Source organism: Mauremys mutica, chromosome 5 (assembly GCF_020497125.1).
Source record: "Mauremys mutica isolate MM-2020 ecotype Southern chromosome 5, ASM2049712v1, whole genome shotgun sequence".
In the NCBI taxonomy this organism is placed as follows: Eukaryota; Metazoa; Chordata; order Testudines; family Geoemydidae; genus Mauremys; species Mauremys mutica.
In genome coordinates, this window is record NC_059076.1 from 115363346 (window position 1) to 115507524 (window position 144179).

At 40.5% G+C, this 144179-nt stretch overlaps 1 protein-coding gene across 3 annotated transcripts; it reads left to right on the plus strand.

Moving 5' to 3' along the window:
* The first annotated feature begins 1854 nt into the window (after positions 1–1854).
* Positions 1855–110998, plus strand: RAB28 (RAB28, member RAS oncogene family). 3 transcript variants are annotated; one of them, XM_045019409.1, is made up of 8 exons: positions 1855–2263; positions 12458–12554; positions 18179–18267; positions 27433–27562; positions 81781–81884; positions 84432–84509; positions 110149–110270; positions 110882–110998. In XM_045019409.1, exons 1-7 carry the CDS (start codon positions 2189–2191, stop codon positions 110263–110265), a joined length of 690 nt encoding a protein of 229 aa, XP_044875344.1. In that variant the 5' UTR covers positions 1855–2188; the 3' UTR covers positions 110266–110270; positions 110882–110998. The 3 variants fall into 3 exon arrangements, with proteins under 3 accessions (XP_044875344.1, XP_044875345.1, XP_044875346.1); XM_045019410.1 differs by lacking the exons at positions 110149–110270; positions 110882–110998 and adding exons at positions 95737–95837; positions 97201–97863; XM_045019411.1 differs by lacking the exons at positions 110149–110270; positions 110882–110998 and adding an exon at positions 97201–97863 and having other exon boundaries at positions 1860–2263.
* The last annotated feature ends 33181 nt before the right edge of the window (positions 110999–144179 follow it).

Genomic DNA, 144179 nt, shown 5'->3' on the forward strand with positions numbered 1-144179 from the left:
TCATAGTCTACTGAGTGTGGTCATCCTATTTGTATAAATGTATCACTCTTGTATCTGAAACTAGAAATATGAAATATAACTCTGAGGTCCTATTGTAGTTATGCAAAGTGTGAACCATTAATGGTGGTTTGGAATCTTAATGGCTCCCATTAACCAGGACAATTGACTGTAGATAGCTCTGTTTTACTTGTCTTTCTGTATACATGTGTGCTGGCAAGCGGGTAATGAAGTCTTACAGTGACATGTGATCATGTCACCTGAACTGGAATCCATCCTTAACCTGGTGCATTTCCGTTGAGAAGGAGGAGTGGAAACTCAGAGGGACAAAGGATTCCCACCTTATGCAAAAGATATATAAGTGGGCGGAACAGAACAAATTAGGCAGCCATCATGAGAAATCCCCTAGCTACCACATGAGCTAGAACAAGGGCTGTATCAGGGGAAAGGATTGTATCCAGACTAGGAAAGTGTCCAGTCTGTGAAAGAAACTTACTGAGGGTGAGATTTTATCTGTATTCAGTTTCATTACTGTACTAGGCTTAGACTTGCATGTTTTATTTTATTTTGCTTGGTAATTCACCTTTGTTCTGTCTGTTACTACTTGGAACCACTTAAATCCTACTTTCTGTATTTAATAAAATCACTTTTTATTAATTAATTAACCTAGAGTAGTATTAATACCTGGGGGGGGGGGAACAGCTGTGCATAACTCTCTATCAGTGTTATAGAGGGTGAACAATTTATGAGTTTACCCTGTATAAACTTTATACAGGGTAAAATGGATTTATTTGGAGTTTGGACCCCACTGGGAGTTGGGCATCTGAGTGTTAAAGACAGGAACACTTCTTAAGTTGCTTTCAGTTAAGTCTGCAGCTTTGGGACATGTGGTTCAGACCCTGGGTCTGGCTTGGAGCAGACTGGCGTATCTGGCTCAACGAGACAGGGTGCTGGAGTCCCAAGCTGGCAGAGAAAGCAGGGGCAGAAGTAGTCTTGACACATCAGTTGGCCGTTCCCAAGGGGGTTTCTGTGATCCAACCCATCACATCATCATCAAAGATTCTCCAGTTAGAATTTAGTGAGCAGTGCACATAGCTGCCAGAAATTGGGGTCTGTGTGTGAGCAAAGGACCTTTGGCACCTCTCCCTTTTTTAGAACTGAGCCGGCCATGCCATGCCCCCCACGTCTGAGAACCTACTCTGCAAGTGTATAGTGGCGGGGAGGGGCGGGCAAGGCCAGGTCTCCCCTTGGCCTCTGACCAGAGCTGGTGAAGTAGTTGTAGAGCCCCTTTCCTGCTGGCATGACAGAGGGGTGGCTGGGCCAAACCCGAGGGAGAGGCATTGGGACCTGGCACACAGGGTCACCATGCCATTCAAATCTGGCCCTGTTTAATGGCTTCCCCCAGGTGGAGTCCTTACTGCGACCTGCACACAAGAAGGGTTAAGGGCCGGCTCAGGCTCTCAGCTGTGTTGTAGGGGAGCAGTGCCTCACAAGCATCTTAGTCCTTGATGGCTGGAGCCAGAAACACATGGCCTGAGCCCAGGCCCTGGAAGGGCTGCTTCCTTTGGCGAGGCGGGGGGCTGCCTGCCTCCCCTGGGAGCGCTTCAGCCTCTGAATCACTGCGACAAAGGGGAGACGTGATCTTATAGCCTCGGCTCCCCAGCCTGGGCAGCAGCACAGAACGGGGGGGGAGGGTGGCGCCGCTTGATCTCCCCCGGGTCAGCTCCAGCCCCGCTCTCGTTTGGATTCAGAGGGCGGGAAATCCCCTAGACCCCGCCCCCCGGGGAAGGGGGAGCTAGTTGTGGCGCTCCACGCCCTGTGAGTGTGACCTTTCACCCCACGGTCCTTAGTTACCACGCCGGGCGTCACTAAGGGATTAAACCATTGAAGCTCTCCGGATTCCGGGCCAGGCCACTATCGCGCAGGGAGGGGGAGAGAGGCTGTGAGGGTGCAGGGACGCGGAGGGCCCAGCGAGCTGATTCCCCCGCCAGGGAGCGGTCGCTGGGTCCGCCGCCCCGTCTCTCTCGCCCTCCTCCGGTTCGGTCTCGCGGTGGTCTCGCCCAGACTCGGCCGTAGTGACAGCGGCCGCATCAAGGGAAGATGGCGGCTCCGGGCTCTGTGCCGGTCCAGGCGTCGTGAGAGCGGCACTCGCTCCCCGCCCCGCCCCGCCCCCCCGCCGGGCGCAGGGACCATGTCGGACTCGGAGGAGGAGAGTCCGGACCGGCAGCTCAAGCTAGTGGTGTTGGGGGACGGCACCTCCGGCAAGGTCAGTGCCGGGGCCCGTCTGCCCCCGCTCCTCGCTGCCGGGGCTGCACCCCAACCCCCTCCCTCCCCGGGATGTTCTCTGTCCCCTCCCCGCTCCGGACCCGCCTACTTCGCCCCCCAGCTGGCCCCACTCAGTGCCAGGGCCCCCAGCCCTGAGTCCGACTAGCGGCGCGTGTAGCCCAAACCGCCAAGCCCCTGCCCCCGTCACTAGTGGCTGTCGCGCCTGTCGTTGTCGCCACATCTGGCCAGTGGCTGAGAGGCGATTCTCGGTGGCTGCCGGACCGGCAGTTGTCCCTAGCCACGTCCCCGGGAGACCAGCGACCTCGGACTCGAGGCCCACAGCGCGATGGTGCTTGGGGGTAGAACAATCGCACCATGAGCGGCCTCTCCGGCCGGGTCTCCAGAGACCTCTGGGGGCAGCGAATGGCAGAGATGAGGGTTCCCCGCTGTCAGACAGCGCAGCCCCCCAAGACAGACAGTGGGAGGGGAGGCTGCTGTGGCCAACCCCATCTGTCTTGTGGGGCGCAAGGTGCAGTGGCCCGGGGCAGCCTCCTAGACCCTCCTTCCCGCCAGCCCGGACTGGCACCCAAACTCTGGCAAAGTCCCTGTGTCCTGCCACCCTCTGGTGCAGCAAACTAGGAATTCTAGACTGGCTTAACAGCAAGTATAAAAGTCCTTAATAAAGGTAAAAGCTAATAATACAATCACTACAGGCCTTTGTGGTGTTTATTTTGACATTAAAGCCAGTTTATCCTATGTTGTTCCCATATTTTCAGCGTTTTGCACACTTTGTGTTGGCAAGGCATAGTAACATCATAGAAGTTGTGGGGGGGAAGCTGCAGGTTTTGGCATCTGGACAGGCATTGGGAAGGGATTTGGGGTTCTGGCAAGGCAGAGGAAGGGAATCTGGGGTTCAGGGACAAACATACTAGCTGGATGTTGCTGCCGAAATAATCAAAAGTGACCTATGTTGCTATTCAACTTGTGTTCTTAAGGTTTCAAAAACTACTAGACTACTGACATGAATGAGGCAACTTTATATCTGTCAGAACTATTATTTCAGGGTATGGGAAGTCACCAGTGTGGTGTTTTAATTTTGGTTCACATTTTCAAGGTTTTCTTTCTGTGTAGGTTAGGAATGTAATTAACAAACAACATGGTTACAGAATTGTTGACTACATGAAGTCCATGACCAGCATAATGCTAAATAAGGCAAAGCAAGGGTCACTATGTACCAAAGAAGACAACAAAAAGTAATCATAGTGTATGTATTCAGGTTTCAAAGAGGAGTAGCCATGTTAGTCTGTATTAGTAAAAACAACGAGGAGTCCTTGTGGCACCTTAGAGACTAACAGATGTATTTGGGCATAAGCTTTCATGGGATATAACCCACTTCATCAGATGCATAGAGTGGAAAATACAGTAAGCAGGTATAAATATACAGTATATGAAAAGATGGGAGTTGCCTTACCAAGTTGGGGGGGGTCAGTGCTAACGAGGCAAATTAAATTAGGGTGGAAGTGGCCCATTCCCAGCAGTTGACAAGAAGGTGTGAGTATCAACAGAGGGAGAATTATTTTTTTTAGTGACCCAGCCACTCCCAGTCTTTATTCAGGCCTAATTTTATGGTGTCAAGTTTGCTACTTAATTCCAGTTCTGCAGTTTCTCATTGAAGTCTGACCCAGGAGGAGGAGGCTGTTGAGGAATCCCACCTGGATTTCAACAATTTCCACCCCACCATCAACCTCAGCCTGGACCAGTCTACACAAGAGATCCACTTCTGGACAGTACAGTACAAATAAGCAATGGTCATATAAACACCACCCTGTACCGGAAACCTACTGACCACTATACTTACCTACGTGCCTCCAGCTTTCATCCAGACCACATCACATGATCCATTGTCTACAGCCAAGCTTTCAGATATAACCACATTCGTTCCAATCCCTAGAGAGAGACAAACACCTACAGGATCTCTATCAGGCATTCTTAGAACTACAGTACCCACCTGGTGAAGTGAAGAAACAGATTGACAGAGCCAGAAGGGTACCCAGACTACAGGACAGGCCCAACAAAGAAAGTAAAAGAACACCACTAGCCATCACCTTCAGCCCCCAACTAAAACGTCTCTAGCACCTCATCAAGAATCTACAGTCTATCCTGAAGGACGATCCCTCACTTTCACAGACCTTGGGAGACAGGCCAGTCCTCTCTTATAGACAGCCCCCCAATCTGAAGCAAATACCAGCAACTACACAACACAGAACAGAAACACTAACCCAGGAACCAACCCTTGCAACAAACCCTGTTGCCAACTGTGTGTGCATATCTATTCAAGGGACACCATCATAGGACCCAACCACATCAGCCACACCATCAAGGGCTCGTTCACCTACACATCTACCAATGTGATGTATGCCATCATGTGCCAGCAATGCTCCTCTGCTATGTACATTGGCCAAACCAGACAGTCTCTACTCAAAAGACTAAATGGACACAAATCAGACATCAAGAATTGTAACATTCAAAAACCAGCAGGAGAGCAGTTCAGTCTCCCTGGACACTCAATAACAACATTCTTCAACAAAAAAACTTCAAAAACAGACTTCAGTGAGAAACTGCAGAACTGTAATTAATTTGCAAACTTGACATCATCAGATTAGGCCTGAATAAAGACGGAGTGGCTGTGTCGCTACAAAAAATAATTTTCCCTCTGTTGATACTCACCCCTTCTTGTCAGCTGCTGGGAATGGGCCACTCCCACCCTAATTGAATTGGCCTCGTTAGCACTGACCCCCACCACACTTGGTAAGGCAACTCCCATCTTTTCATGTGCTGTATATTTATACCTGCTTACTGTATTTTCCACTCCATGCATCTGATGAAGTGGATTATATCCCACAAAAGCTTATGCCCAAATACATCCGTTAGTCTCTAAGGTGCCACAAGGACTCCTCAGTGTATGTATTATTACACATATCTTGAATGTGTTAATGAGACATACCTGATAATCTCCATCATGATTGTGAATTTCAAAAGTACAATTTCTCCTTTGGTACTGACTTTTTAGTAGGAAATTTAAAAATTCGGTCACAGAATAACTGGTTTACATATGATTCAGGTGAAAAACCAAGACTTCATATAATTTGCAGGTGTTGGAAAATCTGCTTTCCATTGATAAGCAGGAAAATTCTCTGTGGTGAAAAAGGCATGTGGCTAAATATAGACTTTACTCTTTAATTTAAAGAAAAGAGTATCTAGCTCTAATGGTTGTAAAGAAAACCTTTTATGCCGTGAAAGTGGTGTTATATTTTAATCAGTGGACAAATAATTCTAAGTGACAATCTAAGGAGTGTATTATAAATGCTCAAGATAGCTCTAGTCTTTTGCTCTTTGCTTTCCCAGTATACAAATCAAACTAAGAAGTCCTTTTCACTACTGCTGCTCAGTACCTTATGGCAAGACCTCTTACCATATCTGGAATTACAAGCATTGGTGCATTTTGATGTTTTTTCCTGGTTGCATCCCTGAATCCTTTGCTGTGCCTGGGAATCGTATGGTTGACATTCAACTGCCTTTGCCTCAGTGCAGATTACATTGATGGGGGGCTGCTTTGCTTTCCTCACACTCAGGGCTTTGGAGCGGAGCTGGAGCGCAGAGCAGTAGGTTTTTGCCCGGAGCTGGAGCGGAGCAATTCAAAAAATTGATTGCTCTAAATCCCTTCACTCCCTCCTAGCCTAGATAGTGCTATTAGAGAGGCTTCTTCCAGCCATGTTGATGCCTAGAAGGCCCAGTTGCACCTTTGGGCCTTGCAGGAAAATCTTGCAAAAGTAAGAGGTCTGACAACCTGAATGGGGAGAGGAATACAGCCTTGGGGCCAGTTCAGGTGCATTTGGAGACCTCTTAAGACCAAACCATTTGAGTTCCCTCTCCTGTGTTGTCACTTGTTCCCCCTAGTTCTTAAAACGGTGTGTGTATAAGCATAAGTTTCTTTACCCCCACCCAGCCTCCCTCTTGTGTATGTTTGTTTCTCATCCAGCCTCCTTTGTGCACATAGCCCCCATTCACTGTACACATTCCTCTCTCTGCAGGAGTTATGATCTATCTTCAGTCAATGGAGAGGAATGGGAATAGTGGCAGAAGATATATTCTCGGATTCCCTTCTGAGATCCAGAGCTTCATATTTTCCTTTTCTTCCTCCAGGCCAACAATGGCAACACTGGTCTCCTGCCTCTCGAGGAACGATGGTTCAGCCAGCTTACAAGAAGGCAGCAAACTTGCATGTCTTCTGGTGTCATGCCTGGGAGAGAGGGGGAATGATTCAAACTCCATGGAACTGCTGGCAGTAGTTTAAAAACAAAACTGCTCAGACAGCTTCATGGCAGTTCCAGTCCAGGACAGTGTTTCCATTTCTCTTCCCGAGTAGTGGCCCCATTCATGAGGCAGGGAGCAGTGCTTCACTCCCATTCACTTTCTTAGAAAATTTCATGACAGAGGTGTGGGAAAAAACCTCATTGAAGTCATGGAAAGGTCACTAAGTGTCTTTTTTGCTACATAAACATCCACAAGAGTAGAATGGGGGTGCTGAAAAATGAGACCTGGAGGGGAGGGTTGGAGAGTGAGCCCACCTAGCACTCAGTGCACAGCAGTGGCATTGAGACCTGTCAGATGGTGTCACAATGCTACTCAGGTTAGGCCTGTCAACCCCTCCATAGATGGAGATGGAGGGATGGATGGGCTATGACTGGTGACGTGGCAGGGTGGCAAGGGAAATGGGAATGATTCAGGGTAGCTGTGGAGTCTAAATCAGGTTGACTTGAGTGGAAGTGCTGCTCCTGGAGTAGAGGAGTAAGGGTAACAGCATGATCGAAAGGGAGGAGCGACTGATAGAAATACAAAGACACAGACCAGAAGAAAAACAGTATACTAAAATGGAGAAAATAAAGAAAAGATTAAAATTAAAAAAAATGCTAAGAAAATATTAAAAAGGAAAAAAATAGGGAAAACAGTGCACGACTTGACAAAAAAATGATGATTAAAAAAGGGTTGGAATGAGTTAGACAAAAATAAGGAAAACCGATTAAACCAGGTGATCAAAAGAAATCTGAAACAGAAAAGGAGGATTGAGTTAAGCAAAAATAAACAGCAGTATAAAAAAAGACTTTCTTTTATAGGAAGGAAGAGGAGGGAAAGAGAGAAGGGAACAAACTTCAGGAACCAGAGTTTTTGTCAAACTCCTCCCCTCCAGAAACTAAACCAAACTTTTTTTAAATTAGTGACATTAATATAGATTGAAAAAATGATGTCAGTCTCTGGATGCTGCTTCTACATCTCTCCATACACTCATTGGTTTGCATGTTGAGAAACTTGGCAGTAGTGAAACTAACAAAAACCACACTTATTTTGCTCTGCTGCTGCTGCTCGGGAAAGCTGTCTCTCTCTGTGGAACTAGGTTCTGGAGCTATTCCTGGGCAAGGAGGTCTTGGAAAAATAAAGGTCATGGGGGTGGGTAGAGCAGCAGAAATGTACCATCCCCCTACTGGGAGGTTGGAGGAAGAATAGAATAGCTGGGTCCACCCCAAAAGTTAGGAGGCTTCAGATTTGGAGATAAGGGACAGTGCACATTCCGTCTCTCCCTTCCAGTTGGGCGAGGGACTTGAATTTATCGGACATGTACTCTCGCGGTTGATACAAAAGATGGAACTTAACTGTGTCCTGCCCCTGGTAGGAATCCTAAAACCCTCTTCCCTTACATCAGCTTTGAGATGGGCTTCTCAAATGTGCATTGCTCCTGGATCTTTCTGGTGTGTCTGTCAACCCCCTACCCCCCTTTTTTAAAATTTTGGCTTGACCTGTGGGTAGTGAGATGCTATTTTCAAATTCTACAACCTCAATGATCAACATAATTTCAGACTTCATTATTGTTGATCTCCGAGGAAGTAAATATTGGCTTGTTCATCACATAACTTTTTTCAGCCATTAATGAACTGGAATTTCCTTCTCCAGCTAAAAAGTATTTAGCATGTATAGCCTCACTACCCACCTAATACTTTGTACTTCTGTAGCACCTGTCATTTGAAGATCTCAAAGTGCTTTATAAACATTAATTAAATTTCACTCCACCACTATCATGTAGATTACTATCGTAGTCTCCATTTTTGCAGATGGAGAAACTATTCAGAGAGCCATATTCAGGTTTGCAGACCTAGATAGTAAAAATAAATAGCTTGTCTGTAAACATTTATCAGCCACGTTTTCTTTTATAGGACAGTTTTTCATTGTTGGGTTGCAGTGGAGTGGGAAGGCCAAAAAATCAAAATGATAAAATTACTTGCTTTGTAAACTAGGAATAAGCAAAATTTTAGATCAGTGTGTTTTTATAAACTAGACTCTCTTCAATGAAAATTTATCCATATCTGAGTTACTCCATAACCAGTACAAAAATTGAGCATTTTCTGCCCTACAGTTTCCTGTCATTTTGTGCACCTAACTAAGATTCTTACAATTTGGTGCTGGTGCAGATTGTGGGCCAGTGTGGATTGTTACTATAAATAGAGAGTTGACATGATAAATTGGAAAGGATGAGGTGAGAGGGGTTACAGATTAATTTTTGGGTGGTGATAGTGAATTCTCAATGGGTTTGGTAAAGTGGAAAAGTCCCATTGGCACTTCTGAAAAATTTACCTCCTAGGGAGGAAAAGGCAAGTAGGGCAGCCTTTGGGAAGTTCCTACTCCTGCTCTACAAATACCCACAAAATGCCTGGTAAGAAAGCATGACTGACACTGTCTGGATGTCATTGCATATACCATGACTTGCCATCTAACATTTGACAGATGGAAACTTTTTTTTTCAGACATAGACAGTCTGATTTTTTGTTTGTCTGTCTGTAAATGAATGTTTGCAGTGGTGTTGTAGCCTTGTTTGTCCCAGGATAGGAGAGAGACAAAGTAATATCTTTTATTAGACCAAGTTCTGTTGTGAAAGAGACAAGCTTTTGAGCTGGAGAGCTCTTTTTCAGGACAATTTATGGACAATTTCCAGCACAGCTGATACAACTAGTTGGTGATTGATCTAAAAATATAAGCAAGCAGTCTTCAGCCTCTGCTTCACCCCTTACATGAAACTGTATCCTGGTTTTGTAGGGAACTCTCCCCAAATCACTCATTCTTAAAACTGTTGCTTTCGCTTTTAAGCTCTTTGTGGTTCTTATACTTTTATGATTTAATTAGATTAATTGCTAATTCAGCACCCCAAGAACTTTAGCTGAAAGGGGAGGGACTGGGCTGCTTAATAAATATTATCAGGCATATGCATTAAGACCCAGATTCAGTCAGCCATCTGTATTCAGCAAAGCACTTATGCATATGCTTATATTTAGGCAAGTGCTTAAATGCTTTGCTGAATTGGGGCTTAAATAGAGAGACAGTCTATCAACACAATGGTTGGTAATCATAGTAGAGAGGTCATGGAATGAGACCCAGTCTATGTTACAAAATTGTTCTCCAGATTAATGAAACTTTTTGGATGGGGAAAATCTTGTTTAAAACTGTCACAGAAAATGTTTTTTTGAGCTAGAATGGCTTTCATCAACCATTGGAATGGAAAATAATTTACCTTGACCACACAGGCCCCGGCTGCTGCCAAAATTGTTACCTAAAACCTTTCTCAGGAACCCTTCTAGAGAGCAATTTTAGGATCATAGGGAGCTTTTGCATTGTGGATGGACCTGAATGGGCATGGAGACAACTTTTCCATGTGTAGAGGACTTGAACTGCTGCTGTCAGTGTTCTTGTGGATAAATACTTGTTCTGTGAATGAATAGAGAACTCCAGTCTTCAGGGCTGGCAATCTTACACCTTTCATGAGCGCTAACGTTCATTAAAAAAAATTAAAAAAAGAGTTAGTCAATGATTTTCTGCAATAAATTCCTTTGCATTCAGGAGAGTGGAGGAAAGCTATTTAAGAGAACTTTGCCATGCTGTTGATTACTTGTTGCTCTTATTGGTTGGCTGTTAATTGAATGTGTTGTTTATTTTTATTAACACCCCTAGAAACCTTTTGGGAATATCAAGTGTCACAGAGTGATAAAGTTAGTATTTACTGTATCCTTAAAACGGGAGAGTTTGCTTGTTTATCATGGATCTGAATTAGGATTTTATATTTTCCAAATCTGACCATATCATAGGGTTTATAGTTTGTTCTGCATCTCAGGTGCTAGTTATTATTCACTAATGAAAGGGGAAATTACAAGGGAAAAGTTCCTATTTTGTAATTAAACATTCAGTTTACAGGAAAAGAGGTCCTACCTATACGGTGCACTTCTGAACTTTGTTTATAGTTGCCTACATCTGAGGTGGTGATAGATTTTTTTTGTAAAATGATCAAATGCTCAGTGTTAGATTAAAAAAATAATGTGAATGAGTTAGCGGTACGCCAATCAAAAATTTTTACTGAATTTTATTTTGAACATGTACTTAAAAATAATTGTGGTGGCAGATGGATTCTCATCCTCTGTGATCCTCAACCTTTTCACTGCCAAATGTGGTACAAATGGCATGAATATGCTTATTTAATTATAGTTTGCTTGTTTTCATTTATTTTCTTAATTCTCTATGGGCCTGAGTCCACTAGAGTAAATTAAACGATTCTCATTAATTTAATTGGGTTTTGGATCAGGTTTAAAAATATCTTCTGAGTTCAAGACACCTATTAATCCCTGATAGTGGTGGGAATATGAATGATACAATCAAGCAACTATTAAGTCTTGTATTATTTCCTTCACAAATAACTTTCTGGATCAGTATTTCCCTATTCATGCTTGATTCTTAATTGTGGAGTCCTTTGGTGGTGGTAGTGTATAAATAACTTCTCATGAAAAGGGGTACAAGCTGTTGTAGAAAAAGAGCAAGCGTTACAGTGCCCCCTCCCTTACATTAGTAGTGTAACATGTCTGTTTACAGTAACAGGACTATTTGTATTATTGTAATGTATTGTATGTTAACTGGATATCCTCTACTACTCATTTTTAATAACACTTGATGTCATTCAGTGTTTTATTTAAAAATTGGCTAGATTCCTATTTGCTCACTTTGGATGTCAGTCTCTGGCAGCGTAGGGGCTTTGTGAAGCTGTTACGTGATATTTTTTTTTCCTTACCAGTAGAGGCAGAAATATGGCTAATTTCTGCAGTTTGTAGATGTCATGTTAACAAGAGACTGATAAATGCTTGGCAATGATTTGATATAGGATACATTATTTTAGCAACATCACACTAATTTTTAAGGCATCACATTTTTTTCAACAGTTCTAGGAATGCATATAACTGCTGTTTTCTGTTCTTTTGTATCCTTTTTACATTATATCATGTATTTTTATTGCCTTTGATAAATGAATTACAACTGGTCATGAAGAAACAGAAAATACATACTTTGTTACTTTTTGCATATTAAAGTCATTAGAAGCATGCCCTTTTTGAGGTTCCTAGTAAAAAGTGAGAGATCTCTGTTATTTCAAAATGTTATATCAGTGTACATTCATGATGACATAACTTTGTGAAATTTAACACTAGGAAAACAATTCCCAACATACTATTTGACACAATACATGCAAAACTTCATGTGTGTAGTTTCAATAGGCATATAAATGCAGGATCAGGCACTAGGTTGGTCCCCAGGTAGGCCCTTATCCTGCAACTATTGTGCCGGAAGTGGATCCCTGCAACCATACAGAGTTGCAGTGTGGATCTGTGTGAGAGCAGTTGTCCAGTGTTGAAGGTTTGTGATTAGTGATGTATATATGTTCCCATGTTGTAGAAATCAGGACTTTCTTTTTAATAATTGTAAGCCCTATGGGGTAAGGACCATATCACCGTATGTTTGTATGGAGCAGAGTGCACTATTGGCACTCAATTAAAATGTAATACAATTCTGCATTTTTAATATCAGAATATTTTAAAAAATATGGAGGAAGCATGCTGAATGTTTTACTCTTTGTTTTTTGCTGACATAACTTGCCATTATCATCTATTTTTATTATATTTTAAGCTGGCCAGAACACTTCTCTGCCATCAGAGAATATTGTTAGCTGGCATTGATTAAAAACGTACTTACCTTTGTTTTATAAGATTTAGGACTGGTTTAAATTGGGTTTGCAGCCTTTAAAATACCAAATAATTTGATATGGTTCTGTTTTTAGACGTCTTTAGCCACACGTTTTGCCCAAGAAGCTTTTGGGAAACAGTACAAACAGACTGTAGGACTGGACTTCTTTTTGAAAAGAATAACATTACCAGGTAAGAGAATAAAGAGTCTTAGATTGAAAGTGGTGGCAATAGTAAAACTTGCAGAGACAAGGTCTTGAGAATGAAATACATAACGTAAGCTAGTGCTTTTCATGCAGATGTTTTTAAATAGAACAATTAATTTGGCTATTGAGGGTAGTTTCTCTCAGATTTCTTATTATGTAGACACCAAGTGAAAAAGGATTGTGTATTGGTTGTTTATTTCTTTAAAGATAAAACATTGTTATTTTCCTAGAACCATTATTAGCCACATTTAAAAAAATATTACTTTTTGGTATACCTATTAAGATTAACCTCTTTAAGTGGATAGTAGTACAATACATAACATAAACAAAATATAATGATGTATTAACTGAAAATATCTTTGCATTTTGAAATAAATCTAATTTTTTAGATAAAATACACTGAACTTGTATTTGGGTTGTGGCGGAGAAGTATAATGTACCTATGGAATCGCTGTGCTCTAATATGTGAATGCTGTTTTATGCAAGGCAGCATGAAATTGCTGGCATTTAATAGACCACTAAAATTTAAGGTCCCTCGGCACTCATAAAAATACAGTTTGAGCATTCAAGATGTTTCAGTTCACGACGGCAAAGAAACTATTTAGATGCCAGTTGCACACACTGCATGGAAAATGCAAAAAATAATAAAAAAAGAATGGTTAGTGCTTAAAGTTTGTTTCTGAACAATTGGGGGTATAAAAAGAGCCATTCATTCATTGTGGCTGTTCAATTTGTAAGCATGAAAGTATTCCATTAAAAGCAATTTACCCTGGTGAGCTTAATAAATGAAAGCTGGAAAAAGTGCTTTTAAGTATTAAGTTGCAATCAGGTATGATAAAGTTGATGCAAGTTCTATCTTTATTTTGGTAACATACTAGTAGCAAACTAGAAATGAAATCTGCAGTTTTTCATGAAAACATGCAGTGTTCAGAATGTTATTTTGTTAAAACTATATTGCCAATTATTTCTAATTATTATGTTATTTTTTCCCCCAAGTGATATAGAATGCAGGAATACATAAAAGGATTATGTTCTTCAAGATTATTTTATTAGTTATTCCACTGTACTCTTTTGTGTATGACTTGACACATATTCCAACTCCGTTTGCTTATTTTTGTATAAAATGGATAGAGTATTTTTTTTATTGTCCTGCCTGCTCTTCTAGAAATACAAGTATGCAGAATACTTACAGAAGCACTTGTCAATGGAATGTGTACACAAATCATGCAGCGTGTATGCTCAGAACTTGTACTTTTGCAATTTTTTTTCCAGCTGTTAAACATACAGAAGCTATTAGTACATTATTGGGTTTCTAAATATTCTTTTTGGTGGAAAACTTAGAGAAGTGTCATACTTTTGTCCCCATTCATAATTGTTATGTTCCATAATTATGTTTCAAAATAAGAGTGTATGTGTAAATCACACCCAAACATATAGAATAGTGACTGCCTATGTATATTTTCTTATTTCTGTGTTTGTAAAATATAAATAAATTTTATATCAAGAAAGATGCATTTCCCCCTGGGTTTCTCACTGTGTCCCTTTGTCTCCAGAGGGATAAATTTGTATGGAAAAGTCAGATTTTTGGGGAGAAAAGTTTAAAAAGTAACTATGGAATGCACTTCCTCAGTGAATGGATTCTTTTAATTGCAAATATTAGTTTTGCTTATTCAAAGTTACTAATATTTCTCTAAATGTGAATTCATATAACTATACAAAAGTATACAAATATCAGTAGAAAAACATGCACTAGTTTGCATTCTTTAGTAGGACAGGTGGTAGATAACTGACTTTGGAATAGCACTAACTTATGTTTTGATTTTAAATGTAAGCAGATTTTTCAAAATTGAAATGATAGTTTTAAAACCAAACAGAAATATGTATTTTTCTATCCCCATAAAATATATTACTATTTGTTTTTTTAAATAAATCCTAACTTTAATATTAGTAGATAACATTCCAAAACATTTCATTTTTATGTATATCCAGTATAGTCTTATACTTTTCAATTTTTTTTAGTAACTGATACAGTTTTACAGTAAGAAGTGGAATAACATTTTACCAGTTGATGAGTCCAATAAAATAACAATTTAATACACATTACAAGTATTTTTGACTAGTTTAATTGTGAACAATATGATTTTTAGTGTTCAGCTACTCAAATTCTCTCCATGAAATCTTTTCCAGGTAATTATTTTCCAAATATTGATCCATTTCAGTATATTTAATGATCCAATATGCTGTAAAGTCTGGATGCAATCACTCTACAGATATTATGGCTTAAAATAGTGTATCTGCTAGCCAGAGGTTCTGCTGATAGAGCTTCTTAAGAGCCATAGTCAAAATACTTTCAGGGAGGTTGGGTACAGTTCAGTAAACAGGGTTCTACTGTGAAAAGGATTTTTTAAGTCTTCAGTGCAAGAAGTGGGCAGACTTGTGTTTTTAGTTTTATCTTGACTGTGCAGCACTTTAAGTAAGGTTAACCAATGCACCAAGCGTACTTTTACAAACGTCACTGTTGGATCCTCTTAGTGGCTTCAGTTCAGACCAAAAGCAGCCTATATACTATGTTCTCATTTACTCATTTTTTGTATCCCATTGCATGCCATTTTCTACTAAGTGCGTGTAAACCAAATGAATAAACAAACAAAAAAACTCTACTCAAATGTTCTTGTTTGTCATCAATGGACTGTATGCAATTTCTCTGGAATTCTTCAGCTATAATTGTTTACTGGTTCATTAATTTTGGTGCTTAGAGAAAGCATACTATAGCTGTAAAAAGTGAACTGTTGACATTTTTCTTCATGTATAGTTAACTTTTTTGCTATTGACACTCAGAGTTAATATACACTTCCTTTAAATTGGTAAGTAGATAGAATATCTACTTATCTTTTATGCCAAATATCTTTTATGTTACCATATCTGATATTTGAATTTTAAATAGTCATATTGTTCAGATTTTTTTCTACTGTCATAGCTATCCTAAAAAGTTGACCACAAAATAGATACTACACAACATGGAATAATCTTGCAAAAAATATGAAGCTGTATAGGGTTAATAGTAATTTATCACTCTAGATAATCAGAATGAATTTCAGTAACTGCTCTAGTTTAATTTAAGACAGGAGTCCCCTTAACATGAATGGAACAATCAAGCTTTATTTAGCAAACAAGATTTTATTATTTTATTTTCTATAATATTAATAGAAGGGGAAAACTTCATATTTTTTTAAGACTATAAGAGACCTAGATCATCTAGTCTGACCTCCTGTGAAACACAGGCCAGAGAAGGTCACCCAGTTACCCCTGTAATGAGCCCAATAACTTGTGTTTGTCTCCAACATTGGATAGTAATCAATTTGGAAACGTTTTAACCCACACATGATTCTAATATTTTCTTGTTTTAAAAAGTTATACTATTTCTAATATATTTTTCCATATACCTAGCATGATTGAAATGGTAAATTGGCAATAGAACAAATACAATGAAGTTAGATATAGGACACTGCAGAATGCCTTGTTTGGTGGGCTTTTGGGTATGTTTAATTTGGTTACCCACTGAAGAAGCATAGTTGCTTCCTAGTACTGATTCACCAGTTTGTTCATGCCACATATATGTTTATGAAAGACTTATTCCTGTATTATCTGTAGTCACTATAGATTTATGCTCTAAGTTTTAAAAAAGCAACACTAAATAATTGGTCAATGCCTTATGAAAACAGATATGTTTTCTTATTACAGGTGAAAAGTTATTTTTGAGTATTGAACATAAATGCACTCTTTCCATAAATATTCTTTGTTTTTAAGAAGGGGATTTCATAAATTTAAAAACAGATTAATAAGTAAGGCTTGTTTTTAGTATTCTGCATAGATTGAATCTTTTAGTAAGTACATGAAATATTCACATACATCTGAGACATACGTATCAATTTTAAAAGATTTGGCTAAAAAGTCAGAACACTTAACCAAAGGAAAACAAAATGTGTTATAATGTAATTGTTACACTTTGTAGTCCAAGCGCAGTATCTCTATGTATATGTTTGTAATTTACTATGTAATATAGTATAGTATAGAATGAATTTTCATCGATAAGTGGGGTTTTCACTTGTGTAACTCATTTAATGCGAATGAAAGTTCTACATGTAAATGCTCTGTTTCTTTATGGGTGAATAGATAACATTTTGCTCAAGAATGTAAAGTTTGTAATATAATAATAAATATCCAAATTAAGGCTAAAACTCTCTGTAACCCATAATATTTTGCTCTTTCCTCCCCCATTACATACCACACTATTGGTATGAGTTAAGAAATGTCAGACTTAAATTTTATGACTTATGTGGAATTTGTCACTTTATTGCATTTTTGTCTAGAAATAAAAATTAATTGGAAGTTATAGTTTTGTATACATACAAAGTATTATTAATGCATGCATTGTCGTTAGATCGGTGAAAATTTGTATTGAACTTTACTGTACTAGAGTCTGATGCTTCCTGACAATCAGTTTTATACTGTAGAAGTTATCTGATCATAAAAGATGACAGTCAAGGTGTGTGTGTGTTACAGTTTGGCATAGATCTATGTGTGTGTATATATTTTGTGTGATAATTTGGATTGTTTGCTCATAGAATACATCTGTTTCGTTACATCTAAAAATGGCTCAGTGGACCATTGAGTTCTTTAGGTGCAATGGACTTTAACAACTATATGAATGATTGAATTGGCAGGTCTGCATGGACTGTAGAATTTTTTTTTTTTACCTCTCAGCATATTTTGGTATTTCTGTTTGTTGGGGTTTTTTAGGGGTTGTGGAACAAACAAAAAATATTATCTACAGTATAGAGTAATGGTCTTCAAAACTGAATTTAAAGTTACTTTGAGTTGTGTACCAAAAAGGATGGTCTATTGATTGATTTAAAAAAAAAAACTTAGAGGCTGAGAATTTGTAAGTCAAGTCAGGTTTATTACTGAGTGCCTCTTTGGAAGGGGGAGAGCAGAGGAGGAAGGATTTTGCACCCTGAAAATAGGATTGTGTTAGCATTTCCATTATAATCACCTAACTGTACAGTAGTATTGGGAACATCTCTCCCAAAATACAGAGTTACTCTGTGCATGCATCCCAGTTTTAAATGTTTAAGACAGTTGAACAGGCGCATGGGAGTTAAAATATGTGGTTAGGTTATTATTACTAGAAATAAAGGACAATGCAACTATTATGGTATAAAGATGTGTTTTGTTAAGCTTCTTTTCAGATTACTTCACTAAAATACATTATTAAACTTTGACTTAGGAAAATTGTACCTTATACCATTCTAGTTCTTTTCCTCCAAAGAACAGTTACAATGAGATAAAGTTCATATCTAGCTATATTTTTAATAGATCTTAATGAGTATAATTTAAATGGAATTAACTTTTTTTCCCAGTTGCTTTGTTCATCTGTGTATTTTGACCAAATATTTATTAGGCGTACAAGAAAATGTTTGTAAAAGGTATTTACAAATATGCTGGAATTATATCAACTGCTTTAATGTTACATTTTGAATGTAGTTGCATCTAACTTCATCAAATCAGTGTCTTCAAAGAAATCAGCTTCTGCATATTTTTCTTTTTCAGGAAACTTGAATGTTACTCTTCAAGTGTGGGATATAGGGGGGCAAACAATAGGAGGCAAGATGTTGGATAAATATATCTATGGAGCCCAGGTACAGTAAAAACAAAACAAAAATTATCAACTTTGCTTTCATAATCATACTCTTTCAGGAAATGCTTTTAGTCACAAAATTAAACAGCTGCTTAATTTAAAATTTATTTTAGCATTGATTTATGTGCAAGTTTTATTTTTGGATATAGTGACGTTTGAGTTGGCTTAAAAAAAGCAGCAAAGGTGCTAGTTTGCAGATCCCTAACAACTCTCAAAAAACAGATGTATGTTTCCATGCATTGTGGCTTGAGTTGAGAAAAGCAATCACAGTAAACAGTAAAGGCTGTTGGATATCCACATGGTATGGCAGATATACTGGCTGCTTTGAGAGCAGATGCCCCCTGAGGGGAAAAAGTAGAAGGAGGAAATTAAGAGCAATCCTACACCATTAAGCTCATACAAGCAAGTGGGGTTATAAGAGGGCAGACAAAAGGAGGCAACCAGGTAGCTAAATATTTTTTGCAGAACTTGCATACAGTGAAAATTAATTTTGCGCCAAAGCTTATGAAGCAACTTTAAGTGAATGCTAGGGCTAAACAAAATATTGCAACAACATGTAGATGTATGAGATGCAGTTTTGGAATGATGTGCACATAATAGGTCTGTCAAGCTTTTAAAAAAATCGTGATTAATCACAGTGTTTAAACAATATTAATAATAGGATACCATTTATTTAAATAGTTTTGGATATTTTTTACATTTTCATATATATTGATTTCAATTACAACAGAATATAAAGTGTACAATGTTCACTTTATATTTATTTTTGATTACAAATATTTGCATTGTAAAAAACAAAAGAAATAGTATTTTTCAATTTACCTAATACAAGTACTGTAGTGCAATCTCTTTATCATGAAAGTTGAACATACAAATGTAGAATTATGTACAAAAAATAACTGCATTCAAAAATAAAAAAATGTAAAATTTTAGAGCCTACAAGTCCACTCAGTCCTACTTCTTGTTCAGCCAATTGCTCAGACAAAGAAGTTTGTTTACGTTTGCAGGAGATAATGCTGCCCGCTTCTTGTTTACAATATCACCTGAAAGTGAAAACAGGCATTTGCATGGCATTGTTGTAGCCAGCGTTGCAAGATATTTATGTGCCAGATGCACTAAAGATTCATATGTCCCTTCATGTTTCAACCACCGTTTCAGAGGATGTGTGTCCACGCTGATAATGGGTTCTGCTCGATAACCATCCAAAGCAGTGCAGACCAATGCATGTTCACTTTCATCATCTGAGTCAGATGCCACCAGCAGAAAGGTTGATTTTCTTTTTTGGTGGTTCAGGTTCTGCAGTTTCTGCATTGGAGTGTTGCTCTTTTTAAAACTTCTGAAAGCATTCTTTACACGTCAAGTATCAGAGGGGTAGCCGTGTTAGTCTGGATCTGCATCCGACGAAGTGGCTATTCACCCACGAAAGCTCATGCTCCAATACGTCTGTTAGTCTATAAGGTGCCACAGGACTCTTTGCTGTCTTTACACCTCGTCTCTCTCAGATTTTGGAAGACACTTCAGATTCTTAAATCTTGGGTTGTGTGATGTAGCTATCTTTAGAAATCTCACATTGGTACCTTCTTTGTGTGTTGTCAAATCTGTAGTGAAAGCGTTCTTAAAATGAACAGCATGTGCTGGGTCATCATCCAAGACTGCTATAACATGAAATATATGGCAGAATGCAGGTAAAACAGAGTAGGAGACACACAATTCTCCCCCAAGGAGTTCAGTCACAAATTTAATGCATTATTTTTTTTTAATTGGCATCATCAGCATGGAAGCATGTCCCTGGAATGGTGGCTGAAGCATGAAGGGGCATACGACTGTTTAGCATAACTGGGACGTAAATACCTTGCAATGCTGGCTACAAAAGTCCATGCGAATGCCTGTTCTCGCTTTCAGGTGACGTGAATAAGAAGCTGCCAACATTATCTCCTGTAAATGTAAACAAATTATTTGTCTTATCAATTGGCTGAACAAGATGTAGGTCTGAGTGGACTTGTAGGTTCTAAAGTTTTGCATTGTTTTGTTTTTGGGTGCAGTTATGTAACAAAAATCTACGTTTCTAAATTGCACTTACACAATAAAGAGATTGATGCACTACCGTACTTGTATGAGGTGAATTGAAAAATACTATTTCTTCTGTTTGCCATTTTTACAGTGCAAATATTTGTAATAAAAATAATAATATAAAGTGAACACTGTCAAGCGTTGTAATTGAAATCAATATATTTAAAAATGTAGAAAAACATCTAAAATATTGAAGCAGCAAAGAATCTTGTGGCACCTTATAGACTAACAGACGTTTTGCAGCATGAGCTTTCGTGGGTGAATACCCACTTCTTCGGATGACTTGCATCCGAAGAAGTGGGTATTCACCCACGAAAGCTCATGCTGCAAAACGTCTGTTAGTCTATAAGGTGCCACAGGATTCTTTGCTGCTTCTACAGAACCAGACTAACATGGCTACCCCTCTGATACTAAAATATTGAATAAATTTAAATTGGTATTCTATTGTTTAACAGTGATGAAAGCTGTGATTAATTTTTTTGAGTTAATCGCGTGAGTTAATGGCAATTAATAGCCATAGCACATAATTTTATTTTTCGCTTAGTAACATCAAACTAAGTACTACATTCTTTTATTTTTGGCAGTTGCAATAGGAACAATAGACAATGTATACGATAAAATGTATTGTTTTCATGTATTTTTTCTTTTTACGTCTATTTTCTGCTCTCTACTTCTCATATTAAAGGGAAGAATATGGCTTTAGGACTTGGACAAGAGCAGAGGCGTGGCATCACACTAATAAATATAGTGCAGGGGCTGCTAATTAAAGTGACTCTAGGATTTGCAAATTGATAGAGTAAAAAATCTGACCTCCTTATTGTTTTAAAATTTAGTCAATTTCTAAAAAAAAGCTAAGTAATTTTAAGTATTACACCTGACCCAGAGTCACCCTCGTAATGTCTGTGGTTTTACAACCACACTTGCCTTATTTAAAAAAAAAAAAGATTTTTCTCTCTCCTGTGAAAAACCTACCAAGGCACAGATGAAACTGACTATTCACAGTGTTCCCAATGAACACTAATACTTTTTATTTAATTGTTTTCACTGATGATTTTAGGAGTTTCTTGTAGCAATAGTAGGTCCAAAAAATTCAGACCAAAGTGTGATTTTTATAAAGTTGATTGCGTTCTTTTAAATCATAGTAATCTGTAATTTAGCAGCATTGAGTGATCTAGTAACATTTCCATTAAAATAACTAAGAAGGGCAAAAGCTACTTTTATTTGATAAACAAACTACACTAGTTGCAACTTTCTAATAAATTAGTGTCAGTTTCCCTCTCCTTAATTCTAGTAAGTGTTATGCCAAGATTTCTGTCCTTCCAGGGCTGGTCTGAACACTTTCTTAGCATTAGCTTCCCAGCAGCCTCCAAGAAGAACAAATGAAACAGCATGGATAAGTCTGGAAGAATCTGTAGTCTGTTCTCTTCCAGACTAAAAGTTGCTTCAGTGTAGGGAATCTGAAGATGTAGTGGAAACAAAAAAGGGGGAGATCTAAATAGGGCGGGCACCATGTGGAATTTGACGGGAAGAATCCTAGTCTAAGTGCAAAGCAAAATTCTTGGGAGCAGACAATATAATGAAGTATAAAGAAAGGGAGTAGATAGGCAGACCATATAGCTGCATGCACCTGCATTCTGTAACACAGCAGGCAGTTGAAATTGCTGGTGTTCTCACCTTGTCACCAACAACTATAAGAAGTCACCTTAATTCAGACCCAAAACTAATTGCTTTTTAGAGATACAATCAGGTTGTTCAGAGGGATGAAATGGGTGAATCTATCTGCACTCTGACTTGATCTCTTTTTGCCTAAAGAGATTTTTGCACTTTGGTAACCTGCTACGAGATGTGCTAAAGTCTAACTTTAAAAAGTGCAAATAGAAATACTGCATCCTGATCAGTTGCTTTGTTTGTTGGACCCATGTGTATGTCTTGGAATTAAGTAATGTGAAAATATAATGCATATTGAATATTAAGGAAAGATTTCAGCCCTGGATCTTTTATTTCATAGATAAAATAATTCCATTATTGAATAATGTATTCAATCATTATAATAAGCGAAAGCTAGATATTTAATTAAGACAAAATATATGATGATATTCCTGAAGCAGAAATTTAATAAGGAATTATTACCTACAGGGCTTTGGAGTGGAGCCTGGAGCTGGAGTGCAGAGCAATAGTTTTTTGCCCAGAGCTGGAGTGGAGCAATTCAAAAATTTGATTGCTCCAAATCCCTGATTACCTACTTACTTAGTGTCTTGAAATATGCTACTGCTCCAGTCTCCATTTACTAGAGGCAGATTAACAAAAGTATTTAAATGCCTAAGAATGCAGATAGGTGTCTAATAGGATTTACAAAAGCATGTAAGCAGGTTAGACACCTAATTCCCATTGAAAAGTCAATGGGATTTTGTCTCCTAAGTGCCAAAATTATTTTTGAATAAGTGACTACTTAAGTCCCTAAATCACCAATGTGGTCTTCAAAATGTTGCCGTTAGTTCTTTTAATCTTTCCTCAAGTCAGCCCCTTCACATCCAATCACTTTTACGTGTGAGTTCATAAATCCCAGATCGTTAGGCATCAGATTTACAGAGATTTACGTAAAGATGCAGATAAGTGCCTTGTAAATCTCACTAGGTGCCTATATGCATCTTTACGTGCCTAAATACCTTTGAAAACCTGGCCCTTAATGCCTTGTTAGCTGTGAAATGGATGTATGACCTAAGCAATCATATACTCATAAATATCTATCCAGAATATTTCATTAAGGTTCTATGAAGTGTGCAAAAGGCAATAATTTCAGTTCTTAAGGCAGATAATGTCATGTGTCATTTCCATAGAACTAATTATTAAGTACTGGTAGTTTTCTTGTTGCTTTGCCTGCAAGAAAGACTTGTCCCCTGCCCCAAGAACTTAACCATGTCAAGCTCTGATTCATCAACTTCTTGTACGTGAATGGACTGTTATGCCTGTGCAAGTCAAATGGACTCCTAATGGGTGCAGAGGTCTACCCATATGCATCATTTTCATGGATTGGGGCCTATGATAGATACAGATTCTGTACAAGCCATTGTAAACAATATATCCTGTACCTATGTCATCTTAGTCCGTGATCTGGTCAGATGACATAATCAGACAGTTGGGTGTGCTTAATATTTGGATGAGGGGCATCCAAAGAAACTCTAGGCGCTGCAGAAAATAGCATTAGTGGCTCCCTTCTTTCTGAGTCAGAATAGAATCAACTCTCCAGGATGGAACTTTGGGTTATGGTACTTTTAGAGATGCCATCTTGTGGCTGAGGCATAGAACAGAGCTCTGGGCTTCCTATGTCACGTTTTGCAATCAGAGTGGTATTAACCTTGGTGTCTGTCTGTTTTCAATGTATCTACCTAATTTCCCATGTACTTTTAGCTGAAAAAGTTTGTAATTTACTTCCCCTCCTAAAACTGTTGTTTTAGTGTTGCTAGCCCAGAATGATGTGGTTGCTGCATTCCACCTCTGAGGTGGCTGAATTTCGTGGTGGCTGAAATGATTCTAGCAGACATTAAAGAGCTTTGGGATCTTTCTGAACGAAAGGCGCTAAGTAAATATTATTTAAACAGCCAGGTTGAGGCACCCTTTAAAAGCTAACTTAGATTTTTGTTTAATGTATTATTGTGATAATTATCAGTATAAGGAACTTTTATGTACCTATGTTAACAATGGGAAAACTTATTAAGAGATTTACAAAAGAAGGCGCAAGTAGATAAAGGTTATTAGCTTAGATTGATTGGCTGCTTTTTGTCCTTTTGTGAGCTATGTAGTTTGCATCTAGTCCCTAGTAAGAATATGGCCACATCACAGAATTGCCTATCTTGGCAACCTTTTTGTCAGTCTCTCCAGAGAAGCTGATGATTAATACGCATAGACGTAAACTACCTTCTTACCTGTAAGCATGGGTGTTCTCTGCATGTTTGTAGGGGGAAGTTGCTGCTTATTGAACTATGTCTGTTCTGTGGCTAGAAGATCTGAGTGTCTATTACTTTTAAGCTAAGGCGTTTCATGAGCATTAAATTACATTTAATAATTTCAAATTAAAATTTAATCGGCTCTTTCATAATCATATCTATCATTTGGATAGGGCTATAATTTGATAAGCATTGTGAATAAAAATATTTAAACTATAGAAGTATTGGATTAGCATTTTCTTTAATCTTTTTAACATACTCTGTTGTAAATATTAGCGGGTAGCTGTGTTAGTCTGTCGCCACAAATACAACTAGGAGTCTGGTGGCACCTTAAAGACTAACAGATTTATTTGGACATAAGCTTTCGTGGGTTAAAAAACACTTCTTCAGATGCGCTTCTCTTCATGTGTCATTATATAATGTCTAGTATCAGAGGGGTAGCCGTGTTAGTCTGGTTCTGTAGAAGCAGCAAAGAATCCTGTGGCACCTTATAGACTAACAGACGTTTTGCAGCATGAGCTTTCGTGGGTGAATACCCACTTCTTGCATCCGAAGAATACCCACATCCGAAGAAGTGGGTATTCACCCACGAAAGCTCATGCTGCAAAACGTCTGTTAGTCTATAAGGTGCCACAGGATTCTTTGCTGCTTATATAATGTCTGTATCAGTAATTTTCATTCCATGCATCTAAAGAAGTATTTTTTTACCCATGAAAGCTTATGCCCAAATAAATGTTAGTCTTGAAGGTGCCACCGGACTCCTTGTTGTTGTAAATATTAAAACTTCTTAACTTTTGGTTTTTCTAGTGTCAAATTATGTATTATTCTATTTAATACTGTTATAAAACATTTAGAATTGCAGTTCTACCATTTATGCTGTAAATATGTTTTAGACCAACTCCCATTTCTGAGCTGTAAAACTGCAGACCCTATCCATATCTCTAGTGTAAAGTATCCTTCAGAGTTGGCATATGCTACTTCATAAATTAGCTTGTTAATAGAATAAGAGTAGTGCGGACCATACTTTCTCTAGAGACCAGCAAATCATTTTTGCAGTACACTCAGCTTCCAGTGGACTATTTTTGCAAATATTCTACAATTCAGAAACAAAAAGCACTCACATGTACAGTAAGGTAGGCATAATGTCTCCATTGCCAGAATGTTGTTATGCAAGCAGGGAATATGTGCTGCAGAGTAGAGAATTAACATACTGTTCACATCGTGGTATCCTCCGTCAGTTCTCAAACATTTTTCTTTTTCATGGTGGGGCAATGTGCTACTTCTGTGTTACCAGGCTAATTTTAATTGTTTTTCTTTCTAAATTTTTATCCATTAAAAATGCCTCCTTTCTAAGTGTATTTCATATGCATGTTGGGGAAATAACAATTATTGAATTTTATATCTGTTCTCTCTGTACTTAAAGTATTGTAAATTTGGGGAGGATATACTGTATTCTTTCAGAGAAAATGAAGGTTAAATCTCTGCTTTCAGTAGAAAACAGAACTAAATCTTAAATATGAAGTTGTGACCAGAACTTTCATAATTGTAAAGTTCAGAATAAGTCATTGATAGAATATTTTACATTATCTTTTTGTTGGGGCCAAAAATAAGATTACAGATTAGTGTTTAGTGTAAAGGCCATAAATGCAGTCTGTCCTTGTCTTCTATTGCATCCCTCCCAGCCCACCTCTCAAATAATAGAGTTTCACTGATATAAAACCTGGGTAACCCATTGTGGAAGCAGGCCCAATGCTGTCTTCAAATATCAATTTGTGGATATCCTGAGTTGCAGTCAAAGTAAGCCCCAAGAGATGAAAGGAGAGAGTAGTAAACACTGTCAATCCTATATAATTTCCATGAGTTCAGACGTCAGCATCTGCTTCTTTTCTTTAATTAAGAAGAGGGTGTGATCTTCTAGTTCATGCATACGGGGTAACCTGGAAAAAAGTCTAGAGATTGGAGTGAGAGAAAGAGAAACAGCAGGGAGAGGTCGGTATTGTTAGAGGTGTGTGTGTGTGTGTGCGCGCGTGCATGGGTGGGCAGGCAGGCAGGCCATAGCAAAATTGTGCAGGACCTTAGGAGTAAGTACCGAGAGTTTAAACTTGTTGTGTGGGACAATCATTGAAAGGATTCAAAAAGAGGGAATGATTGAGGAAAGTACATCATTTTTAAGGCAGTGTTGGAGATGGCCTGGAAGGTGATAGTAAGGACACTGGGGAGCTACAGTTGCTAAAATTCACTTCAAGAGTATCTTCCATGAAACCTCTGTGGTGGGATTCCTTTTCTCCTAAGGGGGAGTCAATAATTGAGAAGAGAATGAAGGTGATTGCTGACCATGGAATCCATGGAGGAAAAAAGAAGAGACAGGGTAGGCTAAAGACTGCAGGGAAGTCAGGATGTCAAAGGACTTTCGCTACAAAATAATGGACTTTATGGGACACCTGATTAATATCTGTCTTTTGAATATTTCTCACTTAGGACATGACCTGAAGTCCATTGAAGTCAATGTGAGTCTCTCCATTGACCTATGCTGAGCTTTTGATCAGGCCCTTAGCATTTTTAAAAGCCTGCCAATACTTGTCTTCTACAACAGTAAAGGAATGGAGCTGGCTTTTGGCCCCAGCTGAGAGAATAGAAGCAGCAGACAGGCAATAAGAAATATGTGATTCACAATTTAAAAAAAATAAATCAAATCTGGAAACCTGTGGTGAAAACTAGATAAGTAGCAGCCCTTTTACAACTTAGTTTTTACAATATTAACTTTCATTTTGAAAAGTTTTTGAGGTTTTTAAAAGAAATGTAAATGTTGGACAGTGGCATTCTACTATGAGCAGTATATTGTTTGCTGTTTTTCTTTGCTAAATTTCCATTGTGTTTCTCTAGCTGTGGTACAGTTAATATCTGAGTAATAAAGTCATATGTACTGCTTTGTATCTGTTATCTTCATAAAGTATTTATTTAGTGGAGTTGCTTGAATTCTAACTGTTCAGTTTGGATTACAATAATAATTATTAATAAAACATGTATAATTAGTAGCAGCTCCGCTTTTGAAGAATCTTAAAAAATAAACTTAATATGAATTTAATAGTAACTTATTGCAATGAATAACTTTTGTCAATGTATAATGTTTCAAATATATCTTTTCTCCTCAGGGTGTCCTTTTGGTGTATGACATCACCAATTACCAGAGCTTTGAAAATTTAGAAGACTGGTATAATATGGTAAAGAAAGCAAATGAAGAATCAGAAATTCAGCCACTTGTGGCCTTGGTAGGCAATAAAAGTAAGTTATTAATGCATAAATACCAGTTAATTGAAGCACTTTGGCTGTTTGTTTAATATCGAGAAATACCGTAAGACACATCTTCAGTTACAATGGAACATGGGTTTCATGTGTTAGGTCTTCCTAAATTCTATATTGTAACAGTGACTATTTTTCTTTGCTAGGTGGAAATCAGTTAATAAAATAATCTGCTTCCATAATTTAAAAGTGTGGAATTAAGTTTTAAGCATAAAATGAGGTTTTTTTTGAAGCATTTTTATTTTCTTGCATACCATCTATAATTTAGAGGTGGATTATTCTCCATGGTTCTGTTGGTATTTTTCTATTGCCGTAACCTCCTTTTTGATCATCAGAACATAGTTTGATACTTTTCTTACTTCTAATCATCAAAACCCTTCTTAAGAAATTATTTCCTATTCATCAAAACACCAGCTGGATCCTAATTTCCCCCTGGTTTTAACCAGTCCTTCAGAGACTCCCTGATTAGCAAATCACAGGGCTTGATCCCACTTCTCGTAATCTTTTTACTATTAACTTCAGTAGGAGCAGGATATGCCAAGTTTAAAAAAAAAAAAAAGCGCCGGGCAATGGAAAAGTTCTAATAATCTTTCATAATGGACATATATATATATTTTTAAATAACACAAAGGGTAAAACAGATTTTTGTGTATTTCTCAAATAATTCATGTTCATGTCAAGACCAAACCTGATACATTTCATCCAGAAAGATAACTTTTGAAACCGTTGCAAGCGACTGAAAGTAAAGATGAGAGACATTAATTCCTAGCCCTTAACTCTAGAGTTGCAACCGCAATGCTGTAACTATTTCTGATGTTCATTTTGAAAGACTACTTTTGTTTTTCTGGGAAGAACACAGAGCAACACTTAGTTACAATATATAAATAGCACTTCTGAAAGTATAACATAGACTCTGTTGTACCATAGCATACCAGAGCCAATAATACAGATTCTGTTGAAATCCAAATGAAAAATATTTTTCACTGATTTATATTCTACCTAGAAATTGGACTTCCTACCTGGAGTTGTGCAAAGCTTGTAAAGTATTTACAAGAGGATACACATAAGTAATGTTGTTTTGCTAGAATGACACCATCATAGACAGAAAATCAGACATTGATTTTTCAGTTACAGTTCTCTCCTTTAAATGAATCTCTGTTATATAACTCGAGTCAAATTCTTTTATTAGTTATGTACATGAAACCTCATTAAACTAGTGGAACTCACTGAGTACAACTGAAAGTAGAATTTGGTTTTATAGGTCTGTATGAATTTTTGAATAGCTGACAGACGTGGATCAAGAATAGGGCCTGTAGTTCATAAATATATCAGCTGAAGACGTGGGGTACCTCTTATCTGTTTTGGAGAGCCTCTAACAGGTATCTGTTCTGTGGCGAGCTAGATATGAAAATAAAACAAAATATAACTTTCTTGTGATCCTAAAGAATGTATAGTGCTGTTATGGAAATCTTTAGATGTATGTCATCTCTCCAGAGGAAGGGAGCAAGGAATGCTATATAGATTAGTAATTATTTTATATCCAAGTGCCTTACTGATATTAAAGCATGACAAGAATGAAGCATTTAGAAATTCATTACCTTTCCAAACTTTACAACAGGAAGAGGAAATCAAAGAAGGATTCTATCTCAGTATTTCCTGAGTACTTTACTGTATTCATGCTCCTGTTGTGACACAAGCAGACAGATAATAAGATTAGTGCTCACAGGAGAAGTATGGTTGTGATGCCTATGCATCACGGGGGTAAAAGCTAACACCACTGACGACTGCCAACTGCGTCTAAATAAATGCATTCCATTCAGAATGGCTCAGCTTCTGCAGTCAGTAGATGATGATGGGGTACCGTGTTGGGAGCTGCGACCTATTTGGAACATACAGAGTCATAGATTTAAAGACCACGAGTGGTGGAGAATCCACCATATTCCTTGGTAAGTTGCTGCAATGACTAATTACTCTCATCAGAAGAAAACTGCAAAAAATGCTGAGCACCAAGCAGTTCCCATTCAAGTCAATACTTTTGCAAATCAGGCCAGTATTTAGGTGACTAAATATTGACTTAAGAGCCTAACTTTAAAAAATGTGTGGTTAAAGTCTTGGCATATATTTAAAGGTGATGGTGTCCCTTTTAAGTATCTTAATGTTACTTTGCTTTAAACTCCCATTTGTCATATTATTCGACATATTGATACCACCTGTGAAGGAACAGGAACATTCTTGATGTCAGTTAGTCTACTTGTGAAAGTGTTTAACTGAAGTGGGAAATAATTCTCATTTAGATAATATTTTAAGAAGGGGGAAAAGGTGATATCTTAAGTCTACATTTCCCTCCTTCACGTTGAACTATATACACACATGCATTACAGTATTTGAAAATAACTTTTCCAAATAAATGCTGTTTTCAAATGGTGGAAGTTATCATCAAGTAGTGTAGAACATTAATGTAGTTGTGTACTGTAAGTATGATAAGCAGATGCAAGGCATAGAAGAACACAGTTGGAAAAAAATAACTCTTTACTAACAAATATGCTAAGAAATTCTCCTTTCTCTGTACTACTAAATGATTTAGAAGTGAACATGTTGGTAAAAGTCATCTTTTGGAATGACAAAGTGGTGAGGTAATATCTTCTGTTGGACCAACTTCTGTTACTGAGAGAGACAAGCTTCTGAGTTTCCCAGAGCTCTTCTTCAGGTCTGGGAAAGGTACTCAGAACCTCACAGCTAAATGCGGGATGGAACAGATTGTTTAGCATAAGTAGGTAGCACATATTCTAAGGGACCATTCAAGGTAGAGTGGCCCATTAACATCTCTGCAGTTTTAGAACAAAAACGGGGGATTACAGATTGTTGTAATAAACCAGATATCCAGTGTGTCTGTTCAGTCCATGATTTTTGGTATCTAGCAGAATTATTCCATTATGAATTTAAGTTCCCATGCTTGTCTTTTGAAAGTGTTGTACACATTTCCTTTGAGGATGAGGACTGATGGTCAGATATAGAGTGATCGCTCTGCACCTCTAACCATCTAACCACAGGTGATATAGGGTTAGGAGTGACCATATTTCCCAAAGGGAAACGGGACACCACATGGAGCTAGCCCGAGCCTTTACTCTCCACGCAGGGCTGGCCCAAGCTGCTCACCCACCCCCGTTCCTCCCTGCACGAGGCTAGGGATGCCCTGCTCCACTCTCCTCATGCAAGGCTGGGGCTGGCATCGCTGCTCACCCAAACCCTGCCTGCCACCTGCCCAAGCCCTGCCCCCTCTGTGTGGGGATGCCATTGCTGCTACCCCCCATGTTCCTCCACACCTCACTTTTTTGACTTGATCAATTGACAAGTGTAAATGGGACAAATGCCCGTTTTTACCCAAAAAAGTCAGGACAGCCAGGATAGGGCTTAAAAAAAGGGACTCTCTCGGCCAAAATGGGACGTATGGTCACTCTATATAGGGTGTTTTTGTCTCTTATCATTTTCCTGTGTGAGTTCATTTGAGAGTGTAGTGATTGTCTAGTTTCACACACATAATTGCTATTGGGGCATTTAGTGCACTGTGCTCTCATATGAACTCTCACAGGAAAATGATAAAAGACAAAAACACCCTTAAAATATGTGCTAACTACTTATACTAAACAAATCTGTTCTATCTTGTATTTAGCTGTGACGCTCAGAGTACCTTTCCAAGACCTGAAGAAGAGCTCTGGGTGGCTCAAATGCTTGTTTCTTTCTCCAATAGAAGTTGGTCCAATGAAAGATATTCCCACACTCATCTTGTCTCTCTAATATCCCGGAACAGACATGGCTACAACTATATCTTTTGGAATGGACAGAAAAGGCAGATGAAACTTTTGTATCAATTGGCTTTCATCCCCAGTTCCTTATAACAAGGTCTATTAGTACTTTGTTACCCTTGCTTCCAAAGACTTTTATTACTTCTCAGATACTTTTCACTCTGTTCTCTGTAGCAGCCAATTGTAGTTGTGTAAGTGGAGATATCATCCAAATTCATGATCATGACCACTGTGTATCAGGCTTGTGAGGGGCTTCATTGAGATAAGACATCAAAAAATAAACAGTGATGATTGCTAAGTCCATGAATGATCAGAGTTTCCATGGATATATAACATCACCAGGGATCCTAGTTTTCCGTGATTAAAATCACCCAAATTCTCTGATTTAAAAAACTCATAAAAATATTTTTTCCATGATTAAAATGAAATGCTGAACTTTAGTTTCCCTAGCCAGAGGTATCAATTGAACATAATGTTGTATTGATACACTAGAACCCCGTTTATCCAGTCTAAATGGAACTGGGCCACACTGGTTAATCAAAAATTCGGATAATCCATAGAGCTTCAGCCCCATGCGGTGGGACTCTTACTGTCAGCAGTGTGTGGTGGAGTTTGGGCTTCAGCTGACAGCCCAAACCCGGATTTGGGCTGTCAGCCCCTGCTTGGTTAATACGAAGAGATGGATAATTGAAACTCAGATAAATGGGGTTCTACTGTATATGTTTTTATTTTTTCACAAAATGTAAAAACTAAAGATTTTCTGTAAAAATGCAAATTCTGCATTTTTTCCATAGCAAACGGATTTATTGGATTCCTAAATATCAGTCACCACAAAATAACAAAGGACATACTGGAAGGCTAGATGAGATATGATATCCTGCCTGTACACATCAGGCATTCTATAAATTTTTTTGCAGTTTTGAATGCACTGTTGCTACATTAGGTGTTACAAATGTGATTTTAATTTCAACTCATTTTAAATGTTTTTTTACTTCTCTAAAGACCAAATTTTCAAGTGTGGATGTTTGAATTTTGCCAGAAAAACCTGCGTTTTTTGTGTAAAATCCAGGTATGTTAACAGCATAATACTTAGAATCTTGATCTAGCAAAGCACTTAAACAAGTAGTCAGTGGAATTACTCTTGTTCATAAAATTAGGCATGTATTTTCTGTTTCTTCTGGCCTTTTATGGCGTCTTTGGTCAATATCCATAAAACTACTACTTGAGGACAAATGTATTTGGTTGCCATCTTCCAACTACCTGTCTTATAAAGTGGTGTTTTTTTCTATTCTGCTTTTCAGTTAGCTTTTGGAGATTATTCCAATGTTTGTTTCTCCATTTCTCCCTTGCAGTAGTGAAATTACGAAGACTGCCAGTGGTGCAAGTAGAAATCATTTCTTGCCATTAGGCTGGGAAGGACACAAAGGAGGTGGGGCATGTGACTCTTCCCTGTCCAGGGCTCCCTTGCTCTTCCTGTCCCCTCCTCATAATCCACATTCATCCTATGTTACCTGGGAGGAGGGTTCTGTCCTCCTCCCACTGCACCGAAGACTTCTGCTGTACATACCTCAGGCAAGGGAGGACTCAGGAGATGCAGCTGCATGGAAAGGCTGGGGGCTGAGCTGGGGGTGGTACAGCCGCGCCGAAGGAGCTGCTGGTGTGGGGCCGCTCAGTGGCCCCACGTTCTGCTCCTTTTGCTGCTGTGGTTCCTGGGAGAGCCCTGAATCACATGGCTATCCCAGGAACCACAGCAGCAAAAGGAGCAGAACGTACAGCTCCTCCGGTAGGGCTGCTGTACAGAGCTCATGCAGGAGGACTCAGAAGACACAGCTGCGTGGAAGGGATGGGGGGCAGGATCCTTCTGTGTCTTTCTGGTATGCTGTACTAGCTATAAACATCATACTGGTATGGCATGCCATACCACTGTACTTGCACCACTGAAGGCCGCCATTAGACATTATTTCCACAGTGGTTATTCTGCATGTTTAATTGCAGTCTCATTAATTAGAAGTTTTCTTTGTGACTTCTAGTGATGTTGAATCCAGCATTTGATCATTTGGACAGAAAGCCTTAATTTGGCCTGCCTCATAATTCTTAAGCACTTAGGAACTGCATGCACCTGCATTGTTGCGTTTCTGTAATGGCACATTTGATGTTTTGGGTATGTTGACAAAGTTACAATATGCATCTCTCTCTTTCATTTGTAAAAGGAAACTTAATTATTCATCTGCTCTGCAGGGTAGAAAATGGGAAGAAACCCAGTGTTCCATCCACTGAATACTGATAATGGAATCCATACTGAGGATTTACCTGGAGCTGTAAAGAACTGCTTGTATCTGGCTTTCTTTTTAGGAGTAGTTATGAATGTGTATGTGGTGTTTGTGGTGGTTTTTTTTTTATATAATAGTTGCAACAAGGTTGTTTACGTTGCTGAAGTTTTTCATCCAAACACCTCTGGCATGTTTTGTAGATTGGCTTCACAAATGACATGTACTCCATTCAGCAGCATGTGTGTTAGGCTTTTTCTCCTGTGGCACTTACTTATGTATGCACATTTGTCTGTTATGGACATGAACACCTTTGTGTAAGGAATATCTGACTCAGTAGTATTTGCAGCATTGCTTTGGAAGCAGTTTTATCATGTGTGGCTTCCATCATTACACATCCTCAATATTAACATCTTTGAAATCATAATATTAAGTAGTAGTTACTTTAAGACAGAAAACTGCCAAAAACTGTGTAGGTAACTTTGTTTGTTTTACATCAGTAGCCTGCTAGTCAAAGACTTTACGTAGACATTCAGAACCCAACCACTGACATGTTGGTGTGAACCCCCTTCCCCAATATAAGTTTGTTTTGCTTCCAGGTGGGGATGCAGAATTGTGTTGTTCAGAGCACTAAATACCATATTAATTAATGTTTTCATCAAATTTAAAAGAGCTACTTTTCCTGTTTGGCATAATCACAATACGATAACTTTCATAGTCTTGTGGTTTTTTTCCATAGAGCAGGTTGCAGAAGTATATAACTTTCTCTTTTCAATACAGTACAATATTATTAGTTGACAGTCACATGAGCTTTTCTTTTATAACTATCTGGAATATCTCTGCTTTATACTGCAGAGATCAAAATTAGGTAGAAAAGATTTCACTAAAAATTTGCTTTAGCCCCTTGGTATATGTTCCCTGCATAGTTAGTTTCTTTAGAGTCTTTCAGGCTTGTCTTCAGAAGCAGATCTGTAGGCAAGCAGGGTAACCTGACCTTACTTAACTTCCAGAGGATTAAACCATTCAGGAGTATGAGAAACTGAAGAAACCCCAAAATTTAGGAGACGCTCCCTGCCTTCTTTGTCCCTCTCCTTCTGCTTACACCAACCTTACTTTGAGAGTACTATACTATCTGTTAATTTAGTACTGGCTTTCTTAGGTGTGTTGGGATGAGTTGAGATCCCTTAAGTTTTTCGTCGTCTTGCTTCTGGAATATTTATCTCTTCTCTGGGCAGCAGGAAAGAAGGAACTTGCCCTGCAGATTAGATCATTAGGAGCAGGAGACAGAAAAAAACACAAGAATTTAGGGGAAACAGCCTTCTATGAGAAAACAGTACTGTTCTCTTCAGGATATATGGTCTCTTTTTTTCCTAGTCTTCTGTTATGGTGGGTTTTTTTTCCTTCATCCTCTCTTCTTCCTTTATTTTCTCACATCGTATCTCAGTGGTCTCGTTAGGCTCAGTTTGAAGGCATGTCTACAAACTTAAGTTGACCTATGTTAGGTTGTCTTACAGCCACCTCAGTAATTACTGCAGTGGTTCATGTCCACACTACCCTCCTTCTAGCGGTGGTGAGTGTCCTCACCAGGAGTGCTTCCAGTGTCTTGAGAGGCAATGTGAGGAGCTCCCTGCCTAAAGACCGGCTGCCCTCCCTGCTTGGAACACAGTAGCTGCCCAGGCTCCCAGCGTGGAGTTCCATGCCTGGAGCCTGGGTGCAGGCAGGTTCCCAGCAGGGAGTGGGGAGCTGGGTGTGGGGAGCTCGGGAAGCAGCGTGGCTGGGATTGGGGAACCTGGACCCCGGGGGTAGCCTGGCTCTGAGTGGGGAGCCAGGGCAACAGCCTGGTTCCGAGCGGGGAGCCCAGTGGGCAACTGGGCTCTAGTTGGAGCCACCCCCCACCCATCCCGCAGTGACAGCCCAAGCTGTGAGCAGCTTTCTTGTCAATTTCACAGCTCCAGCATGGAGCCCTGCAATAGATAAGAATGACTGCCAACAGCTGATGTAAGTAACCCACAGTGTCTGTACAGAGTCTGCGTCGCCCTAGCTATACCGAGATAAAGCCCACGCCTCTCGTGGAGGTGGAGTTATTATTGGTCGACGTAGTAGGGCGCTTACATTGGTGGAAGCAAGGCTGTAGTGCAGTGGTCCCCAACGCAGTGCCCGCGGGCGCATCTTAATGCGCCCACGTCCTGGCCCCTGAGAGAGCACCTGCTGGCATTTTGGGGGTGACGCCTCTCGCTGACACCGCTTGCCGTTGACAAGTGACGTCATCGAGAGGCGTCACTCCTGAATTTCGGCGGCAACGCCTCTCAATGACGTCGCTTGTCGATGGCAAAGCGGTGTCATCAAGAGGCGTCGCCGCCAAAATGCCGCCGAAATTCGGCCGCATTTCGGCGGGTGCTACACTGCCGCAGTGGTCCTTCAGCTGGTGCCCGCCAGCTGAAAAGGTTGGGGACCACTGCTGTAGTGTGTACCCTGACATAATTAGATTGACTTAAGCTGCCCAAGTACAGATTGTAACCAGCGTCCACTCAAATCTGCCTCCTTCATTTGCAGCCCATCATCAATTAAATCAGTTGTTCAACCACATCAGCACTTCTCAAGCTTTTCTTTTTATTTATTCAGTAAGCAACTAATTAAAATTTCACATTTATTTTCTGACAGCAAAATTAAATACTGAATTTCACATTTGTTGTCAAATCTGTGATGACTGATAATACTGCTTTTCTAAAGCAGGAATGTTAACAACAGAAGTAAAGAACTTGTTTAGTATTGTAATTGACTTTAGTAAAGTTATATTGTATTAAATATGAATCTGCACACCAGGGAATGGTGAGATAAGTTCTGGTTCTCAGCAAATATTTCAAAACAAAAAGCTGTGTGGGTTGACGTTATCCTTTTATGATATTGCATTCTACAAGTGTATTAAGTATTATCACAAGCTAAAATAAGTACATTTTGTGCAGTAAGATCTTTGCTTTTTTTACTTTGTGTGTCATTAGTATGAATTAGAGTGGTTCTTCTATATTTTATTTGACTGGTGTTTTGGTTTTTTATCCTAATTCTTTTATATTTTCCGTATCTGATCTATAAACAGACTCCTCAAGTGTCAAACCAACATTCTCTGTTGATATATTGTAAACAAAAATTAACCCAGGTTGCATGGGAGCTACTCTCTTTTTGATTTATAGCTGCCTAGATGGTCTCAGGGCGGTGGTTATCTGTAAATTATATTGGGGGTAGAAATTATCAGGCACCAGTGTATGGTGGATGGATGAATGATGTCTACTCTTAGAGATATTAACCAGATCCTCTCCCCAATAAAGACTAATAACTCAGATTTTTAAACAGTCTTCATGACAGATGGGGGCATAGAGGAGAGTGCATCAACACTAATTAAGAATGTTGACTCTATGTTCGCCTTAGCCATGATTAATTGATCTTGGAGTGCTATCTCTGAGCAGGAAATGATGTGCTGTTATATTGTGAAGTTTAAAGGTTATATTTTAGTGTACCCTTTAACTTGCATTCACACAAACCACAATCTTATTACCTGTCTTATCTGACCACAGAAAAAGAAACATTTTCCAGTCTACATATGAATGTTTGGCTTTACAGTGCACTCATGTGAATCCTTTCTGTGTCTGGGCTTTCCTGGTCTGCTTCAGGTCCAGTTATTGCCTCAGTTTCCCTTTCTTCCCCAGCTAATCAAATTTCAAAATATGGGTATTTTCTCAATAACTTTTCCTTTCTGGGAGCCTGGCTTGTTTAATATAAAGTTCAAAAGAACACAATTTTTCCACTAACCTTTCGAGCTGGCTCCTGCTCCCTGTAGGCTTGCACTCTGCAGATTCTCTGCCTGGGAACCAAGGAGAGTCTCTGTGTAGAGCAGTTCACACAATCCTCCTGCTCATTTAGTTTCTCCTGAACAAACTCAGCCTAGTCTTATACCCCACAGCAGGCCTGTTCCTAGGCTAGGTCTACAGTGACCAGATCTGCACTGACAAAGTTTTGTCAGCTTAGCTCTGTGGGTCTGGGGTGCCAAAAAATACCCCAGCCAAACAGAACTATGCCAGCAAACCCCTCCCATGTAGATGCTGCTATGGCAACAGAAGAGTGCTTCTGTTGGTGTAACTAATGTTTTTCAGGGAGGTGGTAAAACTATACTGCTAATAAAACTCCTTCTTGTCGGCATATGTTGTGTTTGCTCTGCTCATATAACTATACCGGTATAGCTGTATCAGTGAAGCACAGATAGTGTAGATAAGCCCCTATTCACATGCTTCCATCATATGACCGCTGGACTGAGAGATCAACTAGCTAAAGGTGAGGCTGAAACCATGACTCCCTTAAAGGTCCAGCTCACCCTATGATATAGCCATTCTGACAAGTTGTTTGTGTAGATCTAGACTGTTTTAAATTGTGTTGAATAATCATCCCTACACAAACGAATGATTATTAGGAAAATCCCACATTCCCTGTATGTTGTTTTGTTTTGATGGTAAGTTTGCCTTTAACATCTAAAGAATCATTTAAGACAATGAAAGAAAAAATGTCCGATGAAAGTAGCCTTTTATGCAAAGTTCTAAAATATTTGCAGCTCAAATCACGAATACATTGTTCATTAGGTTAAGGATATGGGGAAATTAAAACCATATTTTTAAAACAAGCTTCTTTATTTATGTTACCGAAAATGCATCAGAAGGGACGCCTCAGTGGCATGGTACTGACCCTAAGTTCTACTTGGTGCAGCAAAGGGGGATAGATGTTGTGGCACTGCTGGCTGACTGCACTGCCAAAGCTGTCATGGTACTACCAGAGTTAAATTGCCATTGTTGGCAGGACAGCTTTGGGGGTGCTATTTGCAATATGTTAGAGGTAATAGTTGCCCTGGCTTGAACCACCCCTTTTGGAGCGACTGGATTAAGTACAGTCTGATCTACAAGTTTATCCCTTCATTAGCTAGCCAAGCGTACAGCATGCCTGGGGATATTGATGTGTAGTTCTGTAATGTCTATGTAGATATACTCCATGAGCTGTGAAGTGGGAATATGACAGGGAGAGGGCCCCCAGGATGTATCAAAGAACCTGGTTGTGTGTACAAAAAGGGTAATCAGGTCCTGGACTTAATACTTAGACGTTCATCTATGTGGACAAATGTACATGGTGCATCTGATCTCATGTGGGAGCCCAGGTTCTACTCTTAGCCCCCATCCAGAGTCCTTGATGTTAGCTGGGAAGCCAGAATGGAGATATATCTGCTAGACCATCCAGTATGCTAAATAGGGATTTCACTTTCCTTTTAGTCTCTTCCAAGGTCGAAGATGATTCTAGGGCAGTTAGCTATGATGGGTTACGATGGCAGATCCCAGAGTTTTGGCAGTTCTTTGCCTGTGGAGGCCCCATGATGTGGCAGCAGCCATAACAAGGCACAGAGCAGCATAGGGATGCATCCTGTCAGTATTGTAGCAAAATGTGGCTACGTCAACTCATTGCCATCTTTATGGGCATTGCCTGTGAAGTCCAAAGCCATTTCTGACAGGAGTAGGTGGGATGGGTCTATAGTAAGCCTGCTCTTTGGCTTGCTGGGAACTGCACTTCAAGGTTCAGCCACTGAGCTGAAGCTGACATATATATTTATAGCTATATAAATGAGTTGGACTCCAGAGATATAGGTATAATTCCATTCAGGACTGTGGACTTGCACTCACGCCAGGCTGAATCTGATTTATGGAATATAATATTGCATAGGCTACAAATGGAAATGAGTGTCTTCTAAACCTATTCCTATGTTGCTATCGGGGGCCAAGGGCACCAGACCATTTTGGGAGCAAGACAAGACTAGCAGAACTTTTGTAAGTCACCACTGAGATGCGTTAACAGAGTTAAGTGAGGAAGTTTGCACACTGCTTGTCTGCACTAAACTCCAGACAGTACGTTGTTTTTCGCTTTCACTCAGAATTTAAGAGGAAAAGAGTAGGCAGTTAAGAGTGGAATTAAATGAGCCCTACTGGCAAACGACTACCATGTTACACTTTCTTTTGCTTACGAGGACAGAAACAACAAACTTGATTTATTTTCCTCCAGTTAAAAATCTTTAGGTCAAAGTATTTGTGCTGTTTTATTTGTGCACATATGTTCTGCCTCCAAAGAACAACATAAATTAGATAGCCAGGTTCAAAGTCTAACAGAATACTGTTACTGTAAGTGGGAGCTCAGATACCACTGTGGTGAGTGCTACAAAAATACCAATAAATAAAAAATTACCATACAGTAATAGTTATGCTTAAATTTAGAGAACATGCCATTGAAAATTGCAAGCAGTAATAAATTATTTGAATACAAAGATTAGAACAGTATGCATATCCTCTTTTTATAATAATACACAAATAAAATGCTGAGAGATCATGTACTATTGCCACGGATTCTGTCTGTAGTTTATTTAGCAATGTGGACATATGTCTAATAAAAAAAGATGCTGCATAAGCCATAGTTCAGGCTGAATGTGCTTCTGTTTTTGGTTTAGGTAGAAATGTTTTTTCTGGCTGCGTCCTTCATACTTAGGTCTTCTTACAACAAATGGAAAGCCCTTAATTGTACCTCAGGGAATAGTTAATGTACAGTGGACATATGGTGGACAAAAGCTGAGTCTAGTAAATGAAATAAAATTATAAACAGAAAATGTGTGAATGTCTGCACAGTCTGACAGCTATGGAAGATATTGTGCTGTCTGAGTAGCTTATTTAAAATTAATTTGAAATTCTTTTCTACTAGTAGGTTAGTGTAGTCATGCAGTTTAAAATGCATCAACATAACTTCTAGAAATTAATTTTGTATCTGTTTTATTTGATTAAAATAAAAATGCTAAGAATTTTTTCAAAGGCATAGAGTATGCACAATCATTCTTTCTAAAGTTTGGCTTCTCTACCATGTGACATAAATACAGTGTGATTTCACCAATGGAAATTAGACTTCTTGCATTTATGAAAAAGTTACAAAATTTGATTGGGGGCATCAGCATTAACCCTGAACAGCTCTTGGTCTTTATGGATTCAAGCATTATATGTGGTTGCACTGCTCCAGCAAAAGGTTAAGTATTAATGGAAAATGTTCACAGCTCTTTTACTCAAAGAAAACATGTTACTTGTAAGTTTTCTTTTGATTTTACTTTTACAGTTACATTGAATGTCTTCATTCATTTAGCCATCCATAAAGCAAATATTGTTGCACATGCAGTGGATAATAAGTCTTTTTAGGACTACTTGTGTGGTATGTCACAGATCATTAACTGCAAGTAACCACCTGACTTGAGGGAAGTCTGGAAGCATCATTACAGTGAAATAACCTTTTATTTCTGTATCACTGCAGCACATTGATTTGTAGGAATGTCCCCATTAGCTACTGTGGAAATATATTCTCGTATATTATCAGTGAGGAAGGCTGATGATAGAGGATAACCAATGTTCAAGTGTGAAAAGGACATTAATATCAGACTTTTGGACAAAGTAGGAAAAAAGTGCTATTATAACATTATTTTTTTATTCAAGAAACTAGATATCATTCAGTAAATAATTGGTTTTGTAATTATTTCTTAACCAGTGGTTAAAATCAAGACTTGTCATAAACTATAGAAGGAATGGTACAATGTTTATGCATACACTCTAACTTCATCTGATTTGTGTACACTAAATGATTGTTTACTATGTGGTGGGCAGATTGTGGGGGAAAGATGGAGGAGGGAGAATTACCATCCTGTTCAGCAAGGAAAACTTAAACTTCTCCCAATTAGATTTGACTCAACTGAAAAAGTTGAGCATTTTATTTGAGATGTTTTTTAAATTAATTTCATCCTAGTTTAGAAGCAACTGAATGTAATTGATGGAAGTTTGGGATTCTGAAACATGAGTTTGGCTACTAAAATATTTTAGGCGTACCTCTGATCAGTGGAGATTTTATGGCAGTTAAAACTAAAGTAACAGATTTTTGTGTGTTATCTTGCCGAACTTCACTACTGTTTTTCAAAGTAAAATATAATTTGCTGTCAGATTCTTGAGGAGCACATGACAGCAGAAGGGCAGCTAATCTAAAAGAAAATTGGAATTTGTTTCTGCCAGCTGGAAAACATGAACTAAGAGGTGCAGATTCATGGAGAGGGAATTAAAAAGTTAAAAGGGTTGGTAATTAGAGTTTCCCTTGGACAGCCTCAATCTTGTGTGTTAATTTATTTATTTTTTTAAATTCAGAATTATATGAGACTGGTTACTTTTTTAAGAGAGAGTTACCATTGCAACCTCTGTATCACATAGTATGTATGTCACCACTGAGGTATAATGTGATTTATTAGAAGAATTTCTATTTGCCCCAGTGTGATATTTATCCCCAGTGTACATAACACATTTTTAAACAGTTTTATTATTTGAGGGAAAACCAACCCTTACAATAAACATTTTTCAGGGTATATTTTGAACTCTTCAACATTTTGCTTGATTTTCTATTATATATGTGTATGTATATATATACCAGTATATATTTTGTTACATGAATTGTTAAGGGGCAAATTACAGCTAAAATTTTAGCATTTTCAATGTGCATGCACTGGTTCATTTTGTGCTTTCTGTTGCTAATAGCCAAATTGTGTAGGCAAATAGTAAATATATTTTTGTTGGATTTCTTTTCTTTTCTTTTCTTTTCAAATTAAAAGTGATAGGCAATTCTGTACAAAAATGGGTGAACATTATGGTCTCAATCTTGCAATTTGGATTTGCATGGAATCCCGTTGAAACCTGAGCAGATCCAGTTGTGGATCAGGACCTAGAGTTGAAGAGTGAAGCTCTCAATTCAGGAGGTGCACCATCTTATCTTTGTTCCTTGTGTGTATGTCTTACGATCCAATCCTTAATCCCTCTCATTTCAATGTGCAGATCAGATGGTGTGTAGCTGGGGCTCTAACTGAAGGAAAGCGGGGAGGTTGTGGTGGTGGTGAGTATTGGTATAGTTCCAGGCTCCGTTCACAAACATAGCTCCATCCACCTGGTACACTAAAATGAGATGTCACTCTCAGTAGATTGTGCATAACTTCACAATATGATCATGTGTGCTCTTCTAAACTTTGCTTGGCTCCTCCTCGGTGGATCTTGAATGTCCCCCGAGGCTTTATGAGCTTGGATCCCTTTGGGTGGGACTTTCATGCCTTACTGAGTTCTCCATGTGCAGTGGGGTGGGATTCCTCCTAGGTGAGGTTCGGATGCTAACAGAGAACTCCCCCTTCCTTATGCCTTGTTTATTTCACAGGTCAGATTGAGGAAAAAAATTAAGTGATGGTATTTTTCCATGCACTACTCATTTGTGAAACAAACAAACAAAAAAAAAGATAGTATTCTCTAGATTTTGCTGATCTCTATAATATGATTATCCCTTTCTTGTTTTAACACCTCACTGATATGACTGAGGCTGTTCACACCTCTCTGCTATTGTTTCAGGATTACAGGCAGATACTCTTGTTTTAATTATGGTTGCTTTATATTTTTCAAGGATATTTTCCCAGTCATAAGGGCTGGAAACCGTTTTTTTTAAATGAGGGAGCTGAGATTCTTTAGCTCATGATGCTAATCTCAAAAATAAATATCATTTCACTGAACCTCCACAAGCTGGGCCAGTTTGATCTCTGGTGTGTAGTGAATGAGGAAAGGGTCTGACTCTAATTTAAAATAACCTATTAAAGCAGAAAAGAGGAATCCTTCAGATAATGAAATTCCTGTTTCTAGAAGTATTAAAATATACTTTCTCTATTGAAATTTCATTATATATTTTACCAATTTGATATATCCCCATTCATTTGGAAATATTACTTTAAAATATTTTTGTCTTTTACTGCTTAACGAGTGTACTTTGCCTAATTTATGGTAAAATTCCCGTGGGATGTAAGTTGTACATAAGCTTTGTGCTGGCCCTTGCTGCACACTATTCCATCCATGAGCAGTAACCACTCTGCCTCATTCATTGTTTAGGGACTCTGTGATACAGTGAACAGTCATATCTCATTCACTGCACCGCTGGGCCTTGTTCACTGCACACTTGTTGAGCCACCAATCTGAAGGACAGATTTTGATCTTGATTATACAGGTGTTAATTTGGAATAAAACCAGAGACTTAAATTGAATTACGTCAGATTTACACTGATGTAATTATGAACAGAATTTGGCCCAGAATGATCGTTTGGATTCTTGCCTCATGCATCACAGAACCCTAGCTCATTTGCTGGGCATCATGCAGTCTGTGCACTGAATGAGGCATAGCAAATCCAATAATTTTATTGATATCATCACTTACTGAGTCTTTTGTAATATGTATATACACAAGGGAGCAGAATTATTGTTAACGTTGCTGCTCTTAACTCTTCAACCTAAACATTTTTATTTGTATTACATTAGCACTTGGAAGCACCAACCAAGATCGCTGCCCTCTTGTGTTAGGTGCTATATAAACATGTAGTAACGGTCCGTCCCAATTTGAAAGAGTTTATAATCTAAATAGACCAGACAGCTGAAGGTGAGAGGAGACAGAGTCACAGTGAGATGAAACGATTTGTGGAAGACTTGCTTGTGGAAAAAATAGTATGTGACCATGTAAATAAAGATTGTATCACAATACATATGCAGAAAGAGGCTGAATTAAGATTTCATGGGCAACCTTAATTATGGCAGTCTTAACTGTCACATTTCTTAACTTTTGAGTACATGATTTTGCAACCTTAACTTTCTTTTAATATATATATGTATTTTTATGTAATAGATGTAATTTCCCCATATAAGGTCAGATTGTTAGGGACCTTGGGTTTTTTTCCTCCATGCAGCCTGGAGTGTGAATTGCCTGCTACTATTGGTTGAGGATATCCCACCTAATCATTGCAGGGTCCTTGGACATTGGTGGCACCTCAGTCTCCCCTCTTCTCTGGCTATGGCACACAAGAGTTTAATCTCCTGAGGATTGAAATGCTTTAGTCTATCTTGTCATTGGGCTCAATGTACAGGTACCTGGGTGAAATTTAATGACCTGTGATAGACAGGAGGCCAGGCCAGATGATGTAATGGTCCCTTCTGGATTTAAACTGTATGAAATACATTTAAGTCTGTTATATAGGCATAGTGTAAAAAGTAAAATTCTAATATATATTTTTTCTTTGTTATCAAAATAAAAGAGCAGAGACCCTCAGTTATTAAACATCTATTTTTAAGAACGTGCAGAAGAGAACTCTTTGAAATGTTCCCACTACTTCATTCTCACTAACTACTTGAGTCTGACCAACAGGGAAGAATTGGAGTCAAAGGAATGTGGAGTGCAATTTGGGTGAAAGTGATCATGAACTCTTAGATTTTATGATCCTAAGGAAAGAAAGGAGATGAAAGCATCAGAATAAGGACAATGGACTTAAAAAAAAGCAGACTTTAACAAACTCAGGGAACTGGCAGGTAATGTTTCATGGGAAGAAAATCTAAGTGATAAAAGGAGATCAGGACAGCTGGCAGTTTCTCAAAGAGACGATATTAAAGGCACAACAAACTATCCCAATGAGAAGGAGAGATAGGAAGAATAGTAAGAGGCCAGTATGACTCCATCAGGAGCTCTTTAATGACCTGAAAATCAAAAAGGAATCCTACAAAAAGTGGAAACACAGACGAATTGCTAAGGAGGAGTACAAAAAAATAGCATGGAATCATAGAATATTAGGATTGGAAGAGATCTCAGGAGGTCATCTAGTCCAATCCCCTGCTCAAAGCAGGACCAACACCAACTAAATTATCCCAGCCAGGGATGAGCATGTAGGGACAAAATCAGAAAGACTAAGACACTAAATGAGTTATACGTAGGAAGGAACATAAAAGGCATTAAGAAGAGGTTCTTTAAAATACATCAAGAGAAAGATGAAGAAAAATGTAGGTCCTCTGCTTAGCCGGGAAGGAGAGCTTATAACTGATGTCTTCAAGAAGGCCAAGGCGTTTAATGCCTATTTTGCTTCAGTCTTCACTGAAAAGCTTAATTGTTACCAGATACTCAACATCACTAGTAAAAACAAAGGGTAAGGAACACAAGCCAAAATAGGGTATGAACAAGTTAAAGAATATATATATAAGTTGGATGTATTCAGGTTATCAGGACCTATTGAAATTCATCCTAAGGTACTTGAACTAGCTGAAGCAATCTTGGAACCATTAGCAATTATTGTGGAGTACTCATGGAGGATGGGTGAGGTCCCAGAGGATTGGAGAAGGGCAAAAATAGTTACTATATTTTAAAATTGCAACAAAGAGTACCTGGGAATTATAGATCAGTCAACATAAATTGGATACCTGGAAAGATAGTGGAACAGATTATTGAACAGTTTGTAAGCATCTGAAGGATATAGGGTTATAAAGAACATAGACATCGACACTGTGGGTGCTCCAGCCCCGGAGCATCCATGGGAAAAAAAGGGGGTGCTCAGCACCCACCGACAGCCCTGCAGATCAGCTCTTTCCCCTCCCTCCCAGAATCTCCCGCCTGCCACAATCAGCTGTTCAGCAGTGTGCAGGAGGTGCTGGGGCAGAGGAGGCGGAACAGGGTGGGAAGAGGTGGGGTGGGGCTTTGAGGGAAGGGTTGGAGTGGGGGTGGGGTCTGGGGCACAAGGGGGGTTGAGCACCCCTAGGAAATGAGGAAGGAATAGCCAGCATGGATTAGTCAAGAGCAAATCATACCAAACCAACCTAATGTCTTTCTTTGACAGGGTTACTAGCCTAGTATGGACAGAGGGAAGCAGTAGATATGATACATCTTGATTTTAATAAGGCTTTTGACACAATTCCACATGACATTCTCATAAGCAAACTAGGGACATGTGGTCTAGATGAAATTACTGTAAGGTGGATACATAGCTGGCTGAAAGACCATAATGGATCACAAGTTGAATAGCAGCAGTATGGTGCAGTTGTGAAGAAGACTAATGTCATTCTGGGGTGTATTAGCAGGAGTGTTTTCTTGCTGTACTTGGCACTGGTGAGGTCACAGCTGGAGTACTGTGTCCAGTTCTGGCCACCACACTTCAGGAAAGATGTGGATAAACTGGAAAGAGTCTAGAAGAGAGCAATAAAATGACTTTTGAGGAAAGATTAAAAAACTGAGCATGTTTAAACTGGAGGAAAGAAAACTGGAATGGGAACCTGATAAGTCTTCAAATATATGAAGAACTGGTAAAAAGAGGATTGTGATCAGTTCTCTATGTCCCCTGAAGGTAAGACAAGAAGTCTAATCACAGCAAAGGAGATTTAGGTTAGATATTAGGAAAAACACTCCAACTATATGGTAGTTAAGCTCTGGAATAGACTTCCAAGGGAGCTTGTTCAGTCCTCTCATTGGAGGTTTTTAAAAACAGGTTGGACAAACACCAGTGATGGTCTGGGTTTACTTGGTCCTGCCTGAGCATAGCGAGCTGAACTTTGACTTCTTGAGGTCCCTTCCAGCCCTACATTTCTATGATTCTGTGATTCTTCCCTCTGTAATGCTACAATATATGGGAGTTGTTAGTCAAACTCTAAAGTACTGCTGGTTAGAAAATGTCTTCCCCTCTCCCTCCCACCCCAACCCTTTCCCTCCCACAGAAAATGTTGACTTTTTGATAGAAAATCAAAAGCCAACATATTTGGACTGAAGTACTTAGGATTCAGATATGCCACCACAATGTCTCATGGGAATTGTAGTTCAAGTGCCTTGTGTACTCAGTCTTCTCCATAGGCTGAACTGGTCAGACTACATCTCCCAAGATGTACCACAGTCTCCCCTCTTAGTTGGAGAGATGGTGCAACTTGAGAATTGCTGTCTGTGGTTCATTATGGGAGATGGAGTCCAATGGGGGAGCCCAACCCGTAGCTGAGAATGGGGATATGAGTTACTGTGATAGCATTTCCAAACCAAATTGTTTTTTGATTGAAAAAAATGCAGATTTCTGTTGAAAGTAGCCTCTTCTTTTCCCTCCCAATTGTTATACATAGAACTTCAGAGTTACAAACTGACCTCGTTTGGAATTGGAAGTACGCAATCAGGTAGTATCAGAGACACACACAAAAAAGGCAAATACAGTACAGTACTGTGTTAAATGTAAACTACTAAAAAAATAAAGGGAAAGTTTAAAAAAAAAAAAAGATTTGACGTGGTAAGGAAACTGCTTCCATGCTTGTTTCATTTAAATTCAGATGGTTAAAAGCACCGTTTTTCTTCTGCATAGTAAAGTTTCAAAGCTCTATTAAGTCAATGGTCAGTTGTAAACTTTTGAAAGAACAATCATAACTTTTTGTTCAGAATTATGAACAACCTCTATTCCCGAGGTGTTCGTAACTCTGAGGTTCTACCATAGTTGAAATTCATTTTCAGCTTCAGAGAAAGTTTTGACAGAAAGATTCTGATCTGCCCAACTCTAGGGTGTGTGTGACAGATATTGCAACCACATACAGTATCTTTGGGGAGCACATTGTATTTTATATTTAAAGCTTGAAAACCTCAAAAAATTATATTGAAATGGACCAGATAATATGAGCTGTAGAATATTCATAGCCCTCTGTACCAATACAGGAGATGTGTACTTGTGTGTGACAGTGTTAAATCATCTGTTGGACTGAATCAACATTAGAACAAGTAGGCAGTGTCCATGGTAGAAACATTTGACTTAGATCCATTGTTCCATTTAAAACATAGTACCATGTTTGCAGATGTCAGAATCAAAATACCCTGTACTTGCTGATAAAGATGGGGGGCAGGGAGGAGGAATCAGCACATCCATAGGTGCTGTATAATTGTGTTGTTAATAAAGGTACTGTCTCAAGTTCTTAAGTATTGTCAATAATTTTATGATAGTACCATTTAGTAAATGTTCATGGTGCTGCAAAGAGGTTTCTAGAAGCCCTACTTCTGGAGATGCAGGATGGTATTCATTTACTATATCATTGCACACATGCAGCCTTATGCTGTCTAAGGGTATTTGGGTTTTATTGGAACTTGTTCATTCCATCTCTAACTTTATTAGTTGTAACTTTTCTAAAGAAAAGGGAAAAATTTGAAATAACTCATTGAAATAATAAACCTTAACTTTTATGAGAGCCTATTATTTGAACTCCACCACATTCACCATTTTGAATAATTGTTCCTGATGAATATCCATTGTGATGAACTGTGAGGTGAAAATCATAGTTTGTTTTTTAAAGAAAATTAAATAAAGGAATAGTCTTTGTAAAGAGAAATTTGAATTGCCAGATAGTACTCCAATTACCAAATCATTAATTTTCGTATGTTGTCTTTCTGGTAAAAATCTATAAACTATAGTTTAAGAGGAGACTTCCAGTTTGAGACCAGAGTCAGGCAAAACCTGTTTTCAGAGGATTGAGTAGTTATTGGGGTAGTTGCATATTTCAAGTGGTTGATCACTAGGGCAATAATGTAGGTTTCTGAGCACAGCCAGTATGTTTTCCAGCTGCTTTATAGTGATATCTTGAAGCTTAAAATGTAATCTATATGGGTAAGCCACAAAAGCCACTCTATATTAAAGCAGACTCTGACCGTAAATCAGTTGAACAGCTGGCAACACTACTAACTCATAAACTTATTTATTAAAAAAACTAAACAGGAGAATTATATTAAAAAGAGAGGAATATGTTCTACCAGACCAGTGGATATATCTTAAAACCTGGAAAGTGCTCTAGATTAAGGGCCCAATTTATGAACATCTGTTCTGGCATGAGATTCTCATGTTCTTTACAATAAAAGTGTGAAACATGTTTTCCCCCCATACTAATCATGCTTTTATGCAGTTCATAAAACTCCTATTCAGCCCTGTGCAACTGGGCCTCTTTGCTTTACACACTTGCTAGAGTAATTACTCTACTGAAGAGTAAGTACTATGGCAACTTCATAATCCCATGGTATACAGTTATCTTCACATGTTCCAAGAAATCATATTGGCATACAAAGCAGTAAATGAACATTTAATTTTCTTTCACGTGTTTAAATTTAAAGGAAAGCACTGAAGTAATAATGGAAACAGGTCACTGGAGAGCAAGGGGAACAGATAAATGTCTTTAAATAATTACAGAGTCCCTTAAAACAGAAAATATTCAGAAATAAATTACATTTTCTTTGAATCATGGCATACCCTCCCTGGGACAATGACTGTTGACTCATTTTATATCTCATTCCTGTTGGTAAATTCTCAAATCATGCTTATTCGGGTTAATTTTTAACTTTATATTTTGATGATGTCCACAGTGAACTTTTTTTTATTAGTTTTTATTTTTTTTAAACTATTGGTGCTCCGGTTGCATTCTGGTTTGGAGCAAACCCTGTGTCTTGGTGCATAAATGGGATGGAGCTTTTCAGGGCAGCCCAGTCATGGCCTTCCAGAGTTGTAGAACTACTTGTAATCTAATGCAGAGTGTCTCTTTTAGGCAGCCAGATGGTGTTAAGTGCCCACTTAATATTTCACTGTATGCAGAGGATGAGTAAGAGGCTACATCTTCTCTGAATGTTGGGGGATGCCTGTGAGGTACTGAGCATGCCAAGGGCCTCCCTCACTCTGGAGAGATAATTGACACCTTTGAAGTCATATTTTGCCATTGACTTTAGTGGAGACAGAATTTCACCTGCAGATTTTTTTTTTTAACAATTTATTTATTGAGAAAGTTTGAACAGGTTTACAAATCCATGCCATGTGAATATCATAGACAATACAATAATATTACAACTTTGAGCTTTTGTTTAGAGAAACAGTATACAGTAATATAATATCAAATCTCTGTTTGAGAGGGTGTTACTAGGTTACAGAGGGAACATCTTAACACTACCCATGCCATGTCATTTCTAATGATTTTATTACACTGAGTGAAATCTGTGATTACATACATTTAACAAACCAGGCATGTCTATCACATGTTAATATTAAAAAAAACTATTGGGCTAGTTGTGAAGTAGGTTTGTTTGTTTGCTTGTTTGTTTTTTTGCAGGTGAATCTACTTTGAATAAATGCTAACTACATATCTAAGTATTTCCTTGTCTTCTGTCTATTTTTCTGGGTATGTAATTGGTGTATTAATTTTTCTATAACAACAACCTCACGTGGTTTTTGAACCATTCCTCTAGAATTTCACCAGCAGGCCGAAAGAAACCACTGTGATCATTTAGTCTGACCTGTGCAATGCAGGTCATAGCACTTCAGTCTGTAATTCCTACTTCAAGGCCAGTAATTTAGGTTGAATTTAAAGCATTACTTTTTTGAAAGTCAGTCTTGACCAAAGATTTCAAGTGATGGAGCATCCATCACATCCCTTACCCTCATTGTTATTTATTGTTTGTATTGTGCTAGCACTTAGGAGACCAAATTATAGACCAGGAAGCCATTGTGCTACGCACTGCAAGCACATTACAAAAAGGCAAGTCCCTGTCCTGAGGAGCTTACAATCTAACTGTAACACATCACTTGGTAAATTATTCCAGTGGTTAGTTAAACTTACTGTTAAAAATGTTTGCCATATTTCCAGTTTGAATTTTGTCTTTTTTCAGCTTCAGGCCATTGGGTCTTGTTATGGCTTTGCTACATTAAAGAGCACTGTGCTATTAGATATCAGATGCAGAATGGCCTGAAAGGGCAGCTCCCAGCTGACAATCCTCAGAGAGGAGATATATTCTCTCCCTCTCTACTAATCTATAGGAGAAGAAATGGGGGTGGGGGAGGATGTGACAGAACCCTGCATTCTTCAAAAAAAATCCAATGATATCTTAACTCTATCCGGCTTTTTTTTTTTTTAACCCCATGTTTCTTTTGGCAACGGCGTGTGGCTTCCTGTACTACAGGACCACTGTGCCTTCTTTGGGGTATCAGAAGAAAAGGTAAGAATTCATAGATTCCTCTTGAGAGGGTATCTTGCATGAGTGAATTCCCAGTCCCCCTCCAACTCACCTGCCACCTTTCTAAAGTATCATGTATAGTGGCCATTCCTTCTGTATGGTCCCATTTACATTGAGCCCAACTGTCTTCAAGATGCCTTAGTCAGCTGTTCAAGCTAGCTTACACAGTGGTAAGGAGCTTTCATGTCACTGCCTGCCATGTATGGATGGGTTAACCTCTCCTTTTCCTTCTACTTTGAATGATACCTCTACAGTTAACTTGTGTGCAAGACTACATAACAAGTGTTAACTTATTTTATATGAAATAATGTTTTTACATAGTCAGTCTATAATTATCTGGTGGAATTTCACCTCCTACAGTGCAAAGTATTAGACTTATTCCAGACAGTAGTTGGCACAGTGTGAATTGTTCAAAGTATCATTTTAGCTGTCATTGGTGAACTACTGTGCAAATAGTTCTCAAAACACAGTATTTTATTCTCAGAAGCTTCAGAAGAATGTTAGTCATATTTACCTTTTTCAGTGTGACCTTTTTCTGTGATTAAATTGTTTTGTTAGGTCTGGTATACTGAGATGCTAAGATGTAATTTGTGTCCCTGTGCATATATCTGGTTGCCCTTTGGTCTAAGTTTCCCTTGCAACAAAGCCTTGAATCACAGAAAGAGCTACTTTGATAGAAGATCAAAATACAGTTAACTAGCTGGAGGTTTATAATGGAAAATATGTCAGTCTTCTTATAGCAGTAATATTTTAGCTGGTTTATTACTTTAACATAAAGTTTGTTTTAGTACTGAACATGACATCCCATAAACCATTGTATCCCACCCCAATGGGGATTGGTATTTTCATATTTAAGAACATTTGTGAGGATCCAGGCTGTTGGAGACCCTGGTTAGGGCCTCTTGGGTCCCTGGTCCCACTTAGACAAGTAATCCTGCTTTCCCTCCTCATTCTGGATCCCCTCTCTCCCAGTCCTTGGCCCCAACTTGCCCCTTCCTCCATGTGTATGTGCATTTAATTACCCTATCCCCTGCCTCTATTCCACCTGCCTCCTTGCACTAGCCACTGACCTTCTCCAGCATGGATCCCTCTTCTCTTCTTTTATTCTTCTCCTCTCTCCCACCCAGCCCTTTGTTGGGTGTATTATAAGGGGAGTGCTTTTAATGCTGTTGGCTTTGCTTTCCCTTCTCAGATCTTCAGGGAACACTGCTTTAGCAGACCAGTGTGGACTCCAGTATTTTGTTCTTATTTTTTTAAATATCCTAGTTGTGTTTTGAGAAGTGTGGGTTACTCTACATGCACATATTTTATTATTATTATTTTGAGCAGTAGAAATCTTATGAGGATTTACAGCAGTTTCTTTGGCTGAATTAACTTGATGGATGAGCCATTATGGTTCTTTGGTTTAAATAATATGTGCACTAGGAAGGATTTTCTTTGGAGCTGGGTAAATAATCCTTGTGAATTAATGTAGAACCCCCTTCATAATCCTATCAAATTCAGTCTAATAAATGCTCTTTTATATGTTTCTTTTTAAATGCTTTAGTAGCAAAGACTCTTTAAGTACCCTGATGATATGTAGTACTACCATTGTGTGCTTTCATACTCAATTTGTACTGTGATGTTACAGCCTATATGATTTTATAAAAATATGCTAATGAGTGAATATAATGTAACTGGAATATGCTTCATGCAAAAGGTTTCTTGTAAGGTATCATTACAGAGCTTGTAATCTACTGAGTGTGATCATCCTATTTGTATAAATGTAACACTCTTGTATCTGAAACTAGAAATATGAACTATAACTCTGAGGGCCTATTGTAATATTATGCAAAGTGTGGGCCATTAATGGTGGTTTGGAATCTCGATGACTCCTTTTAACCAGGGCAATTGACTGGATGGCTCTGTTTTCAGGCAGCCTTCCTGTGAGTCAGGCTGGAAGGAATGAAGGCTTGAAGTCTTGCAGTGACATGTGATCATGTCACCTGAACTGGAATCCATCTTTAACCTGGTGTCTTTCCATTGAGAAGGAGGGGGTGGGAACCCAGAGAGGGACAAAAGGATTCCAACCTTATGCAAAATATATATAAAGGGGTGGAACAGAACAAAGGGAGGAGAGGAGCCATCATGAGGAATCCCCTAGCTACCACCTGAGCTGGAACAAGAGCTGTACCAGGGGAAAGAATTGTGCCCAGGCCTGGAAGGTGTCCAGTCTGAGGAAAAACTTACTGAAGCATCTCTGAGGGTGAGATTATCTGTATTCAGTTTGATTAGATATAGATTTGTGCATTTTATTTTATTTTGCTTGGTAACTTACTTTGTTCTGTCTGTTACTACTTGGAACCACTTAAATCCTACATTTTGTATTTAATAAAATCACTTTTTACTTATTAATTAACCCAGAGTATGTATTAATACTTAGGAGGCAAACAGCTGTGCATATGTCTCTATCAGTGTTATAGAGGGCAAACAGTTTGAGTTTACCCTGTATAAAGCTTGTACAGGGTAAAACGGATTTATTTGGGTTTAGACCCCATTGGGAGTTGGGCATCTGAGTGTTAAAGACAAGCACACTTCTGTGAGCTGCTTTCAGGTAAACCTGCAACTTTGTGGCAAGTAATTCAGACCCTGGGTCTATGTTGGAGCAGACAGGAGTGTCTGGCTCAGCAAGGCAGGGTGCTGGGGTCATGAGCTGGCAGGGAAGGCAGGAGCAGAGGTAGTCTTGACACATCCGGTGGCAGCTCCCAAGGGGGGTTCTGTGATTCAACCCGTCACATGTACCTATAAAAATAGGTGTAGAAATTTGAATTCTAATTCCACCTTCCTTTTTAGTTTTATTTCTCCTATCTTTAGCTCTTTGTTTTGGCATTTAGGGTCAGATTTCAAAGGCACCTAGAGATGCAGATAGACACATAGTGAGTTTTTTTCAGAAGCACCTAATCAGTAGTGCCCTGCATGGATACAAAATTTGTATCTGCATCCAATTCACAAACATGGTCTGTGGATTTAAAGCAGATATTTGCAGATTTGTAGGACTCTACTAGTCAGGTCAGGTGCCTAACTGCGAGGGAGTTAAAAGCGCCTAAGCAGGTAAAATGCTTTTTAAATCCCACTAGGTACCTATGTGCATCTTTAGGCATCTAAATACCTTTGAAATCTGGTCATTGATGTTTTTGTTTTTTATATTAAGATTTTTTTTAAATAATATTGGAACCTATGAAACAGGAATTAATTCTGATTGGATCTGACTAGAGAGCACTATGTTGGTAGATCAGCTTATCACATTTGTCAAGATTTGGCCAAACCATAATGAAATTCAGTTCCTTTTGAGAAAACATCTGAGATAAGTCACACAGGGTTAAGTTTCCATTAACTAAAATAAAATAGAAATGCTTCATGAAAACTTAGTTTTGTGGAACTATTTTGTGTATTTACTCTACCTCACTTCTAGATCTGGACTTCTTTCCCCTGGCATAAGCACAGCTGCATCACCCATTGCCATGGCCCTTTTAACCTCCCCTTTTAATTAAAAAAAACTTAAATCAAATGCTGTTTAAAGCTTCTAGTTTAGTTTTGGGAAAACAGAAGTTCAAATCTAGCCCAGGCGTGGGTGAACAGCTGTTAAAAGCCACAAGCAAAACAATACTTGTAAAAGGGGGAGAAAGTTTTAAAACTGTTTTAAAAGTGAAGTTGCCAGTTGGGCTGCATGTTTCAATAGCTCTTCACTTTCAGTCAACTGCTTTTAACTGTTGTTTTCTATTAAAAAAAGCTGTGTTTTATTGAAGCAGCAGCACAAGCCATCAGACTGGTGGTAATAGGAGGCACCTTGCCATTTCTCTTTAACTTTTTTATGAAATTTCTCTGAGTCTAGGGAAATTGCTTGTTAAAAATATACAAAAGGTTGAGAAGACGCAGATCCCCCAATGCCTTCCGTTGGCATAGGCCCATAACCATCTGATCCTTGGGTGATCCTGATCATTGCTCTGGAGGAAGTTGATACTCCCGAGGTCACAGAGGAAGCCTTAGGGAAGAAGGTAGCTTCCTCACACCACATTTTTGACACATTTTCACTCCTGTGCATCAGTAGGGGGGAGGGATAGCTCCGTGGTTTGAGCATTGGCCTGCTAAACCCAGAGTTGTGAGTTCAATCCTTGAGGGGGCATTTGAGGATTGGTCCTGCTTTGAGCAGGGTGTTGGACTAGATGACCTCCTGAGGTCCCTTCCAACCCCGATATCATAGAATCTATGAAACATCTAACACCACTTATTTCCCAAGATACTGTTGGTTTCTAACTAACTGTTTTTCTTGAATCTGGTAAATCAGATTTGGCCAATATCTCTGAATGGGACTAGAAAGAATGTATGAGATGCTAAGTACTCCATATTGAGTGAAGCACTTTAGAATGATCCTTGTTCTGTCCAAATCCTGCCCATCTCTATCCTGACATAGGTCTAAATTGTGGTCCTGCTTGCAGGCTGCCTTGGAGAGGAAGGGGGCTATAAAGCACTCCTCCTTCCCTGGAGAGGGTACATGTACTTTGGGTATCTATGCATGAGGGAGAGCAGCCTCTATGCCCCACTATACTTCTCCCAACATACGTGGGATGGGGAGGAGTGGGAAGTCGATGGAGCCTCGGCCATGCCTCCCCAGTCCTCTTCACAGCATATCTATGCTGATGCGCTGGGGAATGTACGCTGAGCCAGTTATAGATACCTTATTGTAGATTATGCCTCCTCACTCTCAGTTCCTTCAGAATAAGTGGGGAACCAGGAGGCATATTGTGTTTCTTGATTTGCTCCTGGGGGAGCACAACAATGTACCTGGCAAAGCTGCAGTTTAGTCCTTCATTTTCTTGCATGGATGCAAGCACTTGAGCTAACAGTTTTCTTTTAATCCTTCATAGACAGTAGCACAGTACAGATTGCATTTCTTATGCTGACATTGGAAGAATCTGGCTTGGTATTTATCTGCCCAGTTATGCTGTTGAGTTCCCTGCACTTGTGTCAATCCCTTTACCAAATCTGGCTCCAGAGTCTCTCTTTGCCTCAGCATCACTGTTGTATGTGCAGTCTAATATGGTACAGTCTGTTAGGAAATTTCACTGCATTTCTAATTTGCAGAACACCTTTCTCTGTTATACCACAGTCAGGTGAGGAAGATAAATTATGGGGTAAGGTGAATTGTTCACAAGTAATAGTGTTTGTCATAGTCCTCTCTTCCCTGTCTGTTTAAATACCTTTCATGAAGATTTTAGGATTCCATTTAATCAGAAAGCCAGAATAAAAAGCTTCTCAACCACTTCTAGTAAATAAACCTCATCCCTACCCCAACCCAGTCCATCAGAAACCTGCTGACAAGCTCCACAAGGCACTCATATCTCTGAGGGAAAGAAGAGACAACTGTAATAAACACAAATACAGTTAAGTAATTTATTTTTGTTTTAATGACTTATAATTTCATCTTGACATTTTTTAACTTGACTGTCAATGCTGGGATTAGAATTTTGTGTATAATTTACATAATTAAACAAAGTCGGGAATTGAAAAAGTTAAGGTACTGATTACCACTAATTTGTCTAAATTGCACATACTTTATGTTCTTAAATATAGCTTTGAGAACCTAAATAGTAGCTGAAAATAAATGCAATATGTATGAAGTAATTTTACTATTGAACTTTAACATTTTACCTTTCCTGACTTCGCCATGTTAGCTTTTTCATAGATTCTAGTTTGATCATCTAGTCTGACAACCTGCATAACAGTGGCCAGGGACCTCACCCAGTAGTTTCTGTATCAAGTCCATAAATTCTGTTTGAGCATTAGCTTATCTTTTAGAAAGACATCTAGTCTTTTAAGCTGTCCCTATGGTTAATTATCTTCAATATTAATTTTTTTTACCATATTTCTTATCTGAATACGAGTAGCTTCATCTTTCGACCACTGGATCTCATTATGCCCTTTTCTGCTAGATTAAAGAGCTGTCTACCATCAGAAATATCTCTCTATCTATCTACCATGATCAAGTCATCTCTTAACTTTCTCTTCGATAAACTAAATAGATTGAAAATTAAATGTATTGAATTACCACTGTGTTTAGCATTTAACTTTTTGTTTATATTATAATAAAGAAAACAATAAGTGAAAAGAGGTATGAAAACCTTTCCCATTCAGGCTTGTTTTTAAATTCTCCCAAATAGCTTTGAAGAGCACATCTCACAGAGGGGTACTAGGTAGAGGAAGAGCACGTTCCTCTGTTGTTGTTAGGTTGGAGACATTTTTCTACTAAGCTGAATTAACAAAGAGATACACCAGGAAAGAGCAACATAAGGGAAAAGTGTCCAGATTCTCACCTGGTATAAATTGACATGGCCTCAGTCAAGTCAGTAGAGCTATGCTGATTTACACTAGCTGAGGATCTGGCCCCAAAATCTTAATTAGTATAATTTAAATCTTGGATAAAGTTTTCAAAAGCACCTTAAGTGACTTAGTCACTTAGAAACTTTTGAAAATCTCACTTTTTACCTAGATTATATGGCGGTTCTGTTTTAAAAAAAGTTAGTTAACACATTTTAACAAGTATGTTTTAAGACCCTAATGAAACAGAACAAGTTTTATTTTAACATATGTTGCTGGTTGAGATGAACCTTTAATGTGGCTCAGTGTTGGCCTAATTCTGCTCCCATTGAAGTCAATGGGAGTTTTAGCATTAACTTAGGCCTGGTCTACACTAAGGGGCGGGGTCGATGTAAGATAACGCTACTTCAGCTACGTGAATAGCGAAGCTGAAGTCGAAGTATCTTATTTTGACTTACCTCCCGTCCTCATGGCGCGGGATTGACGGCCGCGGCTCCCCCTGTCAACTCCACTACCGCTGCTCACTCTGGTGGAGTTCTGGCGTCGACAGGTAGTGTAGACATCCGGCTGGTAGTGTAGACATACAATTGGTTGGGTATAGATTTAAGTGGATGCTGAGCACTTCTGTAAATTCCACCTGCATAATTCTCCTGCAAATTGTCTCTGAGAAGCCTTTAGGCCTATTAGGCTAGATTGCATCATAGTGCATGCATTGTAGGGCCACAGAGGAACCATTAGGGGTCTACTGAAATCTTAATAGAGGTTTCCTGAGCATATTTAGAAATGGCTTATCAGTCACTTTTATAAGTTTGATTTTTAATTCACCCTTTCTCTTTTCAAGCATAGCAAAGGAACTGTTTCTCCTCATTAAAGATTACTTAACTGCAAAGTTTAGAATGTGTTTGTTCAGCTATTTTGAGTTATGGCTGACAAAAGACTCTGGAAAAATACATTTTCAGGATTTACATCCTCTCCCATGCCACAAAAATGGCTGAAGGGATTTTTCTCAAACATAAAAAAATCACGTTGGTGATGAGATCAAGCATGTGAGGAGGGAGTTGTTTTAACAGAAGTCCAAACTCAGCCTTAACCTTAATAGTTTTACATTTTCAAAGTTTTACAAATTAATCCTCACAACAACAAAATATATAGGCTTAGTAAATGTTGGTATATGTTGATGAAATCAATGAAAAAATATTATCCATCCATGCTAGAAGAAAAATGGAAGGCCTTGGATGTGGTTTAATGAGGCCATAACTTTATTCACTTATAATATCTGGGACTACCCAGTAACAAATTGTACAGTGCAGGAAGGAGGTGGGGAAGTCGGTTCCCCTCTGATCTAGATGTGGGACCCCAAAGTCCCCTTCTTCAGCTCTGTTGAAGGAGGGTCAGGAAAAAAAGGGGGTTTGCTCCCCTCTGACAAAACTCTAACCTCCATTACTCAGCTCCCATAAGGAGGCTTTCCTTCAAATCCTTTCCCAATCCATTTGATCTAATAACTGTATCCCTTCCATACTGGGTACCTGCACTGGACATATGCCACAGGTTTTACATATTAAGTTGCGACATTATAACTTGATCTTCCTATTCTACCCTACCAGCTCCCAGACCAGCTTTGGGGGAAGCAAAAAAATCTACCAACCTCAGCCAATCTAGTGGTGAAGGAAATATTTCTTCACAGCCCCGCTTCCCCCCACCCCCAAGGAAAAGGGGCAACAAGCATAAAGCCCACAGCGGTTCAAATGGGAGGTTGTCCTTTTGCCAAGTTCATGAGTGGGTGGGGTGGGTGCTGCCAGCCTGATCCTGGTAAAAATGGCCTTTTATGGCTGCATGAAGTTTAAATACCTCCCCCGCACACACTCTTCTGGATGGTAGGAAGGGCAATGCAGATGCCTTGTCCTGACCTGGCCGCAATTGCTTCCTGTCCATCCCTATAAGTTTTCACCCTTTTCCCTACCTGCTGTAAGGGAGCCTTTAAAGAGGTCAGTGTCCATCTTCTTCCAGCTAGCTGGACAAATACCCACTCACATAGAGGTGGCGGGGGCATATTTCCATCCACAATAATGGAAATTTACAGATAGTCAAAGTAAGAAAAATGCAGCTTGAGAACTTATTAGAGTTTAATTTAAGGATATTCATTTTGTATATTTTGATGTGATCCTGACAATTTGTGCATTAATGGTTACAAAGCTTTAACATTTTGAATCTGTGCCTACTGTAATTAAATAATTGTTTGATTTTCCCCTATGATTTCATGCAGCTTTGAAAATGTCAATAGATAAAAATAGAAAAAATGCTTAAAATAAACCATCTATTATCTGACAAAATTAAAGAAAAATAATAAATTGAATTCTTCTTCGAGTGCTTGTTCATGTCCATTCCAATCAGGTGTGTGTGCGTGCATGGTAGCCGGAATATTTTTCCCATAGCATCCTCTGTCAGGTTGGCCTGGGCGCCCCCTGGAGTTGCATCTTCATGGCACTCAATATAGAGCCCTGCCAACCCACCACCCCCTCAGTTCCTTCTTACTGCAAGTGGTAGTTAGCTGGAATGTCACATAGCCTTTGCTTAGCAAGTGCCTTTATCTCTATTTTGTATATAGTTCTTCTTTAAGTAGTATTGTGTAGTAGTTATAATTAGTTAGAGATAGTTTGGGAGGGTGGTTCTTCCGCCCTTCTTACTCCCTGGAGCCAGGGTATGCCGTGGTCCCCAGGGTTTAAAACCTGTGATGTCTGCACTAAGCGCATGCCAAAGAGTGACCCCCATGCTTCTTGTTTAAGGTGCCTTGGGGAAGGTCACCAAAAGAACTGCGAGTTCTGTCCCAGAACTATTAAAGAAAGGGAACAGCGGCTTAAGGTTCTCCTAATGGAGGCAGCTCTTTGCCCCCACTCAGACTGTGGGTTGGGGGACCCCATACCCAACACGTCCTCATTGACACGGAGTGCCCTGGCACTGTTATCTCGGGAGTCGGTGCTGAAAAAGGACTCCTCCCGAGATGCTCAGCACTGGCACGGCTCCTCCCGTGGCCAATCGGTGGCCAGGCACCGGTCTCAATTGCCAGTGCCTCAGAAGAAGAAGAAGCTGGAGAGAGAGCATTCTCCCCCGGCTAAGCTAAGGAGCTGATGGCTGTGAGACCCCAGTCAGGCCACAGCCCCAGGTCCCTGGGCAGGGCTCTGTCAACTCCTGCCCAGGTGAGGCAGTTGAGTCCAGGACGACTGTGCTCACTGGACCCTACTGGTCAGCAACTGCTGCCTTTCACCAGAGCCAGGGAAGGAGCCAAGGGTCCCACTCAGCAGTGACTTCGGTGGCTTTGGCCACCTTTATTCCACTGGCTGAGTGACCAGCCGCTGAACCATCGCCACCAATGTCAATACCTTCGGCTGCAGCACCACTGCCGGCACCGAAGCCGGTGCCGGCATAGACTTTGGCGGCGGTGCTATTGCCAGCATCAGCTTTGACAGCGGCTCCTGCAGCGACAGGGCACCAATGGCAGCTCCAGCACCACCAGCAGCAGCAATGCTGATGCTGACACTGGCACCAAGTTCGATGCTGACAGCCCCAGCGCTAAGCATGTCACCCTCCATGTCGGCACCTGCACGGGATCCCCGAGAGTCACGGGATCCCTTGGGCGCCAATGGCAGGGAGCAGCCACCGTTCTTTTGGGACTTCCTCCTTGTCGTCACCGGACAAGGTGCTGTCTGGCACCGCCATAACCTCAAAGACATGGTGTTTCAGTAGTTGCTTCGCCGGGTTGCCCAGGGTCAGGCATCAAGGCATAGGAGGTAGTAGAGGACTCTGATCCCATAGTGGATATCCTTGCGCCCTCTGGACCTTCCCGTATTGCCCTACTGCTCATAAAAACTATTGTGGACACCACCAAAATCCTGTGGCAGACCTCAGCCTCATTGCCACCCATTGCCAAGCGCAATGATTGGCGATATTTTTGTGCCCTCTAATTCTTGTTATCACATCTTTATTCCCACCCACAGTCTGATTTCCTTGTTGTGGACGCTGCTAATCAGCGTGAGCGGCAAGGTTTCCAAGGCCCCTCCCCCCAAAACAGGGAGGCTAAAAACTCACCTTTTCTGGAGGAAGGTCTGTTCCATGGGTGGATTGCAGCTTCAGATTTCCAACCAACAGGCCATATTCAGCTGGTAGTCTTTTAATACTTCTATGGCAATGGCAAAATTTGCAGAGCTGCTCTCTCTAGACTCCCGTGCTGAGTTTTCGGCCTTGGTTGAGGGCAAGCTAATCTCCTAAGCTTCCCTCCAGGCTGCTCTGGACAGTTCTGATGCAGCCATGAGAATCATAGCTACAGGGGTGGCCATGAGAAGGATCTCCTGGCTCCAGGTCTCTGGTCTCCGTACGAGGTCCAGCAGACAATACAGGACCTCCCCTTTGAGGGTGTGACTCTGTTTTCAGAGAAGACAGATAAAAGGGTACATAGCCTGAAATGCTCTAGGCCACCTTCAAATCCTTGGGCCTACATACTCCCACCACGCAACAGACACATTTCAGGGCTCAGCCTCCTCCATGGTTCTACCAACAGGACGGCTCCCGGAGGAGGAATAGGAACGGCAGAAAAAGGTCGTACTCGTCCTCAGGCGAGGGCTACGGTCAACTCAAGCCACCCCCTGGGCTGGGGAGCACAGTTGGGAGAACTCAGAACACAAGGCCTCTGGTCTCAGGTGGAATTCGCTCTCCATATCAATGTCAGAGAGCTGAGAGCAGCATGCCTGGCATGCCAGACTTTCCGAGCCCACTTGATAGGGAGATGTGTATCAGTTATGACACACAACGCCACGGTGATGTTCTATAACAACAAATAGAGGGGTGCACAATCCTCTCCCTAATGCCAGGAAGCCCTCGTGCTGTGGGACTTCTGTGTAGAGCATTCAACACATCTGCAAGCATCGTACCTTCCCAGAGTACAGAACGATTTGGCAGACTATCTCAGCAGGTGGTTCCATGGCAATGAGTGGTCCCTTCGCCCTGACGTTGCGAACTCAATCTTCCATCAGAGGAGCTTTCCCCAGATAGACCTGTTCATCACGTGATGCAACAGGAAGTGCTAGCAGTTTTGCTCCTTCCTGAATCACAGTCCGGGTTCCATCGCGGACGCATTCCTCCTCCCATGGGGAGACCATCCCCTTTACACATTTCCACACATTCCACTTGTTCACAAGGTACTTCTCAAGATCTGGAGGGAACACGCTTCGGTGATATTGATGGCTCCAGCCTGGCCCCACCAGCACTGGTACACATCACTCCTGGAAATGTCTATGGAAGCTCCAGTCACCTTGCTGCTCTTCCCAGACTTACTAACACAGGATCATGACCGTCTCCAACATCCAAACTTCGAGTTGCTGCACCTCATGGCATGGAAGCTCCATGGCTGAATCCAATGAAGCTTTCTTACTTGGACTTAGACAAGTCCTCCTTGGCAGTAGAAAGACTTCCACCAGGGCTACCTACTTTGCCAAGAGGAAGAGATTTTCAGTCCGGTCAGCGCAGCACTGTTCGTCCCTGACACTTGCCTCCGTGCACTTATATTGGACTATCTCCTCCATCTCAAGCAGCAGGGGCTGTCCATGTCATCAATAAGGGTTCATTTGGCCGCCATCTCCACCTTTAACCCAGGAGCAGAGGGCAGCTTGGTCTTTGCTAACTCTATGGTCATTCGCTTCCTTAAAGGTCTCAACAGACTATACCCACAAGTCCAACAGTCGGTCATGGCTTGGGACCTCAATCTGGTTCTTTCCAGACTCATGGGACCACCCTTTGAACCTTTGGTGATGTGCTCCCTGCTCTCTCTCTCTCTTATACAAAGTAGCATTTCTAGTAGCGATAACCTCGGCCAGAAGGGTATCTGAGCTCAAGGCCCTGACATCAGAGCCGCCATACACTGTGTCCTTTAAGGACAAGGTTCAGCTCAGACCTCACCCAGCTTTCCTCCCGAAGGTTGTCTCCCAGTTTCACATCACCCAGGACATCTTCCTCCCAGTATTCTATCCTAAGCCACACTCAAGCGGCAGGGAGCAAAGGCTTCACTCATTGGATGTCCACAGAGTGCTAGCCTTCTATATTGAGAGGATGAAGCTGTTCTGAAAGTCGGTCCAGTTATTTGTGGCAGTGGCTGACAGGATGAAAGGTCTTCCTGTCTCTTCTCAGCAAATTTAGTCATAGATCACGTCCTCCGTTAGTACTACAACCTGGCGAAGGTACCTGCTCCTCCAATCACTGTGCGCTCCACCACGGCTCAGGCCTCTTCAACGGCTTTCCTGGCAGAGTCCTAGTGTAACCCTCGTATAGCAACTTTCCAGCTGGTCAGTAATTTTTTTGGACTATTGATAAATTTGTCAATAACAGATAGACCTTTATTCAGGCATTTTAACTTAGGCTGAAGACTAGAAGCAGTTGATCTGCTGAGAACAAACAAGTACACAAAAGGTACCATATTTATATTTAATAAAACTCTTAAAATTGCCAACTTACTGAATTTTCAAATTACAGCGTTAGCATCCTGAAGGAGAATTGAGCGAAGGAATTAAAATATCCAGAAGAGACAAACTGCACATCACTTGAAGGCAAGAAAAAGTGAACATATACATAGTAGTCCAAATTCAGCCCTTCATGGTGGTTTCACACACATAATTGAGGGCAGACTGTGGCCATGTGTGTATCTACCAGATGAGTGTTAGAAACATGTAGACTGTACATTTAGTGTATTCACTGTAGTCTATCTGAATGTGCTTGTATTCCAGTACATTTTCTCTACAGTCAATCAAAATTTGTTGTAATTTTTACTGAAAAGTCCTGGTTTTATATTTTTTTTAAAAAACCTATCCTTTCAAAACAATTGGTGATAATTAGTCTCAGAAGCTTTAAGACAGAAAAACTAGGCTGTTAAGTAGGATTTGATGCACATAGAACAATTAAACAGCAATAGTGCAGTTACTCTGAGTAATTATTCTCAGATACATGCCAATCTTGCCTCTAAACTAAAAAACTTTGGAAGAGGAATTGATGTTTCCAGTTACTTAATATTGGAGGCATATTTTAAGAAGAAGAATACTACCTTGCCCTCATCTTTGAGCATTTGTGGCTTCTTTTTATATCCTAGACAATGATTTTGTGTTCATTTATAGTTTTGTTTGTTGTTGTTGTGGGGGAGCTCCTAGAGATGTGCATTGGAGAAGCAAAAGTGTCTCCGACTCTTTGTTACAGCTGTTGGATGTGACAATGGAATGAAGCATGGAAGGCTATGGAGCTGAGTTGGCTCTCTCAGGAGCAAATAATTCAGAGAACTGGCAAAAAATGACACTCCAGAAAGTAGCCTGTTTTTTTTTTTTTACTTGGCTCTTTGGACTCAGATCAACAGAAGGATACCTGTAGAAGCAGTCTCTGAATTGTAGACAGATGCAGCAGCCACCACTAAGAAGGCTGGACTCAGAGCCTGTAAGGGAACTGCTTCTCTGCACTTCTATTCTTGATTGCCGCTGACCTGCTGTGTGATTCTGGAAAAGTCATGTCAGCGCTATGCACCTCAGTTTCCACATCTGTATAATATGGCTAATTATACTTACCTTTCTTTGTAGATTGGTTTGATATTTAAAGATAAGAAGTGTGATATGAGGGATTTTTTTGTGTATAGGAGTTGTTCACATGAGCAGTTCATATTGGAGAATCTATGGAATGTGTTACTCTGAGATTTGCTCTTAATGCATTCGTTTCAAGTGGGCATATATTAATAAATTGGTATGTGAGGATAAAATTTCTCTATCACATCAAGTCCTATTTTACATTAATTTTGTGCACAGATGCCTACAAGATACTTGGCATGATGTTTGTATTTCATTATAGCAACGGTTACAGCAGCTGCAGCCCTTTCAAAGAGGACACTTTTCTGTTTGGGATATGCCTGTATTTACAGGCCAGTATCTAAACCTTAGACCAGAAATATTTATCTTTACTAACTTTAAAGATTTAATTAATTCTTCATATTAATTTAATAGTGAGATAATTCCAAGAAACTGAATAAAGTCACTCTTGAACTCTGAGGCTGAAATCCTGTGTTGAAGTTAGTGGGAGTTTTACCATCGACTGCGGGGATTTGGGAGAAGTAGGATTTCACCACTGGACACTTACGAGTTGAAATTAGTGCTTTGTGTTGTTATAAAGACAATTTCCTCTAAGTTTTCTGTAAAATCCTGAGATCCTGTGAAGTTATTAAATTCTAATGATCTTTATATAGATAATATACTGACAAATAATTATTTCTAGATTAACTAAAAATTAATAATTTTTTTCATAGTAAAATTCATTAGTATGACACGCTGCCTACTAGCATTTAACTTGTAATGAATATACCTATTTGTTGGGCAAGTACATTAAATTATATTGTTTTAGATGCATCCAAATTGGGGAAAATATAGAGAGAGATGTTGAAAGGGAAGCTGATCCATCCTTGGCTCATAGATATATTGGACTAGCACCATCTTCTGATTGTTTAGTACATTACATCTTTCATGCCTTTGACTAGAGCAGAAAGAACTCTACAGGAACATATTCATTCAGTTTGGGTTTCAGTAACCTTAATACCTTAATATATTTTTCTTCTTGTGAGCTACACTGTTTATAAAATAGTTAAATATTGAATATATATTATTAGCATTTGCATTGGTTTTATTGTAGTAACTGTAAATTCTGTATTTCATTATATTGTTTAATTTATGCAGTATAGAATAGCCTCTAATGTCAGTTCTTACAAAGAAACATTGCTTTTTGCACCAAATAATGTCTCTATTAATTGTTTATCAGTATGTCATTAGTAGATTAACCAAACCAAATTAATTTAAACTCATCCCTGGTGTCTGTGATATTTGAAATATATTTTCACTGTAGATTACAGAGAGGATTCTGATATTCTTTCTGCCAGCCAGCTGTGTTTCAAGGCACATGGTGATGGTATTAACTAGGGAGCAAGCCCAGTAAAGTTGTGGGAACAGCTACTAAGTCTCTTCATTCTAAAGGAAAATACTTTTTCTTGAATTTATATTTACTGGAATAGAGCATTTATTGTCCAAATAGGTTAATTTGAATTAAATTGAAAGACTGAAGTGCAATCATCATGGAATTAAACACCAATTTAAAAGGTTTAGAAACCAGCATTTCCGTAAAGTAAATCCTCCCCTCCCCATCACTCAAAGAGTGGGTAAGAAAATGTGAATATGAAATTGTGTAATAACTTAAGTGTTTTGGAGACTGAAACAAATGCTCTTGTACTAGTTCATTTACTTAAAAATTGTTTGTTGTGTGACTGTTGTGTTTGTAAAAAGTTGACAGTTCTCAAATTGAACTCTTCTATTTATTCACGGAAAAGACACTCGGAGAGGAAATATTGTGCAAATAGAGATTCAGACAGCCACAAAATAATCACCACCATTTTCCTTACACTGTATTGTGATGCTTGTTACTTGTGTGCAGTGATTGCCATTTGTCTGATATAGTTAGTATTGGTGTCTGAGAGGCTGCTACATTTCCCAATATTTGGTCTAGCGTGCCTATGATAGATTAGATTGTATCTACAGTAACGCCTCATTTAACATTGTAGTTATGTTCCTGAAAAATGTGACTTTAAGTGAAACGATGTTAAGCGAATCCAATTTCCACATAAGAATGAATATAATTGTGGGGGGGGAGTAGGTTCCAGGGAATTTTTTTTTCCATACAGTACAGTACTATAGTTGGGAGGTGCCCCCGCCTTACCCCACACAGGCACAGCCCACTGGCACTGGAGATAATGAGGCAGGCAAGGAGGCTGAAGGTGCTGTAGGCTAGGAGAAGCAGGTTGTGCAGCAGCACTGGCAGCTTCCCCACTCTGAAAGCACCAGGGGCAGGGGGCTCAGTCCTTGGCCCGCCCATGCCACCCCTTCTCCTAAGCCCCCACAATTAACCCTCCTCTTCTTCCCCCCCTTTTCCCCCTTTACTCTGCACGCTGCTCCACCCCTCTCCCTCCCCTGCCTCCTGCCTGCGGCAATCAGCTGGCTTGCAGCGTTCAGGGGGGAGGAGCGAGGACATGGCGCGCAGGCTCCTCCTCCCTCCCCTGCCTCCCAAATGCCACAAGCCAGCTGATTGCCGCGGGCAGGAGGTGGGGAAGGAGGGAGGAGATGTGCCGGGTCCTTGCTTCTCCCTGCTCCCTCCTGCCTGCGGCAATCAGCTGGCTTGCGAAGTTCAGGGGGCAAGAGGGATGGGGGAGGAGCGAGGACGTGGCGCACCTCTCCCCTGCTTCCCCTGCCTCCTGCCCGCGGCAATGAGCTGATTTGCAGCATTCGGGAGGCAGGGAAGGGGGAGCCTGCACACTGAGTCCTCGCTCTTCCCCCCTCCCTCCAGAACGCTGCAAGCCAGCTGATTGCCGCGGGCAGGAGGCGGGAGGAAGAGGGGGAAGACGCTGATCTGCAGGGTCTGCTGGTGGGCGGGAGGCGCTGGGGGGGTGCATAGGGGAGCTGATAGGGGAGCTGCCAGCTGTGGACAAAGCAGGCAGCCAAACGACGTTATAGCGAAGCATTGCACAACTTTAAATGGAGCATGTTCTGTAATTGAGCAGGGATGTAAGACTGAAACGTTAAGCGAGAGAAAGTTAAGTGGGGAGTTACTGTAATTGGATGCCCAAATTTTATAGGATGTGTTGGTGGGTATCTTGGATTTGCTGGGGTTTTTTTTGTGTGTGTCATTTAAATATGGCATAGAAAATTGTTTTACTGACCTTGACATTTATACTGCGGTAATCACTGTGGCATCTTGAATGATTTATATAATTATACAAATCCAGCAAAAAAAAGTTAGTCTTGGGTTTTCTTCTTTCATCACCAGCACAGGTCATGTTTGTTTGTTTTCTTTCTTTCTTTCTTTCTTTCTTTCTTTCTTTCTTTCTTTCTTTCTTTCTTTCTTTCTTTCTTTCTTTCTTTCTTTCTTTCTTTCTTTCTTTCTTCCCTGCGTATAGTTATTATTAAAACTTAGTTATACATATATTGATGTTTGAGACAGAAGTAACAGTTTTAATTTACGCAACTAACTTCCATTGGTCAAGTGTCTTTATCACAAAATAACCAATAATCAATATTTACTGATTGGCACCATGGTGCGAATCTGAACACAGGTGCCAAGGAGTCAGTGGCAGGAAGGATAGTATGTTGGACAGAGCAACAGACTTGGATTCAGGAGAACAGAATTCAGTTCCTGCCTCAATGAGAGACTTTCTGTGTGACCGTGAACAAGTTACTTCATCTACCCTATACCTCATTTTCCAGTTTGTGAAATGAAGCTATCACTTCCTTACCTTGCAGGGGTGTTGTGAGGAAAAAATCTTGTTAATAATTGTGAAGCACTCAGATACTCTGGTGATGAAGGCAATGTAAGTACCCGGATATCTAAGTAGACTGTAATGGAGATTGAACAATCCTCTCCACTACGCAGTGGCAGTCTCTCCTTGAGATTAAGCTAAAGCATACAAAGGCGACATTGCTTCTGAATGAGATTGTCTACACAACAGTTTAATATTCTTTAATGTCATATTTTTAATTAATTTGTCTTAACTTTCTTGAATGTCCCTGCATTAATAAGCTCTTAGTCACGCTAGGAATTGAGGAGCTCAATGGCTGGCGATGGGACAAACCAAAACCATCAGAAAGCTTTTAAGCTTGAATTCTTGTCTCCTTCTCCCTCACTCCCTCAGAAAAGTGAAGGATAGATCATTGTTCCTGTGATATGTTTGAAATTAAAATATATTGCAATTTAACTCAATTGATCTGTCTAATTAATACTATCTTCTTTTTTTAACATCATCCTTGTTTCTTAAAGCATTTGTGTTAGTGATAGGATTAAGAACTAAAGATGTGTCTGACATGAAGGCAAAGCAAAACACAAAAGAGATCAAGTTCAAATTATCTGTATAGACTTAGTCTGTTCAGTCAATGACTCTATGGTGCCTGTAAAATTTTCTGCCAAGAATGTATCAAAAATGAAATAAGAGGGAAATGTCCAGTTGAGAAAAATATCTTTCATCTACACAATGTAATGTTCTCTCTTTCAGTGCTTCTAAGTAAATTGTTATATAAACTTCTTGTATCTTTTTTTTTAGTTTTGAAAACAAATTTAAGCATATTCTTTTCTCCTTTTTAGAATAACTTTCTTTTGCATTTTATCCCCTTAAAAATGCTATGAAGGTTGTTTCCAAGCAATATCAACATATTTCCTTAAAATAAATGAGGTACCAAACATTTGACACACATGTTGGCATGTCCATACTAAAGCCTGCTTGCCAAGGGTGAAAGTAATATGAAACACTTACCGGTAGTAAGGGGTGGGGCCTTGAGTAGAAGGAGGCGAGGCTGGGGGACAGCCTCCCCCAGCCAGCCCATCCATGCTGCCTTAATGAGAAAAGAATGCTGGCATTTCTTATATATACACTGCTACCTTGATATAACGCCACCTGATATAACACAAATTTGGATATAACACAGTAAAGCAGCACCCCGGGGAGGCGGGGCTGCGCACTCTGGTGGATCAAAGCAAGTTCAATATAACACGGTAAGATTTTTTGGCTCCCAAAGACAGCGTTATATCGAGGTAGAGGTGTAATCTGTTTAAATATGACTTGAAAGTCCTTATTAAATCTGATTATTTTCCTTTCAGAAGATTAATCTCTAGATTAAAACCATTACAATGAACATAAAAAATACAATAAAGGAAAACTTGCCCCATTATGTTTAAGTATCAGAGGGGTAGCCGTGTTAGTCTGGTTCTGTAGAAGCAGAGGTGCCACATTATGTTTAACTTTCACTAGTTCATGTCTTAGAAACAACTATTAGGCCTATTGCGTAAATGGCCTAATACGTACGTGTACATATGTTGCCAAGCTGATTTACTGTGTGCTTTATTCTAAGAAACCTCACCACAGATCCAAAACCTTGGTGCACATTACTTGTTTTAGAAGCAAGAGTAATCTTCATAGTTTTTATATGCTTATGCTGGTTCCATGCTCAGGAGGTGTATCTACAAAAGGAAGTCTGTGTGCAAAACCATGCAGATCTCACCTCTGCTCTCAGAATACCCTTTTGAAGCTCCTGTTATCAAGCCTTTCTGGTTTTAGAGGAGCCAGGATTGTGATGAAAAATTTCCACCTTACATTCCCTCTAGTAGGCATAAATTTTCTTGTGCCTATGTCTAGCACTCTGCCCGAATTTGGTCGTTGGTTTAAAAAGAGTTAAAATTATAAAATAAGCTGTTTTTCTTGAATTGTTCTGAAATGCATATTTTTGATACCTGTGGTTTCCTACAGAGGATGAAGCTTTAAAAATATGTTGTGTAGATTACTGGAGTTTTTGAGCTATCAATTTCCAGTATTCTGTAAAAATAATTTTTAGATATTTTCATGGTTTTGTAGGAGAAAGAGGCAAAGTAATCGCTCTTCTAAAATGCTAAAATATGGCACAAGCTATTATTACTCTGCCTTAACAATTCTTCTAATATGGTATCTGATTTGTTACTTTGTCCTCATAAAGAAGCATCAGCATTAGAGTGTATATGACAGTGAGAAAGTAAACACATGCTTGCAATCAAATTAATGTATTTCATCTGTCTTCAACTAATAACAATCTGTCATGCTATCTATCTGAGCAGGGGCATAAACAGTTTATTTTGTGTTTGGAATAACTTCCTGGAGGTAGTTAATGTGACATGTAGTTTGTCTGAAATGAGTATAACCAGATCAACACTCTAGATGTTTTCTCGATAACCTAAAAAATTACTGAGAAAATCTGTACTGGAACTATATTTATATTTAACTTTCAGCTTCCTTAAGTCAGACGGGTGGTATACGTTTCACCAGGACTTCACTGAAAGTGTGTTCTTTTCTTGGCATCTGATACAGTTTTAGTGTGAGAAAAGGATTTCAGGCATTAATAGAAATTTAAGTATAAAAGGTTGCAGTTCCCATTCTGACACTAAGGTTCCATTGTTTATCTTTAAAGGAGAGTGCATTATATTGATGCTAATTTACAAGTGTCAAGTCAAAGCTAGTTTTTTAAAAGCAGTGTCTCTCTCTGTAGGTGATACACAGTGTATAACAGTAATGAGAAGAAATGATCTAATACTGAAATAATGCAGCTAGGTGATTGATTAACGCATATGACTCCTGCATATGTCGTGTTTACCCTTTTTTCTAAATATCGTAAATAAGTTTTGTTTTTTAAATGAAAAATTATGTTTAACCAGAAAATGACAGTGTACTCAGCCTGAAAATCTTACAAAATACAACTCCTCTATCTGGTGCATCCAAATAGTTGTTAAATTTAAGGGCTAATTAGCAGCTCCCGGACTTAGCTGGGGAGCAATAGGGCACAGAGTAATAGATTCATGCAGAAGAGAGCTATAACTTTGGGGTGCCGGGAAATACAAGGGAAGGAACCAGATAGCACTAGTGGCCTAGGAAGGACTGTGTCTGGCCAGGACTTTGGGCTCTGCCAGTCAGCAGCCTGGTAGGACATTGCTAAAGAGCACGCCAGCTAGACCTAGTAAACAGGTGCAGTAAATCCTGTCGCCCAGCATACATCTCCTAATACCCCAGTGGCATCATGCCTTAAGGCATGATATATTAAAGCACTTCTGCTATGGTGGTGCCCCTTCTCCTTCTCCCTAGTGCATTAATACCTAAGCACAACAAAACATGAATCTTAAGTATCTGAGGTGAAGTTAAAATGATGTAGTGTTTGAACTACATTGTTTCCCTACATTGTTTTCCCATACAAACCAGAAAGAAGACAATTCACTTCATCACTTTATTGTCTGATTGAGTTAAGATGCACGAGTTAAAAATTTCTAGTGAAAAAGGCCATCTGACCCTTTAGTAAGCAAATAAGATGAAAAAGAAAAAATATTATATACTGGCCATTTAGATAGTGACCCAGGAGTATTTTAGAAGAGAAAATATGTACATAATATTAAGCACATGTAAATGAAATTAATAAATTATTAGTGCATTTTACTTGTCCATGTCTGTGTGGGCTAATTGTGATAGCTCATTGTTTATACTTTGTGTAATTTTATAACTTGTATGAACAGCTGCAAATACTTTGCAGAAAGAGTTATATTCCATTTTCCACAACATACTCTATAAAAGAACATACTTATAAGCAGGGCTATAGATTAATAAAAATGTGTATTCATAACTTAAACTTCCCTTAATTACAGTTAAATATGAAACTGTGAAATTGTCCATTTTAATGATAAAATCAGATAGTTGTAAATGCATGTACTATATAGTGCAAACTTATACGTCAAATAATGTAACATTGATATGTGAAAGTTTAAGCATAAATATGAGAATTGTTTATTAATGATGGATGCCCTCACAATACAGTTAGCACAACTGTACATTTTTAAATTAAAGAGGTATCAGATTTAGACTGGGGAAGTCCTTGTGAAATGACCTTTACAAATCAAATGTGTTAATGTATATGGTTTTTAAAAAATGGGTAGCCTAGCAATTAGTGGTAGATACAATATCTTGACATAAGCATAGTTCAGGTTCTCTATATGGCAGTGGTGCCATATAGGTTTGATGAATAGTCTGGAGATCCATGAGAAACCCCAGCAAACCATTAAATACACACATACACTGGTCTTGCCTAATATGCATAGTGCCTGATCCTTTCCACTGCTCCTACCACCCAACACAAGCATCATGGCTGTTTCCTGAGCTGCCTTTAGATTGCCTTGTGAGCTGTATGCTCCTGTTTCCTCCACTGTTGTGTGGCATTCATGCAGAATTGTAACCCTGCCCTGCCCCTAATCCAGCAAACTCTCTCATTCCCTGTGGAGTTCTGGGTAGTGTTGGTGCAGAATGCTGGCAGCCATATGGTGACTGGAGATTACTACTATATGGAGCTACTTTTCCCATCTGTGTGGGCCTTTGAACCGTATTTCTGCATAATTGCGTCTCTCTCTGTGGCATAGGGCCATTTGAAAGTATGTGTAATTATTGGTTTTTGTAGGTTTTTGAGTTGTTACTGTTATTCTCAGAACTTGTCATTTATCAGCCGTGAGATGACTGACTATTTTTGAAATATCTTTACCATAACATACAGTATTTTACTGATTGCCCAATAAAACATCTTTTGGCACTTATTGCCTGTTGCAGTAGTAACTAGCTTTGTTACAGCTCTATATAGTAAGTTACATTAAACAGATTTTATTACTAAGTCTTATTTTGAGACAATAAACATGTCCCTACTGGGACTTAGTGTCAGGTTTTTATTTGTTGAAATCAACTTCTGCTAAGCTAGTAAAATTAGTCCCTGTTTTATTTTTTTGAAATCAATGGGCTAGAGGTAATTAAACTGTTCTGATTATTAGATTTTTGCATGTTTACAGTGGATTGGAATGTAAATGAAAGACAGTTGGTAAGTGGTCTGCTGCAAGTTTTTTTTTATTTTGGTATATTGGGGTTGCCACCTAAATGGTGCAAATGAAATTAGTTTAGGATCAGTTTAGTTTCTGGTGTCCACATCACAAAGCTATGACTGATTCTAATGCAGCTGGAAGCTTGTGCTTGGGAGAGGCTCAAGGCGGAAATAGCAGAAGCATTCGATCAAGACTGACGCGCTCTGGAGGTTGCACAGGTCTTTTTGCGGTTCATCTGATGTTTACCAGTGTTTGCCTGTACCAATGCACCTAACTTGGTTTAACCTATTAATAGAAAATTACTGTGGCTTATTCCTAATTGCACTTATAAAGCTATGCTGTGTTGACTGAGAACATACTCTGTTTTCTTGTTTTTGCTCAGTATTTTTCATACTCTTGTGTGATACATACTATATGTATAATATCATATTCTCTATTCTGCTTTCCTTTACTTTTTGAGGTTCTGCATTGCTTTTCAGCCTTTTCACTGCAAATAAATGTGACAAACAGCAGTATTTTGGAGGAAGACTTAGATGTTGTTCATCACCTACAACCCAAAGTTGTGATCTTCTCAAGTCTCCCAAGTTAAGTAGCATCAATTGAGATCAGAACTAACACGGCTACCCCTCTGATAAAAGGAAGCCTAGGTGTTTCAAGAAGTGGTATTGGTAATTTAGCAGGTGTTACTTTTCATTCTGAATCATTTCTGAGCCAATATCTTCACCATGATAAGGGAGCATAACTAGCCAGTCATCTGCTCTGTCCCTGTTGCTATTAATTCAAAGAAAGATACACTCTCAAGATAAAGAATTCTGGGCGAAATTCTGGCTGAAGCTTGCTCTCAGATTATAGTGGACCTCCAAATGGGTACCTACGTCCAATAGGCTGCAAAAGTAGTGTTAATATACATCCCTTATTCAGGTCAAGACCAACCCTGTGCGTAACCCATTTATGCAGTCTGTTCCTGTCAACTGTAACTTGAAAAGATACTTAAACAAAAGTCTTGCTCTGTTTACTTCGTTTTCTAAGTCCATATGCCATCTGATTTAATCAGAACCAGAGTTTCGCATTCCTCAAAATGCAGATATAGTGTTATTTATTCTAGCAGGTTTTTAGTTGAAACTTTGGACTGAATTGCTCTTCTATAGCAGGTAAGCCATTCCTTGTGTGCGAATAACATGGCTTTTGCACAGCAAAATATCATCTTTGTATATGAAAATTCAGAAGTATTGCTTGAATTCCAATTTTAAGAAATTATCTGTCTGAAAGTACTTTTAGTTCCTCTATCACTGTCTGATGTAGGAGCAAGCAAGCATAGTTATTCTCCCAAATAGGAAATATTTCATAGCAGGCACTTAGGAATAATGCTTTCCAATATGGCGGGGCACTTCTTCCATCATGCTGAGTAGTAACACGTAAAAGGAGTTTTGAAGACAAAAATTAAAACATAAAAATGTAGGGTTGAAAGGGACCTTGGAAGGTCATCAAGTCCAGCCTCCTGCACTGAGGCAGAACCAAGTAAACCTAGATCATTCCTCACAGGCGTGTTTGTCCAACCTGTTCTTAAAACTTCCAATGACAGAGATTCCACAGTTTCCCTTGGAAGCCTATTCCAGAACTTAATAACCTGTATAGTTAGAAAGATTTTCCTAATACCTAACCTAAATCGCCTTTGCTGCAGATTAAGCCCATTACTTCTTGTCCTGCTTTCAGGGGACATGGAGAACAGTTGATCACCATCCTCCTTATAACAGCCCTTAACATATTTGAAGACTGTATTCAGGTTTCCCCTCAGCCTTCTTTTCTCAAGATGAAATGTGCCCAGTTTTTTAATCTTTCCTCATAGGTCAGGTTTTCTAAACCTTTGATCATTTTTGTTGTTCTCCTCTAGACTCTCTCTAGTTTGTCCACATCTTTCCTAAAGTGTAGCCCTCAGAAGTGGACATGGTACTCAAGCTGAGACCTCACCTTTGCCAAGTAGAACAAGACTTTTATCTCCCATGTCTTAGATACAACATTCCTGTTAATGCACCCCAGAATTATTAGTCTGTTTCAAAATTGCATCTGACTGTTGACTCATATTCAATTTGTGATCCCCTATAACTCCTAGAACTCTTCAGCGGTATTACCGCCTACCTACTTTTGGGGGCAGGAGGGAGTGGGGAAGAGTGAGGACTCCACATGCAGGCTTCCCCTACCTCCCCTGCCTCCTGCCCGGGGCAATCAGCTGGCTTGCGGCGTTTAGAAGGGAGGGGAGGAATGGGAGGAGGAGCGAGGATGTAGCTTGGGAAGTAAAGGGGGAGGAGGTGGTGCGGGAGAGAAGAAGCAGGTCAAGGATGGGGACTTAGAGGAAGGGGGGAGTGGGTGGGCTGAGGGTTGAGCCCCACCCCCCGCCCCTGGTGCTTGCAGAGTAGGGGAAGCTGCCGCTGCTGCACAATGTGCTTCTCCTAGCCTACAGCACCTTCAGCCTCCTTGCCTGCCTCATCTCCAGTGCCAGTGGGCTGTACCTGTGTAGGGTAAGGCAGGGGCACCTCTCAACTATAGTGCAGTACCTGTATTAAATTGCTTGTTTAAAATGTATATAATGCCTTTTATCTGGCAAAAAAAAATTTCCCTGGAACCTAACCCCCGTATTTACATTAATTCTTATGGGGAAATTGGATTAGCTTAACATCGTTTCACTTAAAGTTGCAAAGAATCCTGTGGCACCTTATAGACTAACAGACGTTTTGCAGCATGAGCTTTCGTGGGTGAATACCCACTTCTTCAGATGCAAAGCATCTGAAGAAGTGGGTATTCACCCACGAAAGCTCATGCTGCAAAACGTCTGTTAGTCTATAAGGTGCCACAGGATTCTTTGCTGCTTCTACAGAACCAGACTAACACGGCTACCCCTCTGATACTTGTCACTTAAAGTTGCATTTTTCAGGAACATAACTACAATGTTAAGTGAGGAGTTACTGTACTGACTAGAAAATTGTCCGTATCATGAGAGAACAGGTTATTTCTATTTACAGAATCACTGACTGCCATAATACATTCTTAAATAACTTGGTGTGGAATCAAATCACTTGTAGAAAGAATGTAATTTTGGTTGTTAATGTAACAATCTTACTTCTTCAGTACTTTCCAACTGGTGGGCACAGAATGAGACAGTAAATGAGCAAATAGTTACGGGTAAGCCTCCATGAACAGTGTGGAATGCATCACAGATTAAAACTGTCCTTGGTAGTTACCACAAACTCTTCTCTGGCTTCAGGGATCCATTTCCCACCCCACTCCTCTCACCACGGAGACATGGCCACCATCTAATCTTGTCTCTTAATTTGTCACTGAACATGTTCCAGTTAGGTGCGATCTTCTTCCTGCTTTAATAATTTCATTTCAGTGACTTTGGATACACTTACTCAGTGTTTTAGCTACCTGGATTAAATGTATGGATTAGCCAACCTTCACAGCTATGGATGATAGTGTCATGCTACCCACTAGGTTCATAAAATGGAAAAAAAGAAATTCAGTACATGAGAGAGAGAACCAAAGATTTAGAGAATCAAATTGACAGGGATAATCTTCACTTAATTGGAATTCTGGAGGGCTCGGAAAGATTTGAACCTGTGGCCTTTTTTGAATCTTGTACAGTCAAACCTTGCAATAACGCGCCCCGACATAATGCGAAATCGCATATAACACAATCACAGGTTGGCTCCCCTTTAAGGTATAATACAGTACGGTACTGTACCAATGATCCCCAACACCATGGCAGGGGAGAGAAGCAGCAGCCCCGCACCTGCCGGGGACAGAGAACTCCGGGGCTGCGGGCGCCAGTGCTCTCTGTCCCCGGCAGGCGCGGGGCCGCAGCTTCTCTCCGGCTTCAAGAGGAAGCGCCTGCCTGCCGGGGACAGAGAGAACCGGCGTCTGCAGCCCCGGAGTTCTCTGTCCCCAGCAGGTGGGGAGGCGCGGCTCCTCTCCCCTGCTGGGCACTAGGCGGCACACATCAGTGTACTGTGTTGGGGACCACTGACAAAACCCCGCTATACCGTGACCCCGCATTTAGCACGATGGAAGTTTTTGGACCCCAAACATCGCATTATAGCGGGGTTTCACTGTATATCTCAAAATGGGTGTGAATATACTCAGTGGTAATATTGTAACTGATAAATCACATTGTGAACACCATTGAAGTTGCTTCTTCCAAGACAAAGAGAAAATACAACTAGCAGCTAGAAAGATGAGGGAGAGTATGCTGGACAATAGCATGGTTTGGGTTTTCCATGATTCATGGCTGGCATAATAGCCAAGTGTAGGAAATGTAATTATGTTTGCACAAAACTATATAACAAAGATATTAAATTCACTATGGGGTATACTTCTGCTTTGAAAATATTGGGCCCCTCCATTGCACCTTCACTTCTGTATCTGCATAAGAAGCAGGCCAGTATCTGCTGGAGGATTATTCAAAGGAAGATAAGTAATAATAGTTACTGCCTTTTGTTTTTGTTTTCAGCATGTTATGTTATACTAAGTCAGTTACATTGCTTACTGGTTGCTAGTGACCTCCTGTTATGGATCTCACTGTAGGCACTGCTTTCCCATTTGTTCTCTCTGTAACAGACTTACCCCTTTCCTCCTTCTTTCCCATGTTCTTCCTCTGTTAACTTTCCTCTTTCTCATTTGTCTAATCTGAGATGTAGTTTATATTGTTCTATTTTTCGTTCTGGGCACAAAGCCACATGGTATCTAAACATTCATATCAAACCACCTACAATACCATTCTTATACTGAAATAAAGCTTTATGCAGATAGTATGTTACATCTTGCCCTACAATCTGCATGGCTATCACATAGTTTCAGCATAGATTTTAAGGTGGTGGTGAAGTGGGACTACTTGTGTGCTTAAAGTTAGGCCTGTGCTTAAGAACCGTGCTGGATCAAGGCCTTCGACCCCTTACCCAATACCTTACATTTCCTGATTAAACTAAGTAAAAACCAATATAGAAGTACCTTGCTGAACTGAGACCTAAATGACTTGGCCTTGGCTACCTGAAGAAACTTCTCTCTGATGGATACCATGGCAGTTGCAATCAGTGGAGGTGCTTGAACTGAGCTCTCCTGGTTTAAAAGGGAGAAAGAGCTGCTGCAGGGCAATTTTTGTGAGGGAGCTGCCACTGACTTCGGAATTTCTTCCCTTAGACCAACAGATCCTGAATTTGTCAAAGCATGCTGTGGCACTTCTCTATTCTCTAATATTTTTGGGGGGAGAGAGCAGTTGTCACTCTTCTGGGAGTCACTGGTAGGTTTAAATGGCATCAATGGCAGAGTCAATGTATTAAGCAAAATTTTCTTGTGTGTTCAGTATTTGTACAGGTGCATAGCATTTGGATATGCACTTTTAATAATACATTTAAAGAAATATAATAAAATAAAATTGGAGGCTGGGCTGAGGCCTCTCTAAAAATTTGGCCCATTAAGATTGAATTAAAAAAAACAAAATCCTTTCTCTCCCCCTTCCCCCCCCCCCAAAAGTTCTCCACCAGGTGTGGTGGTGTAGTTCCCTCCCACACAGCTACGTTACATCTAAAATGTGAAGACTAAAAATAGTGAAAGAAAATATTCTATATTTTCCATCTAAAAGATTTCTTGGCACAAGCCACCTCTTGTAGTAGATGTTCTTTTCAAGAGAAGAAAAAAGCAGTTATGTTTTTTTTTTAATTGGTTATTGACTTCATTTGAGACTTAACTGTATTTGTTCTTTCTATTTTTTTGTTAAATAAGTATTCTAGCTTCAATATTATGATAAACCAGTACTATAAACATTACTGTTAATAGCTTAGTATTTTAGTCCTCCACAAATTAATGCCTGTGGTAGATGGATGATTTTAGGCCTGTTCTTGTAAACAAGGCCTCAGTGATGTGTAAGGAAAAGCAACATGTGGCAAAAAGCTCCACATTAACCAAGGTAAGCTGTATAAATGGGGTATAGGAATCTCCTGTTAGATCAAAAATCTTGCAGAAAAAATCTCCAGAGTCTACAAATTAAAGACCTCCAATATCATTTTTAAATAAAGCCTTTTATGTAGTATGAGAAAAAATTTTCAGTTGATAGTCAAATAACACTATTATGCAGCCTTACTAGATTTGCAAATTTACAAGTTTTTACAAATCAGTTGGGTCCCTTCCTCAGGAAATCAGTTTAAGTTTTTTTTCCTGTATTGACTCAAAGAGCCTAGTTGTCCTTAAATCCTTGTGAATATATTTGCCTTATAATTTGACGGCATTGAGTCAACACCCTTATAGGGACTGTAATGCAATAAAAAGAGAAACTGTTCAATATAGCTTCCAGTTATCCTAGGATCAGATTTGGAGAAATTGGAATGTACACAATAAAACTTGTACAAGACTTGAGTTCCATGTTGTGTTTTAAGCACCCAGTGCATTTCAATGAAACATATTGTTTAACAGCTTTGCTCTACTTCCAATGGGTATATAATGGGAAAAATGAAAATAATGCACACCACTCTTAAAATATGTATTTTTATGTTGTTTAATACAGCTTTCTGAAGTATATCTTTGTAGAATTGAAAACTCCACTTACAAATAAATGAATGTCAATATTTATTCAGGTTTCAGAGTGGTAGCCATGTTAGTCTGTATTAGCAAAAAGAACGAAGAATACTTGTGAAACCTTAGAGACTAACAAATTTATTTGGGCATAAGCTTTCTTGGGCTAAAACCCACTTCATGAGATGCATGCAGTAGAAAATATAGTAGGAAGATATATATGCATGCATCTCATGAAGTGGGTTTTAGCCCACGAAAGCTTATGCCCAAATAAATTTGTTTATATTTATTCAGTGTGATTTTAGTGGACTTTAATGTAACAGACATTTTTGCTGTACCACTTTGTATTAACATTCTTTATAACTCATTTACATTTTTAATTTGGAAGTAAACTATATGGAAGCAGACATGTATCTGTAAACTTTACCTTTATTTTGCAACAGTATTTGAATAACATTAGAATTTTCATAGTGTATCACATTTGCATGCAGAATATTTGAGGCTTAGTTTTACCCTCAGACTAACATACATGGCTCTTAATAGAGACAATAGGAACTGCATGTATGCGTCTGAGCATGGAATTTGGCCTTTATTTTTAAATGAGTTTATTGCATTTCACAGTTCAATTTTTATTGTAATTTATTTTTACATGTACACATAGAAATTTCAAGTAATGGGTTATTTTTCCTTCAGCAAATAATTATAAAAACAAAAGGTTTTCATTTGTATGAAGGAAAGATTGTATCTGTTGTAAATATTTTCAAGGAATAACTGCTGAGACAGGTATCTAAATAAATGGGCTCCATTATAGTAATTTCTCCTTTGAACCTTTTTATAGTTGATTTGGAGCACATGCGAACAGTGAAAACTGACAAACACCAACGATTTTGCCAGGAAAATGGTTTCAGTAGCCATTTTGTGTCAGCGAAGACAGGTGATTCTGTAAGTAAGACAAATCAAATAATTATAATTTTTTTTTTTGAAAACTAACTCTGGAATGTGATGTGGTAATTTCACTGCACTCCAACTATCAAGCAATCCAGAATTTCTAGTCAATGCAGAGTGCACTTGCTTTCCTAGCGGAGTAGATCATCAGTATAGTATATTATAATGATGCTTTGTTAATTACAGTGAGTTCTCATCTGCTTTTGAAATTCCACATATTGGCTGTAATCTATAAATGGTTTGATATCTGGCTACCTTGCACACTGCCTCTTTGTCTTCTATGCATAGCATGACAGCTGTGATGAGCTGAATCTCTCTTTGCTGCCAGTCTAGTCTCTAGGAGTATTGTCTTGAGGTCTGGAGACAGTATTTTCAGTAGAGGGTCCCTAGCCAACGGATACACTCCCTCTGGTGGTTCATTGAAGCTTAATTTACTGATCTTCAGAACACAGTTAAATGAATTTTTGGTTCATTATTTGACTGTGAACCATAATCGGGCTTGTGTGGTTGGTTAGATGAGACAGGAAGAACTTTTGTGCTAACTATTACAGGCAGTTTAAATAAATATAGTGTTGTGTTTAACTTTTGTTACACACCTTGATGTTATGGCAATGGGCATGAAAAGACATAAAAACAATCTCACTGTCTCCTTAGTGGAAGTCATCATATTTAATAAATGATTTACTACCCTGGCTAGATCATTGAATAATAAAAAATACTTTTTAATGTACAAAATGAATTATGTTTTAAAAATGGAGTAATCAAATATTGTGGATTAAGATTCTTATTCAAAGAACATAAAATTATAATAAAATTCAAAAATTAATCTTACAGGTTTCTAATAGAGGTTATTAAGTTATGACTATCAACATTTCTGTTATATAGAAGCAGCAAAGAATCCTGTGGCACCTTATAGACTAACAGACGTTTTGCAGCATGAGCTTTCGTGGGTGAATACCCACTTCTTCGGATGTTTGCATCCGAAGCTTCTACAGAACCAGACTAACACGGCTACCCCTCTGATACTTGATTTCTGTTATAAACACAGATTATCAGGGGTTTCTAAATTGGCCATAAAACCTGGTTCTCATAAAATTTTGTATAAAAGTCTGTGCTCCAAGCACTTTGTGAGATTTAGTTAATTTTTTTAAGTGTAACTTTTTGTTTTAGAACAAACAAAAAACTAAACATTTTGCAATTTTAATGCCATACTCACTATAGTAGGTACATTCTATAATGTGTTCTTTTTTCAAATAGTCAGCATCTCCTTTTCAAACTGATTTGATACATTGTCAGTGACGAGCAAATTAACAGTTCTTTTTTTTGTAATTGATATAGTTAATATTGAAATCTGTGAAAGAATCTTTCTAGTTTTCTTTTTCACTGATCCCCAAATTATGGAAGTGTTTCATAGAGTTTCTTTGAGTTTTTTAACTTCCTGGCCAGAAACATACGGATACTTGAACATAAAAGAATATGTTCTGCTTCTCTTGTGAGCAGCTACTTATAATGTTAAAGTGAAAACTTCTACTCCATTCTTAAATCTTCTGGGTGAGTGTATTCAGTCTAAAAGAGTTCAGTATTACCCATTTTAATGCCAGTGTAGATATGGACTGGCTGAAATATTTTAACTAATTATTTTGCTACTGTCCCACAGTAGAACAGAGGACTTTCCAAATCTCCTAGAATCCAATCCTTCTGGGAGCTGTGCTGGGAACTGGTGGTAGATATCCACAGAGCATTGCAAATTAAATGATTTAGATCAGGGATCTCTTGTTGCAGGGCAAAAGTGCAAGGACTTTTAAACCGACTCTGTGTGGATGTGATTCGGTTCTTTAACTGGTTGTATCCAACCAATTCCAGGACAAAATATATAATATTGTAGCATAGGCACAGCCCAAGTGTCCTGTCTAGGGAAAGTTTAACTTTTTAAAAGGGGTTTTATGCAACGTGTCCATCTTGTTTTATTGTCCAAGTCAGATTCAGTGCCAGGCTGCCACATATTTTAAATGCAGCATGTTGTTAATGAGATAATGCTATTTCTTAAAAGCCATTATGGATTTAAGACACTGTCCTGCAAACACTTACACATGTGCCTAACTTTAAGTGGGGCATGCAGGATAGGGGCCCCAGTAGTGTATATGCTAAACCCTATTGTTCTGAGGTACAGAAACCCATATTTCTGCTGCACAATATACTGGTAGAATATTTTTCAAGCAAACAGTGAATACCCGTATTCATATTTTGCAACACTAACCATTATATTTGAAAGGGGTTTTGTATAAGCGCTTGTTTAAACTTAAGTCTCTGGAGACAAAGTAGAAGTGTTGCCTAACAATCCAGCATGCTGTTTGTTCCCTTATATCATTGCTGAATTATTTTAAACAGCATTGAATTTACCAGATGAAGTTATTTTCAGATCTGTTTTGCACAGGTCATATTTTTGCATATCTCATTGTTTACAGTTCAGGAAAGGTTTGATGTATTTAAAAGTAGCTTGAGGATGTCTGTTTTTAATCATTTACGCTCTATTTTTTTATGTAGGTCTTCCTGTGTTTTCAGAGAATTACTGCTGACATCCTTGGCATCAAATTAAACAAAGCAGAAATGGAACAATCACAGGTGATTGTCCTGCATACCTTGCTTTTATTAGATATTTTCTTGGTGTTTAAAAAAAAATCTGAATACAAATGCATAATAAATTTTCCTTCAAGGTAAGTTGCATCCCATTTGTGCTTGAGTCAGTTGTATGCTTCTATTACAGCCTTCCATATATGTTCATTCCTTATATATGTGTAGTTTAAAAACATTTTGAACTTACAAAATTTGTGTCCTGCTAAGTTAGAAAAAAAATTAATTCAAAAGCTTTTTCTGGTTAAAAATAGCATAACTATATCATATACATTCGAGTGTGTGTTTATATATCTATATATAGTTTTATTGTATCTTTAAATTATGGTGCCTGACACACTAATTGCATTTACAGTGTGCTCAGTACTTTACATGGTACAAAAACATACAGTTCCAGTCCTCAAAAACACAAGTCAGAACACACTGAGAAATCCAAAAGCAGGAACAAACTTGGAGGGTTTAATTAGATATAGATATAGGTATATAGTGTTAGATATATAGAAACAGAGACATTGTCAAATGTACATATGCTTTAATTAAACACTAGATATGATTATATGGCACTTATGTCCTTATTTGTAGCTCTGTATTTTTTTTTAATAAAATGTACTTTAAAGAGTTATAGGTTTAAAAAAAAGAAATAGAGGGTATACATTTATATGGATATAAATGTTGCACATTTACATAATTTTAAACAATATCTTGTTAAAGTGGAAAAAGATCTTGCATGTGGTTCACACAGTCAGAAAAAAACCCATTCGTATAGTACAGTATGTTAAGGCCAGATTTTGGTTCATTCTTTGTACCCACACAACGAAGTGAGGGGGCACAAATTTTTCCTTTTTGCCTCTGTGTTGACTGCCCATCCCAAAGAAGGAAAAGCAGCCTCTTCAAAGTAACTACTGTCCACCCTACACAGGTGGGTGGATGGGGAGTGGTTGGACTTTTGGCTCCAGAGCCTCTAATGCTAATGCATTAGGCAACCCAGTTGTACTGGCACCCTAGGTACGGTTGCCACCTGTCCAGGTTTTCCCCGGATCATCCCTTTTTTGAGGTAGCTCCGTAAGGGTGCTCAGTCTAAACTGCCAGCTGTCCCTTTTTCTGTATTCAGGATCATCCAAGGTGTCCTGGTCTTCTATACCTCAGCGGTTTCAACCCTAATCCCAGGGGACATGTGCTGTGCTAGGTATAGCATAGTTTTACTGAATTCAGTAAATCATCATAGTTCCATTAATGTGACACTGATTTATATCAGGTGAGAATCAAGCCCATCACGTTAAAATGGCTGTGAAGAAATTGTTGCTTATTCTTTATGAAGGGTTTGTGATATGCATTTTTAATTAGCTTCCTGGAAGTACCAATCCCAAAAAATCTTCATTTAAAGATATTTCAGTGTTAAAGTATCTCATTGCATTCAGCTTCTCTGTGTGTTAGGTACCTCAGTGCTGTGTCCTGTGGCTAGTCCTGTTGATTAATTACTGGTGTATCGGACACAACCGGAGAATTTTGGTGGCAAAAAAGCCCATCAAGAACTAACACTAGGTGTGTTTCACATTGGACAATTTTATCTTAGTGACATTCTCCAATCACATGTGGGGGATTGTCTTCTGTTTCCTCTAGTTTCAGTAGGGACTGAGGGTGAGAGAATAGATCCCAGCAACAGTTGTGAGCTTGATCTCCTAAGGAAGCCCTTGCCCACACTCCTAAATTGATAGCTAGGGATGTGACTATGGTGACTTCTGTATGAGCACATAGTTCAGCTGCTGCAGGCCCCTTTTGGGCTATGACTGTTGTCCCTGCCAGCAGGTATATGGGATCTTGGGGAGCAATTACCACACGGGTGGGGTGCAAATTAATTTCTTTATTAAAGGAAAAAGGAAGTGGTGGGAATTTAACAATGAAATACAATGGGATGGGGTGTATAGGTTGTTTACAATAGACAATGATGGTTGGGGGGGTTCTTATTGAACAGTGTAGGGAGTTCTAACAGTGGGGTACAGTAAGTGGGGTTTAGCACAATGGGATACAGTACAGTTAATAAGCAACTCAGCTTTATATAGGAACAGCTCTAGATACAGTGTGGAATGTAAAACATACCAAAAGGAGATGCAGAATAAAATGGTAGCTTCTATATAGAATGGTCAACAATCTTAGATAGAATGTATTAAGTGGTTGGTGGCCTTATACACAATGTAACACAATAGTATTAATGCAAATACAAAGTATATCAGAAAGGTGGAAGTAAAATGTGAATCACAGTGCAATAATACAATATGAGTGATAAGTGAAATTATGCAGTGTAGACTTAATTTGTGAGGCTGTGATAGCAAGAGTGTACCCAAAGGCTGGGTCAAGAAATGGGGGGGGGGGAAATGATAGTGGCAACTGATGAGAGATGCAGCTGCAGGCAGCAAGAGACTCTGAAGCCCTGCGAGGTAAGGACAACAGAGCAGTGTGTGTGCCGGGGGGATTTGGGAAGTTCAGATGGTGATGCAGACACAGGGGAAAAAGGCAGCAGGGGGTTGGAGCAGCAAGAACCTTATCTATCCTCTAACTTAATCAAACTTATATAAAATGACAAGCAGCTTCTACAAAGTAACAAAACAGGTACAGAATACAATCAGGCAATGACTTTTTAAATCTATCTTAACCAACGACTAGGCAAAACAACAAATATCATAATTCTAAGCAAACTATAACAAGCAGCTATATGGAGCAACAAAACAACGAACTATAGCAATGCAGGTGAGACTTACAAGCTTTATAATCTTAACAAACTATGACTTATTAAACTAAAGAAACAAAATCTATGGTGCACCTTGTCGTGGAAAAATTAACCACGCCTTTGATTTTGGGTCAGACACAGCCTTGAGGCACCTTTATTATTACAAGCATGCATGCAGGGAGAGGGTTAAGCTTCCCTCTGCCTGTTACAAATTTTACCAAGCTTATAAAGGTTAAAACCGCAAATTAACACGTACTTAGATTTCCTTATTTGGTTTTTCCTGTTATTGTTCTTTGACAGTTTTCGTTGGTAGTCTGTCTGCCTTAAGACCCCTCCTTTGCGGTTGCATTGGATAAGGCTCTTGTCGCATTCTAGCTGAGCTTCCCTTAGTTCCCCTTTCTCCTGTTGGCCTTTCGATTATGCCATACCAGCCATCCTATGTCTTAATATCAAGCTGACCTATAATGGCCTAATGTTAATTATGCTCAGCTAATTCAACTTGGGGCAAGCGGGACACAGTCTGGGGCAAGTGGGACCCCTTAAAATCCCTAACATTTCCCTCCTTTTGATGCCAATGGCATCAACTTCCTCAATGTGAATATTCAAAGAGGTTGGGAGGCAAGGGTAGTTATGTAGCCGTTATCTTCCCAACAAATATGATCATGGTCAATAACAATTTCTCCAGGGTTAAGCTTTCAGATGGACTGGAGTTGAGGGGGTTCTAAGGACCATAATGTCCATAGATTACCTAGTTCTATCCAGAGACCCGGTCTTATTTTTATGGTACCGATTAAGAACCAGTTAGGGCCGTGGGGTGGTTTAACTGATTTACCACCCTTTCTGTAGTTTTAAAAGCAAGCTCAGCTGTCATAAGTTAACAGATATTCTGGTTTCCCTTTATCCAACTTATGTTCCTCTTTCTGGGGCCCTGACCACATCTTCCTGCCCCCACATGCCCTTTGTACAGAAAAACCACTGTTCCATTTTGGGAACTTTCCACTGTGACTTCTTTTACCTTTTGACACATAGAAGCAACTTTCTATCACTCTTTCATCACTCTGTCCCACTCCTCTCTTTCCCTTATACACAGAGACAAGTGGAACCAAAGTTTAACACAGCCTGAAGACAAACTTATCCAAAGTTTAGGCCTAAAAGCCTAGTCAAAGTTTTAAGCCCACTGTATTTTCCCTCTTGTCCTGCTTATCCTTATACACATTCATCACTGCTTTTGGCTTCCTTTCTTTCCAACTATTGCCATAAAGTTCATTAACAATTATTAGCTTCACACGCTCTTATGCATTAAATCTAGCAGTTAAAACTGGGCAAGCAATGATAAATGCATCCAGTAAAAAAGCAACAATAACATAACCCCATACCAAACAATAATAATAAAGCAATAACAGTTCTATGGCAATAAAACAATGGGATTGGGATTACTAAATGGCTTTAGTTACAAAACACAAAACATCATATTTAGTACAAAACCCTATAGGCTATATAAAAGCATTATTTTCAATTTGATATATATTCTGGAATATGTGACTTTGCCATTGAAGTTCAGAAATTTTTGTACTTCTGGTAAAACTGCAAACAAATTCTGGAACCAGTCAGGTACTAGGGTAGTCCAATTAAAGGGTATCTAAGCCTAAAGGGCTGGTTGCAAAATTTCTCTTTCAGGCCAAATACAATATATGACTGTCTGCAGCAGTGGTGAGATTAAAAGCATGTCCTGTAAATGGTGGTCTTTATAAGCACACAACTGTCATTAGCTTAGAGAAGTGGGTGTCCTGTCAGGACAATTTCATGTTCTATACCCTTTTTAACAAAAGCCATCATTAACTGTGACAACTTCTGGCTTCAGTTTACATACACACTGAAGCTATGGGGGTTCTAATGGCGAGAGCATCCTTTGATTTCCTATCCCAATCCAAATATTGTTATTTTAGGAGCACTGACTATGAATTGGCTAGGCATATGAGGTGGCTTGATTTCCCAAATGTCTTGGTAAATTACCCAATTTCATATGCATCCTTCCCACGGGCCTGGCAGGATTCGGTATGTGGAAGCTCACACTTCCATTAACTGGTCCATATGCTTGGAAGGAGCACTGTGAATGCACACACTTTTACCCAGAGAATTTCCAATTATGCCTCCATGACCACAGGTCAGATGGTACACCTGAGATGTCTGTAAGGGCCGTGGGCCAAGCCTGGTGCTCAAGATCACTCTGAATGGCCATTAGCTGGTCACCCAGGAAATCCCAAACATGCCAGATCCCACTGCAATTCCTTTCCAGCATCAGTGATATTTAATACCACCTCTCTTAATACCTTCTGGGTCATAGAACTAAGGGCTGAAATAACGTGCAATTCATCCATTCCCGCCTACACCTGAGTCAACTGCGCCCCAGAAATAAGACTGGGTATTACTTTTCCAGTTGGCCCAATCTATCTTCAGGCTGTTAGGTTGTACAAATAGCAAAGTCCAAGCAGAGGCAGCACTGTTGGCCCCTTTCCACAATGTGTCAGTGATATTCCTTCTTTTCCTGGACCTGTGACTCCAAAGGTGTTGCAACATTAGTTAAATGGCCGCCCCTCGGGAACAACTGGGATAGATGGCGGCAATTTAAAAGTGAGTTAACAATAAAGTAACCTGATAGTCCCTAACGTGGCATTAAGTATAGTCCATTTGAATCCCTCTGGGTCTCTTTTTTATAGGGGCTATACCACAGCTGTTGGTTATATAGTGGATATTTTCCTGCGATGCCTCTGGGTTTGTAGTATGAGAGGGAGAATACTGTAATAAGGTACAGGTGATGTTATTTGCTACAGGGGTGGCCTCTAGGCGGGAAAACAGACAAGTTCTGTGGATATACGTTTGGTTATTTACCAAATAGGTAACCAAATAGCAAAGGGGACCTTTTCATGAGTATCCTGACAGATTCCAGAAACTAGCATTTTATTTACCTTGTCATAAAATGCATCTATTTCAAAGATTGTTTCCTTACACAGTTTGGCTAGTTTGTCTGTAACTTCCCCATAGCCCTGGTAAACAACTTAACAGCCAAGGAGGGGCGGCCACAGAGGAGAACAAGAACAAAATGGAGTAAGGGGACAGCTTTAAGAAACAAAATGGAGCTGTAACAGACAACTGTATTTAAAAAATGCGGTGAACATTTTGTGTCATTCTGTGTTTGTCACATGCACAATAGCATTAATTGAGAAAAAATATTTTTTTTTCCATTTTTTGTCCCCGTAATAGGAAAAGCAGTTAGTTCACATTAATGAAGGAAAACTGTTTAGGAGAAAAACATTTAAAAGAATGTCAATCCTCTCATTAAAAACATTCCTATTTTTTCTAAATTCCATTTTAAAAAAATAATTTCCCTTTCAGGTTGACTGTGCACAAACATCCAACCCAAAAGGATTTTACACACACAGTTTCATAAACCACTGAAAATAAGGATTAAAATACAGAGTTTAACTTTTATAGTATCATGATGTTATGAGATTATAATACATATATTTTTAATTTACTTCTTATACTCAAAGCAATCTCGTCAAGTAGTTCAAGGGGCTGCATTGTTGGCCACTGTTGAGTTAGTAGTTATTTAAAAAAATCAAAAAAATTCAGTAAAATATGTTTATTAAAAATTTACCCTTTTACGAACAGCGTGCTCTCTAGTTTGCTTAAATATACAATAAATCTATTTTCTAATCATATAATAAGAAAATAAGTCTTTCCCTAAGGCAATATTTACAATCTGTGTTGAAATATATAACTAGAATTTTTTTTAACAATAGAAGAGCAAAATATATTGTGCAGTACACACCTAACAAGCAAAGCAGAACAGCTATGAAAAACTTTTGTATGTATGCTACACAAAAATAGAAAAGATCAGAACAATGTCCTTTTGTCTTTATGTATAATATATATATATAGAGAGAGAGAGAGTGTGAGAGAGAGAAAGGTGCGTGCTATTTGCTTTTCTTTGGCCTGGTCTACACTGGGGTGGAAATCGATCTAAGTTATGCAACTTCAGCTATGTGAATAACTTAGCTGAAGTCGACGTACTTAGATCTACTTTCCGTGGTGTCTTCACTGCGGTAAGTTGATAGCTGACACTCTCCTGTTGACTCCGCCTGTGCCTCTCGCCCTGATGGAGTACCAGAGTCAATGGGAGCACACTTGGCGGTCAATTTATCGCGTCTAGATTAGACACGATAAATCAACCCCTGCTGGATCGATCGCTGCCTGTCGACCCAGCGGGTAATGTAGACAAGCCCTAAGTTGCATAATGATTTGTGTATAAATAATACTTTAGATTGGAAATCAGTTATTCTTTAACTCTACAACATTGAAGCACCATTCTTATCTCAGATCTGCACACAGCAGTACCAAAAGCAGCAATATATTCATACTTTTTTGATAGTCTAGGTGTGAATTCACTTTGCCTAGAACTATGAAATAAATAACATTGCAAATTAAAAAAAGGATGTGAAAATGAGCCAAATATTATATAAAATGTAGATTTCTAAAATAAGCCCATCAGATATTCTGAAGACCTGTACATAATGCAAAACCATGAATGCATAGTTTGCTATATTGGACCAATATCAACCTTACAAAGGCCTTTTCCCACCTCAGTATTATATTTATGGTTTGTAATTCTTCTGGCCAATTCATTGGAACTTATAGTTTCAGACAAAGATGGTTTATAATGTAAATTTCAGCTACTTTTCTTATCTATTATATTCGGAAAATAAATGGCTCAGCAGCCTGTCTTGGATTGGTCAGGCAGAATGAGGTAAATGGCAGAAGTAACAGCCTACGTGAGGCTCATAACTATAAGTTAAACATTGACCATAGTCCACATACTACCTTCCATATGAACCCAAGGTAGAGCGGAGGCAAAGCCCTGAAGTAAATAGAGCAGCAGCTCCACTGTATTGTCCCATGATTTCAAGACATTACAAACTCTGTGGTGTTATGACTTTGGGAGCAGAGTTGAGGGGTAAGAGCTCTAGAGCACTTGCTGGATCTGGCAAGGCTTCCACCTACATTGGGTCAACAGCAATTCCTGCTAATAATATAACTCTCATTGACGTTTGTTTTCTTAGATGAGCATCAGTGGGACCCATATGAAGAAAGTAAGGGAGGAGCCTGGGGAGCTGTGTTGAGGCTAGTGCCTCCCACTGGTATCTTGAAATCTGTGGGTCTAAGAGCCAGAATTCTCTGGCTGCTACACAAGATTGGAGTGGGGAAGGGACAAGCCTCAACCTTGTGTTCGCAAAAGAATTGGAAGGGAATTTCATAAGAGGAAAATTGTAGATTTCCTAGTCCCTGTACTGGAAAACTCTCATGGGGCAGTATGTGGCTTCATATTTTCTAGAAGCATGGAACTGGGCTCTTGCCAGGAAGGAAAGATGATCTGGATGCTAAGGCACTGGAATGGGATTCAGGAGCTGTAGGTTCTCTTCATGGTCTACCACAGATTTCCCGTGTGACTTTGGGCAAGTCCCTTAATCTCCTTCATATCTCCATCTGTAAATGAGTATGAAACTTCCGTATTTCACAAAAGGGTTGTGCGAATACATTCATTAAAGTTTCTGAAGCACTCAGATTCAAGCAGCATCCGGTAAAAGTTAGGTTGCCTGTATAGCAACACAGATACTACTACTATTTGAATTTTTAAACAAAGATCAGAACTGGGTTCTATTTTTAAAAATGTGCATTGTTTTAAATACTGGAATGATGCCTTTGGAATTAGTCCAGTGAGTGGAATACCTACTTAGGTACATTGCTAAAAAAAAGCAATAGAGTGGAACTGCTGCTTTACTATCATTCTAACTCTCTCAGAGATTGAGATTATTTTTTTAAAAAATGTAATAGATCCACTCTCTGTTGTAACTGCATATATCGAGCCCAACATTGAACTCAGATAACCACCAAAAGTGAAGAATCCGTGTGTCTGAGGAACACAAACCAAAACAGAATCATGAGGTCTGAAAAGTTGTCTGATTACTTAACACTAAGTGTACACTTTACAAAAATAACATTGCTGACTTCCATGATTTTATGCACAAGAATATCAGCTTTCATTAAAAAAAAGTTTCTTACCCTTATGATTATGGATAAAAACCTCAAAATGTGACTCCAGTGCATCCAGAAGGTAAATAAAAGCAACTCCAAATGTTTTTTTTTAAATCATAGTTTCTAAGCCAATATCATGATTTTGCAGGGCTTGACACAAGTTTTGAAGGCTTAGGTTAGCCATATAAATCACTTGTGCCATGATGGAGGGAGCTCTTGGTCCCATTAAAGTCAACAGCAAAACTTTTGTTGACTTTACTGGGTACAAGTGCAGTCTTTTAGAACCTGGTGCCTCCTAACCAAACCCATAGTCAGTCAATGGCCAGATAAAACAAAAGTAGATAGCTATCTACATAAGACTGGAGTTTGGAGCATGTTTTCAAGGTGTAAGAGTTCCAAAACAAAGAATTTACACATTACATCTTTTTTTCAGCCCTCAAATTCCTCGCTTTTTTAAAACACAAGGGGCTGTTGAAACTTAAGGAAATGGCTCCTTTACTAATTAAATGTTTTTCTTTCAATATTTTTTTACTTCCAGTCATAGTATAGAAACTGCATGAGGTACAACTTTGTTTCTGGGCATTGGCAAGAATTAACATTTTTCTAAGTAATATATGTTTTTCTCTTGAACTAAATGCCAATGTAGCATGGTAGTGCTAGTGTGCCAGCCCGCTACAATAAAGTATTTGGCATTAAGCAAGGTCTGGAATTCTGAGCACCTGCACCAAATAAACAAACTTGTGGATCTGATTGTTGATAGAAACTGGAGCCTTGGATAATACCTCCAATCTAATATAGAGATGTCCCAAAATGCATAATGTGTGTGTAATGGGTGTGAAGCTAGCAGGAAAAATGTTGCATGCTGTTTCTTCTCTTCTTCTTTAGCTGAAATTCCTTTAGAAAATCCAAGTCATTTATGTTAGTCAGTCTCCTGCCACAAAGTGACTTAAACATGGGTCACTAACCTAGCTATGTTTACATGATGGGATTTAAACCAACATTTGTGGGAACAATTAATTGCTTACTGATTGCAAGGATCCTTTTTCTTCAGTCTAGCATAGAACTTGGTATGAAGAAATTAGGTCCTGTGAGGTCAGATAACACTGTTTAATGCTGAACCCCTACTAGCGCCTTACATGGGATTTGGCAACCCTTCCCTTGATAACATCAGGCCAGAAGTCTAGTAAATCATGACTCTTGTCCACCAGATAAGATATGAAGTTGATCAATTAAAACTTAAGCAGAGTACTTCAGCAGCTAATAAATCTAAACACTCTACTGTCTAGTTCAATTACTATTGCTTGTTTTACATATATGCTTTATTTACAAAGGTTATCTTCAGCAAACAATGTTTATATATTCATGTCCATATTAAATGATGTTTCCTTTAGAAATATAAAATTGTTTCCCCCCATTTGTGCCTCACTTGTAACAAACATATATATTTTAATTATATAAGAACTGAAATATTAGGACAGTAGATGCAGTCCATATAATTGCTGTTGTAGGTTCCCCCTGCATTACTGTTTGATTTATGTATTTGTATTTTTCTCCTGTAAGCATAAATATTTTTTATTCTGAAGACTCTTTAATTACTTTTTTTATAAAGGGTAAGAGAGGTTTGGGCAGAGGATTGATTGTTTTTGCTAAAAGCAAATATTTGGCAAAGAACATTGAAGGATTTTTTTTATTAATCCTGGGTGAAATCTTCATTTGGAGGCATTGCAGTTCAACCATAAAATGCAGATATGCACGTCCCTTCTACTTTTCCTTTTGCAAGTTGTATGTCCCAGTCACTTCACTGAAAGATTGCTTCAGCAAAACTTGCAAGTGATTAAGAAGAGTTGGCAAGTAAAACATGTATTAACAAAGCATTTGGATGTGAGGTTTTATGTTTATCATTTTGGAATTGTATGACAATTATGTAGTGGGAATTATGCATGCGTATCTTTAATACAGTTGTTATAATTGTGAATAGAAGTGGATCTATGTAGCATTTACATTGATTAGAGGCAAAGAAAGAGTCTGTCCTCTTCTCTGCCCCCCGCCCCCCTGTTTTTTTCAATCCCTTTTCATGTCTGAGCTGCAAAACATTTCTATTGGTTGCTTAAACTGATTATTTTGTGTTGGTTGTGGGAGAGGGCATGATTGATGATGAATCTGAGAAGCTACTCCAACTCCAGCTATAAAACTTCCTGCTAGGCATATCTCTGTCTCTTATTCAGCAAGGGGCCTGGAGAGAAATGCATTTTTGTTTTGGTTAATTGTTTTTGCTTTTGTGCTGTCATTTGTATCATTCATTCCTTCTTTTCAGCTATTGATCTGTCTCTCCATTTTCTTCTTTTTGTTTTTCATTCTCCTCCTTGCTATTTGTCCATTATATTGACATGTGGTTGACAGCATGTTGTCAGGGCAGAACTAGTGAAGTATCCTGAAGAAGATAACCAACACTACAGCACTGCCAACTGTCAGAGTCAAATCTGTTCAGTGCAATAGTTCAGGTATCATGGTAAAAATCAATGTGTTTTTTTATTACTTTGCTTTTTCATGAAGTAGTAAGTATGACCATGAATACCACTCTGAAATGTTCTGTACTGTATGTCTGTTAACAGTGAAGCTATGTTGTATATCTCTTCACAACATTTACACAAATTAAATCAAATTTCAAATACTGATTAATTCCTAGCAGCTCTGTAATAATATCATGTATTAATATTTTGGGCACAGTTTTCAAAGCTGGGTAGTCAAATTGACACACAGCATGACAAAATGAACACCTGATTCCTTATTTGAGCACTACACATGGAATGGGGTCCTATAGATTTGTTGTCCAGATTTGAAAACCGGGTACACTCATTTCGTGTTTATGTCTTAACTGATTACATGTCCTCAATAGTAATCCAAAAATAAAGCTTATGGGCCAGTTAAAATGGGATGAAGTTCAAAAGTTAAAGTTTTAGGTAGTTCATTAGTGGTTTGGTAGAAGTTATTACTAATGGCAAACATGTTGATAGCAAACTGAAACTGATTTTGTACAGATATAATCTCGGATAAAATGCTCATGTGGTTTGAATCTTTAGTGTACAAATACAGAATGAGATCCGTTTAGAAATTCTTTGTAAAGTACAAGGGTTACACAACATACAAAATGCACCAAAGAACCCCCATCAAAAGTTTATTAAGTTTTTAATGAATAGATTGACTAATAGATGTGTGAAGTACATAATATGGGAGATATCTAGATTTTATATTTGTTTTGCTCCTTAAATTTTCTGCCTATTACAACTTTGCTGAAATGTCATTCTGTTAACTCAGAATCTTGTTTTGGTTTTTATTTTCCTATGAGGGCAGCAAGAGTGAAAAATTTCCATTTCATGCTAACAATATATAAGATAATTTCCAGTTAAACAATAGACTGTTATTCAAAAATACCGCATACAGTATTCTTATTAAACAGATACTTTTTTATTATTATCCACCATCAACACTTAATACAAAAAACTTGTCTCATGAAAGAAAATACTGTTTAATGATTGTAAAGCCGGTTAATACATACATCAGCCTTACAAAATGGTCATGAAAACTTAGCAACCAAGGCACTCTTTTTCCATCTAGTACCAAGAAATCAATACTTAGAATGAGAATGAACACCTAGACAAGTCTTTCTGCATAATTTCCAGTAAAAGAGTACTACAGTATATGTCTGTTCATACTGATTCTTTATTAGCACAGGCATATTTCATAGTAACACATCCGTGTTCTAGGGTTCATTAAAATAATTGCCATGTTAAATGTTTTTAGTAGCACTTTGAACAATATCTGCTTCTGATATCTTGATAATCGCTGTGTTTTCTTTTATGACAGAGGGTGGTGAAGGCAGATATTGTAAACTACAGTCAAGAGCCTGTGGCAAGAACTGTTAACCCTCCTAGAAGCTCAATGTGTGCAATTCAGTGAACATATTTTCCTTTGTATTGATACCGTTGGCAGCCTTTCTTCCCTTGAACAGGCCTAAAGGTTGCCAGGAACTTTGTTTGAACAGTGACCATCACTGTAGTGCAGTTAGAGGTTTCGAAAACTTGCTACGCCATTGTGTGTTGAAAAGCAGCAGGCATTTTGTTTTATTGGCCTAGATTCAAACAGTGGACCACACACTTTGAAAAATTAAGATATATTTCTGAATTATATTCCCATAAAGCAGTGTAACTATGTATACATATGCCCTACTATCTTTTTGATTGATGTTGCGGTAAAATTGGATTAGAATTCCTGTATTCAAAATAGTTTTAAAGGCATTACTGCTGTAAGGTATTTTGCCAAGGCATTTTGTCTTTTTTTTCCTGTGATCTAAACTGACACTCAGCAAAATGTAACTTGAAGAAGCTATTGTCAGATTAGCATTTGAACCAGTAATATATTTTATGTAGGAATAATTTGGAAGATATTCCATTGTTATATAGTGCAAAAAATGTATAAACTGTATCTAATGAGAAACAGTCCTTGAAATAAAGCTATAATAAGAACATACTTTTTTTTTTAAGGACCCAGATTGTCCCCATTGCTACTTGCAAGATGCCAGTAATGAATATTAGTGTACCATATCAATGTCCTTTCTTGTGTTAGATGCAATGCATGTATGTGTTCATGAATTTAGATGAACCTCTATCAGCAGTTTGGACTGTTTATGATGAGCAATGTATTCAGCATGCATTAGAAACTGTTAATGAATCAATTAGGATCAGTCATTTTTAGTTGGTTCATAACCCCCAGGGATGTTATGCTCCTTGGCCGGATGGGCTGGATTGGGTTTGGCCTGGCACTTTTTTCTTTCCCTATAACCCAATCTCAACAGCAATTCTTGCCAATACAGTTCAGAGTAAAAGCCACAAATAAAAAGTTAAGTCACTCAGTCTTATCCTCTCTGTGACCAACAAATTTCTTCTCTGCTCCAATGAATATTACTTATTTCTGGAGAGTCTCTCTCAGACATAGTGTACTGTGGGGCACATCTGAATGGGAAGCCCAAGAAAGAGGTGAGATTTAAGACAGACTGCTTGGTTTCAGCAGAGAGGAGTAGATTGAGTCTTTCTTAGCCTTCTAAAGGTGGGGAAAACCAATAGGACTGGCCGGGGAATCTTGTTTAATGTCACAGGGAGAACAAGGTGAGAGAAGGTGGAAAGGTAATTGGAGAGGAAATGAGGCAAGTAATGGGAGTGGCCAATCCCAGTGCTTTGCAACCAGTGTGTGAAAGATGGGATTCCAAAAGAGAGTTACAAATGGCGTGAATGTGGTGTCTGGTGTGTTTGTTATTTGGCTTTTTTTAGGGCTCACTATTATTTTGAAACAGATCAATATGCAGTGTGAATGGTAGCTTTAACTGGATGGTAGAAAATGAAAAAGATGTGATTTATTATTTCTGAGTGCTCACAAGTGTGCTAGGCACTTCACAGAAACAAGCTGAGACCAGTCCCTGCCTTATAGAGTACACAACCGAACAGGCAGATTTTCAACATAAGCACGCTCTATATAGGGTCAAGTTGAATAGAGATTGTTTGTTTTCTGGGCTGGAGAGGGGTAGGTTGGGCAGCTCAGTCCTGTTTCCCCCAACAAATGTATATTTGAGGTTGTACCATCGTACTATGATGTGGATGCTGAAAGGAACTTTTACAAAAATATTAAGTTTGCTTTAAATCATGGTCTATCTAGTTATTAACCCCGTAACTGCTGGGTTTCCATATCACTTGCTGTTCAATTAAGGAAGGAGGAAGAATGGTCATATGGCTGAAGCACAAGACTGGGAACCAGGAGATCTGGGTTTAATTCACAGTTTACCACAAACATTTTGTGTGGCCTTGGATAAGTTTTTGATGTTTCATTTGTTGAATTAATTTATCATTTTGTGCTGCTGTTTCCTATCTGTAAAGTGGGATTAATGTTTCAAAGTGGCTTCTTCGTATTCCTGCCTTTGGGATGCCCCTCTCTGCATGGTTTCAAAGCTTTCTGGAAAGTTTTGAAACCATGCAATGGACAGTGGGTGCGCTATGACCCTCCTCACTTACAATAATAAATATTCATTAGCCAAATTTATTAAAGGGGCTGTGTGGCCACCACTGCCTCAGTCTCTTGTACTAAATTTGAGTTCTTAGAACTCTCAGGAAGACATGAGGGTGGGTGGGGATTGTTAATATGCAGAGGCAACACGCCCTGAGAACTACAATTCCTTGTGGTAAGTAATCTGTTTTTTTTCCCCTCTGTACTTATAAACCTAATGGGATGGTGAGAGTGAGTTTCCACCTTTTTGCACTAGGCCTTACAAGACATTGAAGTCGGTACAGCCACCTATTGACTTAGTTGGATTTGTCATAAAAGGGTGATTATTTTTCTATATATTTAATATTTTCATGACTTTTAATAGCAATAATGACCTGCAAACTGGGCTTTTCTTGTCTGGTTAGGGGCACAAGGGTGAACTTCTGGCCGCATTGAATTCATCTTTGGAGTTTAGCACCTCCAGTTGCTCGTATAAATACAAAGAAATGTCTAGCCATCTTATGGCATTTAACTAGCAAACATATATAAATGTTAATTCTTCTTCCCCCTTCTTCCAAATGTTATGTAATACACTTTGCATAACTCTTAGTATTGTTGCTCCCTTCTGTATAAACTAGATCAAAAATAAAAAATAACCCTTCTAACTGCTGCACCTGGAAAAAAAACTCTCCTCACTTGTTCCTCTTTTCCCTTTCTTGCTCTCTGTCCTGTCCCTCGCTCCCTGCTGCCAAACAGTTAAAATAACAAAGCAAATCTTTACCAGCCCTTTTCACAAGTGAAAGGGACATTGCCAGTTGTGTGTAAGTTACTTCTTCTTAGCATATGTGCAAAGGTGCCTCAGGTGGCACATAACCAGGATTCATCATCGAATTTGGTCCGCTGGTTGGATCATTAGCTTCCCTGGCCCAGGGAAGTAGAAATTAGTTATTAATTAAAATCCCAAATGCTTTAGCTTTTACATTTAGAAAAATCTGTAACACTAATGCTACGGTAAATGATGATTTTATAGAACAAGCTCTTATGCTGCTGGATACAGCCGCTTTCCCATAGTAATCTTGTGTTCTGCGTTTTTCTGTGGGTCTCTTAGTCCCCCTTTCTGCCCCTCCTCTTTTTTTGTACTTTCTTCCTGTTGATCTTTTTCTCCTCCATTCTGTTTTCTCTTCCATTTAAATTTTTTAGTCTTTATTTTCTCCATACATGTTTTTTTTATATTTCTAAAATGTGCCCATTTATGTATCTTAGGGTCCATGTATATTATTTACTTAACCTGTGTATCTCTTGTGTTTTTCCATGTCCCCTTCCCTTCCTTATGTTGCCCCTCTTAACCTCTTCATTTTTGTCTTTGTGTATTGACTCCCACCCTCCTCTACCTCCGCCCAGCCTAGCAACCCCATCTAGCTCCATTACCTGTCTACTTTTTAATCCTTACAAATGAGCTTTGTTCTTTTCACTCAGCCCCTGGGGCCCCACCCTGAGCCTTCAGATTCCAGCTGCAGTCCTAAATCCTTAGTTGTAACCTCCTTTGAAGTACTACAGCAGCTGGTGTTAAGGATTCTGGGATGCATTTGGGATCTTTATAGCCTGGGTTCCACAAGCCAGAGCAGAGAGGCCAGAAATAATTCTTGAGGATTAAAGGACACACAGAGGTGAATCAGGGGTGGATGCTGTGCTATATGGAAGTCAAAGGATATCTGGAGTCTGCGGGGATACATAGAAACAAATTGTTTAGCAGGGATGTGTGGTGGGAGAAGCAGATGGTTATTGATTGCATTGTAGATGTCAGCATGCAGGTGCATATCATTTACTGTCATTCAACATGACAGGACTTCCATGCAGTTCAGGGTAAGTGATGGTTCCCTGTGCCTTCTTTCTAAACCAAAGCCCGATTCAGAAAAACACGTAAGCACATGTGTATCTTCCACTGACATCAGTGGTAGTTCAGCATGTGCTTTCCTGAACAGCAGCACATTCCTAATCAGGACCTGACGAAGGGGAAAAAACATGCTCTGTGCTGATGTAGGGATCTGTCTGCTCAGAACTTGGCGCAGGATAGGGTCCTCTGTTGTTAACTGATTATGTTGATGATAGCTCTGTAGCTTAAAATCACTAAAGAGCTCTGCTCATTGTTCTATTTAAATCAGCCTCTCATGATGTCATAGAAATCAGTAAACTTACATATCTCTCTTTTATATGCAACATGCCAGTGTTTTTTAAAAAAATACTTGAGTAATTTAAAATTCACAGTGTCTTTTTTGTTTTTTAATGTTAAAAGTTTTGTTGGGGTCAATTCTGCCTTTTTCACGAACATACTGTTAACACCTTGGTTCTCATGATCATCCAATCTTCAAGTGCTTGGACATGTCCATTCCATGTTAGCTGTGCATGCGCCATGTGCACTGTTACCAAACATTTTTTCCCTTAGTGGAATCTGCCGTGTCGGCTCTAGCGCCCTCTGGTGCCACATGCTCATGCAGTGGTATAAGTGGTCCGGCTGAACCTGTACCCTCTTAGTTCCTCCTTACTGCCTGTGATGGTCGCTGTAACTGCTCCTCCTGCTTTGGCAAACTCTTCTCAGTGGTCTTGGTTTACTATCTTTCCCTTTGTTTCTTTCGTCCCAGTTCTTTATTTCTCGTTTGGACTGTTGACAATTTGTTATACATAGTAGGCATTTTTCACTGTGTTTAGCGGAGTTTTTGTCCACTGCTGGTGCTGGGGCATGCCTCGATGTCTGGGTTTCAATCTTTGTGCCTCTTGTGGCAAACCTGTGCCTGTGAGCAACCCGCACTTCAGTTATCTGAAGTGCCTGGGAGAGACTCATATCAGGGATTGCTGCCAGGTATGCCGGGACTTCAAACCTCGTACTAAGAAGGACCGGGAGGCAAGGTTGAAATCCCTCCTGATGGAGCCAAGCCTGTTGGACTCAGCACTGAGTACCTCAGCGTCGGTGTGGAGTGCTCCTCCTGCCGTGAGAGTCTCTCGGCACCATTCCCCTTCACCGGTGCCAAGGAAAAGAAACATAAGAAGCAGCTGGATGAGAGGGGGCATTCCCAACTCTAAATAAAGCCAAGCACGGGGAGCACAGTGGAGTGCAACCTGAGTCTGGCTACTCTGCTGCCCCTGCTCCGAGAGCAGTAACATTGACTCCAACCTGTACAGGCTCCATTGAGTCCGGTCCCGGACCAGCCATCGGCATAGGAGAGACAATGCTGCACTAGTTGGATCACGGTAGCATCTACCTTTAAGGCATTTGTTGTGGCTAGGGACTTGCTGGTGCTTCAGTACCGCTGTCACCAGCAGTACAAGAGTCAGCGGCATCAGTGCTGGTGAGCAGAAGGAGAATGTTGCCCCAGACTCCCATTCAGTACCGGACCCCTCAGTACCGTCTAGAGGGAAGCTGGCCCTGCTAGACTCAATGCAGATCTTCCCACCTCAGCGCCGTTCCCCGGCAGTGATGGGTACTACTCCTTCATGGTCCCCAGAGGAAGGCTCATTGTTGGACTTGGAAGTGGAGTTGTATCCCCAACCGAGAAACCAATGCCAGTACCCTCCCACCCGGTCATCTCTATTTGGTTGTGGATCCAGGTGTGGGGCACCCCTGAGTACTTGGCACAGTGGGCATTGGCCTATGCAGATGCAGTGGCCATTTTGGAGCCCATAGGGTTTTCCCCCAATGCAAGAGCCCACTTTCAGGTGCTCATATTCGGTGGTCTCAGAGAGGAGAGCTCCTCCATCCCTTCAACGAGCACCTGACCTGGACTTCGGTACCGAGCCCAGTACAGATCCTCAGGACCTAGACCTGCGGGGACCCAGTCAGTGCAGAAGGAGAGGAGGACGACCGCTTGCTGATGCAGGCATCTTTCTCCCTGGATGAGATAGAGTCAGGGGCATGGACATCACCTCCCTATAGTGACTTCAGAGCTCATCAGGAGCTGTTGAAAAGAGTGGCCTCAAACCTCAGGCTGGGAGTGGAGGTAGTCAGAGTCTTCCCACAACCTGGTTGATATTTTGACCACAGTGGCCCCATCAAAGGTGGCTCTCCATCTCAATTAGGCCATCATGGGACCAGTCAAAGCCCTGTGGGTACTTTGTTCCTTCTCAAGGATGGTAGGACAAGTACTCATACCCTCCTATGGGGTCCCTGGTGGTCTCAGCGGCCAATGAGGGACAGGCAAGGGCATCAAGGAATGACCACCAAGGTGAAGACTCAGAGACTAGACCTTTTTGATAGAAAAGTTTATTCTACAGGGGGGGCAGGGCCGGCTTTAGGAACTGCGGGGCCTGATTCAGCGGTGGTCCGGGTCTTCAGCGGCACTTTTGCAGCGGGTCCTACTCGCTCCGGGTCTTCCATGGCACTGAAGGACCTGCCGCCAAAATGCCACCGAAGACCCGGACCACTGCTGGGTGAGTAAAAATTAAAAAGTTGGGCGTGGGGCCCTCTTAGGTGCGGGGCCCAAATCGGTGGAATCAGCCTAAAGCCAGCCCTGCAGGGGGTCTACAGCTCCACATCTCCAAGTAGCAGGTGTTGCTGGGGAGGTACAACTTCAGTGTCTGGGAGTCAATGTTGAAATTCAAGGACTTACTTCCCCGGGAGTCCAGGCAGGAGTGCTCCACTTTGGTGGATGAAAGGAAGTCTGCAGCCAGGGTTTCCCTTCAGGCCGCCCTGGATGCAGCAGACTCAGTGGCCAGATCCATGGCTTTTCTGCTCATATGCAGGCGCTCTTGGCTCCTGTCCTGCCAATGGAAGTCCAGCAGTCCATCCAGGAGCTTTCATTTGAAGGCGCTTCACTCTTCTCCAGAGCAAACGGATGCGAAGCTCCATGGCCTGAAAGACTTTAGAGCCAGCCTCATGTCCCTGGGTCTCTATGCCCTGGCACCTTTGAGGAAGCACTTCGAGCCTCAGCACTCCACCCAGTTCTCAGCTCCACCCCCCTCTTAGGACCTGCTGAAGAAACTAAGCAGGGGGTTTAGACACAGGCAACTGCCCTCGTCTGCCTCAACGTTACTACCTGGCCCACTCAGATACCTGGGGGCAGCCAAACAGAACTTTTGATGGGATGCCCCTGGGCATTATACCAGTTCCCGTGCCACCTGATCCTGTCCCCCCTTTTGTTTTCGGACCGCCTATCCCACTTCAGCTCGGCATGGTCTCTTATCACCATGGACCACTGGGTGCTGAACACTGTGGAAACGGGTTATATGCTCCAGTTTATTTCCACCCCACTCACACACCCTCCCTCTCCCCATCCCTCTTCAGGGACCCTTCTCATGGGCAAGTTCTGGTCCAGGAGGTGGAAGCCCTCCTCCAAGTGGGAGCCATGGAGGAGGTTCCTGGGATTTAAGAGGGAAGGGGTTTTACTCCCGATATTTCCTAATTCCAAAGGTCAAGGGAGGTCTCTGCCCATTTTAGACCTGCACCGTCTCAATGGCTGCCTCAAAAAGCTGAAGTTCTGCATGGGTTCCCTGGCCTCCATCATCCCCTCCCTGGATCTGGGGGACTGGTACGCCACCCTCAACTTGAGAGACGCTTATTTCCATGGTGACAGGTTTCAGAGTGGTAGACGTGTTAGTCTGTCTCAGCAAAAAGAATGAGGAGTACCTGTGGCACCTTAGAGACTAACAACTTAATTTATTTGTTTGTTTGTTCATTGCACAAACTAAAAACTATTTCCCCATGTTAATTTTTCCCCTACTGTTATTCACACCTTCTTGTCAACTGTTTGAAATGGGCCATCCTGATTATCACTACAAAAGTTTTTTTTCTCCTGCTGATAATAGCCAAACTTAATCAATTAGTCTCATTAGAGTTGGTATGACAACACCCATTTTTTTCATGTTCTCTGTATTTTCCACAGCATGCATCTGATGAAGTGGGCTTTAGCCCACGAAAGCTTATGCTCAAATAAATTTGTTAGTCTCTAAGGTGCCACAAGTACTCCTCGTTTTTTTTACTTATTTCCATGTCTCAATTTTCCAAGGCCACAGGAGGTTCCTCAGGTTCATTGTAAACCAAACTCACCACCAATTCACGGTTCTCTCGTTTGGCCTTTCGGCAGCCCTAAGGGTTTTCACGAAATGCATGGTGGTAGTGGCAGCCTTCCTCAGAAAAGAGGGGTACAAGTCTGCCCATACCTTGATGATTGGCTGGTCAAGGACTGGTCCCAGGCCCAAGTGGAGACTAGTATCCACCTCATACAGTTGACCTTTCAGGCACTGGGCCTGCTTATAAATGAGCAGAAGTCTACCCTCTTCCCCGTGTAGAGGTTAGAGTTTATCAGAGTGGTGATTGATTCTTCCCAGGCCAGAGCTTTCTCCCAGAAGTCTGTTTCCAGACAATGGGGTCATTGATAGTGCAAGTCATGGCCCATCCAATCATGACAGCCTGTTTCTGCCTCAGACTCTTAGGCCTTACGTAGTGCAGCATGTGAGGCTATGCCTCTCAGACCACTTCAAGCTTGGCTGGCCTCGGTGTACTCACTTGTGCCATTATCACCTGGATTTGGTGCTCGCGGTTCCTGCCCTAGTCTTTGCCTTCCTTGACTTATGGCGGAGCCCTCTGTTGGGTCTGCACAGGCCTCCCCTTCACCAGGCCCCAGCCCTTGTTATCCCTAGTTTTGGATGCATCAAATCAAGGATGGAGGGCTCACCTAGGGCACCTCAGGATGTGGTTCCCCAGAGGAGCTCTCCCTACATATAAATGTCAGGGAGCTAAGAGCAGTCTGCCTGGCCTGTCAGGTGTTCTTACCCCACATTGTGAACAAGAATGTGCTAGTGCTCACGGACAATACAGCAGCCATGTTTTACTTCAACAGGCAGGGAGGGGCTTGCTCTTTCCCCCTGTGCCAGGAAACTATCCACCTGTGGGAATTCTGCATAACGCACTTGATCCATCTCGAGCTTCTCACCTCCCAGAAGCCCAGAATAAGCTGGCAAATCACCTCAGCAGGTATTTCTCCAGTCACCACTAGTGGTCCATTTGCTCTGGTGTAACAAGGGTCGTTTTCCAATGGTGGGGGACTTCCCAGGTAGACCCATATGTGACCAGGCGGAGCAGGAAATGTCATCAGTTTTGCTCCCTGCAAAGCCACAGCCCAGTCTCACTCACAGATGCTTTCCTGCTCCCTTGGGCGAGGCACCTGTTCTATGCCTTCTCCTGCCATTCTTCTCATGCACAAGGTCTTTCTGAAGATCAAGCGGGACAGAGCGTGAGTCAATCCCATAGCCCCAACCTGACCTTGCCAGCACGGGTTTGCTATGTTGTTAGGCCTTTCAGTAGCTACTCTGATGCCACTCCCTCTCGTCCCCACCTGATATTGTAGGACCATGGTCAAATGCTCCACCCCAATCTCATCTGACAGCTTGGAAGCTCCATCGTTAAGTCCCGAGGAGTTGACCTGTTCAGAGCAAGTTCACCAGGTTCTGCTAGGTTGCAGGAAACCCTCTACCAGAGCTACACGCCTTGCCAAGAGTAAGCATTTTTCCATTTGGTCTTCCCAGCAAGGTCTCTCACCTATCTGGTCGTCTCTACAGACCGTTCTGGAGTGTTTGCTGCATCTGAAACCACAAGGTCTGGCAATTTCAGCAGTTAAAGTCCACCTGGCAGTGATTTTGGCATTCCCGATGGATAACTGATTAATTTTCTTGCATGAGATGACCATTTGTTTTCTCAAGCGCCTAGAAAGATCATACCCACAGCTTCAGGAGCCCATTCCCTCATGGGACTTAAACCTCTTCTTGTCAAAACTCACAGGCCCCCATTTGAGTTACTGGCAACATGCTTCTTGTCAGACCTTTCCTGGAAGGTGGCCTCTTCAGCCAGGAGGGTCTCAGAGATCAGGGCACTTATGTCAGAACCTCCATACACAGTTTTCTTTAAGGACAAGCTACAGCTTCATCCTCACCCCACATTCCTCCCAAAAGTGGTTTAGCTATTTTCCTGCCGGTTTCCTTCCCAAAAGCACACGCAAGCAGGGAGGAGCAATGTCTCCACACACTGGACATTAGAAGCATCCTGGCTCTCTATATTGAGAGAACAAGACTGTTCTGTAGATTCACACAACCCTTTGTGGCAGTAGCAGACAGAATGAAGGCCCTTCCTAATTCAGCTCAGAGGATTTCATCCTGGATCACATCGTGCATCCACACATGCTATGAGCAGGCGGGGATCCCGCCACCGGCTATAGTGATAGACCATTCTATGAGGGTGAAAGCTTCTTCAGCAGCATTTCTGGCCCAGGTCCCAATCCAGTTCATCTGCAGAGCAGTGTCTTGGTCATCAGTATGTACATTTTCATCTCACTACACCATCACACAACAAGCTAAAGATAACACCAGGTTTGATCAAGCTGTGTTGCAGTCAGCATGTCCATGAACTCTGATTCTAGCTCCTGTGGTACTGCCTGGGAGTCACCTAATGTGGAAGGGACATGTGCAAGCACTCGAAGAAGAAAAAAAGGTTACTAACCTTTTTGTAACTGTTGTTCTTCAAGAGCTTTTGATACGGTCTCCCACAGTATTCTTGCCAGCAAGTTAAAGAAGTACGGGCTGGATGATTGGACTATAAGGTGGATAGAAAGCTGGCTAGATCGTCGGGCTCAACGGGTAGTGATCAACGGCTCCATGTCTAGTTGGCAGCTGGTTTCAAGTGGAGTGCCCCAAGGGTCGTTCCTGGGGCCGGTTTTGTTCAATATCTTCATTAATGATCTGGAGGATGGCGTGGACTGCACCCTTAGCAAATTAGCAGATGACACTACACTGGGAGGAGTGGTAGATACGCTGGAGGGTAGGGATAGGATACAGAGGGACCTAGACAAATTAGAGGACTGGGCCAAAAGAAACCTGATGAGGTTCAACAAGGACAAGTGCAGAGTCCTGCACTTAGGACGGAAGAATCCCATTCACTGTTAGACTAGGGACTGAATGGCTAGGAGGTAGTTCTGCAGAAAAGGACCTAGGGGTTACAGTGGATGAGAAGCTGGATATGAGTCAACAGTGTGCCCTTGTTGCCAAGAAGGCTAACGGCATTTTGTGCTGTATAAGTAGGGGCATTGCCAGTAGATCGAGGGATGTGATCATTCCCCTCTATTCGACCTTGGTGAGGCCTCATCTGGAGTACTGTGTCCAGTTTTGGGCCCCACACTACAAGACGGATGTGGAAAAACTGGAAAGAGTCCAGCGGAGGGCAACAAAAATGATTAGGGGGCTGGAACACATGACTTATGAGGAGAGGCTGAGAGAACTGGGATTGTTTAGTCTGCAGAAGAAAAGAATGAGGGGGGATTTGATAGCTGCTTTCAACTACCTGAAAGGGGGTTCCAAAGAGGATGGATCTAGACTGTTCTCAGTGGTACCTGATGACAGAACAAGGAGTAATAGTCTCAAGTTGCAGTGGGGGAGGTTTAGGTTGGATATTAGGAAAAACTTTTTCACTCAGAGAGTGGTGAAGCACTGGAATGAGTTACCTAGGGAGGTGGTGGAATCTTCTTCCTTAGAGGTTTTTAAGGTCAGGCTTGACAAAGCCCTGGCTGGGATGATTTAGTTGAGAATTGGTCCTGCTTTAAGCAGGGGGTTGGACTAGATGACCTCCTGAGGTCCCTTCCAACCCTGACATTCTATGATTCTATATGTTGCACATGTCCATTCCACGACCAACCCTCCTACCCCTTTGTCAAAGTTGGCCGGCAAGAAGGAACTGAGATGGTGCAGAGTCGGCTGGACACCTTATACTGGCACATGAGAACACGGCACCAGAGGGCGCTAGAGCCGACCCAATGGATACCGCTGATGGAAAAAATTTCCTGCAACTGTGCACATGGCATGTGCACATCTAACATGGAATGGATATGTGCAATGCATCTCAAAGAACAGTTACAGAGAGGATAATAACCATTTTTATGAGTTCCAGCATGCTTGATGGTTTCATAATCTTTCTAAATATACTGTTCTTTGACAGTGCAGAAAAAGTTGTAAAAACATGAGCTTTTTAATTGAAATATCTTAATGTATGTTAATAATGTTTAAGGAAATCACAAGGTCTTTAAAAGAACAACTAATTTTAGTGAATGTGCTTTTTTGAAGGTGCTTTTGGAAATCCCACTAGGTGCCTAAAAACTTCTAAAAAATCTATCCCTGAGGACCTTAATTAGTTATAATTGAAGGAAGTGGAAATCTTTCGCTTGACTTCAATGGGTTTTGGATCAAGCTCCCCCAAAATTAATTTGGATTGTCTAAATGTGAGCAAGTTCACCAGGTTCTGCACCATTATCTTCCTCAGCAAGTCAGCCCTCAGTTTATTTTTATCACCTACTAAGGGATTTGACAATCTTATGTTGGTGCTGTTTAGTCAGCATTCTTTTTATTAATAATCATGTCAAGTATAAATTAATGGAAAGCAGGTTTTTCTTTATAGCCTGATCTTGCCCCATTGTAGTCAATGGGAGTTTTGTTGCTGATTTAACTGAACAAGGGATCAAGCCTTAAGTGAGAGAGAATTGGACACACCTCACAGACCTTCATAGCTTAATGTTAAAAATTATCTAAAGAATGTTGGATTTTTTTGTATTAAAGAGATTGTGTAAACGTTGTTACATTTATTTTATACATTAACTTTTTATATAGCAAGTTACACAGCACAGCGTATTTGGGACTGTACCAACTATCAGGGAACAGATAATTTCCTGTACTCTAAAATACATTTAACCACTGATGCTGGGTTTAAGGTTTGATCTGTGAAGGTACTGAGTACTTTGTTTTCATTGGCTCCAGTCTGGCAAGATGAAGGAAGATTGCGAGGAACTTCAGAGGAAGGTAACAAAGTTAGGTGATTGGGCAGCACAGTGGCACATGAAATTCAGTTTTAACAAATGCAAGATAAAGCACTGAAAAAAGTAAGTTGAGCTACTCATACAGATTGCTGGATTCTAAATTAGCTGTAATGGGGGGAAAAAGTATGTTTCTCTGTGACGAGTCACTTTTATTGGCCACTGTCAGAGACATGACAAGGAAGAGGATGGACCACTGGTCTGATCCAGTATGGCAAATTATGTGTGCATTTAAAAAATAAACACAAAAACCTTAACTCCATCTCCCTGTTCTGCCAGAATAAATTCTGTGCTGGAATTGGGAAGAAGACAAATGAGAGATGCATTATAGATCCCTTATAATGGTAAGGTGATGCGAATGGAACAAAGACAACAAACCAAAAATCTCAAGATATGTAGCCAGGATTGTACATCATCGTTTGTTTTGGCATCAACATAAGATAAAATTGCTGTGCCTTAAAATAATGACCCGTTTTTAGTAACTAATAGGACTTTTCAACTAGAGTACTTCATATTTAAAACGCTTACCTTCATTGTCTCATAATATTTTATGAGTTTCTATGATGAATTTGTAGATGCTAGGCTTGTGTACTGAAGTAATAATGCAAATTATATGCAGATTATCTATATGCAAATTGTTTACAGCTTCTATGATTAGATATTTTCTGTTTTTTCAGATCATTTCCCAACAAGAGGAATTATTTTCTAGTGCTATTCTTTCATTCTTAATGGTCTCAGTCCAGCAACCCTTATGTCGCTTGAACAAATCAGCTATGGTGCTATCTATATTGTGTGAAACACAACAAATGATCAGATGGTTAAAGTATCAAAACGTTGGAATGTTGCTAAAGAAGCAAATCTAAAGTTTTCTCATGTTTGTAAGAGACAAATCACATAACTATTAGGAGATTAAAACACAAGTCCAGCTATTTACCTCTAGGAAGCAAGGCTTTTACTCTGGCTTCGGCTACTATGAATAGAATGTGATTAGAATTTAGTGTAGTTAGGTTTTGTTTGTACAATACATGGGATTTATATAAAACCCTTTTTGTAACCAGTTTCCCACATACCTTGGGTATCCCAATTTAACTTGCAAATTTGGAAGTTTGATCTTCCCCAGATAGAAGATAGTGAAGCTCCCGAGTTCCACGGGCTGCTTTCTATTTTCAGCTTCCCATAGAGAGCAGACTGTTCAGCCAATTTAAACTTTTTTTTTTCTACCCCACTTCATCTTCGTTCATTTTGGCACAGAGGGGATTTTTAAACTGGAAAGTTTCCAGCTAGCTAATTGGCCGCCTGCCTCGTTTTGTGTGGGGGTGATGTCAAGTGCTGAAATAACCAATTGACTGAAAGCAATCTCGTTTCAGAGGCCTGCCAGAACCAAAGCTAAGAAGGTACCAATTCAGGTTTGTTTTGTATTTAACCACTACACAGAGTCTCCTATCCTGGTGCACAAACCTCTGAGAAGAATATAGAGTTGAGGTCAAGCGCTGGTGTTTGCTCAGATACCACATTTAGAGCTCTGAATTCTGGAGGAAATAACTAGGAATCCAGAATATTTTTTTTAATTTTACTTTTAAGACTTTTCTCCCCAAAGACAAATTACTATTTTTATAAACATATCAATAGCAAAAGGTTTTAAGTCCCCCTTTAAAAATATTCTTAGTAATTATACATTTATTATAGAAAATGTTTATTTCTTTTTAAAATAAGCCACATTTTGCTCTCAAATCTACGACATCTCAATGCAGAGATCTTTACCTTCAGGTTTTTACTAGTCATGGCCTACCTGATGTTTTTTCTCTTTCCTATTTTCCCTGTGATTCCAATCAATAATGGAAACTACCAGTGCGTGTGAAAACTGACTGTAGCACATTCGTGCCACAAAACCTTCATGCTGTGAACTGCTCCAGGCAGGCAGGTCCATCTGTCTGCAAAGAACTTTATTGTAGTCCATGGCTGAGGTCCAACCATATGGAGTAGTATACAGGATCATGGCCCACATATTTAATCCTCTTTTGAGTTCTAGCAAGCTTCCAAGAGGAAGGTAAATAGAAACAATGAAGCAAAATGTAAAGCCTCACAACTAGCACTGAAAAGCAACCATTGCATTGGATTGGAAAGGTGTGAGTACTTTAGTCCATCCCTTTTCAGCAAAGAACTTCTACTCAAAGTCCTGAAAATATTTATGTTTAAATTCCATCAAAGTCAATAAGACTTACCTGCGATACGTTAAGCACATGCTTGCGTGCCTTGCTGACTCAGAAATCTTGGCCCCATTGAAATCAATGCCATTGACTTCAGTGAGGCTAGGATTTCACCTAGAAACTTGGGCCCAGACCCTCAAAGGTATTTAGGCACTGGAAGCCCCATTGATTTCAATGGGAGCTAGGCACCTAAATGCCTTTGAAGATTTAGGCCTTGGTGCTGTATCTTAAAATTGCTTCCCATGATGTAGGACAGAACTTAAAACCACACCCACAGTAAAAAAAGGATGTCAGAAAGATGGATTGATAAGTGGGAAACGCTTTCCTCCCTCCTAGCTTAATCTAATCCTGATTAATATAGAAGTTGCTAATGGTGAAGTACACATCAGCTTCACTTGTATGGCCATAAAGTTTGCTTATTATTTGGGTGGGGTCATTCTTTTTGGAACAAATGTTGTTCAGATCCTTAATGAAGCAGAAACACAGAGAGGAATGTGTGGAGCTAGTTGGTATTTTACAAGTTGGTTAAGAAGTGAATACCAGACTGATAGAGCAAAACATATCAAAATCTCATTTGTATTGTCTGGATCAGAGCCCTGACATGGCGGATAAACAAGAACTGGTTCATCTTGCTGGGATTTGGGGAGGTATTTGATCACCATCTAGGAAAAAATGAAGTGTGATTTCTGGATATAGTCCAGTGTTTGTTAAAGAATGGTGAGGCAATGTTTAACTGCTTAATGGAAACTTTAGAGAAATTTTGACATCCCACTCATCAATCCAATAGCTTTTTTATCTCCCCACTGTCTTGGAAAGAGAGCAAAGTGTAAACCAACGTTTGGCACAAATGGGCTCCCTGTGCCATTTAGCAGCAATTTGCATGTAATTGGTAACAATTGTACAGACAACCCATTCATAACAGTGAGTGAGCTCACAACCCAGCATAAACTAGAGAAAAGCTAAGCACATCCCCTAAGAATCACTCACTGATGTAAGGAAGGAAAATGGAAGCCTTTTAGCTTGACCTCTTTCCTAGCTTTGCCACCCACAAATTCATAGATGCAAAACAGGTCATATCAGGCAGTTCAGACTTTCTCAAATTGAAAGTCAGCAATTTGACTGTGTAGCATTTACCATTTTAAATCCGTTTTAAAGAGCACTAAGATATTGCTCAGATTGTTTTTCCCAGTGTAGTTTCTAACAATTCTCCCATTTTAAAACTCTTTGGTTTCTACCCCCACCTTGGGAAGGTCAGACTTAGATCTATTTCAATACAGTTATCAGAATAGAGATTAGTAGATAGCTTTCTCATCTCGGAGATGAACCAGGAAGAAATGAACCAGGCCCATATCAGGGTTTGGGATTATACCCAAGGCTGACACTGAAATGAGCCAGATTCTGAACTCACACAGTTGTAACTCTGGAGAACCTCAATTGGCTGCAGAGCAATTACTTTGATTTATATTGCTGTAACTGAGAGCAAATTCTGTCCCAGCGTTATTTGAATGAGACATGACACTGGGTCCCTTTTGGCCAGGCAGTGGTGCTGGAACAATCTGTATAGTGGGGGTGCAGAGATCCATTGAACCAAACTGTAAACCCTGTATATAATGGAAACCACTTCAAACTCCCCTGCACCTGTAGTTCTAGCACCTGTGTGTCCAGGTATAAAACTGGCATATTTGCTTGTGAAGACAGGTCAGATTCTCTGCGCTATTCAGGGTCCATGAAGGCCCATATCTCCATACAGCCAGCCTCCAGCAGCCATGGTATAAGGGACAGGAAAGTGACTGGGCCAGAGTATACTGCACTCTGGCAATCCTCAGCTGGCAGCTAGTCCATGGGGGACCTTTACCAGACAGAGGAGTTTAGAGCAGCCCCACACATGTCTGTAAACTTCAACAGGATTGTGGTAAGTATAACACCTCCAAGAGAATCAGGGAGCCATAACCAGCTCTTCCATTGGGTGAGCAGAGAAGTTGGGCCTGCATCCCTGTCTTTCAGTCTGTTTGTTAATGGGCCACCAAAAGGTAGTGACTGCCGCAGCCCTGTCAGGGTGTGTCTACACTGCAATTAGAAACCTGTGGCTGGCCTGTGCCAGCTGATTCGGGCTCGCGGGGCTGAGGCTAAGGGGCTGTTTAATTGTGGTGTAGACGTTTGGGCACAGGCTGCTGCCCGAACTCTGGGACCCTCCCACCCTTCACGGTCCTAGAGGCCAGGCTCCAGCCCGAGTCCAAACATCTACACCACAATTAAACAGCCCTTTAGCCCCAGCCCCGCGAGCTGGAGTCACCTGGCACGGGCCAGTTGCGAATGTCTACTTGAAGTGTACATGGAGCCTCAGCCACCTGCAGTCCTTGTTCTCTGTAACTGAACCATTTTTACTGATCACTAACAAAATTTTACATTCATTTATCTACTGTATGGTGAAAATTCTACTTTATTAAACCAGTGTAAATCTAAAGTGACTCCAGTGTGGGTGTGGTCAGTGGAGTTGCACTGCTTTTACGTCAGTTATTTAAACTAATATGCCCAGTTTATGCCAGTAGTTCTATGAGAGAGCTGGAAGGGAAAAGCCATGTGTTCCTGATAAAGTGAATTCAATTTATATTTAAGAATATTGGAATCTTGGCGAGATGAGAAATCATTGTTAGAAGAAACTGGTTCATACAATCTCCTTGCCCCTACCAAAATCAGAAGTTTTCCTTTAAATGAACAGCTCTTATCAACCATTTTACTTCTAAGTCCACAAGACAAGAACAACGTGACCTTTTGTGCGATGAGTTTAAAGGGAGCTGTTGGGAAATCCTCTGGAAATGTTCCTGGCAAGAATTGTACAGGTAATAAGCACAACTCCCATGCAGTTCATTATAATAAATTTCATGCAGTCTGCTTTTGTTGCTAACTCTGACATGAACCAGAAAGACACAGTACTGTATATTATATTTAACATCATGCAGCAATTGGCAAAGAGGAATGCTATGCTCCATCAAAACATTGAATATTGTGGAACCTCCCTCCCTCCAAAAACCAAACAACCCAGCTCCTTAGCAACAACATCACCTTAAAGACAAGGCAACAATTCCAAATGAAAATACAATCATGCACTGTGCAGATAGGTTTGTGAATCTGCACCGTGCATGAAATAAACCATAGCCCTGGTTGGGATGGCCCTTCATGCCACAGAATCCCCATGTGCCTGGGCTATGTATGAATGAGCAAAGAGGCTGCCCCAGATCAGGTACCGGGGAATGGACTATTGATTCAATGGTCCAAACCCCTTTGCAGATGAGGGGTGGGGACAGAGTAGCTGCCTAGGGTAGACACCATCCCACGTAACCCCTGCATTGTTTCCTGCCAGAAGACCCATTATTCAGTGAACATTTAACTTGCAGGATGTACAGCTTTAGGAAAGTACAGTTCACATTTTCAAATCATGCAAATAGCAGTTTCATCTATATACGTAGGGCCCTACCAAATTCACGGCCATGAAAAACGTATCACAGACTGTGAAATCTGGTTCCCACCCCCCCATGAAATCTTGTCTCTTTGTGCTTTTATCCTATACCATACGTATTTCATGGGGGAGACCAGCGTTTCTCAAATTGGGGGTCCTTACCCAGCAGGGAATTGCGGGGGGGGGGGGGTCACTGGGTTATTTTAGGGGAGTCGCAGTAATGTCACCCTTACCTCTGTGCTACCTTCAGAGCTGAGCGGCCGGAGAGTGGCGGCTGTTGGCCAGGTGCCCAGCTCTGAAGGCAGTGCCCCACTAGCAGCAGCGCAGAAGTAAGGGTGGCAATACCATACCATGCCATTCTTACTTCTGTGCTGCTGCCTTCAGAGCTTGGCACCCAGAGAGTGGTGGCTGCTGACTGAGGGCCCAGTTCTGAAGGCAGTGCGCAGAAGTAAGGGTAGCAGTCGCAACCCGCCCTACAAAAACCTGGTGACCCCCTACAACTCCTTTTTGGGTCAGGACCCTTACAATTACAACACTGTGAAATTTCAGATTTTAATAGCTGAAATAATGAAATTTATGATATTTAAAATCCCATGACAGTGAATTTGGACCATGAATTTGATAGCATCCTATATATAGGGCTGGAATAGCTGGTATGAGGCCAAGTTGTGTCAGTAGATAAGAATTTTAATTCTAGAGAGGGAGCTGGTGGCACGGAACAAAATCTGATTTAATATGCTTTCAGGTGCTGGTCTTAAGTTATCTAACTAGCATGTACAGTTTGGATCTGCTGGCAAGTGGTACTGGGAACCAGCATAAGATGCATCACAATATTTAACACTACTAATAAATAAGTAACGGCTAAGCCTTATTCCAACATGAGGGAGCAAGTTCAGGCAAAATGTTTATTCCTATGAAATGGTAGAAATATGCTTGATTGTGGTAACCTTAGCATGAATGAAGTCTCCAAATCACTAATTGCTTTACCCACAGCCCAAAATCCTCTCTGTCAAATTCAGCACACAGAAACTAACCTCCCCGTGGTTCTGCAGAGGCCTAGAAACAACCTCTTAGAAGCACCAGTGTTTTTGCTGGATTTAAACAAAACCACTAGATGCCATCTAAGTTTGGATCTCCCACAGGGAATTGAACTGCAAAGAAATCAGAAAGTAAAAGGAGAGTTATTGGATATTAACTGATGTGCTGATACCGTGTTTTGCGGATTGTACATTGTATTTCTCGTCAAAAGATTTCCAGCGCTGGGGCCCCTTTACCAGAGCTGGAGAAGAGCCAAGAGCCTTGTAAATGTTTACCATTAAAGCTTGGCTTATGAGTAGAACAGGGTCTGAAGCAGACCACTGCAACCGACCCACCTCCAGCTTTGAGGAAACTTGAGTCCAGATCCTTACCTCAGCATCTCTGCACAGGCCCTTCTCACCTTATAAAACCATAGCCATTTTGATTAGCCCCACACATGGAGTGGCCTGACTGACTTTGGCAAAGCACTGGTAAAGTGCAAAGTATTTGTCCACTGAAAATATATTTTCTGAAAGAATATAAATCCACACTGTGTAGAAGTCAAGCATAGGAGTTTATTATGTACAGCACTGATGGAGTGTCACCTTGCTTATTAGGCTCAGAGACACTGTCAATCACATGATTACAATGGTATATATGGATTTTCCATGGGCGGGGAAAAGTGACAGAGTAGGCAGTTCCACAACCCTGGATAGGTCTAGCAGCAAGACAAGCTAGCACAGTAGCCAATGGTTAAAAGGTTACATAATGTCTCCACCCATGGTCTCAAGTTAACGAGTTAACATTTAATTAATACTCTGATAAATGTATTAGTATAAAATATATATATGTTGAATTCTGATTTGGGGTCCACAGGAATGAAGCAACTCCTCTGATTGTCCAACAGATACATTCCTAGGGGTTAAAGCAAAGAAACAGTGAAAGTATATGGCAATAAAGATTGTCTCCTTTGTGTCTTAAGGCAGGCATTGGTCCCTGGGAAAGGGAGGTGGGAGGTGGCCATATCTTATACTGACATGTTCCAACCTTTCATAAACTCAAGGTTGGATATGTGGGAAGAACATCTCCCTACAAAAGAAACTAACACAACAGAAACAGGGCTTCTTTGTTCAATTTGCAACTCGGAATAAGACACAGTTATTCAGTACTCAGCTCCAACACCTGGCAATTTACTGGCTAGGCTTATTTTTAGCAAAAGCAAGGTTATCTGTTTACCTCAGCTTTCTCTTAGCTGATCACTATTTGCTAGGCCTCTGGTCTCTTGACCAGACTCTGGACTTTGGGCCTGGAAAAGAGCAGGCACAATCCATATACCAGGTTGTTATATAAAATGCACATGAATTTTAACCCTTCGTTTTCTAACACTTTTTTAAAACGAATGAAAGTACCAACCAGTCTTACTACTGTTAACCATCTGAAATCCAGGTGTAATACGCACATTTTAAGGATTATGTAGAATTGTACTGAGCAGATCGGTATTTCACATATAAAGAGTGAGGTATTATTGTGATTGGTTCAGAGTAAACGTTTTAGAGTCGGGAGAGATAAAAATTGGTCTTTTGGAGACTAGGACTCAGGAGAGGTGATTTCAGCTAATAGCTCTGCCACAGACTTCCTGTATTGCCTTAGACAAGTCACTCACCTTGTCTCTGTGTCAGGACCCCATCTGCAAGGAGGATTGTAATACTTCCTTACCTGACTGAGCCTGTGTCAGAACTAGTCCAGTCGTATTTGTGTAGCACTTAGATCAATGGTTCTCAAACTTTTGTACTTTTACATAGCAAGCCTTTAAGTGCGACCCCCCCCTTATAAATTAAAAAAACTTTTATATATATTTAACACCATTATAAATGCTGGAGGCAAAGCAGGATTTGGGATGGAGGCTAACAGCTCGCAACCCCCCATGTAATAACCTCATGACCCCTTCAGGGGTCCCGACCCCCAGTTTGAGAACCCCTGACTTAGATACTCTGGCAGTGGGAGCCATAGAAACACCTAGATAGATACATTTTAATTTTGCTGAGACACAGACAGATAGATTAAAATAAACAAAGTTATTTAGGACCATTATTTTTTAGTTATTTCGTTGCACTTCCCAAATGTCTTCAACACATCTATGTGGTGTGGATCATGTCACTTTAGAGTGATGACTGAGTGGCTTTGCAAAGCAACATGGGGAGGGTTGCACAGCATCTGGATGAACTCTGGCCCAGATTCTCAAAGGTCACCAAATTTCCAATGAAATCACCGAGTTAGGTGCCTAAATACCTTTGAGGATCTAGGCCACTGTGCCTGGCTATAGCTAATGATACATTAGTCCTGTACTTTCCTCACCACACTACACAAAATCAGATTTGATCATTCTGGCCAAAATAAAGGATTTTTTTGTCTTCAAACTGGAGTCATTAGAGCTTTTGAGCTCTGAGGCTTTTAATCTCTTTCTTAGGTACCGCACTGCAGCTATCATCTTTCTGGCAAATACAGGATGCCACTCACTCCCTTTGGAGCCTAGCAGCCCTACTCCTCAGTCAGCCACAGGAACTGTGGTCAAGTAGCCCGCCAGCCTTTTCTTATTCTTAAACACAGGGGCTTGAGTACAAATTTCTACTTGGGTCCAAAGCCTCTGCCAACCAAAGGCAAAACCTAAGGCTGGAACTCTGGTCTTTCCCAGGCCAACTCATCTCTGGGACTTACAAAAACCTATTTCATACAAAGTCACTTCAGTACATGACTGAGCCCCATGTTCTTTTCCTTGCTCAGATAACATTTGGAAAATTGCATTGCTCACAAAAATAAGGGTTCATGGCCTTGGGAATGGTAGAGAGACTGAGTGGATCCTTTCCCCTGCACTCTTTTGGCAATATCCCAATTGCCAACAGTCCTAATATTTCAACACTATGGAATGCATGTATCTCTCATGCAGCTTCAGGCCAGGCATACCTGCTGTTAATGGTTCCAAGGTCTGCACAGCAGGTAAAATGCCTCTGGGACCCGTTATAATGCACTCAATATCTTCAGTTATTAGTAAGTACTCTAGCATTTTATAATGAGGATGTGGCTCTCTGTAGGCTGTATTGAGACCTATTACTTATGACTTAAACACAGTAGGAATCCAGACCAATATATATTCTGGCATATATTTTTATTATTTTACTTTTACTTATAGTATAGCACCAAAAAGCATGGTAAACATAAAGGAGAGCAAAGTCCTGGCCCAAATAGCTTGCATCCTACTGGTAAATATGACAGCAATGGAGAGCTACAAGAGGAAGAGGATAAATGGGAGGAGGGATAAACCAAGCTTACAAAAATTAGGTTACACCGTTATTTAGTTATTATGCACAGCGTGTTACCGTATATATTCCCCAACTCCCTTACCTAATCAAATTCCCCTGTAGGACAAAGTGCCTGCTTTCTATCTTCCCATACATGCACTCCCCTTCCCTCCCCCCATCCCTCATCCATCCTGAACATCCAACTTCACCTTTATCCTATATCCAGATGGTAACTCCTGGCAAGTCATCCTGTGAACACTCCACACCCTCCTCCTATTGATCAGCACAGGTCCCCTTCCCTTCACATCACTCAATGTCAGCAGCTCCCAGGCTTATGGAAGGCATTCCCATTCCGTCCTGTCAGCCCCTCATGGAAAAGTTGCCATAATGCACAGACAGTTGGCAATGTGTTCCAGGCAACAGCTGGCTTTTCTCTTTTTGCTCCATCTGACGACGATGGTGCGTTGGAGGAAGGAAGTGCAGTTTAATGCCTATGCACTTCCTCTGAGCTGAATTAGAACTTGTCACATGCACTTCCTCTCACCAACCAGGAAGGCTCTTATCTGAAAAAAATGTGCACCTGATACAAGAGGGTGTGACTTTATTGAAGCCAATGAAGTTACGCTTACATATACTCAGCTCTGATGTTGGTCCAGTGTCTAGAAAATAGAACAGGCATTGAGTTGATTTTGTGCTTTATACTAAAAATAATGCACATTTATGGACTGTTGTGCCATTTGTCAGGGCTAGTCCAAGCACATATGGGGCCTTCCTTGTGAGCAGATGGTGTGGGGTTATTTTCAGAGATTGGGAGCAGGGGGGAGCAGGGTTCTCCATTAAATGGAAGGACAGTATAACCTGTAATGTGACCCACCCAAGGTGAAGGCCGAAGGAGGCATTCTGATTTCCCATGGATCTCAGGGTATCAACACCACAGAACTTAAATTCACCAGGAAGGAGTTTGTGCTCCACAGCATATGGCATTGGGGTATGAATAGTAGCCAATGAGCTGGCATTCCCACCTCTCCCTAATGGGTGAGAAGAGGTGGGTCCTTGTGACTTGCAGATTTGACAGCATCATCTGACCCAGCTCTGAAGAGACGCCAAGGCACTTTAAAAACTATCAATAAACTGTGCAGGAATCTCTTCACTCTACTGAAATGCTGCCACTTCTGAAGTTGAGAGCACCAGCCAGGCAGGCAACCAGTGACTAATGTAAGTGTTGTCACATATTGTGTAATACTAATCTTTATCCAAAAAGAGAGTCAGCACGACCAGTTGATAGGAGTCTTGGGGTCTATTTCAAGCTCTGCTACTGACCTTTCTGTGACCCTGGGCAAGTCACTTCACCCCTGTCTCTCTCTTTTCCCTCCCATCCATGGTCTGTCTTCTCTGTTTAGATTGTAAGCTCTTTGGGGCAGGGATTGTCTCTTGCTCTGTTGATACACTGCCTAGCACAACAGGGCCCACATCTTGGTTGGCGCCTCTAGTTGCTACTGTAATACAAATAAAGATAATAATAAAAATGGTCCATTACTGGGTCCTTTAGCTGGCTATTGTCACAGCTGATTAATCATTCATTTGGAAATGGAATTTTATTCACCATTGACTTCCAAGTGTGCAATAAAAAGACCCCCGATGATTGCTTAGAGCATAGTGTAGTTTGCTGTTCTCTTCTGCAGTAACAGGAAATCTGTTTTACAATAATTTAACACTGCTGAAACCACTGCATCTTACAGTGGCAAAAATGTGGAGCTGGTAAGACCTTCAAAACAGTCTCAAATTATTAATAATGACACATATTTGCAGGACTAAGGACTTCTTCATGTAGCTGTACAGCACTTAATCTGCTACTTAACTTAATAGAGTTGGGAGATGGAATTAATAAAAAGCTGGACTTCTGCCCTCTATTACTGATTGGTTGCCATTTACATGAGCAAAACCATTGACCTTTCAATTTGTAATTTGTAAGAGAGTCTTAAATATGAAGACACTTCAAAATATTTTGAACATTACTTTTTATCCAGACCAGCTGAATAAATGTTGTGAAAAGGCACTCGGATTTGATGTTCTTAGATGAAGTAAACCCAGGCCTGTTATTTTGTTGCCTGTGTACCACAAAAGGAAATGGTCACTTTTTTGGATAATATCGTTTCTTAGGACATTTTACTTCCTGAAGCGAATGGGTTATCTGCCTTTCCAGGTGGGGCAGAGTACCCTCAGCTGCTGCGGTGGTCTCTGAGAACTGAGGTTGCGCCCAGTATCTTGGAGGATCTGCTAAAAATAATGTTGGATGTCCTTGTAGCAAAGGAGAAAAAATGGATGGAGGAAAATAAATAATACTTTGATCTGTGAAATCTGCATTTTCCTATGTGTGCTTCACACCTTTAGTGGTTTTCTATGTCATCTGAAACTGAGGAAGCTGACTTTAAAACATTGAAGTCCAATACTTCTATGTAGTCTTAATATCTTTTGACATTAGATGAGACCATGTCAAACTTCAATGAAACTGGTTAGGTCCCAATATCACACACCCATGCTTAACTTTACTACTGTGAACAGGTCCACTGAAGTCAATCTTGAACACAAGTACACAAAAGCTTAACTTTACTCATTGGAGTAGTCCCAGTGGTTACGTCTACACAGCCTGTGGCAGCAAGACTCCCACCCGGGTCGACAGACTTGGGCTTGCACGACCATGCTAAAAATAGCTGTGTAGACAGCGCTTTGATGTTGCAGGTGGGACTGGAGGTTGTGCGCCAAAGGGCCCCTCTAGCTTCAGAGCCTAAACTCCAGCCTAAGCCTCAACATGTACACAGCTACTTTTAGTGCAGCAACACTAGTCTGAAGCTGTCCATTGGGGCTAGGAGGCTTGCTGCTTGTGGGCTATGTAGACATACTCAGTGAAGACAATGGGCCAAATTGTTTTAAACTTGATGGGTAAACTTTGGTCGTCTATGTGAGTCAAGGTATGAAGAACACAGGTGACAGGATTTTAAATGAGTGGCATATATTTCAAATAAGCCTAAATACTGTTGGGATTGTCTAAGGTGACCTGAAATTCCTGAATGCACAGTAATGATTAGACTTAGACAGTAACAGAGTCATTCTCTTTTAATGCCACTTTATCAATATAAAAGCTGAATTTTGATTGTGATTAACAAAGGACTATTATAAAATCTCAGTTCATGTGCATATTTGATGTATAACTTGTAATAGTACGAATAAAGCCATTTGCTGCCCTTGATCCATGCACAAAGCTCCAGCTCTTCTATAGTGATTTTCATCAGTAGATTTCAAAGGAGTTAAGTGTCAGTTTTCCCATTTTACAGAAAGGGAAACAGAGGCATAGAGCAGGCAATGACTTCCCCAAGGTCATGCAGCAGGCCAGAGGCTGATTGGGAATGGAATACACAGCCCCTGAGTCCTAATCTAGTTCTCGAGTCACTAGGCAATACAGCTTTTGATAGCACCACTAGCTGCTACTCTTATTATATAATTTTAATCTTATGAAAAATTGTTATCCTGCAAATGCAGGTTATAGCAGAAATAATGGTAGCATGAAATAATTTTTAGATAAAATACACGGAAGCCACCTCTTTCACTACAAGTGCCTTCCTTTATAATTGTCGGAGCCTTACTAATAGTCCATACTGCTGGATTGACCTTTGATAGGATTTTGTTCCTCCAGAACGTTTTACTGGGGATTGCCCCTTTAAGCTTTGCTCAGTGAAGCAGCCATTTTGCAATCCTAAAGTAACCCTAAAGTAGCCATTTTGCAACTGACTGTTGCTTGCTACAGTTTCCTATCTTCCACCAGGTAAGTACTTCTAAATCTTGATATGTTTTCTTCCAGTTTTCAATTTCTTGTTCCTTAGGGGATAGCAGGTTCTACATAATATTATAGGCAGAGCTTGTAATGTTTCCTATTCTTAAGGTCACCTGACACTTCCCATTATAAGACCATATTTTCAGTTCCTTGTAACTTAGCAAAGTTTAACCTTTTGGGCTAAAATGTTCTGTGCTGAATAGTTAACTCAGGCTGATCTTCTTGGGAAAGCTTCAGTAAAAATTGTTCAGCCATTTCTAAGAATGAGATTAGGTAAAAATATGGTTTTTTGCCCTTTTCATGATTTGGACTGAGAGCTAACTGGTTTCTGTGGGAGAGAGTGAGAAACTGAGCTCAGCCAGAGTGTTGGGAGGGGGTTGACTGGGACTGGCAATAGTCTGGTAATTCAGCTAGACCAGGACCTAAGAGGGTGCAAATACCCTCACAGAGTGTTGTGCAAATATATTAATTAGCGTTTATGATGCACGCAGATACTGTAGCGATGAGTACCATAGAAAAGCTCACACGGAAATTAATAATTATTTTCTAACACAGTGTTTTTTATATGCTACAGTCTAGAAGAGAGCCTCAGCTACTATATGGCCAGATAACATGGCTTCAGACACATTAGGCTGCCTCTTACAGGGCTTGAGCTACCTTGTTGAGCTACCTTGACTGAATTAACTAAACCAAACCTATCTTTTTGCCTGTTAAGACATATCTCATGCGCTCATTATGCACTGTTCATGAACAATTTTTTTTTCTGGATGTGTCTATTTTCCCTAACTGTTCAACCAGTAATATGTGCATACTCATTTTAGCCTATTGTCTGTCACAAATCAGTTGCCACGAATGTCTATTATATGATTGGTTACCTGAGTTGCATGTTCTTTTTGTTCTCTAGTTGAAAGATTTAAACTCTAAACATAGGCAGGCCCATTCTCTGTTTGCAGATTGTCTGTGAACATGTGGAACAGTTCAAATTTACTATGTGCCATCATAGGAGTTCTTTACTAGGGACATGGAAAACACTTTGGCTGTGAGTGTTCTTACAAACATATTTCACATTGCTCTCCCCAACCTTGCAAATAAAATTTTGCTAACACAAATGGTGGGGCAATAATGCCTTGACCTTGCAAACACTTACACATGTGCTTACTTGAAACCTCTGGGTAGTCCTATGAACTTCGTATGAGCAATGGTAAGCTCGTGTGTATGTGCCTGCAGGATCAAGGCCTAAAGAAACAAATGGTGGTGAATACCAGTGAAATGAATCGGCAGAAGAAATAATTGGCAAGAGAATCTTTGCAAATACATTTTGCTATAGTTGCCCAGCACTATTAAATAAAAGGACTGGAAAAATTAACCACTCTGATTATCTGACAAGCATGTGAAACTAACCATAGTCAGCAACATTTAAGCTTAGAATTTGTTAGTCATAGCAGCATCATTTAAAGGGAAAAAAAATTAAATACCATAATGAAAAGCCAAAAATAACTGCAGAAAAAAATCCCTAATACTCCATCATCTCTCCCAGGCCTCTTTGCCCCTTGCCACATGGTATTAATCTGATTTTTATTTTATTTTAAATAATCTTTGGTACACCATTGGCTTTATGACCTTGTAGTGCAAGTTCTCCTTTCTACATTGGGCGCTCCTTTGAAGCAGGCATAGGGCTCAGAAGGGAATAAAGTAAATTTTTTTTTAAATCACAGCTAAGTTTAAATGTCTTTAAATATTGGCTCCAATAACCTAATGAAGTCTTAATATGCTTTGGAGAAGCTCCATTCCCTCATGTCAGCTTTAAGGGGGATGCTGCTGACTCAGAGAGAGATGGAAACATACAAATTAACAGGGGAAATATTGAAATGCATTACTCCCACCTAGTTCCACACTGAGCAGACTGGATTGCATTGCAGTGAGCCTGCTCTCACTGAAGCCAAAGGCAAAACTCCTATCGACTTGTATGGGAACAGAACCATGCCCAGAAAGAAACAAGATCTCACATCCAGTGACTACATTTTCCTGTAGGGCAGGCTTGCTTCCCAACCAGTCTCTTTTGCTGATGGTGGTTTAGGAAGGAGTATGAGATGCTGTCACTCAGATATAGCTCATCTGAAATTAAAACCATATTGCTACATTAGCACAGTCGAAAGCTAAAAATCAGCAGAGAATTTTATTTGCATAGATTCTAATGCCGGAAGGGATGACTGTGATCATCTAGTCTGACCTTCAGTATAACCCAGGCCCTAAGACTTCCCCGCATTCATTCCTGCTTGTTTAAAAGATAATCAAAATGCAATTTTCTGAGAACAATTAGACGCTTAACATTTTGTTGTATTCTACAATGAGATATTTTAACCTTTTACCTAATAAAACACTAGGTGCCTGTGGTGTTTAGATGTTGCTTGTGATTATTAGAACTGGGAGCACTGGCTGTTGGGAGTCTGAAAGGACAGGAAACAGGAAGTGGGGGGAGGAGTTGAGGAGGCAGAGTGAGAGTTACAGAGGGTGCAGCAGCAGCTTGGTAAAGAGGTTTCCACTTTAAAAATAAAGTCCTGTTGAAGTTTGTTAGTACCTTGTCTGGTTGATACAACAGTGCCAAATCCATCCTGCACCCAGAGAACACAGTGCAGCTGGTTGCAGCTTCCTGATTTGGAGGCTGGGTCTCCACTGCTCCAGCCCCAGCACTGATTAGAACAGGCTGCTGTAAAATATACCGACAGGCTATGGTCTCCAAAGGGCCACCTGACTTCTGTAACACTCCAGCTACACCTGCTGCCTATGCTAACATGCCTCTGTGCTGGGGTCTGCAGGCATAGGAGCTGGCTACTGGGGCCATATGCCCACTGGGGTCTCCCCCACATCAGGAGATTTTCCAGCAGGGGAGACCTGATAGCTCTCAACTGGGCCTAGATTAAATTATTACAATGGTTTTCACACCTTGTCAGTTAGGTTAATTTTCTAGTGTTGTTCTAACGACACAGGGCAAAGGGGTGGGTTTACTTAGATTTTTTTTTTTTTAAACTGGAATTTACAGAACATGTGCTATGTACTTCTGCTCTACCTACTTAGCCTTTCCTTTGCTTCTCTCACCCCTTCATCTACCCTCCACTGATATTTTGTCTATCTGCCTTCTTATACCACACCCATCACTCTGGCACCTGAGCTTTTATTAAATCCGTACCTGTAAGATTAGTAATGTGAGCTCTGAGCACAAGATCCTTGTATCTCTCTCTTTTTTTCTTATTCTGTAGAGATTTTTTTTGCATGTATTTTGGTTACTCAGGAGAGGTGTGGTTGAAGGAAGTGGGTTTACGTTTTCTTCTGAAGGCTTTCAGATCTGTGTCCATTCTGATCTAAACCAAGAGCTCTATAGACAAGGAACCACGTCCTTTTGTCTATAAAGCACAAAGCACCTTTTTGTGCTATATCAACTACAGTAATAGTTAGGGCTGTCGATTAATTGCGGTTAACTCACACAATTAACTCCAAAAAATTAATCGTGATTCAAAAAATTAATCACGATTAATTGCACTGCTAAAAATAGAATACCAATTGAAATTTATTAAATATTTTTGAATATTTTTCTACATTTTCAAATATATTGATTTCTATTACAACACAGAATACAAAGTGTACAATGCTCACTTTATATTATTATTTTTATTACAAATATTTGCATTGTAAAAATGAGAAAAGCAATAATATTTTTAAATTCACCTCATACAAGTACGGTAGTGCAATCTCTATCGTGAAAGTGCAACTCACAAATGTAGTTTGTTTTTTTTTACATAAATGCATTCAAAAACAAAACAATGTAAAAGTTTAGAGCCTACAAGTCCATGATGTTCTACTTCTTGTTCAGCCAATCGCTAAGACAAACAAGTAGATACTGCTGCCTGCTGTCACCTGAAAGTGAGAACAGTGTCCACGTGGCACTTTTGTAGTCAGGCATTTGCATGCACACTTTTGCAAGGTATTTACATGCCAGATATGCTAAACATTTGTACGCCCCTTCATGCTTCGGCCACCATTCCAGGGGACGTGCTTCCATGCTGTTGATGCTCGTTTTAAAAAAAATATTGTGTTAATTAAATTTGTGACTGTACTCCTTGGAGGGAGAATTGTATGTCTCCTGCTCTGTGTTTTACCCACATCCTGCCATATATTTCGTGTGATAGCAGTCTTGGATGATCACCCAGCACATGTTGGTTTTAAGAACTTTTCACAGCAAATTTGACAAAACGCAAAGAAGGTACCAATGTGAGATTTCTAAAAATAGGTACAGTGCTTGACCCAAGGTTTAAGAATCTGATTGGGATGGGATGTGGTGCATGCTTTCAGAAGTCTTCAAAGAGCAACATTCTGATGTGGAAACTACAGAAACCAAACAAAAAAGAAAATCAGCCTTCTGCTGGTGGCATCTGACTCAGATGGTGTAAATGAACATGTGTCAGTCCGCTTTGCTTTGTATCATTATCGAGCAGAACCCTATCATTAGCATGGAAGCATGTCCTCTGAATGGTGGTTGAAGCATGAAGGGACATATGAACCTTTAGTGCATCTGGCATGTAAATATCTTGCAACGCTGGCTACAACAGTGCCATGTGAACGCCTGTTTTCACTTTTAGGTGACGTAATCAAGAAGCGGGCAGCATTATCTTCTGCAAATTGTAACCAAACTTGTTTGTCTGAGCAATTGGCTGAAGTAGGACTGAGTGGACTTTTAGGCTCTAAAGTCTTACATTGTTTTATTTTTGAATGCAGTTTTTTAATATAATTCTATATTTGTAAGTTCAGCTTTCATGATAAAAAGCTTGGACTACAATACTTGTTTTAGGTGAATTGAAAAATACTATTTCGTTTGTTTTTTACAGTGCAAATATTTGTAATAAAAATAAATATAAAGCGAGCACTGTACACTTTGTATCCCGTGTTGTAATTGAAATCAGTATATTTGAATATGTAGAAAACATCCAAAATATTGAAATAAATGGTATTCTATTATTGTTTAACAGCGTGACTAATCGCGATTAATTTTTTTAATTGCTTGACAGCCCTAGTAATAGTGTGTCTACACAGTAGTTTTCGTTATCACTCTGAATCTCTTGAGAGTTCAGTGGTAGTGGAAATTATATCCTCAGGAAATCAGGTAAAGAAACAATGCAGTGATGTCATATGTTAACTGCTGTGTCTGCCTTTCGGGAGGCTCCACACATCTTTGGATCAAAGTTAATGAGCATAAAGGTGTAGTAGAGCAGGAAAATTGTTCTCTGTGTGAATAAAATAAAATGATTGAATAAGGTTAATGTTTCCTTAAACCTGGCTGTAGCACCCTGATCACTGAGGTTGGTGCAGCACAAAGAGGGCTGTGGGTTGAATTGCAAGCAATTAACTAGTTTCTGTTGGGGGGTGATTACTGATGGTTGGGTGGTAATTGCTGGGCTAATGAGACAACTGGCTCAATACCTGGAAGGAACAGGAAACAGGGGAGCTCAGAGGGTGAGAGGAGGGAGGAGAGAAGGCTGTGTGTAAGGGCTGGAGTACACTGAAAACTTACATTGGCATAGCCAGGTCTCTTACGAGTGTGAAATATCCACACCCCTGAGATATGTCGCTGGGCCAGCCTAACGCCTGATGTAGACAGCGCTAGGTCGCTGGAAGAATTCTTCTGTCAACCTAGCTACTGCTTTTCGGGGATGGAGATGAACTACAGCAATGGGAGAACCCCTGTCACTGCTCTGAGTAGCTGTGCTGAAGTGCTGCTGCAGTGGACATACTCTAAGTCTCCTCCTGCTGTATACATGTGTCATGTTCTGTTTTGCTTAGGAATTAAAGAATTCATGTACATATGGTGAAAGAGAAACAGCCTGGGTATGTGCGTCACTGGGAGACCACGAAAACAGGCTACACAGCGCTGCTCACTGGGTAGCTGAAGAAGCAGCACCCTGTGGTGCCATCTTTTCTTTGTCATGGATAAGAACCGTGTACCATTAATGTTCCCTATACAGTAGATAGTTTTATAAGAAACAGGTACTATTACAATCATAGGATTTGTAATTCCTTTGCCTGACTGTGAAACAGTATTAACTTCTCAAGCTACTGCCTAAAATAAAACATGTCATTGTTGATTTATAGTCTTTGGTCAAATGCTCACATTGAGTTTGATCCATCTGCTAGATTGTACTAAGTTGTGGGAAAGATTAATTAGGGCATGTAAGTTATGTGTCAAGGTCTTTCCCCGTCTAACTACCTGTCTAACTGTCAAATAGATAATTATGCTGATTAAAATTGCCAAAGAAAAGGAATACTAACCAGATGTATGATTAAATCAATTGTAGTATTTAACAATTAAAAGCTTCAGCTGAGGTACTTCAAGGCAAGGTTGAATTTATTATGTATGATAAGGAGGGGATGCAGCGATTACACTACACATAACATTTTACAGGAATCAACTGATCTCTTTTGGAAATGTAACAGTTATCCTGAAAAGTTTGTTTTCTACACGTTTCTTCCAGTTTCTATCAAAATGGAAAGGTTTAACCAGAAGCATACCAGATTGCTTCCATGTTGGTTCCTACAGGTGTGACGCATCAATGCAAGTTGTCTCAGCATTGACCTTACACCAGGGGTCGGCAACGTTTCAGAAGCGGTGTGCCGAGTCTTCATTTATTCACTTTAATTTAAGGTTTCACGTGCCGGTAATACATTCTAATGTTTTTTAGAAGGCCTCTCTCTATAAGTCTATATATTATATAACTAAACTATTGTTGTATTGTAAAATAAACAAGGTTTTAAAAATGCTTAAGAAGCTTCATTTAAAACTAAATTAAAATGTTGATCTTATGCCGCTGGCCCGCTCAGCCCGCTGCTGGTCTGGGGTTTTGTTCACCTAGGCTGGCAGTGGGCTGAACGGGGCCTGCGGCCGGGACCCCGGCTGGCAAGAGTCCGGCAGCCAGAACCCCAGACCAGCAGCGGGCTGTGCAGGGCCAGCGGCTGGGACCCCAGTCCGGCAGTGGGCTGAGTAGCTCAGCCTGCTGTCACTCAGGGGTTCCATCCTCCGGTTCCTGGTAGCTGGGATCCCGGCTGCTGGGCCCGCTGCCGGTCTGGGGTCCCGGCCCTGCCCACATACAGTGGGTACCTACCTTCTCCCTGGTTCTGGCCCATTCTCTTCCTCTCTCTCTCTGCACTGAGCTGAGGGTGGGAGCGCACTGAGCACAGGACTGGGGATGAAGGAGCAGGCTGGGGGCTGGGGTGTAGGTTCTGGCCAGGAGCTAGAATGAGGGAGGGGGCTCAGGGTTGGGGCAGGAGGTTTGGGTGTGGAGTTCTTACCTAAGTAACTCCCATTTGGTGCAGGTGGGAATGTGGGAGGTGTGTGCAGGAGCTCCCGTTTGGTGCTCAGGGTGGGGGTGGGGATGTGGGGGGTGCAAGAGTCAGGATGCGGGGGGTGCATGGAGTGTGGGGGGGCTGGGGATGTGGGGAGGTGCAGGTGTCAGGGCATAGGGTGTGGGGGGGCCTGGGTATGTGTGGGGGTGCTAGAGTCAAGGCTGGGGTCGTGGGGGGGGGGTGAAGGAGTCAAGCAGAGGGCTGGATGTGTGTGAGGGGGTACAGGGCTCAAGGCAGGGACCTGGGGGTGTGAGTGCGGGGCTGCAGAGCTCAGGGCAGAGAGCTGGGTGTGTGTGTGGGGGGGGGTCAGGGCAGAGGGCAGGGGCTTTGGTGGGTGTGCCGTGCTGCAAGGCAGAGGGCTGGGTGTGTGTGTTGGGGGGTCAGGGCAGAGGGCTGGGTGCTTGTGATGGGGGGTCAGGGCAGAGGGCTGGGTGCGTGTGTGTGGGGGGGTCAGGGCAGAGGGCTGGGTGTGTGTGTGTGGGGGGGTCAGGGCAGAGGGCTGGGGGTGTGGGCTGGCGTCATGGGGTGCTCACGGCAGGGGGCTGGAGGGGATATGCCCTATTCCACCTCCCTCCCCCTTCCCCAGGGCCCTGCCTCTGCTTCTTCTCTGCCTCTGCTGGGAGCAGTGAGCACGCTGACTCCACTCCTCCCCGACCCCCTCCCTCGCAAGGGCCATCAGCTGATCAGCCAGCAGGGAGGGAGGGATGGAGAGGAGGAGGAGGTAATAGGTAATAATTGGAGATATACCAATCTCCTAGAACTGGAAGGGACCTTGAAAGGTCATCAAATCCAGCCCCCTGCCTTCACTAGCAGGACCAATTTTTGCCCCAGATCCCTAAGTGGCCCCCTCAAGGATTGAACTCACAACCCTGGGTTTAGCAGGCCAATGCTCAAACCACTGAGCTATCCCTCCCCCCAGGAGGAGGGGCAGGAACCCAGCACACTGCATGAAGAGGCCGGGAAGCTGGCAGGACCAAGCTTCTGCCCCCTGCGGGAGGGAGCGGCGGAGGGCGGAGAAGAGCAGGCTGGGCTGGACTGGGGTGGGCAGGATTTTTAATGGCACGCTGCTGCCTGCTGGGACTCTGGCAGGCAGCAGCGTGCCATTAAAAATCGGCTCGCGTGCCGTCTTTGGTACGCGTGCCATAGGTTGCCGACTCCTGCCTTACGCCTAAGGCTGAAGCTGTGGCAGAGTCTTATACCCAATGGCATCATGTTAGCTACCTAAGTCAGTTTTATTGACTGATTCATATTTATTAAGATTATATAGAGGAACAAGAATAGGCCCAGTGTAGTTTAAATGAAACATCTTTAAACAACGCATATAAATTCCGTGGCTGATAGCTGAATATGAAACTTTGGAATTACCCTACTGGGTTCATCTAATCTGGTATCAGTGGCCACAACCAGATACTCCAGAGGAGGGTATAAGAACCTTTCAGTAGGCCAGTGTAGGGTAATCTGTTCCCCAAATAGTTCTCATTCTGGTCTCTAACTAGGGTGACCAGATGACAGAGGTGAAATATCGGGACGTGGGGGGGGGGGCAAGGGGGCGGGGCGAATCGAGCAAAAAAAAAAAGAAGTCGGCGGCGGAGCGAAACAAAAAACAAAATAAAAAACCCGCCAGAGCACAGGAAAAATTGGTGGGGGCTGAGAACCCACCAGCAGCTCCACGCCCCGCTCCAGCTTGCCTCTGCTCTGTCTCCACCTCCCCCCTCGGGGAGGGAGGGTAGCAGCACGGAGAGCCCCCCACATCAGCCAGAGGGACCTGCCAGGGGGCCAGGTGAGACCCAGCAGTGCTAGCCTTACCTGGAGCGGCTCCCAGTAAGCAGGCAGGTCCCCTCCCTCTGGCTCCTAAGGTTGCGCAGGTCGGATCAGGTTGAGGCGGGCAGGGGGGCTCGCTGCCGGCGCCTACAAGCCCCACCCCTGCAGCACACAGCAGAGACCTCCTCGGCGCCTCTGTGCATGCCTGGGGAGTGGGGCTGCAGCACTCTGCAGGCTTCTGCCGGCGGGCGGGCGCCAGGAGTTCAACTGTACTGCCCCAGGGCTCAGGAAGAAGAGGTGAGCGGTGCCGGCAGCATCAGCTTGCGTCCTCCACCAGACGGTTCCCCGATATCGGGACAAAGTGCGTCCCGACCGATGGAAGATCGGGACGCGGGACAAGTCCCCTAAAATCGGGACTGTCCCGATAATATCGGGACGTCTGGTCACCCTATCTCTAACAGAGATTGGCTCAAGCCCTGAAGCACACGGTTTCATATTTTCTTCCAGTTAAATTTATACTACAACAGTAGTTTTTAAGAGATACAGATTATTCTGTAGACCAGGGGTTCTCTACCTTTTTCTTTCTGAGGCCCTCCCAACGTGCTATAACTCCACGGCCCACCTGTATCACAATTGTTTTTCTCCATATAAAAGCTACGGCTGCATGGTGGGGCTTCAGCTTTCTGCCTTGGGCCCTAGTGAATCTAATGCCAGCCATGCTTGGCGGACCCCCTGAAACCAGCTTGCGGCCCTGCAGGGGGCCCTGGACCTCTGGTTGAGAACCACTGCTGTAGACTACAGTGGCTCCAAATGAGCCTCTATGGTGATGGACTAAGTCATGGAATCCCAAAGTAATTTAAAACCCTTTCATCTTGGGAGTTGAATTTTAGCAGTTACAGGTTCTAGGGAAATAGATTGTACAAAAGCAGGAGTTGTGAGTTCAAGAGCAAGGAGTGAGTGTAACATGCAGTCAGTAAGGGCCAGATCCACACAGGTATTCCGGCATCTAAATCCACCATTGAGCTACCCCTGACTTTCTCAATACCACCACTCTGCTGCCACCTAACCTGGTAGGAACCTAAGTTTCTGCTGATAGGTGGCATTTCCAAAGCTGCCTAAGTGCTGACCCCACAACTGAGAATCTGCTCAGAGCCCTCACTGAAGCTGAAGCAGGAAACTAGGCATTCTGCCCATCTCACCAGTGGCGCCCGATGCTCCCGGTGTGTTGTGAGCATCCTAAGACCTGATATCTGTCACAACAGCCAGCCAGGGCTGAGCAGTCTGAGAATGGGTGTGTCCTGACCTAGCTGTTCGGGCACTCACCTGGGATGTAGGAAACCCAAGTTCAGATTGCTGTTCTGTCTGATTTGGAACAAAAACTTGAACCCAGGTCGTCCACAGCCCAGACGAGTGTCCTGCTGGCAGACTACTTGCAGCTCCCTGCTTAGGTGTCTGGTTTCTGAGGATCCCTTCCTTAGGCACTTACCTCTTCCTGTACAATGCCTGGGGAGCCTGCATGCCTACCTTGGGACTGAGGATTCAATCAGGTGACAGGGCACCTAGAGCTTAGGTGCTGAAATCCCTAAGTATCTTTGTTGATCTGGCCCTGGGATCCAGCTTCTTCCTCAGTTAAATCAGTCTGAGTTTTGCTTTTGACTTCAATGTGAGAAGAAGCCACCTTACAACCAATGGTGATAACAAGGCTCAGTGACAGGAGTCAGTTGCTCCACCAATGGAAGAAATCAATATTGACAAGTATGACAGCTGTTAATGAATTATTCCTGTTAGTTACATTCCCCGCAGGAACGGGAGGGGCTGGAGACCTATGTTTTAGAATTAGAGCAATTAATCTGGACTGTGATACCCACTCTACTTCAGCATGAGCACCATCTTTATTTTTGCGCATGTCACAGGGCAGTTGGCTTTAAGGGGAGTTGGTTCCAGTCTGAGCTGGGATGTAGCTGATCCATCACAGCTGAGACTGATCAGATGGAGATTAGGGCATTATAAAAGACAGCCAGTGACTCAGTTGGGGGTAGAGAGCTGCGGGGAAATTAAGCAACAGAAAGCAGGTGACTCAAGTGGCTGAGTGGGAATGTAGGGGCTAGATAGGCCTCTGTAGAAGACTGTGGGTTTAAGGAGGAGAAGATGACTGATGTGCTGAATTTGTGTTATTCGGAGGAAATGAAGTTGAAGCCCTGAGGAAAAAATGCCTGACCAAGACTCTGGGGGTGGTGTGTAGCTTTCCTTGGCTGGAGAGACAGGCCAGCAGACTACAGTGTACTAAGCAGATGTAAATCTGGTTTTAGAGTGAGCATCTATTTTCAACTTGAACATAACTGAACTAAAATCTCAGTCTGCTGGGTGCCAGAAAGGCCAGATAACACAAGTGTTGTAAGAGTTGGATTGTTACCCACTAATTGCATAGGCTTCAATTCTGCAAATGCTTACGCATGTGTTTAACGCTACTAATGTGAGTAGTTCCATTGATTTCAGTGATACTATTTCTGGTAGTAAAGTTTAGCAGGTGCTTAAGTGTTTCCAGGATTGGGACCATATTTATTAGTCCACCTACTGTGCTCTTCTAGTTTAGATAAAATACAGGAAATGAAGATGAATCTACTCTGTAATAATCCCTCTCTCTTCAGGGATTGTGCTTATCACAAAAACTAAATGCTCCAAAAACTCATTTAAATATTTACCTATAAAATCCTTGATTCACCATCAGTGCAATTCAGTTGAGCCCTAGTTTCTCTGTGTTTCCATTGCCCATCTTTAAAATGGGGATAGCATTTCCTTACCTCACAGATGTGTGGTGAGGAGAAATTCATAAATACTTGGGAGCCACCACGGTTCAGATTCTCAAAGATATGTAGGTGCTTAACTTCCATTGATTTCAATGGGACTGAGGCACCTAAATCCCTTCTACTGTGATACTGGAGGGGATGCATAGAAGTACCTAGATAAAAGGGAGAAGTGCAGTAGCAACAACGCCATGGTGTTCTTCAGTTTGAATATTTGCACAACTTGATGGCTGAGTCAAAAGTACTTTGTTTATTAATTCTTATTGAGCTATTTCTTGTGGTCCTCTTGGAAAGGGTATGTCTTAAAGAGAGATTTGTTTATATATGTATATATAAATAGATATATGTGACTGATTAAAATGTAGATAATTGACCCTAAAGACCATAATCCCCAAGTCCCTCTTTTATACAAATGTTAGATACTTGTTTTTCCGTGTTCTGCAGACTCTTTGTTTGTACCATGACTGAGCATTGGGATGATGTATTGTGCTGAGTTGTATCTTCCAATGATTGTTGAACAAAGCTATTAAAAATCCTGCAGCTATTTTTCCCTAGTGACCTGCTATTATTGGGCCCAGTTCACCATCCTCATTCCAGTTTGACACTAACGTAACTCCATCTCTTTTCATGTATTTTCTCTTGCCACATTGTGGATAAAATTCACTCCTGTTGGAACCCTACAGCAGGGATGAATGTGACCCAAAATGCACTCGTGTGTGTGTGTACACACGCATGTATAAATTCCTACATCATTATTTTATTTATTCTTTATACAGAATCCAGAAGTTTGCAAGTAACTTTACAACAGTCTCTGACATATTGAAATACAGTTTTATGTTAAATAACCCCTGAATGGTGACTTGCTCTAATAATATTCCAGGCTAGACAATAATAAGAACTGAATTCTCTTGGTTTTTATAGCAGCATTTGAGAAATACTCAGTTCCTAATAAAATAGTAAATGCAACCAGATTGTTTCAATGTCTGACAATACACTTAAAACAAACTAGTTATTTTTAGTCCTGTCTACAATGATGGAAGTTAGATGTCAACAGGCTGATGAGGCAAAAATTGGCATTCTTCCGTGAAAATGAGATGACCTTTCCTTGTCTAAATTCTTCTTAGTCCTCTTTATTAATCTGACAGCTCAACAATGGTGACTAGCTTCTTTTGCTTTTAGAAAAGTTCAGGTGATCTTTGTCAAACAGCTGACCGTCTTCTGCCATTAACAACTGGCAATCATTATGGTATGTATTGTTGTGTGTCTTTTTTCAGGTGTGCCAAGAGCACCTTACAGCTACTACATGGCCAAAGTTTATTTTGCTTAAGTAGTCGACTATTTGGAATACGTGATAATTTCAAGCCCTTAGTTTCTCCATGCCAAGATAGCTAACACAGCTGTTCTGGTGATATAGTGCAAAGATGAAAACCTAGACATGATTGCAACAATCTGATTAGACTTTTTTCCCCATCTTTAATGTGTTTGACAGCTTATGCTGTTGTAGATCATTTGTATAAAAGAGAGGGTATCATTTCTGAATGGTATCCAATATTACAGGTAGTTTAAGGGAAAGTATTATGTACACTTAATCTTAGTGTATCAAAGCTCATTGAGTTTCAAATGAATGTGCTAAGTTACTTTATACATGATCAATAGCTTTTAATTTGAATATTCTTCAGAAATTAAATATCCACTAAAGACATTACTGATAGTCTTTGGCCAGATATTTACACCCAGTTATTTCAAAGTCATAACATACTAAAAACACGTGGATGAACCCACTGGTTCCAGTGGGGTTCCATGTGGATGCAGAGGACTTCCTACTTGGAGCTCATTGCAGGATCGGGGCTTAGGTTTTCAGTCTGGAAGTGTGTTGGGTGGCTGGTTAATGGAAGAGAAACTTTTCCTGACCAGTGTGTCTCAGTGCATCTACGAAACCATGATGATTCAGAAAGATCCCTACACAACTTTTTGCTCCATAAGTTCCAAATGTAACAGATTCCTAAAGTTGTAACTTTCTTGCCTTGCTGGTAACACCAAAGGATTACTAAAATTGGAATACTGTAGTTAACAATCATTAGTAATCTCCACAGAGAGGCAGAGGCTTGCGTGAGTATAAACAATGAACTACTCTCTTAGCCATACATAATCCCTGCAGAATGTTAAGTCATAAAAATATGTTGGTGGGTCATTGAGGGGAAACACTAACAGTCTGTTTTGCAGAAATTAACATTTTAAACATAATGTCCCAGTACAGAATTTAGCAGATAGGCTGTAATGGATACTTCAATGGCACATGCTATTAATAGCATTATTATTTCTTATTTAAGTGATAACAATGTGCTCAATTCTGTACAAGACACAAACTGCAGACAGTCCCTATTGCAGAGAACTGAAGATCTAAAAATGATGGAAGGAGAAGATGGAAGGATTAACTCTGATTTATATGTTTGGGTGTGTGCATGTTTACTTCTTGTGGAGCTAATTAGTTGTAAGGCTGGATTTGAATGTTGAATAGGCTGTGGCTTGGCAAATCAAGATGTTGATTGTATTCTTGAAAGGTTCAGGATGGGGCTGGGACAAAGAAAAAACTATGGAGATGGTAATAGGAGAATATGAACATGGCATTGTGGGTGGCGTCATCGATATTTATCATGTACTCTTTTTGTTTCTTATTCATGAAGTTCTACAAGCACTATTCAGTAGGGAAACCATGCCAGTCTTGTAGTAGGTTCCCTGGAGGACTAACCATTAATGGGCACAATCTGGGACAGAAGGAGTCAGTTCAGTACAGTATAAAAACCCATAAGCAGCTAGTCATTTTAAGTAATTTTTTACATATTAGTTAGGGGGTTGCTTCAGGTGTATGCAGTAGCATGGAAGAAGCCACAGCCAGGAATAAACAGAGGAGACAGCGTGGTAAATACCGATGGTTGGGTAGAGGAAAAAGATGAATGTTGAGGTGTAGGTTGGAGATGCTGTGCAGTGCCTTCAAGGTGCAGAGAAGTTTGTTGATAAAGGATAGCAATGGCCAGTATTGGGAAAGGAAGGGAGTTGGCATCTGTATTGGATGGACTGGAGAGAAGAGAGATGGGAGACTGTGCATGTTTTTAAAAGCTGACTAAACATTGTTTTGTATTGCATAGTATTTGCACTTTCAAAACTGGTACCCAGTCTATGAGGTAAGTAATACTTAAAAGATATTTAATGTACACAATTCAGTATTTAGATCTCGTAGAGTCTGGTAAACAGAAGCAACAGTTGAATTTCAATTGTACACTCTGTTTTGTAAGCTCTTTAGAGCAGGGACTGTCTCTGTTATGATTGTACAGTGCCTAGTACAATGGACCGTGGGTTGTAGGTGCTACCATAATACATAGAATAAAAATGAATACATTCATTGATTCAGTGGCCAGAAGGGACCATTGTGAACATTTAGTCTCACCTCCTGTATAACAATGGACATTGAACTTTCCCTAAATAATTCCTAGAGCATATTTTTTAGAAAAACATCCAATCTTGATTTTAAAAATTGTCAGTGATGGAGCATCTACCCTGACCCTTAGTAAATGGTTTCAATTTTTTATTATCCACACTGTTAAATCTACAACTTATTTCCAGTCTGAATTTGCCTAGCTTCAACTGCCAGGCATTGGATCGTGCTATACCTTCCTCTGCTAGATAGAAGAGCCCATTATTAAATATTTATTCCCCAGATAGATACTTATAAACCTGGAATCAAGTCACTCACTAGGGTGACTTGTTAAGCTAGTAGATCGAGCTCTTTGAGTTTATCATTCTAAAACATGTTTTAAAATCCTTTAATCATTCTCATGCCTCTTCACTAAAAACACACTCCAATTTATCACCATATTTCTTGAATTATGCGCACCAGAACTGGACACCGTATTCTAGCAGCAATTTGCACCAGTACCAAATACAGTGGTAAAATAACATCTCCACACCTACTCAAGATTCCCTCATTTATACATCCGAGGATCACATTAGCTGTTTTGGTCACAGCATCACACTGGGAGATTATGATTCAACTGATAATCCATAACAACCCCCAAAATCTTTTTCAGAGTCACTACTTCCTAGGATAGAATCCCAAATCCTGTAAATATGGCCTACATTTTTACATCACAGTATTCTCTTAGTATTAAAACTGGTGGTAAATAACACCATCAGCTGCTACTCATTATCCTTTCTATTGTCTTATCTGCTACCCTTCCGGGGGTATGAAGGTAGAATTATTGGCATTATAGCTACTTTGCTGTCTCTCTACAATAACTACATGAAACCTTGACTGCTACAGGTAAACCTTGTTGCTAAAGTCTTATCCAGTTTGTAAATGGATGCTTTTTGTTTTGATCATTTATGAATTTTAGGATAATCCTGAAATGTGATTCTGCTGAACGATACAGAATGCTACCTTTCTCCACCCACCACAAATCTGTTTTACGTAATATATTATGAGCAAGTAATAATCAATGAGTAGTTTCTTCAGTCTACTGTAGGGAGTCATTAGGCCACTTATTCAAGGTTCATTCTGAAGTTTTGCATTGTCCTTTTTGTGTCTTTGGAAGAGCTTGTCCCAGATTCACAGGATCAGTGGTATGGCCCCAGCTTTGGAATGGTCTCTAGGAGGGACCCCTTCTGTGTGCTAGACCCTCTGGGGGTCTTGCTCTGCTTCCAGGATAAACCAACTGGCTTCATCACCTCCTTAGACTTGACCTCTGAACATGCAGTGCTCCTGCTTCACACCGTGAGCTCTGTTCAGTAAGTCCAACTGAGACAGGCCCCAATGGAGACTTGTACACTTTCTACCAATCAATGCACCTCTCCAGGCCTTTGCAGTGACACTCTCAAAGTCTTCTCTTCTCCAGACTAAGCAAACCCATTTTTTAAAAATCTTGCCTGTTTTCTAGACCTTTAATCGTTGTTGCTCTTCTCTGGACTTTCTACAATGTGGCACCCAGAAATGGACACACTACTCCAGTTGAGGCCTAATCAGCATAGAGTAGAGCGCAGGGCCGGCTCCAGACCCCAGCGTGCCAAGCGCGCGCTTGGGGCAGCGTGCTGCGGGAGGGCGGCAGGCGGCTCCGGTGGACCTCCTGCAGGCATGCCTGCGGAGGGTCCGCTGGTCCCGCGGCTTCGGTGGAGCATCTGCAGGCATGCCTGCGGGAGGTCCACCGGAGCCGCGGGACCAGTGGACCCTCCGCAGGCACGTCTGCAGGAGGTCCACCGGAGCCACGGGACCAGCGACTGCCTGAGCGCCCCCCGCGGTGTGCCGCCCTGTTTGGGGCGGCGCAATTCCTAGAGCCGCCCCTGGTAGAGCGGAAGAATTACTTTTGGTGTCTTGCTTACAACACTCTGGCTAATACATCCCAGAATGATGATCACTTTTTTTTTTTTGTCAAAACGGTTGTCAAAAGTTGTCAAAATGGCAGGGTTTATTAGTCATCTGGAACACATCATAGCAAGTCTTTAGGTTAGCACAGAAGATGGAAGGTTAAAGCATTGTCCATTCTGGTTAGCTCAGAGCCCAGCCAAGCTGTAGTGAACCCCTTTGTTCAAGCTCCTGTCTCTTTCCATGTGACCTCCATCATCAGACTCCCAGGTGAGCCTCAAATGCTTCCTGCAGCCCACACACACTTAACTCCCACCTCCCAGTCCTTTATTTTCCAGATCAGGAACTACTGCTCAGCTTCCTACAGAGTGATAGAGCAATCGGTGGTTGTTGGTTGCCAGGTGTCAAAGCCCCAGTGATTGGATTTGTCATTGTCTTCATGGGTTCTTCACTGATATAGGATCAGCCTCAACCAATCCCTTTTCATGACCCACTTAGTCCTAGAGAGTTAGGCACCATTCACACCTGTGTCTTAGCCTGCTCTGAGGTAACAGTGCAAGACATAAGGGAAACTGAGGCACATATAGGTTTCAAAATTCCCACTTTGTCACAGAGCTTGACTGCATTTTATCCAAAGATGTAGAGTAAAAGTTTCAGTGGCAATGTTCATACGTGCTTTCTTAGCAACCTTAATATCAGCCAAAATTTTCCTTTCAGAGGCACTTGGAGGCTCTCAGCTCTGGTATTATGTTTTCCCTACTTATACAGAAATGCCACTGACATCAACTAGAGATTTACCCATGTATGGGGAGCAAAGTATATCAGAGTCAAAACCTGTCACACATGTGTAAGAGGAGAATTTTGCCTACGGCATCTGGCATTATCACGGTAGGCTTAAGATAAAAGTTGTTTTTGTTTTGGGAGTGCAGCTGTGGGAATACCTGGCCTAGGGCTCAAATACTAGCAGGGACTTTCAATATCATTGTTCAGTGGTGTAAAGTTTCAAACACAGAGACTCTGCACTTGTAAGATTTCTTTAGTGCAGACACAATTGAAACAGCCTCTAACTGTGTGTGAATTTTCTTTTGGGGGAGGGGGAGGGTATGAATTCAAGATGCACAAGCTATAGGGTGTTCCTCCTCACATTACATTCTATGGAAGATTGACACCAGCACTATATGGGGAAGCATTATAAGCATCCCTTCTTAAAATTCTCCTATGCCCTGATGCCAACAGAAAGCTTGACAGCAGTTAAGCTTAAGCAGCTGGTGTGCTAAGACCACTGCCAATCATGCTGGCCAGTGTTGTCTCACTCTTTACTTGTGCTCCCCCATCTGTCTGTCTGTCTGTCTTACACTTAGATTATGAAGTCTTTGGGGCAGGGATCATACTTTCGTTCTGTATTTGTACAGAACCTAGTATAATGGCTGGAGCTCCTGAGAAATACCCCAATACAAATGTCAGGGAAGTTTATAACACTTTCCACCAATTGCTGTTTATGGTTTTCATTATGCACGCATACATATGCTTAACTTTACATACGCACATCGTCTCATTGACATCCATGGGGTTACTCCCATTCTTAAAACTAAGCATGTATTAAGCTAAATATGAGTCAACAGTGTAACACTGTTGCAAAAAACAAACGAAAAAAAGTGAACATCATTCTGGGATGTATTAGCCGGAGTGTTGTAAGCAAGACACCAGAAGTAATTCTTCCGCCCTACTCTACGCTGATTAGGCTTCAACTGGAGAATTGTGTCCAGTTCTGGGTGCCACACTGGAGAAAGTCCAGAGAAGAGCAACAAAAATTATTAAAGATCTAGAAAACAGGGAAGACTGAAAAAATTGGGTTTGCTTAGTCTGGAGAAAAGACTCAGAAGGGACACGATAACAGTTTTCAAGTACATAAAAGGTCATTATAAGGAGGAGGGAGACATTTTTTTCTCTCCATAACCTCTGAGGATAGCACAAGAAGAAATGGGCTTAAATTGCAGCAAGAGTGGTTTAGGTTGGACATTAGAAAAAACTTCCTAACTGTCAGGATAACTAAGCACTGGAATAAATTGCCTAGGCAGGCTGTAGAATCTCCATCACTGGAGATTTTTAAGAGCTGGTTAGACAAACACCAGTCAGGGATGGTCTAGATAATACTTAGTCCTGCTGTGAGTGCATGGGACTGAACTGGATGACCTCTCGAGGTCCCTTCCAGTCCTATGATTCTATGTAGAAATGTTTGTTTGCAGGTTCAGGGCCTAAATTTGTAGAAGTGACACTCGCATGATTTTGTTCACTGCTCTTCTTCTTATGTAACATCTCCATTACTGGAGGTTCGCAAGCATGGTAGCCCATTTTGTACAGTCCTTGTCTAATTTCTCTGGATGAATAGTCCTTTTACTTCCTCCAGGATAACACATTCTCCATCTAAGAGCTTCTTTTTGTCATTTTCTTCTGCCATCAAGTTTCATTTCCAGCTCCCATTAATGTGCATTGCCTACTGAACGTCTTAAAATGTGTCCTGCAAATCTCATTAATCTATTCATAAGAGCTGTAATGCTAGCTGAGTTCCAGTAACCTCCAATACTCTTTCATTGGTTACATAGTCTATCCATGATATTTTCAGAGATCTCCTCTATTATAATTCAAAGAATTGTAGTTTATTATCTATTGTTTGAATGTCCATGTTTTACAGCCATGACTTAACACGGACCAAATGTAAGTTTTTAAGAATCAGAATTTAGCTTTCAGATTTATGTCCCTTTTTAATCAGATGTTCATTCTTCCTGAATGGCTCTTACAATCTTGCTATTCTGGTGCTGACTTCAGTATCTGATCTTCCATCTTCTGAAACAATGTTTGCTA

What these genes read in the sequence shown, in the direction of transcription:
- RAB28 (XM_045019409.1), top strand. Translation starts at nt 2,189, where the DNA reads ATGTCGGACTCGGAGGAGGAGAGTCCGGACCGGCAGCTCAAGCTAGTG. An exon ending in GAAAAGAATAACATTACCAG is followed by an intron (nt 12,555 to 18,178) that starts GTAAGAGAATAA and finishes TTTCTTTTTCAG; the next exon opens with GAAACTTGAATGTTACTCTT. An exon ending in GGCCTTGGTAGGCAATAAAA is followed by an intron (nt 27,563 to 81,780) that starts GTAAGTTATTAA and finishes ACCTTTTTATAG; the next exon opens with TTGATTTGGAGCACATGCGA.